This window comes from Erigeron canadensis, chromosome 9 (genome assembly GCF_010389155.1).
Source record: "Erigeron canadensis isolate Cc75 chromosome 9, C_canadensis_v1, whole genome shotgun sequence".
NCBI lineage: Eukaryota > Viridiplantae > Streptophyta > Magnoliopsida > Asterales > Asteraceae > Erigeron > Erigeron canadensis.
Genome location: NC_057769.1, coordinates 28697578 through 28821187, shown reverse-complemented (window position 1 = coordinate 28821187; position 123610 = coordinate 28697578). Strand labels below are relative to the sequence as shown.

Sequence of the window (123610 nt, the reverse complement as noted above, 5' to 3'; positions counted from 1 at the left end):
ACAGAATTACAAACATAGATTTTGTGGGACCGCTGTAATCGAGCATATTGTTGAAGCACATCCTTTCTAATTTTCAACAAAGTTACTAACGAAAAACAATATCAAATGGCGGTTAAAAAAAGGGCTGTGGCAGCATCCTTGAGCAAAAGTTTTACATGAGGGTGGAATGCATAATTCAAATATAGCAGCAGGAGTACATGGAAAATCAGGTTATGTAAACGGAATTGGGATAACAAAGCTAATAAACAAACCGACACAAACAAAGAACATAACATAAATGTCAAGCAACTTCGTAATTTGTAATTTGCTAAATGAAATTGGGAGCAACAAAAACTCAAAGTTCCATGTAAAGTTTAACAAAGCATTAAAAGTGCCATCAATTAGTTAACCTCGTCAAGCACTGGTTCCTCTGAATCTCTGCGTTCAACTGAGTCACCATCAGATGCACCGGTATCAGATGAGTCACCATCATCAGATGAGTCATTATCACTACCATCAAGCGCGTCTGATAAATATTCAGAGTATGAACATAAAGTAACATCTACACCCTTCAGGTCTGAAGGGCGTAAGATGCCTTTAACTTCCAAATAAGCGAGAACCTTGCCAATGAGTAAAAATACATCAGAACACAACAAAAGAAATAATAACTGTAAGATCCCTACATGGATTTTATAGTGTTGTGGCAATATAGGCGGGTATGGTAAGATGCTAAAATTAGTTGCAGTTAAACTAAGTCAATTTTACAGATTAGCTTACATTGACACACATGCCCTTATGATCCTGAATAATCTATCTTTAAACAAAAGAGGCACACAAGAACAAACAAAAAAATCAGATAAATCCATCCTCTATACATAGAGGCCTGGATAGATGTGGACAGATGCAGACACTGAAACAGATTCTCTATCGGGGTCAAGACATATATACAATGCTTAATTGGACACAACAACATGAACTGATTGTATAGATTCATTCGAAAAGCAAGTAATACTATCAAGAAGAAAACTATATCAGAGCAACAGAAAGGGTCTCCACTAAGCTTGCAGAAACAATCACTAACTAAACATTCTTTGCCAACTCACATAAGGGTAGCTTTGTCCTGAATCTATACAAGAGTTATCGTGAGCCGATTATCTTGACAAATTCGCAATAATTTGTTTTCAATATTGAAACTAATCTGTTTAGTAAAGAATTTAACTATTGGAATAAGCGTAAACTAATTATCTTATTCTAATATTCCTTAAAAGTAGCACTATTATTCACAAACCTTTTTTTTCCTTCAAAGAGCAATATACAATTTGACTTTAATCAACTATACACAAAACAAATTAAGTGATATAACAACTACTAATCAATCATCTTGACAAATACACATAATGCAGATATACCTCGGAACTGGAATGCCCAAGTTTAAGCTCTTTAACATGGCGAAGATTTAGTAAAAACCTCTTGAGCATCTTTTTTTCTTGAGATGCCTCCCGCAATTCATAATCTAATTCAGCTTTGACTAAAGAAGACACATCTCGGAGCAAAATCTCCCTTAACCACAACTCACCCTTGATTGTTAGTGATGAAAAACAAGGTTCGTATCCATTGATCACCAAGTTGTTAACACTCTTAGAGGTAATATCAAGCCGTGAATAACCATAGCAACACTCCAACTTCAAAGTGTCCAAACAAGGACTCCCAGATAGTATAAAAATCGGGCAACTCTTGAATAACATAAAACCAAGACGGGGAACTCAAGGCCAAAGATGTTGCCATCTTTTTGAAAGAGTACCTGTTCTTATTGCCTGTTTTGTTTCCGACAAAGGATGTCAACTTATTCGATCTTCTCCTCCTCCTTTTTGTTGGGTTTTGGTGATCCGTTTTGAAGGTTGATTTCCTTCACCTTCTTTTTCTTTTACTTGTAGATTCTCCATGGCAGTAGCAGATCTTTTATTGGTTGCTTAAATGGAAAAAAAAAAAAAAAAAACTGAAATCAGACAAGTTTGGTCGGTTCATTTTCAGTTTCCAGCCTTTATACACTACTCGTAATAGTTGCAGTTATTTTACGATAAAGTTAGTTTTTTATATAGTAACAAAAATTAGATTAAATCCGTGAGATGACGGTTTATTACACGAGTATAACGGTTGTAGTATGAGTTTAGATATAGCTTACATATCAAAGAAAAACTCTATATAAATCAAAAACCTATAAATGCTTTTAAAGTTACAACTTTCTTTTTGAAGTTCGCTTTATTGTTTCACTTATCATTACTTACGTCTTTTAGGCAGGATGATATTCGAATTTAAGAACCACGAATAGAATTTATCTTTATTCGTCAAATATCGCGACGATTAGTAAATGATAAAAAATAAACCAAAACAACAGAAACAAAACATTAAAATAATATTTAATCCAATAAACATTACAGATATAGTATACTTCTTTAAAAGTCATATTAATTATAAAGATGATAAGTTTTCTGTCTTTGATCAATATCAAAACCTTTAAACATTTCTTTTGTTCTTAACTCTTAAAAAGACAGACATAAAATTGATGGCATCTCTTTAAGAATTCATTAATTTATTCCGAATTAAATATTAACATGAATTCTTATACAATCAATAGTAAAAAAAATATGATAATACATAAAAAAAAATCTAATTTATAGAAAATGCCAATTAAATTGTAAACTTTAACATTTTACTATATATCTTTTAAACATTCGGTCGATATACATAATTATCTAATTTAATTAGAGCTTAAACTTTTTACTATTTAGGTTTTTATGTAACTTTGTTTAATGATTATAATATACATAAAATACAATATAAATACTTCATAACTTAAATTTTTGTTAACAAGTTAAATCATTATTTTTTCATAATTTATCGAGAATAATGTTTTATTTCTAAAATGATATACTATTTCCCCTTTGCGAGGCTATAACGAACTAAATAACAGTCAAAAAAAATATCTAACACTGCTTATTATGCGGGTGTTATGCTGGTATATTTAGGGGTGTTTGCTATTGCGATTACAAAACAAATTTTGCGTTTTCAAAACCGCGTTTTGAGTAAACATGCTTCTCCAAAACTGCGTTTTCATAGCAGATAATCACTTTTTTATACAAACATTTTTTTAAATTATTTTGCGTTTTACAAATGTAATAATCAAGTAATTATTTTATAATTCAATCCCAAACAACCTCTTATATTTATGGTTTAGGCAATACATCTATATTTATTTAGATTATATTAACTATTTTAACAAAATATAGAAGATTTTATGACAAAGAAAGTGATCTTTTATGTCAATGAAAAACAGATAAGAAGATTATATATTAAAAACAAAAAATATCTTTACAAAATTAAATACACGAATGTCACATTCTAAAAATGTTGAATAGACGTGATACAATTGGTTACTATATAGTAAATTAACAAGACTTCCGACAGAATTACAAACATAGAATTTAGGGGCTGCTCGAGCACATTGTTGAAGTACATCCTCTCTGACTTTACAAAAAATTTCAGTTTAACCAAGTGGGCGGGTTTGGTGAGATGCTAAAAGTAAGTTCAGTTTAACCAAGTCAATTTTTAGAATGTATTACATTGACACACATGCTTTTATTATCCTAAAATTTAGCTATTTACACATCTACCAATGATTACAGTATAATCGATCTTTAAAGTTTAAACAAAAGAGGCACACAAGAACAAACAGATAAATCCATCCTCTATACATAGCTGTCTCGACAGATGCTGACACTGATACAGATTCTCTAACATTATGCAATGCTTAATTGGACACAACAACATGAACAGATTATATAGATTCTCCATTGCAGTAGCAGAGCTTTTTATGGTTGCTTAACTGAAAAAAACTGATATCACAGTAATGAAAGGTCTTGTTTTAACTTAATAAGCTAGGAACGGTCCGAGAGCTGGTAATAAGAGCCCATATGCATTTGATTAGGTGATTGAGATTCAGGGTGCTTTTTTTCATGGACTTTGGGTTATCTTTATAGGGTGGTGGCAGTGTAATCGGGTCTAGTTGGGGGAATGGAAATACCATTTCAAAACCACCGGTTACTTTGGGCCAACCGAAGGGAAAAAAGGACATGAGTGGAGTAGTGACTTTTTGATCGTATATTTTATGTTTACTTTCATTTATATAATAACAATCATCTATTTTGACATTCTTTTAAATTTATTTTAACAATAACTTTTAACTAGTGTTTGTTTCATTTTATTTTACAGTATTAGACTGTCTGCGTGATGCGACGTCAATAATAGTAACGTCAATGTGAAGGTAGCACAACAACAATTAGTGGTGGTGACGATACGAGTAGTATTGGTTATTAATCTAAGAGGTTAGAATTATTTTAAAAATTGAGAAATGGATATCATAAGTTAGTTTTATTAGGGTTATATTGGGTATTAATAAAACTAGTGGGTGTGGAATTTAATGGGGAATTGGTGTCAATATGTTCCGTTGCATGCATTGAAACTCTGGTGTGGAGATTATAAATCATCTTTTTCATACAGCAAAATTGCGGCTGAACTTAAATCTCTTTTGAGCATTTGGACTCGGCTGGATCTTCCTTACGCATATCCTGAAGAATTACGAAACTGGTGACTCCCTATTTCTAAATGGGAACACTCGTGAGAGACTCGAGGCGATTTTTTTCACATCTTGGTGGCACATTCAAAAGGCTAGAAACAACATCCTTCGTAACAACATTCATGTGAGCGGGTTGGAAATTTTTAATGCTATTGTATCTACTTCTTTCTTATGGATTCATAGTTGGGACAGGAAGGATACCTCATCATGGGATACTTGGATTGCTTTCTGGCGTTTCATTTGTGGCTAACGTCATATAGCATGTTTTTGTTTTTTTCTTAGATATCTTTTGCTCTATGTTGTTATTTCTTTCCTCGAGACTTGTTTGGGACTGCACCAAAAACATCACAAAATGAAAACTAGTGGTTCGGCCTTCGTTGATGATTTTTTCTCGGGTCTTGACACGTGTTTTTTTAATCTTTTTGCAGTCTTAGTAGTTAAAGTCACGAGAATGATCTAGATGTATAATTTTTGTATTTTAGATTGTATTGTTTTGTACTTTCGTTCTCTAGTACCTTGCTAGTTGACTATTTAAATTTATAATAAATCTTGTCGTCCTAAAAAAGAAACTATTAGTTATATTAGTAAGAATATTTTAAAGATAGAAAGTTAAAAAAGAATTAAGTGAGTTTGCTTTATTAAGAAGTAATGATTATTTTCACTTGGTAATAAATTTACTTAATTAGGCATGATCAATGATGATACTTAAATGCTATTAGTCTAAGTTCACTATCTATGGTTTTTAACTTTTTATACGTCACACTAAATTTTTTATTATTTTTTTTAGGATTAAATCTATAATCTTTTATAAGCAAAATGGTCTCCCTTAGTTTAAAAAATTCAAACTTTTTTATACCCAAATACCTTTATCTTTTATTTTCTAATTTAAATATTTTCACTTAATATATTTATAATACTTTTAGTGAAATTATTTACAACATACACCCTCAATCCTTAAAATGACTACAAACCTCCTTTTTACATCAATGACTCTTACATTAATAACCATATTCCTACTGCCACCACCGCCACCGTCACCGTTGCGGCGTTGCCCCCACCATCACCCTCTCCATCATCGCTGTTGCGTTGTGCGTGTACCCATCTAGTAATTATATAAAAAAATCCTAATGGTGAAATTGAAATGAAAGTTCTCATTTTAATTTCATATGGATCGGGGTGTAGGAGGGAAGAGAGAGAAAGATGCATGGTTCAGGTTCCGACTTTAATAATAGTACATATTGTGTGTATATATATATAGACATCAATAGTCATTGCACACGTATATTGTCGTGGAACACACTTTTTACATGACAAAGTTCTAGATACAAAAAATACATAATAGTACGATCAATGTACTACACATATATTTATATCAAGTTTTGAAACCCAATTCTTTTTAAAACAAAATGTAACTAAACATGTAACGACAGTAGAAATAATGTATAAAAACAATAAAAGTAATAAGATGTAAAAAAAAATAGAACATAACAATAACTATATGATGATGACATTTGGAATATTCAAGGGATAAGATTGAGAAAGAGACTTAGTAGAACACACGTGTCAAAGTTTTAAAGTTATAGGTGATTTTTAGACGTATCTTTATGGCTATTATCATTTCCTTCACTTATTTATCTAAATTAAAAAAAAAACGTTATTAAAAACTTATTGGCATTCAAGAATAAGACTTAACAATCAACAAATACTTCGTAACTTCTTGCTCAATGATCTGGGGGTGTTTGGCGTTGGGTTTTCAAAATAGATTTTTATGTTTTCAAATTGCATTTTTATAGCAATAATCACTTTTTTATCAAATACCTTTTTAGATTATTTGTATTTTACAAACATAATAATCAAATAATCACTTTAAAACGTAATCTCATACACCTTTGGACAGTAGCGGCTTAAAGTTTTTGGAGGCCTCAAACGAGATTAATTTTGGGGGTCTAGTTCATTACCATATAAACTAAAGTAAAAAAAAAATAACTCATCTTTTATTATTGAACTACAAGTAATAAAAAAAATATGCAGATGTTGATGCAAAAATCAAAAAGGCGTTACTGCAATGCGAATTATATAATGATACTTAGTCCAAAATTCAAACACTAAGTCTAATATACAAGATTTGAAGGCCTTAGAAATTTGAGGGCCTAAAACGATCGCCTAGTCCCATAGTACTGTTGAGCCACCTCTGCCTTTGGAAATGTTGGAACAATGAAACATAGAGTTTACAGAATTAAATATTGTCTAAAGAAGTTTTGGTAAAGAACTAAAGATATTATGGAGTATTTTATTTTTAAAAGAGTTTAAAGCAAAATTTGTTCATAATAAAAATTAGTTAAAACATTGTTTGATACTTTTGATGAAAACAAAAGGTGTTTATCAACTAATACGGCAGGAGATGTTTTCATATTCTCTGTCTCATAATGAGTGTATTTTTTGATATTGACAAACTATTTTTAAAAATTTATTTTCTAACCAATAATTATATAGTAGAAGTTCTTTTCTGTTGATATAATTACATGGTTGATATGGAACGAAATGAGTACTTTACTAAATTGGAAAGTATGAAAAAAGAGTTTATTTTCTAAATTATTACACCATTTCATACGATATCTCATGCCCAATACGTGAAAAATAATCAAGCTGAACTACAAAACAACGAAATGGTATGAAACATAAAAGATACATGTCTAACCACATTTATCTATGACTGCTATACAATGATTATACTTATTTGTTCAACATTATATATTTTCAATATTGAAAACGCTCATGCCAATCTTACATAGTTACACCATATATTTTTTGCCTCATAAACTATCTACATGGTTTCTTTACATCAATTAGCCACATCACTACCACCACCATCTTACAACCGCTTTGTCGCCACGTTGCACGAGTAGTAAAAAAGTAAAACATTTCTATTATTTAACCAGCTACCAAAAGAAAAATAAAATGGGAAATGATTAAACCTCCTAACTAAATAGCCTAAAGATCATTCTAATCATGAGATGATGAGATGCGAAAAAATCAAACGGCAAGATTAGGAAAGAGACTACGCGTTTGTTTCACAGATCTGATTGAATCTGATGGAATTGGAATTGAATTCCATTCCATAGTACGTTTGGTTGTAAAAAGATGATGAAATTTCATTCCATTGGAATGTACAAAGGATGAAAACTCCAATCCTTTTGGTTATTGGATGGAATTTGATTCCTTCATTCTCTTGAATTTTAAGAAAACAAAAAATATTTCATCAAATTCCATTCCTGCGGAATCCAATTCTGTTGACAGATTTCATTCCTAACAAAAACATTTTGTGAACCAAACGCGCTAGTGAATAACACATGTTACCTTCTTATTATTTTAATATGATTTTTAAGTTATTGTTTAAAAGAATTTATATTTTTTTAAAAAAAAGGTTGATATTATCTAAAAAAGTGATATTCGTACCACAAGTTTTGATTAACTAACACATATATTTTAAGAACTTGTACAATATATTCAAAAAGTTATATCGTGTGATAGATTCATCAAAACTTGTGTAACAAATATCATTTGGATAAATCTTACAAGAGTACAATAGTAACGAACATAACTAAAAAAAGATGACGTCATGGTTGATGGTCTGAAGCATTAAAACTTGCCGAACGATGATCTCTCACAAATGCCCACATTTCATTGTCTTCAATCTCGGAAAGTTCAAAGTCCATTTACCTACTTACATATATCTATATCTATATCACACCCACTATTTATAAAGATCCATTTATTTGACACAAACAATTACACACATAAAACATGACATTATTGTACATGAATTCAATGTCTGTTTCGATCACATCAAACAACATTTTTCAATCTTCTTATATTCATGTCCGAAATCCATTTTGCTGTCGGTTAAGAAGTAATGTCAACGTTAAAGTCAACCCCAGAAATGTGTCTTTTTTCAAAAAGAAACTTGTTCGTGATCATATTAGTTTGTGTCATGGAATTCCAGTTTCTGCCGAATATAAGGTATCTATGTTTTCTTTTAATGATTTTATATCTATATATTATATATTATATTATTGTATTTATATGGTTTTTTTTTTGAAGAGAATATTGTTGGTTATGATTAATTAATTAATATGTTTGTGTGATTTGATCTTGATGTCTTGACTTTTGTTGAATCTTTTTTGCTTAGATAACAAATTGTACTAGAAAATGATAAGTAAGAAACCGGTAATCAATTAAAAGAAGGACGATGTTACCGTATTTCTAGAGTGACAATTTTAACTTGCTAACTTATGAATGAGTTGATCCGGGTTATGTTACGTGTGTAATTAGTCAAATGGGTAAAGTTAAATAGTAAAAAATTATAAAGCTAAGAAGGAAACGGGTCAAATGGATCGATCGGGTCAGTGGCGTGCCTACATGGGGGGCAAGAGGGGCAAATGCCCCCTCCAAAATTTAGATTTTGTCATGTATTTTTGAAATTTTTATGAAATTTTTAAATTTTCCTATAGGTTTTTAACATTTTGCCCCCTTTTAGAATTTTGTTTTTTTGGACTTTTAATTTTGCCCCCTTTTGAAATTTTTCCTGGTACCGCCTCTGGATCGGGTTAAAGTTGCCTAAATTGGCAAATTGTACTTTTAGTGCAACCTACCGAAAATTGCTTTTGTTAGATAACTAGAACTCTGGCTTCCAGAGCTTTCTTTTTAGCCGATAGTCCATAGGTTGGAGATAGGATGCCGAACTTCAAAAGATGATTGAACTTAGCAACCAAAACTCCAAGAAAGGCGGTAGCTAGGCATCGTGTCCAAAATATATTGTACTTATTGACATAAACAACTTTCTTATCACATTTAACAAAGTACTTTTTATAGAAAACCAAAAAGAAGAGCAAGATAGTTTGTTCATGTCAACCTGACCCGTTTAACACGCATACTGCAAGTTACTGGTATTAACCAGAATCCATTTTGACCTGTTATTCCAACCCATCTGTTTTGCCAAAATATATGACTGATCGTGAGATTAAGATACATGAAAAATAACGAAGGAATTAATGAGGAGAGATAAAATGCATGTGTCATTTTCAAGCATCAAATAGATTATGCATATTTTTGATTTGATAGTTTTAGGCATATGTGTAATTACTCTGTTTTATTCTGCCGGTTTGGAATTCTCTTTTTCTCATTAGTTATTCCACATTTACAAAATAATATAATGTGACATGAATAATGTCAGTTATTTTAATATTTTGAACTTCAAACCCCCCTAAAAAATGCTATGAGATGATTCTGATGCTTACATTTAGTTACATGACTGTTTCTTAGTGAAGTTGTAATAGGAGGATGACATAGTAATATTTTCTATATTGATTAAAGATTATGATCTTTCCAACATAATACTTACTTATAGACGGAAACAAAGCAAGTTCGCAAGTATGCACCTCTCCTTGAAACTCCTTTACTGTCAGAGAATAATGCATTCACTACAGAATTAGAAACGATTCCTGACATTTGGAGGTCCTCAGCAGAAAAGTTTGGCGATCGGTTTGCATTGGTGGATCCACATCATGACCCTCCCACATATATGACTTACAAGCAGGTCTTCTTTTTGGGTCTTTATTTGTTTCATCTTTTACATTTTTCATATTAACGCCACAACAGGTTTTTACCCTTATTAATTATACATATATTAAAACCTTCAGATTTGATTTTCAAACTTGCAGGTGGAGCAGGAGATATTAAACTTCTCTGAAGGTTTAAGAGTTATCGGAATCAAGCCATGTGAAAAGATGGCACTTTTTGCTGACAATTCCTGCCGGTGGCTTGTTTCTGATCAAGGTAGATTGCATTCATCCTTATTGTAAACCAATATGCCCGAGTTCTTGTATGACATGAATTCCTCACATACCTTTTGCATTCTAGTTATACTTGACCAACATTGAATGCATGATTATTTTAAATATCGATAGACTTGGTAATTACAATTTTAAATGTATTGTAATATCAATATGTTTGGCTGTAGGTATTATGGCCACAGGAGCAGTAAATGTTGTGAGGGGATCTAGGTCGTCGGTGGAAGAGCTATTACACATCTATAATCATTCTGAAAGGTTAGCACATGTATTCCCTTTTAGCGGTTTCTTCTATTTGTTTGCAGTAAATGTATATTCTTCGGTGTTCTCATGGGTAGCTGCCATGACTAAATTATTTCTTTTACACTTAAGAGAATAACATAAATTATCCTTTTACATAACAGTGTTGCGCTTGTTGTGGATAACCCTGAATTATATCACCGGATGGCAGAGGCCTTTAATTCCAAGGCATCTGTTAGATTTGTCATCTTACTTTGGGGGGAAAAATCATCCGTTGTTAGCCATTTGAAGGAGGGAATTCCTGCATATAGCTATAAGGAGATCATAGATATGGGTCGTGAACATCGTTCAATTTTGGTTGATTCACACGATGCCCGTAAGTTAATTGACAATAGCTACTTATAATTAGTTCTTATTAGACAACTTGTTAGGAGAAACCAAGGTAACAGGGTATGGTACTGCAAAATTAATATCAAATTGATAAAAGTACAAGACATACTTGTTATATACTTATATCCATTTAATTTAATGAAGATATCACACCTGATGTCTTGGGAAGACACAGAAGTAGAACCAAGTAAAGTAATGACTTAAACTGTTCATAAGCTTAGGAAATTTTTATTGTTAGAATCTACTTCTGTTGAAATCACCTTATTGTAGTTGGAGGTTAACCGTTAACATAATCTTATTGGTCTTTATTGCTAAGGGTGGATCTTGACTTAATTTGTAAATATGTAGGTGAGGAGTATCTTTATGAGCCTATAAAGTCTGATGACCTTGCTACTCTTATATACACAAGCGGGACCACCGGTAACCCAAAAGGAGTAATGCTTACACATAGTAATATTTTGCACCAGGTACAAATGTCTCTTTGCACCTTTTACTCAGTTTGCTTTGTAATAAGAGAGTCATCTTTCCACTATATATTACTATCCCCACGTTGTTTATTTCGACCCATTTACTTATAGAGGTCAACTGGCAAATGTTTAATCTCTGATGGGTAAAACGGGCAGGATGAAGAAAATTTATAAAAAAGGAAATGGTTCAAAATGGTTAGAAACTTAGAAAGCTGTTATAAGTGTATTTAAGTACATATAGCCTTCTAAATTGTTTATCTATACAAGTCCCAACTTGGTATCTGTACTATAGTCGCATCCCGATCCGACCCATTTCAACACGTAGTAAATTTCCATGCTATTCATCCTTTTCATTTTGCTACTTTTATTGCCAATACAACTCCTCTCCTTCCCTTTTTCTGTCGCTGTAGTTTTGTCTAAATATGTTTGAGGAGGTGAAATTTATGCGAGTAATAGTCTAAGTTTGGTGCGTAAATCGTTAATGCGGTTGCTACAAATATATAGTAGATATGAATAACTTTTACCTATTAACTGTATGACACACATATAGATCTACTAATGGGTAGATCTGTTGCTTCTGTTTAATGGATCATTCTTGATGCTTTTCTCAAGATATTTTGCTTCCGTAATCTGCCAGGTTAATAATTTGTGGGACGTTGTCCCTGCTGAGCCTGGGGATAGATTTCTAAGCCTGCTTCCACCTTGGCATGCATATGAACGTTCATGCGGGTATTTCATACTTTCTTTGGGAGTTGAGATAGTATACACCACTGCAACATACTTAAAGGTATTTCTTACTCCAGTTGGATATTCATAGATATCAATATCAATAGTAGAAAATATATTCCAATGCTATGTACCAGTGGTCCTAAAAATTTGTAGTCGTCAAAATTTTCATTATGTTTTCTGATATGCATTTAGCTTTGTTGCAGGATGATTTGCGAAATTATCAGCCACAATTTATGATTTCTGTCCCTCTAGTATTTCAAACTCTATACAGGTACATCTTTTCTGGTTACTCTTTAGAACTTTAGAATAGCAAGTAAGGTAATATTTGATTAACTGATCTTGGTTAATGTGTTCTATTAGAGAAATAATACTAATGTAGCTTTCAAATTAAACAAGCATCAAAGTATATTTCCAAAATAATCTGCTTACAAGAGGGAAATTTATTTCTGCAATCTTAAAGTTGCCTGTTTTAAAAAGTAAAATTTCAGTTTTTTCTTTGTAAGCAAGCAGTTGATTGATCTTAAAAATGTGCTTACCTTTCCTCAATGAATCTGATATCGGTTTTGAGTACTGTCCAGTTGAAACCTCAAAAGTTCTTTCCAAATGTCGCCATCATGCTCTGTGCCTGATTAGTGATTAGCCTTCACTGCTAGTATCTGCTTACCTCTTTCTTGTTCAAACCGTTGTAATGTATTTCCTTCTCTTCAGTGGGATCCAGAAACAGATATCCACCAGCTCTGCCATCCGTAAGATGGTTGCATTATCATTGATTAAGATCAGTATGGCTTATATGGAGTTCAAAAACATATATGAGGTTCAACTTTCATCATTCTGTTGATTTCTGACTTATTTTTAGTAATGAGAAATGATGTTCATGGTCATGTAAAAGTAATAACATATTTTACATATTTACCAAATACCATGGACTTTAATCGGTATTTTTTCAGAAAGTCTGAAAGACTAGTTAGTGATTTGCCATATGCCATATCCGAGCCTTTGTCTTGCACGTGAGGGAAGTTACTTAGGTATATGATAATATAATGTTTTAATTAGTCTTTGTATTGTCTTGCAGGGTAAATGTTTGTCAAGAACTCAGAAGCAACCTTCTTACATCGTTGCAATATTAGATTGGCTGTATGCACGCGCTATTGCTGCAATTTTGTTTCCGTTGCATGCAATCGCAAAGAAGATTGTGTACAGTAAAATTCACTCATCTATTGGGCTTTCAAAGGTTTGATATGCTATTCTTCTTATGGCCCTTCTGTTCTATCTTCTAGTTTCATTGATATTAAAGATGGTAACTTTAATCCATTTATTATGAATGGGTCATTCTCATTATGTTTCATCTCTAACAAGTGGGTATTCCCCAAAAATTTAACCTGAAAGGAATTGTGTTAAATGGGTTCAAAATCTCTCATAGTGTATTTCGAAAGTTAGATTAATATCATTTTTATAATCATATGACACACTAATTATTTATAAGGTCAAAGTTTTGGGACAAACAGTGGCTCAGGTCAACTCTACAAGATTCATTTTGACTCTTACAAAACCTATGACTGCCTAGTTTGCCGCCTTCATTACTGATACCTGCTGATAGAGATGTCAAGGGTTGTAAATCGTGATTGAAGAAGCTTACAAATAAGATTCGATCTGTAATATCTTTTACACTCTGCAGGCTGGAATATGTGGAGGTGGTAGCTTGCCTACGCACGTTGACAAGTTCTTTGAGGTTTGAAGTTTCTATAGTTTTATATATTGTCAGGCTGAAGTATACACATCGAATGTGCTGATGCTGATTCAATTCAGGCAATTGGCACAAAAATTCAAGTTGGATATGGATTAACAGAGTCATCTCCTGTTATAGCTGCTCGGCGACCATATTGCAATGTAATATATTGATCCGGATATGACGTTTTCAATTATATTAATTTTGTAAGCTGGAATTATATGACAACATCATAGATGTGACATTTCAAGGTACTTAGCTCAGTTGGGCCTCCAATTCGGCATACAGAAATAAAAGTTGTTGATGATGAAACGGGTGAAGATCTTCCTCCTGGTTCAAGGGGGATTGTCAAAGCCAGGGGACCGATGATCATGCAAGGTTATTATAAGGTATATCAAAAATTTTGGATTCGTGATACTTATAACCGATAGGCTTTACACAGTTTTCTAGCAAATATGTTTTTGTGATGGCCAGTTACCATAAGAACTTTACTGATGGCCAACATAGCACAACTTTTTTTTTTCTAAAGTAACATAGCACAACTAAGTGTCGAAATCAGGGCAGAGTGGGTCGTATCAGGTAGTTTCATGGGTCAGGTGGGACGACCCAAAAACATTTTTGTGGTAAATGATGTGTGGGGGTTTCTACTTTATGCATAAAAATTTGCATTTGGGGAGACTTTTGACCTATTTGACTTATTTAATTCAACCTGTTAGAGAAAAAAACATAATCATCACATTCATAAGTAAATGCGTTAGAATTACCACCTCTAGTCAAAGTTGTATTTTCCTTAAATAATATTTTCTAAGACAACTGTCATTTGGGTCTGCCCGGTTTACTAATGGTGGCTATTTTATCTGCCTGTTTAATTTAGAATCTAACTGCTACAAAACAAGCCGTAGATGAGGACGGCTGGTTATACACTGGGGATATTGGATGGATTTCCACTTCCCATTCAGTAGGCCGAAGTCGTAATTCTGGTGGCAATATTGTTCTTGAAGGGCGTGCCAAGGACACTATTGTCCTTTTAACAGGTAAACAGTCGCTTGATGTTTTCTTATGAACTATAGTTAGTTTCTTGTTTTATGAGCTCCTTTGTAACACATTTCTTATTCTATCGATGATTTTGGTGACAGGGGAAAACGTTGAACCAGAACAGCTGGAAGAAGCTGCCATGAGAAGTAGTTTAATTCAACAGATTGTTGTCTTTGGCCAGGTAACACTTCAATTTTGAATCCTCCATCTGCATCCATTTTCAGTCAATATTGATCCAGTTGCTTATGAATAGGTCAATATCTGGTTTTTTCGTCTTAGGTCAAATTTTAGCAATCAGTAAACTTGATGCAATTAGTCTTTGTACGCTTAGTCAACACGAATTTCAGCATGTCAACACGGTCTAGCTCGCTAAAACCTGAACTAAAATATGACCACCTATTCAACTCGTACATCTTTCCACCTTCAAAGATTGCACATTGGTTCCTAGGTGTTAACATAACAGGTACTTTTTCTTTATCATGCAAATGACAACAGGATCAACGTCGTCTGGGAGCTATCATCGTTCCAAACAAGGAAGAAGTTCTATCGGCATCAAAAAAATTGATTGAATCAGATTCTGGTGCTGCTGAACTTAGTAAGGAGAAAGTAGCTGGCTTGTTATCGGAAGAGCTTCGGAAATGGTAACCATGACTTCTTCTCAAGATATTTGGGGCTGCCTTGCTTTAATAATAAAGTTCAGAAGTCTTTGACATATTACCAAGTTTTTAGAAGTCATTTAATCGATACATCCTGCATTATTATACTCATTTTCCTTTTGTGATATTCTTATACTCATCTCCTTTCATCCCACTTTCATCCCACGCCAACACCATATAATTTGTACTCCGAAATGAAAAAGCTGATATGTTTAAACAGAAATGACCCTAGTAAATAGGGTTTTCTTTTGTTATAGTGAATGAGTCAATTCATATCATCATGCAGGACTTCAGATTGCTCCTTTCAGATCGGACCCATTCTTGTAATCGAGGAGCCTTTTACGGTAAACTACATGCATTCCTCTCATTTTCAGTAATACAATTTGGGTAACAGTTGACCCGTTTGAGATAAATCATAACTTAAATCATCCCATTCTCAATGTTTACATCCAGCTTATCCAGTGTAATGAATATAGTTTTGGTTGCTCAAGTATTCAGTTTTTCACCATGGATATCAAACGATGCACTTATCTTGGTCATTTAACCTTCTTTTTATGGCATCATAAATATATTACTTTCCGTTTTTCACCAACAACCAAAAAACAAAATGAGTCGAAATTTACACCTCTAAAATCTTCAAAGACACTATGTCCGCGAGTGACTGTACTGATCGCTTTGAAGTACTAACGATGCAACAGATTTATTTAGACTATCTTGATAACAACCATTTTGGAATTTCAGATTGACAGTGGTTTGATGACTGCAACCCTGAAGATCCGGAGGAACCAAGTTGTGGAACTATATAAAGACCAGATAGCTGATCTATACAAGTAATCTTGTATGTTAAATAAAGTTCAAAGCATCTACATTCCATGGCTAGAAGTAATCTTTATGTAAGCTTTTTGAGAATATAGTTAGAACCGTGATATGGCTTATCTGGTTGTCCTGTTATGCCTTTGTGCTATCTGTTTTTCTTTGAACTTTGTAGCATCTCGCTAATTATCATTTATATATATAAATATTATCTTGTTGCCGATACATTGCTTCAGTTCTGCTTAATTATAACACTCAGGTATACGACTCTAATAGTTTTTTCATTTTTCAAGTCGTCATTGGTTTTGGTTCATTCAAACTAATGGGAAGAAAATGGCCATGGCTGATCAAGCAACACATACTTTTTAGTAGCATTAGAACAGTTTTGGATCCAGGATATCCATACATTACAATGATAATTAGTTTTTATTTTATTTTATCTTTTTTCTTGTGCTAAATATTATAAATATGCTTGTTTAGCTTATGTAGTTCACACAATCCACTTGGCTTTATAGAATATCAGAAATGAATTTTCGAGAAGCTTAGATCGTCCTTTCTGTTTTGCATAGTGTTACCACAAATATAGATACCATGTATATTCTCTTTTAACACTTAAACTGTACTTTTTTTCGGTGGCGTGTAAATTGCATCAATGAGTCATACACAGTTGAAACGGCTCCAAATGGGGCTTTGGGTTATGAGCTGGGTTAGTTACACAACGGGGAGATGGTTCATGGTCTATATTTTCAAAATAACTGTATAGTTTGATTGTGTTGGATGTTACTACTGTATGTCATAAATTCTACTGATTTCCTATATACATGTATATACTGCAACAATATTTATTCTAGAACATCCAGATTTGTAAGAAATACTAGATAAATCTTTTCTTGTATTTGCTTCTTAGACCTCGTGTGTTTGTATGTGTGCGTCCTACAGAAAATTGTTTAAGTTATCTTATGACAATTTGGATTTGTATAATACTAGTTTTTATGTTAGGAATGTTATATAAATCAGCAGCTGCATGCTTTGTGGTATGTTAACAGGGATGGATAAGGATTGTACGTATACATGCAAGCACATAAACAACAAAACAATTTATCAAATATCCGTCAAATCTTAAGCAGATGCCAATTAAGTTTAAAAATGATGACAAGAAATACCTTTGTAACAGTGCAGACAAGATAACACAGAACAATGGATATTCAAAGTTTTTGAGATAGAGAGGATCGGATACAAAAACTAAAGGATGAAAATGAAGTCGCAAACTTAATTAGTTTCGTAGCCCCCTCGGTTGACTTCCAGAATCGATCAGGTTTGAGAACAAGTATGACGTCCATTTCCATTACACTCCTTGCCACACTGATAGCAAAAATGATGCCCGCACCTGCAACATCAAACAAAAATAATAATAATAATAAAAAAAATTTAATCAATCAGTCCGGCCGGCCATAATCTTTATCAAAACTCAAAAGTATATAAATTGTTCGTACATTTACCATGAAAATCGGGGGGCGGGCTTTTAATATGGAAGTTACAAGTCTTTTTATGCACGTTAGGGCTGTGTTTAGCATTTCCCTAACTAAAAACATATACAGTAAATTGTCTTTTAACTACTAAGTCGCTGTTAAAAAAATAAATATAAATTATCTTTAATTAACCTGCAAGAAATATGCGGACAGCCAGAGGTTCTCTCAACAATATAGTTACAGTTAGGGCACCTCTTCCACTTGTTGCTTTTTGCAAGATCCATCAACATAAGATCACTTGGATCTCGCTCGTTTTCATTCAAACTCATATACTCGTTACAATCCAACCCACAATGCCATGCCACTCTACACTGTGCACAAAACAGACGGTTACAAACAGGGCATTCCGAAGATGTCACAACTGATCCTCCATCATTCACTAATATGGCAGAACAGTCCTTAAACGGACAGTAGAACTTCTCGGTCGCCATGATCAGAGACTCGCATAGACCGTCCTCCCACTTTTCCAATACTTGTTTTGGTAGAATGTCTTTACAGACTTCAGGTCCTATTATACTTTTGCAATTAGGGTCAGGACACGTTACGGTTGTTAAGTTGTTTTCTTTTATTTTAGTAGCGACGTGGCTCCTAATGCATTCTGTACAATACATATGACTGCAAATGTTTGTGTTTTTGAATATTTCTGATGCATTTTTGCTATCCATGCAAATGCCACAGTAGTTGTTTTTGCTCTCCGTGGATTCCATAACCGACGACGATGATGAGGATGTCAAAAGAGTTAACGACGACTCGTCTTCGGTTAAAGAAGAGTGAGTCAGGGCTTCTTGAAGTTGGAGTACTTCTGCATATTGCTCATCATCTGAGATTTGAATAATGTTATTCATTTCTTGACTGATGCTCTTCTGTCTTTGATTGATGAATTAAATAAAAAATAAGAAATAAAAACAGAATGAAATCTGCATATTGGAATAAATATAATTTTTTCCTAATTAAGACTTGATGATCTATTCAACCATTACTTACTGGTTGGTAAACGTAAACCTATTAGACTTGTATTGGTCTACGAAGTTTAATGTGGAGATATAACGAAATCCTAAGTCCTTAAATTGAAAAAAGAAGACCAAGGGTCAAAAACAACCTTACGGTTGTTCCTCAAAAACTGTTGGAGAGATAAGTTACACATTTAAAATTAAAAAAAGAAAAAGAAAAAAGAATGAATTAGATGAGTATTTCAAATAAATACTCCGTATAAGTGAAAGATTTATTTAACAAAAATTTTATCCTTACATATATTTACAAGATAAATTTTTATATTGTGATATTATTTTTCAAAACAAACTATTTGACCCTATATGGGTTACATGTATTTTTTTAATTTTTTTTTTTAAACAATATAAAAAAAATATGGTTTTAGTAGAAATCAAGAACCTTTTTGTTACAAAGTATTTAGCGTTCACAAATTTCTCATGTAAAAGATAGTAATTTTTCTTTTGATTCTTTTGCGAATAAGCAAAGAGTTCACAGAGCAAAACTAGTTCTATTAGTTTTCTGTCGTATAATCGTATTTGTTGCATATTTTCTAAAGGGATAACATCTATGCAGTTTACTGCATAAACAGACCTTACAATTACAAAAAAAATTTAAAAATGATTTTTATATTAAATTGATTTTGTTGTACGTTTTCATTTAAAACATAGAGTACAATTTATATAGATTTGTATACTAAAAAGACAAGTAAGCAGCATGGTTGGATCAGTGGTAATTGGTAAACACCCTTGCCTCTGGAAACAGAGGTCATGGGTTCGATTCTCATCCCATGCAAAGGTTGGAGGGCTTTTTCTACTATTTAGTTAGAAACTGGAAGCAGCCTCTCTACTTAGGTAGAGGTAAGGTCTGCCTACATCTTAATCTCCCTCATACACCGTCAAGGTATTGGGGCTCAAAACCCGCGGAAGGCGGCACTGAGCACTTACTTACTTACTATACTAAAAAGACAAAAGTTTATATATATTAACATATTTACAAATTATAAGTAATAAATATAAATTTAATATGATATAAATATAAAATAAATTAAAATATATCTGTTTCGATTCGATTCAGTTTTTGATCAATTTTTTGGCATTTGAAAACCAAAATCCAAACCGATCCATTTGGTTTTTTAAAAAACAAAAACCAAACTAATGGGTTTCGTTCGGTTTTCGGTTTTTCCGGTTTGATTTTATCGGGTTTTTGTGGTTTTTGGTTTTTGGTTTTCGGCTTGATTTTTGCTAGGGATAATTTTCCCATTTTCTAATCATAGAGATGTATCCTTATATAGGCAAAGTATGAGAAAGCTTTCATTAAAAGCATTTGAAATTTCATTAATCATTTTTAAAAGGTAAAAAATTTTCCTAAAACTTATAAAGTAGATTTCAAGAAATTACCATTAATAAATTCCAAGTATATTTATCAAATTATTATGTCAAAATGTTAATTTCATGCCAAAAAAAAAACAGCTAAAGCAATATTAGCAGCAACAGTTGCATCATGTTGGGTCCGAGATCCTTGATACCTCCAAGACTTTAAACCAACTTTCAAATGGCATAACCAAAATCCTCAATTACTTTTAACTAATAACAATTTATTGCAATTCCGATACATGAAAAAAAAAAAAACCAAAAATAATGCATAAATGAAAATATCCCAACAATTGAACATTCACTTTTGTATATTACACATGTAATTCGTGTTAAAAAGAATCATCGTGTTTATGGCGATTGTCATATGGGTTTAAAATTTATTTGTAGTATTGCTGGTCGAATGTTGTAGTTTGTTATGCTAACGGGTTTCATCATTTTATAGACGGGAATGTTCATGCTCGACTTTAGGTAATAGCTCTCATTCTTTATAGTATGATCAGCCTTTTTAAAGCATCAAAACAGTTTTGATTTATGATTTATATACATATACATTTGTAATTAATTTTTATTTTTATTTTTTCAAAAAAATATTAGTTGTTTTAAACATCATAAATAGGCACTTTTAACATGTGTACTTGTATAACTAGTAGAACACGCAATCCGCCAATGAAGGTCAGTCCAACTGGTCAGAGACACTTTCGATTTTACCCAAAGTCTTGAGTTCGATTCTTAGGGGGGAGGGAGTGGTCACCCATCCTCCCCTAACACTAACCAATCAAATTCTTACACCTCAATTTTCCCCAATCTTCACCCATCTTTCCCAAATCACTGGTGTCAGTTTCCCTCATTTTCCCCTCATCTCCACCTCATCATTTATTTTTCACTTATTTTTAATGCTATATATTTTTAAAAACTATATATACTAAACATATATATAAATACAATTAATAATATAAAAAAAGATAGATGTAAACTGTATATAGTCCAGGGACTAAATTGTAATTAATGATAAATAGTTCAGGGACTGAATTGCAATTTCTAATAATTAAAATATTTTTTAAACAAATCCAGATCATCTTCTTCATATGTATACATACATATTATACATATATATGAGTTCAGATTTAATTATCAAAGAAAAAAGAAATTCTCAACCAACCAATCACCTTCTCCCTCTCTCTTCCTTTCTTTCTCTCTCTTCTCTTCCCCCCTTCGGGGTTCTTCCCCCAATTTCTTCTTTTCTCTCCTGCGGTGAACCGCAGGCGGCGGTGTGCCCGCGCGTCCCCGCGACCACTCCCTCCCCTCTTAGGGATTGCAAAACCTTGAGGTTTTTTCCTCTGAATACTTGTAATGGCCCATGGTCAACATCTCGTTGTATAGGATACGTGCAAGGTTTCACCATTATACGGTGAGGTTTCCCCAATGTCGTATGCCGACTGAATGTTCGAGAAAAAAAAAGGTAGAACACGCTATCCACTTTGCTTGATAGAATACGAGAAATGAATTTTTGAGAAGCTTTAGATCGTCATTTTGTTTTGCATAGAGTTAAACGTAATGGTGCTCTAAAATAGTTGAAAGTATACCAAGTCTTTAAACGCATTCATTAAACTCGCTGCATAAAATGCAAGGACTTTAGTGTCAGTGAAACACAAATCCAGGGACCAAACTACACAAACCAAAAAACATTTTAAAAAAAGAAATTTAAAAAACGACGTCGTTCCGCAGTGAAAACACGACTATCTAACAAGTCAACTGTGATTGTAACCACCATATTTCAATCTGGGTGGGTTTTATTTTTCAACCAAATCACAACCCTCACAAAAATCATTAATCAAAAATCCATTTCTACTAATGGACGGAAATCAGACATCCGGTGGCGGTGGAGGTGGAGGTCCGGCGCCGTTTTTGTTAAAAACATACGACATGGTTGATGATTCAATGACAGATGAGATAGTGTCGTGGAGCACAAACAGAAACAGTTTTGTGGTTTGGAATCCGCCTGAGTTTGCCAGATTATTATTGCCTACTTATTTCAAACATAATAACTTTTCCAGCTTTATTCGACAACTTAATACTTATGTAAGTTTTTGGTTTGTTTTTTTTTTTTTATTATTATTGCTCAGATCATGTTTTCTTTTTAATTTATTTTTCAGCAGCCGGTTATTTTTATGATTAGAATAATCCCTATATTTATTTATTTCATGCCCCTTTTATACAGTTTCTCAGGTTTTTGTGCATTAATTGCTTAATATATATATATATATATATGTGTGTGTGTGTGTGTAGATTATTCGTTCTGTAACAGATTGCTATTAGTCTTGTATTTACGTATTCGCGATCAAGTTTCACATGTTGATCATTTGTTTTGCAAGAGATTGCTATCAGTATTCTGTTCGAATGATATCTTAGCTGTCTTTTGTTAGTATTGATTGGGAGGAAATGTGTTTTCGTTGTAACACATATTCCAGAGTTAAGTTAGGAATTTCAGTGTTAATGATTATAAGCTGTGCGTGTGTGAGCACAAGCGAGAATAATTATGGTTAATTTGCCCTAAATTTGTTGAGTTCGGGCTAAATTAGTGTAAGAAAAATGAGGGAGAAAGAGAATCGGAAAGTTATTTGCCTTTCTTGTTATCAATCATGAATAACTCAACAAATGATCTTAAATGATATCAACTTAACTCAAAGTTAAAATTGTTATTTGGCAGCTTGATGGAAATCGTTGAACTCGGCTCTTTAGAGTTTGGATTTCCTATTTTGAAGATAGATTTTTATGACTTAGTTTTGTTGGATTACATATAGGTACTTGTCCACAATTGATATAATTCCGGGAATCCTTGATGTATATCTTGGTAGCTATTCTGCAGGAGCACCTAAAAATGTTTACTGGGGTCTATCCACTAATATTCATTTGTTATGCCTTATGATACACAGATTTGGGTATATGTTTGCACATATTGGATACAATCTAGTACACAGTCTAAATTGTTGCCATGTTGGTAAATTTGTGCAACTGTTTAAAGGGTTATACATAATTCTTTGTATAAGTATGCACACAGTCATGATAGCATTTGTGGTTTCACAATATACTACATAGGGCTTAAATTAATGTAGTTGGTACCTTTATACTGAGGTATGCTGTAGATTATATACTTGTTGAATTATTTAAGTAAATACGGAGTATATTGTAACTACAAAGTTGTCAATTTACCTTGTGTATTAGAAGTGAGGTGTAACTTTATAAGCTAGACTTCTTTCTGTGTCGTATATTATAAAGTTTGGCTTACAGTTCGATTACATTATTGTTAATTTGGTGTTTGTTATGTTCAAATACTAACAGGGTTTCAGAAAGATTGATCCCGAAAGATGGGAATTTGCTAATGAAGAGTTTATGAAAGATAATAAGCACCTTCTAAAGAACATTCATCGTAGAAAACCTATTCACAGCCACAGTACTAATCCTCAATCTTCAACTGTTGACCCTGAAAGAGCAGCTTTTGATGAAGAAATTGACAAACTTACACGCGAAAAGAGTTCGCTTGAAAAAAGCGTTATGAGGTTTAAACAACAGCAACCCGCTACAAAACTTCAACTGGAAGACCTTACTCAACGTGTTAACAGTATAGAACAAAAACAGGATAACCTGTTGACATTTTTGAAAAAAGCATCTCAAAATCCTGAGTTTGTCAAGCACCTTTCTCAAAAACTCGAATCCATGGATTTTTCAGCTGATAACAAGAAAAGAAGATTGCCCCAGTCTCAGGTTTCCCCAGAAGATAGTCTTGTAGACAACCATAGCCCATCTAGGCCCGATTCTGGGAATGGATTTCATCATGATTTCTCAAACAAACTTACGCTGGAGCTATCACCATCTGTTTCAGATGTCAACTTTGTTTCAAACAGCACCCAAAGCTCTAATGAAGACGGTGGAAGTCCACGTATCAGATTATCTGAAAACTACACTAGAAATACCGATATGACACCTGGCAGGCTCCCTTATACACCAGAAACTCAAGAGCTTTCTGATACCTGCACATCATTCGCTTTTAACATGGAGTCTTCTTTTATGCAAAAGACTGCCCCAAACTTAGCTGCTAATGAAGAACCTGAGGGCCATTTATCTTGCCAGTTGAATCTCACTTTAGCATCTTCTGTTTCACAAATCGACCCATCTCAAGATTCAGATACAATCCCCCAATCCATTGAGGGTATTGGCAAACCTGCGGGTGAAATTGTGACTTTATCTTCCTCTAATCATAAACCGATTAATAATGCAGGGACTGCAGCACCTACAAGTAATCAGCCTCGGGTGAATGATGTTTTCTGGGAGCAGTTTTTAACAGAAAGACCTGGTTCTTCAGATATTGAAGATGCAAGCTCAAATTTGAGGGCCGCACCTTCATATGATCAAGAAGATATAAAAACTGACCATGGATCGTATGAGAATTCAAGGAACTTCCGAAATCTGACTCTTTAAACGAGAAATTGTGTTCTTTGAGTCTTTGACACAATTGTTGAATCTCCAGGTTCTTCTCACTTTGTATAAACTTCTATCTATTAGTGTCAAGGAATTAGTTCAAGTAAAATATAATCCTTTATGTAAAATAAATAAGAAAGAAGGAGATGATAACACATGGCAATTTCCGTACAACTCTGCATCCATATGTATCACTTTTGTAAAAAAAATTTGACTCACAACGGTGCAAAATTTGAACAATGCCATGTATAGCTCTCATTCTTTCCTATTTGTTGTATCATAAGGTTTGTTTTACTATAATCAACCCCTTATTAGTCTCTATATGTACATTACTTTCAACTAAGTTTTATCTTTAGATTGCATAAGGTGCTGCAAAACGAATCCTTTCTCTTTTGTTTACTGTAAGCAGATCGGGCGTGATCATGTCCGTATCCACATTCTATTAGTTTTATTTGCAAATTTTTATGTATCATTTTCTCGTCGGAATCCAACCATTATAGGATTCTTAATGTAGTTTGATGTTTGATGTTGCAAAAGTAGATAAACTCATTCTTGTAATATTACCGGATAATTAAATTGTTTCAGTAGAAGATTTAGATCTCATCAATTTTTTGAAGGGTATGAGTTTGAACTTTAAAGAAAATCAGATGCGGTAACTTAAGTCAACCAACTTCAGTTACTCCCTCCGTCCCATTTTAGCTGTCATGTTGACTAACTTTGACCGTAAATAACTTTGTTTGTACTATATAGTAGTTGATGAAACTTATATGAACGAAAAGTACATTAAAAACCCAGTCTATTCATATATTTTATATCAAGTGTTACATGACACAAACAAAGTTATTTACGGTCAAAATTAGTCAACATGACAACTAAAATGGGACGTAGATTTTCACTGTTGTCATATTTTTAGTTTGGGTAAAAGTTTTTGACAAGATTATTAAATGGATCGCATTGGGTCGTCAACCCAAACATACTTACGGCTATATTGGTAGATAATATATGTATATATTTTTAATCTTTTTACATATGTAATGAAGCAGTAACCAAAAGTTATAAGAAATAAAGTGTAATTATTTAGATAATTAACAATCAACATTAGATGGATTGGTATACAGTGAAGTTTCAGATGGAGTAGTCTTGGGATTAAATCTTCGTGTGAGCAAAATGCTTCCAGAAATGAAAATAAGGGTTTTTACTGCATGTGTTTCCTCTGAAATTGGAATTTGATATATATGAAGAGGCATGCCGCTGAGCCAAATTTGTCCGTTAAAAAAAAAATTAATTAGATCATTTGATATGGGAAGTCACTACCGGAGAATTTAACCTTTTTTTTAATTAACTATCTAACTGGATTTTATTTATTAACGGTCCTTTCCAGCAATTTTCCTAATTACCTCAAATTATTTACCTAATACAGATTTAAACCTTACACGAGAAACTTGCTAACATTTTCTTCCAGAAAATTCCTCAGCATAAATAAATAAATTTAACCCTTAAGCTGATGACTAAACACATATATACACATATTATACACGCAATTTATTTTAATATTTGCATTCACACATCTAAACAAGCATACAAAAGATTAATATATTTGCACCAACACCAAACAAACACAACATACAGCTGATATATATACACAAACATATATTCATTATCTAAAGTCAACAAACAACGTTTATATATAAATACAGATCATATATATATCATATATATGATGGAAGAGATGATATTGAAGCAATACACCGGTGGAAGCTCTCATCTCCGACCACCACCAACGACGGCTTGCATGATCTGCATGGATGACTTCTTAGACAATGATAAGATCACAAGATTGCCATGTCGCCACTACTATCACCGTGGATGCATCCATCAGTGGCTTTTACGTAACAGCAAGTGCCCGATCTGCCGCCGTGTCATTCAAGTTTCTTCAAACGACAAAAAGGTAGAGGGTGTGGCAGAAAGACAGTTAATGGTGCGAAATGTGCGTGTGACTCCAGGAGATTATAGGAGACCGCATTGGTTGTGTCTTGATCAGCTTATGGAGCTCATCGAATCCTTGTTTTTCTCTGGGAATAATCAGTTTTGATCAAATGAATTGAGTTGTAATAGTGTGTTTGGAATTTGGATACATGTTTTTTTTTTTTGGTTAATTAATTAAGGTTGTGATAATTATTATAATTATATACTCCTAGTACTTGTTGCTTGTGTGCTTAATGAATTTTATTTGGGTAACTTATATAACAAAAATGAGTTGTCTATCATGTGAATTAACATGATTATATGTTTTAATATGTATGAAAATAATTATTGTATAAATTACCTTAATTTCGATATATATAATAAAACTATAAAAGACAACAAATACAACAACTAACAACACTACTCCTCATCAAAAGTAGGATATGGCCGGAAAAGTGAGATGTCGACGGTAAGATCTCTACTCGATGATAAGATCGATTGTGTTGAAAGGTTAAAAGAAAAATAAAAGAGAACAAATTATACTATTATAGTACAAAATAAGGAAGAATACTAGTTATAGTCGATGCTCTATCATAAAACAAGTTTCCCCCTCCCTTCTTATCAAATAAGGATCAAATAAACCTAAAATATTTAAGTTTTTCTATTTGGAATCATGTTAGGTCTAATTCCTAATACTTTTTGGCTGGATTGGATCGGATCTGTCAAAAACGAGCTGACGACTACATGGAAAGTGGTTTTTCTACTACTTGGCATTAAGAGAAGCTGAGTAGCTCCGTAATCTGTCAAGGAGGTGGCTTTCGCCTATAAGGACAGTTGGAGTTGACAGTCCTAATTCTGTTACAGTAAGAGCTGTTGCTATATATAAAAAGAAAAAACTTATATCCTTTATTCATTAATTTAAATGTTACAACTAATGTACCTATAATACGTACCCTTAATGAAATTATTTACAAAATATATATTCATCCTTTAATACTCATAGGGGTGAGCAAAAACCGAACCGAAAAAAAAACGAACCGAAGAAACCGAAATCAAAGTGATTGATTTGGTTTTGGTTTTCTAAAAACCGAACGTATTGGTTCGAGTTTCGATTTCAGACAAAAACCGATAGTCAAAACCGAACCGAAAACCATATATAACTTATTTTATTCTATATTTATATCTTTTTACATTTATTTATTTATTTATATCCAACATAACTCATTAAGAGTAACCAGTTAGAAGCAAATATAATTTGTTGAAGAATATTTATGACCATTCTGTGTAATGACACGATTCGTTATAACTAACTAAATAACATGATTCATTATAAGTAATTAAATAACATGCCTTTGATATATATCTTTGCCTAAGTGTTAAGTTTTTTTATTAAAACTGCTGCTCCATTAGAGCACCGCCGAGACAAAAAAAAAAAAAAAAAAAAAAAACCCGTAATAGCAACAGTTATGACTTCCTCACGTTTAGTTAGAAAAGTTAATAGATGTGTTATCATTTTGTATTTTTGTAAAAAAAAGAAAAACCGACCCAAATCGAACCGAAAAACCGAACCAAACAAAAATCAAATCCAACGGTTCCTGGTTTTCAAAAACCGAAACTTTCGGTTTGAGTTTCGGTTTTTGGTCAAAACCGACCCAAGCTCACCCCTACTTAATATAGCTACAAGTGTTATTTTACATCAATTAACTTTACATTAATAACCACACTCCTACCACCACCGCCACTACTGCCACCACCAGCACCACAACTCGTCGGCTCACCGCCGCATTGTCCGAACACCCCTCAACTATGAATAATACACAAAAGAAACTCTTGTTTTTCAAGGGCGGATTAAAAAAAGCTTATTTGCTACTTTAAAACTTGGATTCAGTTAAGGGCAAGGGTGTAGTGCCAATTGTTGGTACTTTGTCAAATTTTGGTATTTTTTTGACCAATCAGAGCACGCCAGGTGTCCACTACATTTCTTGACATTTTTTTTAAAATGAAGAGAGTAGTGTTAAAACGTTGTGAAAATGTCAAAAGTTGTTAGAAAAAAAAAAAACAAAAAAAAATGATGGGTCCATGTACTGATGTACTTGCATTTATGAACAAAAAGAGAAGCTGATACTTGCCATAATCAGTCATCAAATATAGCGGATGAAATATGCCAAAATACAAAGTATTGATGCTTGCTGATGGATAGGGTATAATGAAGTCATATGAGAAAGTAGTTTTCTCCGTTATAGTCCATCTTATAGCGGCCCATGAAGGCCGAAACGTTGTACTATATATATTCCTAGTATTGCCACCGCTTTTATCTTTTCTTATCATAAAGAATCTCACAAATCTAAGCGAATGACCTACGAAAGTTACCTTCTATTTCTAAGCTCAACGTATTTCACATTTTTCATCATAACAAATTTGTATATATATATATATATGTATATATATAAATTTAGATTATCATTCCAACAATATGAACATATTAAGTAGGGATGAAAATGGTAATCCGGTCCAATGAATATCCATCCTATCCGATCCACTATTAGTGGATATGGATGATGTTTAGTGGATGAATATTGGATGTGGAGCGGATATAGATGTTTAATTGAGTGGATATGGATTAAGTTTATCATCCATGAATGTCATCCATTAACTGGAAATTAATTAAATTTGTTATTTTTGTTTATATTATTACATATATGAATGTATATGTATTTAAAATATTTTATATTTTTGTTAAATGTATATATGACTTGTAATTTTTGAGATAATGTGGTTCCGAACCTTGATGTTGCAACCAAAAAGTGTGCAAACGGAGTTAAGCTAATAATACCATATTCAATATTTTAGACTACTAGATTGCAAAAAATGTGGAACACGCTATGTTATTTGGTTGTACATGTTGGAATAAACATGATTCGATTTGAGTGATAAAACATCTCAAATCATCATGTGGAACCTGTAAGAGCATAAAGCATAATTGCTATTGATTTCGGGTTCCATAACAAGGTGATTGAGTAATAATGGGATGAGTAATTCGGCTGTAACTTGATGCACGAATTTAGAGAGGAGAGACACACGAAAATTAGGGTATTATGTGTATAAAGATTAACCTTAACTTAGGGTTAATGACTCTCTATATATAAGGAAAGAATTTACACTTTAAACCCCTTTGGTGTTTAATGTGTGCATCATTAGTCCTTTTGGTTACAATCACCTAATGAGAAACCATATACTACGTCTCTAAGAGTAAATAAGCACAGTATATACTTACTAGACATAGGGATTTCAGTTATTGTCAATTAGCATATCAGGAATGATAGATGATCAGTGACGGTCACACTAATGTGGTTCCAACATATTTTATATTTTTGTTAAATGTATATATGACTTGTAATTTTTGAGATAGTGTATTTCCGAGCCTTGATGTTGCAACCAAAAAGTGTGCAAACGGAGTTAAGCTAATAATACCATATTCAAAATTTTAGACTACTAGATTGCAAAAAATATGGAACACAGCTATGTTATTTGGTTGTACAAACTTAGAAACTAATGAATTTTGATTGTATAGTATAAAAAAATTATGAATTTTAATTGTATAAAGTTGTTATATATTTTGTTATGAAAATATTTTAAAGACATCCAATGGATATCCATTTATTCATCTCATGTATTAGATATTGATATAGATAGATAAAAGTTTTTTAAATGGATATGAATGTGGATGATAAAAAAAACTAAATAGATATGGATATGACACGTTCGATCCATTTTCATCTCTAATATCAAGCATTCCGAACTTGGATTGATACAATATATGATGTTTACTTGAAATTACTTCTAATACTTTCTCGGAAACATTTTATCCTTTTTTTTTTTAACAAAAAGTGCATTTACTAAAAGTCTAAAATACATATGAACCATCGTCATGAGATTTTAATAATATGTCTTAATAGACGGTAACATGTTTAAAAGATTATACTTCGTATATAAAAAGTAATTTTCTTGTATTTGAAATAGTAAAAGTACAAGGTAAAAGTATAAGGTAACAAGTTGATTGTCGTGTCCGAATCTAAATTGAGACTTTCCAAAAAAAAAAAAAGTAAAACCTTTCGTTTTTCTTTTAGATCACTAAATGAAAAGCTTGTTTAGTCGTAACTAACTGTCACCAGTGGTGATACCAGAAAAATATCTTAAAGGGAGCAAACTTAAAAAATCCGTGAGATATAAATATAAAAGGGTCAAAATGTTAAAAACCTATAAGAAATTTTTTAAAATCGATAAAAAATTTAAAAATACATGACAAAATCTAAATTTTGGGGATATCGCCCCTCACCATTAACAAAACACTTTCAATTTTAGCATGTTACCAATGCCTCGAAATGATTATCATTAATTTGCACGTACCGTTATCTCCCACTTGTTAAAGAATAAAAAGTGCCCTCATGTGTTTTACCATTACCAATAGTCCAACACTATGCTTCAAGTCAAAGAAATGATCATGCCCAACTCAATCACTACCTTCTAGCCCAAAAACATGAATGTGCATTCTCACATCTTTTTTAGAAAAGTGGTTCGTGATTCGATCGTTATGATTGGTGTTATCGAGTTGAATTATGTTAGTTATTTGTGAAACATTATTTTATCTTCTTTTTTATAAATGGACTCGAACATAATTGTATAGGTCAATCATGTATCAAGTATCATAGACTTGGACTATGAAAATATTCGCAATAGGTAATTATAGTACTCCTTCCGTCTCACTAGAAGTGTCATGTTTGAATTTTCAAAATCTAACATTTGTAACTTTGACCACAAATAATTTTATTTATGTTAGATAAATATTTAATAAAAGTTATATAAACTGATTGTGTTCTAGACGTGTTTTTTAATGATATAACTTTTATCAACCTTTATATAACACAACAAAATATCTTTATGGTCAAAGTTTAAAAAATAAAGACTTTGAATATTCAAAATAGGACACTTTTAGTAGGACGGAAGGAGTAATATTTTGAATCTCGTAAAGCCGTTAAAAGTTTTCTAATTGGAAAAATTCACCTAGTGTTGGAACTTTTGACACATTATACTATGACATAATTAAGCGTGACAAAATGAATCTATAGATGAATAACACGACAAGACAAAGTTTGTTAAAAGAGGAAACTAGCGTACTACAAGCAATATTTATTACATGCACTGTTGTTCTTACAAACTCTCAAAATAAAGATTGAATTCAATAATGCATCATGGTATCAATTTTTTTAAAAAAAAATAATTAAAAAAAAAAACTCAAGCAAACAAACTATGATAAGATATATTTATGATTGTTTTTTGTAAGCATTTTTTTTAACGACATTCTACCTTATTCTTACTATTATTAAAATACAGCCATGTCTAAAGCAAAACTAAAATTTTTGGAAAACTCTTTAATAATCGACCAACAAAACCTGTTTTTACAAGATTGGATATGTTTTTGTATTTTCTCCTAATCACCCAAACATAACTTTTATTTTTATTAAGTTGTCAATATATATTTATTTTTATTTTTATTAAGTCGTCAATAAATTATAATCAATTCTAACTCATTGCTACAAGTACATAATCAAATTATAGTTTTTTTTTTTGGAAACATGAAGATAACTTATACTCGTATATATTTTGTTTGATAACTTATATGTTTTCGGAAACATATAAATCAAGTGTTTTCCTCTCGTAATAATTTTAAATAAGGGATATAATGTGTATATTTAATTAACTTCAATGTGGGACATTTGATAGAACATTTGAAGCTAGTTTTTGAAACGAACCATAATACGAGTACTAAATACAAAAAAAATTTAGTATCCATCAAATTATCAAATGAATCACAAAAAGAGTATTACGAAGTATATGGGTTACATGGACCCACTCACTATGGATGCTTTTTTCTCCCTGGTTGGTGAGAGACTATGACCTTCAATGCACTCATTTAACTCTCAACACTTTAAAAAAAAAAAAAACACAAAAACCAAAATACATCCCAATTGCAAAAATTTACTCAAAGCCCACAAATGAAATCTATCTTGTTACCCTTTTTCCTCATTTTCTTGAACACCCATTACCAAATTTCATCTGGGGTTTCACTTATAAGCCCAAATTTGCTTAAAGATGACAACTTTAGTCCAATGGTGAAGAGGGTTTGTGGTGGCAAGATTGATGATTATACACAAGATGAATTGATGGAGTCTGAAAGTAGTAGAAGAGTGTTGATGATGGAGAGAAAGTACATAAGTTATGAAACATTAAAGAGAGATCTTGTGCCTTGTGGTACACCTGGTGCTTCATATTACAATTGTAAAGGTAAAGGATCAGTTGCTAATCCTTATAACAGAGGATGTGAAATCATTACAAGATGTGCTAGGGATGCTATAAATACATGATCTTTAGCCATTTATTTGGTAAAGTTTTAATCTTTATTTTGTCTGACTAGGGGTAAGATTGTCTACATCTCATCGTCCAATTATATCATGAACGGATTGGATATCATTGACATTGATATTTTTATCTTTCTTTTGGTTGAGTTGAGGTATCCATGTTTCTTGGATTCTTGGTTTATGTTGGTATTAGTTTATATTGGTGGTAATTGATGTTGTTACTTAACTATAATGAAACCCAAGTTTATTTGTAATTTGTATCATGTATCTATATGTACTCTATGTTTGTTAAGATTTTCTAAAATAATGATGGGTAGGGGAAGGGGAGTAGAAATGTAGAATATATATGGGTTATATATGAGACATTACCTAATGGTATGATCCCTATATCAAGACTTTTGTTGGGCATAATGTGTGTATGATGAAACATGAATAAAAGTCTAAATTGATAGCCTAACATTGTGATTGGTTTATGTGATAAAATTAAAGGTAGATATAAAGAGAGGGATTAATATAGGTTTAATGTATATGTTCTAAGTAAATGCATTCTGTGTTTAACACGCGTTTTACAACTAGTTTAAAAGATAGATTGTAATATCAACTTGGGTTTACTGGTGATTCTGCTGTTTGAAAACACAATGGTGTTAGAAAATAAAAGTCCTAGCAAACTTTAAGCAAAGATAATGGTTAAATGTACTTTTAACTCTTGGTTTATGATCACATGTATTCGGAAAAAGGTTAGGCGTTTTAGAAAACATGTATTCGGAAAAAGGTTAGGCGTTTTAGAAGACAATGCAGTATGCACAATCTGTATCAAAGAAAAGATTGAATATTGACTGTAAACAAGAGCAGGTTGAATGTTAGTGAATGGCATATTAATGATTAAAATCATATACTTCACTTTATAGGACATTAGCATAACTTAATCTTAGCGCTGATTAAACTAGGATATGCTTCTTTCTTGGGTTGTTATTTGTAGATTTGTCATGGTTTTTTTAGGCTCATTGTACTTGCCTTATCAGCCAGTTGTTCTTATAAGATGTGTGGACTCCATAGAACAATATAATTTCCTGTAAGATGTTTCATGTTTAAACAAACTACGGAATGTAGTCGACACTTATGGTCCATAATTACTTCCAAAGTTTGTTTCAAAAGATTATCAGCTTTACTCTTGAAACACTCATGTGTCTATAGCTAATTTGACGAGTGAAAGATCATCATGGTTGAAAGACACATATAAGTTTGCATTTTTGAATTTTGAGAAAATTCGAACTTGTGAATTGTAAGTGTCATGTACTCGTGGGATATGGATTATGTATATATGTATATGTAAATTGGGCCATTGGGGTGGCTGTGTATAAGTTAGACAACTTAGTGTAATGGGTCAAACAGTCCAAGCCCTTTTCTAACTGGTGAGTGGTGACTAACTTTTGGTCTTTCATCAATCTGTTACATGACTTACATCATATAAGGTTCTTCTACAAAACATATTCTTTCTCTATGGTTTTCTTTGTTTTTCAACACATAGATCTGTGATTATGAACACTTACGAATAGTAGTGGCTCAAGGGCAAATCAAGTGAAGCAAGGGCTTATCCGAATGCCTCATATTTTTCTAGTTATGCATATGATTATGTAGAAACGAGAATTAGAGAAGTTTAAGTTTTATAAACTAGGTGACAGTTACTTCAATGGATACAAGTTTTTCAAAGCTTGAATTATGCGGAAAATTTTATATGGTTAAACATCACATAAAAGATTAAACGGAGTAACAATTCTATCAATTAGGAGTGGTTTATCATTACAAATTAATAATATTTGTAAATTTTTTTGCATTTAGTTAAATTTTAAAAAAAAAAATTTTATTTAGAATATCAATAGTTTTGTTACTCGAAAAAGCCTAGAACTTGCTTTAGGCCTTGATTGAGCCGCCACTACTTACGATATTCAGGCACACACGGAGTTCATAACAAAAACGATTATTAGAAAGCTTACTCCTTTGCATAAAACAACCAGTTACACTCAAAAGGAAAGTAGGAGAATTTGCATACAAGCTTTCAACATTTTCCAGTTTACCTTGATCGTATATGTAAAAAAAAAACCACATATGAAGCTCATAAAGCACAAAATCTAATATCCTGTATGCTCGTATACCACTGTTTTCAATCGAGGCGTAACAACAATAGCTAGCATTGTGTCCTCTCCATGTTCTTGTTCACACAATGTCCTTAAAATCCAGAGCATATTCATGACTAGGGGGTCACATTTTGGTTTGTCATCTCACTAGTATGTTTTTCATAAGTTTCTTGTCACATTCACGGTATAGATGTGTTCAATCGTATTATGAGCCATATTTAGCCCTATGTAAACCTAGCATTATGAAGGCTAGTCATTAAGCAAGATCCTCTACTAATAAGTATTAATAATTAAAATTTTTAAGTCATTAATATAATGGTAACGACAAAATATTTGCTTCTTAAAAGTATAGTATATACTCCTTTAAATGATATACAAACAATATTGCACACTCCGAATCCTATATAAATTTGTCGATAATAAACCATGTGAATATATACGAGCAATTGAAAATGTCTAATAGGTTCCATAAAATACTCACTGCATCTGATGTGAGTTATGTAAACAGGATTTCTTTGGCAAAGCAAGACGTCAAAGATAAGATAGAAAGGAATTTAACAAAGGATTTAAAGGATAAACTGGATAGTGGTTGTTTCCTGAAAGTTGTTTTGAGAGATATTAATGATCAAGCTACTTACCCGGCTAATCTTCTTCTTTCTTATGGTCAGTATAAGCTCACCACTCTTGGCAGTTTCATAAAAGTATTGGGTCTTCAAGAAGGTGATAAACTCGAGTTCAATTTTGATCGAGTCAATGATCAAGAACTGGAAATTTCCTTTAGTCAATTGCGAATTTAATTGGAATATATAGTTTACTAATATGATATGATTTCAGGTTATCTATCACAATAATGTTTAGTTCTTATCACAATAAGTAGGAGTATCTATCAGATGAATGCTTCTACTTTTATCCAAACTTTATTTTGTATTTCTAAATGTATGAAGATTTCAGATAATCATTTCTAAACCTTAATTTAAATCCAGAACATATTCAAGACTACAGAAAAGGTCACTTTTGGCTTGTCATCTCGCTAATGTTTTTATAAGCTCCATTCACATTCACATCCACGATAAAAACGTGTTCGGTTAATAGGACTACAACGTTGTCGTATGTCCATACCCATCGCAGTATTAACCGTAAATCTAATGCCATTTTTTGAGCCAGTGCATAACGAGTGCTCTAAGTTTACCTTTAAACTATGCAATATCATATCCGAACATTTTGATGTTAACAACAAAAGGAAGACGTACACAAATGGTAACAAAAACAAAGAAATAATCAATGCTGGGTAATTGCCAAACAAATTTAAAACCGATATTAGATCCTATGCTCTCATTTGATTACTGATTTGTGGACCTTTTTATCAAATATTTAGCAATGCAGAAAAAACTGTAAGCATAAAACAGAAGAGCAAACAAAACATCTAACCCGAAAAGTCTACAATGATATTACACAACCTTCAAACGAAAACCCTTATTAGAACTTACATCAATAACTATTTCTCAGAAAAAAAAAAAAATCGAACAGTTTCATCTTGCCAACACTCCCGGAAAAATAACATAACAAAACCCTTAAACACCATAGCCAAGATGTATCTTGTAGAGAAAGCAATCACAAAACCACCTCTCTTCGGACCGTTCGTTACAACAGCCAATTAAATTTCTTGTTACCATTTTTCTTCATTTTCTTGAACACCCATTACCAAATTTCATCTGGGGTTTCACTTATAACCCCAAATTTGCTTAAAGATGACAACTTTAGTCCAACGGTGAAGAGGGTTTGTGGTGGCAAGATTGATGAGTATACACAAGTTGAAATGAAATGATGGAATCTAAAAGTACATAAGTTATGAAACATTAAAGAGAGATCTTGTTGGGGAAATTTGAGATAACAAACAAAATAAACAGATATAATCAATCTTTGAAAGCACGTGATCGTTTTCAGATTGAATCAATTTGGCAGTTCACCCAAACTATTCAATCGGATACAACAAAGATTAAGAATTTTCTGTGTGGATGTGTTTGAGAGAAAAAGAACCAGAGTAAGAAAAAGAGAAGAAAAAGAATGATCAGATCATACTGTTACGGGATGTTAATTAGGCCCAATAACTGCCTTTTAGGCAGTTAATTATTATGTTTCGAATTTGGCAAATTTAGTCCCTCAAATTCCGAAAATAAAATTTTCGGAAGGAGTTTTACCATAACAATTCAATGAAAATGAAAAAATTTCCAAGCTGACCCCAGCCAGGGGCTCTGCCCCTTGGACCCTGCTCCCAGGGGCCCGGACCCCCTTACCTTAGGGGTTTCGCCCCTAAAGTCATAATAAATTCAAATAGGCGTGCACTCCGCATCTCCAATCCTATATGATGTATTATTATGACGTTACTGATCAAACAAGTTAACCCTAATTACACTAAAATATCCAACAGATATTGTGCCTTGTGGTATACCTAGTGCTTCATACTACAATTGTAAAGGTAAAGGATCAGTTGCTAATCCTTATAATAGAGGATGTGAAATCATTACAAGATGTGCTAGGGATGCTATAAATACATAATCTTGAGCCATATATGGTAAAGTTTTAATCTTTATCTTTTTTGTCTGAACCGCGAATAGAGGTAAGATTGTCTACATCTCATCATCCAGTTATATCCTGGCGGGATTGGATATCATTGACATTTATTTTTTTTAATCTTTCTTTTAGTTGAGTTGAGGTATCCATGTTTCTTGGATTCTTGGTTTATGTTGGTATTAGTTTATATTGGTGGTAATTGATGTTGTTACTTAACTATAATAAATTCCAAGTTTATTTGTTTTTAAGTTGTATGTATCATGTATCAATAATTCTATATGTACTTTAGATGGGTAGGGGAAAGGGAGTAGGAGATACTTTGGTATGAGACATTCCCTGATGGTATGATCATCCATATATCAAGATTTTTGTTGGGCATAATGTGTATATGATGAAACATGATTGATAGTCTAAATTGAAAGCCTGAAAATGTGATTGCTTTATGTGATAGAATCAAAGGTATAAAGAGAAGGATTAATATAGGTTTAAGTGTATATATTCTAAGTATATGTATCAATGTTGGTATTTAAAAGATAGATTATAATGTCAACTTCGGTTCCTAGTGATGATCTGCTGTTTAAAAAACACAATGGTGTTAGAAAATAAAAGTCCTAGCAAAATATAAGCAAACATAATGTTTAAATGTACCTTTATTTCTTTGATCATTACGGATTACATGAACTTGGAAGAAGGTTAGGGGTTTTAGAAGACAATGCACAATCTTTTATCAAAGAAAAGATTGAATCTTGACAGTAAACTTGTGACAGGATACAAGAATTTGGGAACCGGTTGAATGTTATTGAATGTCATACTAATGCTTCTAAGTCATATACTTTAGCTCATATAGGACATTAGCATATAGCTTAATCTTAGCTTTGATTAAACTAGGATATGCTTCTTTCTTGGAACAATCATTATCCTTGTAGATTTGTTATTTGTCATGACTTTTTTCGGCTCATGGTGCTTGACTGTTGAATGCAGCCAATTGTTTTTGTAAGATGTGTAGACTCCATAGAATAGAACAATATGATTTCCTGTGAGATGTTTCATGTTTGAACAAACTGTGGAATGGTAGCCTAGTTTGTTTCAAAAGTCCACTATAGGAAATTGTTTATAAGCGCTTATCATCTGGTAGAGGCTTTTATTTTTTTGAAATAAAATTCTAAGGTTCAAATCAAGCTAAAACCATTTTTAGCCCTATGTCAACCTAGCATTATGAAGGCTCTAATAAAAGTTTAGTTTTAAAAGTACAAAATATCATTATTTTCATGTTAATTAACAACAAAGAGAAGCCACAGATTGTTACAAAAACATAGGAATAATCCATGCCGAATAATTGTCCAACAAATTTAAGAAACGGATATTTGATGACATGCTCTCATTTGGTTACCGAAATCTGTAGCAATGCAGAAAAAACGAAGATCGCACGGTACTTTAACCTTTAACCAATCCTCAATAACCCTTGAAACCGAATAATGAGGTCAATTAAACATAGTTGCATAGCCATAGATTCAAGATTTCATGAGGTTAATTTGGGATCCTTTATTTAAACCTAAGAAAGTTACAAATCGAATAAAACTACTTCTCATTGTACATATTTAAGATTTTAGTATATATACGAATAAAACTAAAAACAAAGTGCATCCCACGAGTCTGTTTTCCTAGTAGTAGATAAAAACTAAATGGGTGGAAACTCTCTGTTTTCATGTATTGTTTTAATATCCATAGCGCACATAGCATAAAAGTTATGTCCGATGAATCGTCATCGTCACACATGAATCACAAGATATAGTTTCTTCAATTATTTTGACAAGTTTCAAACTTGTAACATTCAGCCCTTCTATGTAGATCCATATGATCACATGGTGATGTGCCACTAGATAATATTACTACTAATAATAATCTATAACTATACTAAAACAGGAGGCTGGAGAAGCATTTGGAGCCACCATAGACCCCTCTTGAGACTACATTCCCGCCTATCTCTCGCCCTTTTATTTTTTCCCTTTTTTATTTAATAAAAGATTGAAAAAATAAAATAAACCCTTCAATCAAGCTTTTTCCCAAACACCTTCCACAATTCAACCTAATCCTCCTTTAGAAATTTCTCCAGATCATTCTGACACAGGTTATTTTTTGCTCCCCATTCAATTTTGTATACAATTGATTACTAATTTGAATACAATGAACTCTCATCCATCAAAAAACCCCTCTAATTCCGGTCGGGATTTATTTCCAAAAGCTCAAAAATTGCTTCTACCCCGCCATCTAATTCCTCTGCAGTTCATCTCCAGGTTTGTATTCATCTATCTATATGTATACGGTTCCATGCTTTAACGGTTGTGTAGTCTTTCATTTAGGGTATTATTGTTGTTGTTGTTGTTAGATACTAATTGTATCCGAAAAACATTCAATTTAAATACGTTCATGATCTTTATCCAAGTGTATTATCAATATATCCATTGATTTGATCGTATGTTGTTGTGCTTGGGTAAGGTTTTATGTATAGCAAGTGTATGTTATTGTGTTTAGGTATGGGTATGGTCATACTTTAAGAATCTGTTCTTACAGTTTATTTTGATTGAAGGTATGACAGCTTAATCCAACGATGAAACACTCCAAGGCTACAACCTTTTAGCAAATCAGTATTGGCTATTGTGTTTGGAGATTCAATGTGCAAAGTTTTCGTGGCTGTTTTAACGCTTTTTCGTGTTGTTTTCTATTGGATTAGAGGATGTTTTACTGGAAGTTACATCAAACGAATTCTATTTATTCAATGTCAGGGGACTTGGTAGTTGATACAATACTTTCGTTGCTCTTTGTAAAAGGTCACGAAGGAGTTGAATTGTGTTGTAACTAAGCGTTGTTTGGCGCTCCTTTAAGCATCACGGTAAAAGTTCACAACCACAATGATTTCGATCTAACTGCAGTATATTTTTTGATGGCAAATGATTCACAACGTACTCAGCCTCCCAATAATAGTATGCATTTTTGACATCCCTGTATTTGGATATAAGATATAAACCTATGCTATCATTGTTAACTGAATTATTCCGATTACTTCATTTCTCAACTTTTATCCTATCAGCCGTTAGCACTCCACCTACTAGAAAATGTACGGCAAAGAGTATGGATTTAACTCAAGTAAAACTCGCTAAAAATTGTCAATTTGAATATGAGATTATATCAAGCTTTCAAAATTTGATTATTGGAACTTCAATTCGGATTATTAACTGATGGTGTTTTTTTTGTCGAAGGTTGTTCGCTTCACACTTGCTTTCAAGACATTCGAACTGCCGCATAATGGAGAGCTATTAGAACTCATATTCTGCATTCGTTTTCACTCCAAGTCATATATGGTGACAAACTATGATCCTAAAAATGTTTTGCCAAAGTGATTCTGCTGTAACATATGTTACATGGTTAGATGAGTTGCTTATATTTCAAAAAGTGAGTTGTAATATTGTTTGAATCATTTCTGTTTATAAAAACTGTTACTTGAAGACTCTTAGTCCCTTCCTGTATTACTTAATCAATGTCTCATCTGGTGATGTCAATTGTTGTCACAGGTTTACATTTATTGCTCAGATACCACTATCTACATATATTCATTCCAATTATTATACTTAAGTACTCACATGAAATATTATTTATACAGAGAATGTGGCAAAGGACTTTACAAAAGAGGGTGATATGGAGATCTTGCTTAAATCTTTTGGGGTCATGTTTACAGTGGATGCAAATTATTGTTCTTTGTTATTTTATTGAATGTTCTCTATTTATTTATTTATTGTAAAAATGTACATATTAGCATATCAATTATAACTCATTGATACGAAATCTATAATACACATCATTTCAAGCAAAGCTAATTTCCCTAAAACGAAACCTCAAAAATACTTTTTGAATTTACCCGTCCATCGGACGGGCCTGAAAACTAGTAATAATAATAATAATAAGGTCACGAGTTAAATCATTAAATCATTAAACAAGTATTAATAATTAAAGTTAAAGTCATTTATATAATGGTAATGACAAAATATATGCTTCTTTAAAAGTATAATATATACACCTTTTAATAAAATACTAACATTGCGTGCTCCGATTCCTATATAAATTTTTCGATAAACCATTGAAAATATATGAGCAATAGAAAATGTCTAATAGGTTCCATAAAATACTCACTGCATCTGATGTGAGTTACAAAAACAGGATTTTTTTGGCAAAGCAAGACGTCAAAAATAACATAGAAAGGAATTTAACAAAGGATTTAAAGGATAAACTGGATAGTGGCTGTTTCCTCGAAGTTGTTTTGAGAGATATTAATGATCAATCTACTTATTCAGCTAATTTTCAACTTTACAATGGTCAATATAAGCTCACCACTCTTGGCAAGTTAGTAACAGTCTATCATTTTCAAGAAGGCGATCAACTCGAGTTCAATTTTGATCGAGTCAATGATCAAGAACTGGAAATTTCCTTTCGTCATTCGCGAACTTGATTGGGATATATAGTTCACTATGATATGATATGATTTCAGGTTTATCTATCACAATAATGTTTAGTTCTTATACAATTATCCTCTCTTTACTATTTAAGTTGGATTATCTATCAAATGAATGCCTCTATTTTTATCCAAGTTTTCTTTTTTTTGTGTGTGGATTTAAGTTGTTAGATAATCATTTTCTAAACCTTTAAATCCAGAACATATTCAAGAATCAAGACTAAGGTCACATTTGGTGTGTCATCTCATTAGTAATTTTTTTTATAAGCTCTTCACATTCACATCCATGATCTAAATGCGTTCCGTTAATAGGACTACATCGAACCTCATATTGCCGTACGTCCGTACAGTGCGAAGTACGAACCCTTGAACCGTAAATCTGAAGCCATTTTTAGCCCTTGTGTCAACCTGCGAATGCTCTACAAATTTAAGAAACGGATATTTGGTGATATGCTCTAATTTGGTTACGGATTGGATAATTTAATCAAATACTGTATTATTATTTTTTTGAAAGGTACCGATTGGATGTTTTTTTATCAAATATTTGGCAATGCAAAAATAAGTATAAGCATAAATCAGAGGAGCAAATAAAGCATAACCCAAAAAGTCTACAATGATATTACACAACCTTCAAACAAACACCCTTATTCAAACTGACATCAATGACTTTTTCTCAGGAAAAAAATTAATCGAGCAGTTTCATCCCGCCAACACTCCCGTAAAAATAACACAACTAAACCCTAAAACGCCATAGCGAAGATGTATCTTATAGCGAGAGCAGTCACAAAAACCACCTCTCTTCAAACCTCCCGTTACAACCGGCTCTCAGTACCTGTAGTGAAGTGGCTTGTAAGGACCCTCAACTGGCACACTGATGTAGTCAGCTTGGTCCTTGGTGAGCACGGTCAACTTGGCTCCAAGCTTTCCAAGATGTAGTGCAGCAACCTTTTCATCAAGATGTTTGGGCAACACATACACTTCCTTCTTGTACTTGCCACTTGTCCTCTCTTTCCATAGCTCAAGTTGGGCAATCACTTGGTTGGTGAAAGAGCATGACATCACGAAACTGGGGTGACCAGTGGCACAACCCAAGTTCATGAGACGACCCTCAGCCAACACAATGATGCCGGTCTTGGTTTCGGGGAAGACCCACCTGTCCGTTTGGGGCTTGATGGTGATTCTCTGGACACCAGGGTAGGTTTCAAGTCCAAGCATGTCGATTTCATTGTCAAAGTGACCAATGTTGCAGACGATTGCGTTGTTCTTCATCTTTTTCATGTCCGAAACCATGATGATGTCTTTGTTACCGGTGGTGGTGACGAAGATATCAGCCTCGGAGACGACATCTTCCAAGGTTAGGACTTGGAGACCTTCCATGGTAGCCTGAAGAGCACAGATGGGGTCAATTTCTGTAACAATGACACGAGCGCCAGCTTGTTTCATGGCAGCAGCACAACCCTTTCCAACATCTCCGTATCCACATACAACAGCAACCTTTCCAGCAATCATAACATCAGTGGCTCTCATCAAACCATCAGGGAGAGAGTGGCGACATCCGTACAAGTTGTCAAACTATAACAAAATCAAATCAAACCAGTTAATAATTCATCATTGTTGAGCAAGTATAATTATCTATCAATACAAACTCACAAATTATATAAAATAAACACACATGTTACATCACATTCAACTTCTGGTCGACACTTAAGATTCAGATCCATAAAACAGAAACTAACAAGATCTAGTTACTATTCAGCAAGCTTGATAATATAATCCAAGGTTGGAGACCTGTTACTTGGTCTAGGTGATGGGAGATTCAGGAGTTTATGGAAACTCGAACTTGAATCAGGAGTAATCGGAGTCACGAGTCAAATCCACAGGTGACTCGACAGTATTATGAGGCTAGGCAATCGCTTTAGGCCCTCAATCTGAGGCCCTAATATTTTGTATACTAGACTTAATGTTTGGCCTTTTAACTAAGTACCATTATAACCCTTATTGGATTTTTGCATCAACAGTATCTTGTTATTACTAGTAGTTCAATAACATAAGCCTGAGCTATTTTATTTTTTTGCTTTTTTTGTTTACTTTAATTTATGTGTTAATATAATAGAGTATATGTTAATATAATATAACAGGCCCCTACATTGATCTCATTTAAGGTCTCCAAAACCAGCACTGGTCAAATCCAAGTTTTGATCCGAGTCATCAACATTGGCAAACGCATATATTATAGATTTCTTTCGAATTCAGTCCCAGAGATCCAGTTAAATCAATATGAAAACAAACAAACAAGATTCAGCTGCTACTCATTGACATCAAGAATCTATTAAATCAATATGAAAACAAACAAACAAGATTCAGCTAGATTTTCAAAATTTTCAAGGCCCTATATGTATATAGACAACTAAAATTTTTAATTTAGGCCTTGCAATAGTTTGAGATGCCCAGGGATCCAAGCTACTATGAAGTTTAACAACTATTTCTATAACTAAAGAAGTAATGTGTACATCGGGTTCCAAGTTAATTCGCCCAATATAATATAAACAAGATCTAGCAACTATTCGGCAAGTTAAATCATGGGTGACTTACAGAAATAGAAAATATCAACACAGCTACTCAAATCTAGCATAAAAAAACAAAACTTTATAAACAAAAATACAAACAGATGAATACCTTGCTCTTGGTGACAGAGTCGTTAACGTTAATAGCAGGGAACAACAATGTTCCATTAGCTTGCATTTGGTATAACCTCTTAACACCGGTTGTCGTCTCTTCAGACACACCAACCAACCTATCCTTCATCTTATGGTACTTCAACGGATCACTAGCTAACCCTTCTTTAATGATCGACAACACGATCTGAAACTCGGCATTATCGGTGGATGTCGGGTCGGGCAACTTCCCGGATTTCGCAAACTCTTCCTCTGCCTTCACTCCTTCATGAATCAACAAAGTTGCATCACCTCCGTCATCCACAATCAAATCGGGTCCTCCCCCTGGACCCCAGTCCAAAGCCCGTTCCGTACACCACCAGTATTCCTGTTTGTTGTAAGGTAACAAAGTTTCTTTAACTAATTACGGTTTGATCCTTAAGAATTTTTTAATTCTATTTCCACATCAATGGATATTTTCATAAAATAGACACAAACTTTGATAAACTAAATATGTCTACTTTGCTAAATGCTTATATAGCAAAAGTTTGTTTTTATTTTTCGCATTTATCCATTCATAAACTACAACTTTAATTGAAAAGGCGAACAAACTTTGACTAATGAGTAGATCGTGACCTTAGACTATCTCCAATTGGGATGCCCTTAAATGCCCTTAGATATTGTTTGGCGTTGAAGCGTGTCCAATACTAAGGATCTTTTTGAAGGATGCATTTACCTAAGGGCATGCCTTTAGGTGTCCTTAGATAAAATTATAGGATTTGAATGATTTATAAAGATGAATAAGGATATGTAAAGATATGATGTGACAGCTCAAAGGACGCCAGCATTGAAGATAGCCTAAGTTCGTTTCTATTTTACCCATCTATCACACATAATATATATATATATAGGGCAATCAAATGAGAACACCCTTAGTTAGGGAACAATTCATTTTGATGTATTAAAAATCCATAAAACAAACCTAGTGTATAACTAAATTCTCATTATTTAAGTGTATGTCAAAATCAAAAAAATCATGTTCACTTAGATTTCTAATAATGATAATTTTTGTAGATCGTGACCTAAGTTCGTTTCTATTTTACGCATCTATCCTATACATATACAGTATATATATATATAACTACCTGAAGAGTCTCGCCTTTCCAGGCAAAGACAGCAGCGGAATCACGAGCGATGGCAGCAGCAGCGTGATCCTGAGTGGAAAAAATATTACAGGAGCACCATCTAACTTCAGCGCCTAAAGCAGTTAGAGTCTCAATCAAAACACCTGTCTGAATAGTCATGTGTAATGACCCGGTGATGCGTGCGCCTTTAAAAGGCTGAGACGGACCGAATTCGGTCCGGCACGACATCAAACCGGGCATCTCAACTTCAGCTAACTCCAGCTCCAACCGGCCGAAATCAGCCAAGGACATGTCCTTTACTTTGTATTCTCGGCCGGCTGATGTTTTCTCAACGGTTAGAGAAACTGAAGAAGTCATGGCTGGGTTTTTGATTTGTAGATTTTTTTTTGGATCTACAAAAAAATTAGAGAGAGAAAGAAGAGTGGGTGAGGCAAGAGGTAAAGTGAAGGAATGAAGGGTTATAAATAGGGTTTATTGGTCACAGATCGACGGTTGTGATTACATCTTGTGATTTTTTGATATTTTTTTATTTTGTTTATTTAATTTAACTGTTGTAAGATTGGTCCTACTACGTTTGTTTAAAAAGAATTTTTAAACCTTATCTTGGAAATTATTGGTTTCACTTTTATCAAATTTAAAACATAATTTACTAAGTATAATAAACGTGAAATAATATGTAGCTACATTTATTTTTAGAGTTTTGTTAATGACATTTTCTTTAAGGCGGTTAATATTGATTAATTTGATGCATTAAATTTGTACTTTATTTTATGAAAATTCAAGAAGACGATTATTGATATATAAAGTATCACTTTTTATGCATATAATAAGCTCTAAGTTTATCATTATCATTTTGTATTATTTTATTCTTAAATACGGAACTCAGGAGAAATCCCATTAATTTACTCCCTACATAATGTTCAAAAAAAAAATTACTCCTTACAAATATAGCATGTAAAACTCGAACCCAAATAATTATTTCAAGGTAAAATAACTTATAAATAGACACTAGCTTAATTGGCTAAATTTAATATTTTACAGCTAATAGTTTATACTTTTTTTTTTACATATATATGAAATACCATATAATAATTATTACGAGTAGTATTTAAATTCGTAAAACATAAAAAGTTACAAGTATCTTCTTATTTATTATAAGTATTTCATATTACAGTAGTTTAGTTTTGATATATATATTGAGAGAGAACTGACATGTGAAGCATGATATACATTTTGTAACTTTATAATCTTCAAATGTATTAAGTGTTTTCTTTATTGATATCTCTGTGTGTATTTCCTATAGTAGATAGCGAGGTTAATAAAAAAAAAAAATTTTAAAAATATAAAGTTATAATAACTAAATCAATAAGCTTGTGTTTTGCTATATAATATGTATTAAAAAAAAACATATATGTTTTAAAAATAAATAAAAAAAAAAGTAATTGGCTAAGAATCCCCTAATCTCATTTACCATTTGGTATCCTCTAATCCCCAACTAGGCTAGTGTTCAGTTGAATCTCAACCACTTAATAATCCCCTGATTATCTCAAGTTTGTCTTTCGTAGGACTCGAACCCAGGATCCACTTAATATTATACACGTTAAGTGAAGCCCTAAGAGTTTTGTTTAGCATTTTTCATAAATAAATATATAAGATTTTAATATGTTAGACTCTAAACATATTAATCTAATATTTTAGGGGGATTTGCTAGCTAGCGTCTTCGGTCACAAGTTGATATACAATATATTAGATCTAAGTACGATATGATCGTTATTTATTTATATACTAAAAGATAATTGTTATAATTATTTATCGACCCATCATAAACATTGATTTTCTCAAATTGATTTTTGCTTTCAGTTTAGACTTATACTATTATAAATTAGATTATTACAAAAACTAAGTCGATCACTATCTATTTTAAAAATGTCGTTAACTTACCGTATATTTGATACAAAATTAAATTTAGTTCTTATACGTTTGGAATGCTTTTTGAACTTATTGTTGGAAATTTGAAGAAAAATTTGATTGTAAATATATACTTTAAAGCGTGTCATATATTAATGACGAAGTCGAATGTCTCATTGTCACGTTGATGAGTTGATCTAGTTACATATTTCAATTCCAACAACTTTATTAAATCATGGAACTTTAATTTGAAACCCACCTATACAAAGTGCACACAAACACTTTGCATTAATGGAAAAATAAAATGTACTCCACATGGTTGCCGCGTCTCCGTACCTCACCCGGCAAATAAAACTATAAAAGTGAGATACTTTCGAAATAACTCAAAAAATCAATCACCGACACATTATATTGAATTTGATATATTCTTTTGGATCTTTATTACATTATTTGTTTACTTTTTTCTTTTCCATTTTTCAGTTAAGTACAAAATCGTATGTTCTCGTCTAATTTTGCATGAACAATACCTACGGTCAAAAATAACACTAGTCAACTTCATGGTAACTAGTTTCGTCCCAGGTTCGTTCTTATCGCAAACAAAGTTTAACTTTTGACTGTTAATTGTACTCGTATAATTCACATGATGGTATTTTTGTTGATTTATTTTCGCATGTTAATAGTATATATTATCAATTCAACTTTTTTTCCATTTTTATTTTTAATTTTCATCTTTCAGTTTTCAAACAAGACCCCTGTAAGGCTATAACACATTAATTTAACAATTAACAAATAGAAAATGAAAAAAAAAAAAAACCGAAAAAAGATAAAAGTTCATATTTACCTACAAATCCGAGGTGGTCAATGTCAGGCTTGAATGAGAATGAAAATGTCATTTAATCCTAGAACGGTGGTTAAAAGAAAACAACACCTTGGTGAGAAATTGAGAATGAAAAATAAAATAAAATGAAAAGACTGATAGTAGAAATTAGAAAACTATAAATTATGATAGCCACTTAACTAAAAGTTTAAAACAACACCGAGGGTTGGTGAGAATGGAACTGCCATGTTATCCACTTATCCTTTACAATGTTTTGCTAAGTGACCAAGTCCTAAACGTCAACAAACATGGATATTGACATTATGTTGACACAAGGACATACATATTAGAGGTATTCAAAAATATCGGTACCCGAATCCGTAATCCGAACATCCGACTTGATTTTACCTGAAACTTCCAAATTCCGATATCTGAAATTTTTGATATCCAAACTTTGGATATTCAACTTTTTAAATTTCAGATTCAAATAGTATTATTTTCAAAACTTTCGGATATTTTTTATATCAGAAAATATACGAAAAGTTTATTTTAAAGTTTTCTGTTATCTTAACTACCTTATAAAGCATTTGGCCATTTTATTTTTTCTCAAAAAGAACTTGATCTACCCAAACTATTCATCTCATTTATTCTCTAATTTAAATATCTCCAACTAATATACCTATAATACTCTTAATAGAATTATTTACAACATACATCCATTAACTCTTAAAATAACTACAATATTTTTTTTTATACCAATTACTTTTATATTAATAACTACGTCACTACCGCATCGCGCGGGCATATGACTAGTTATTTATAAATACGTTTCTTTGAGATGTTAAAAGACCCGAAGGGCAGACAAAGTCGTTACCCTCAATTCGCAAAATCTTTCTCCAAATATCGTCGAAGTTAATTTTTGATTATGTAATTAATCTAAAACAGTGTAATTCCATGAATTTATGTCGTATGAAATTATGGTTATGGTTTTATGGACAATTTATATCACTGTTTGGGCATCAAGAAACAGTGTCGTCTTTGAAAATGTGAAAAAATGTCGGGGCCTGACTCGAGAATAAAAAATGGACCCCAAGTTAATAAAAATAATAATAAAATATAATTACGACGATATTAGTTTTTGACATTCAAAACAAAGTATGAGCTTTCTAAATTCCGTTATTTGAGTAGATGTACAAGGTTTTTCCCTCAACGTATTAAAAAGACCTTAACCGGATGCATCTTCTACGATTTAATTTTGGTTTTCCTAAATTTATTTAAGAAGCTTGAAAAAAATTGTAATGATTATTTTTATACGCTTAAACCGAGTAAATACTATGTTGTTGTTATTAATAATCTCAAGAATTCAAACTAAAAGAAAAATAAAACACAATAGAAACGTAAAGAATTTTATAAACAATTTAATAATATAAATTTATTTAAAGAGAATGATACTAGCTAGTTACTGAAATAGATATTCAAAAATGGTAAAGTTATACTCTTAAAGGTTTAAGTTGTAAATATGTCATAAGTAAAAGGGTTCTTGGCTCAAATATTCATGAAAATATAAAAACACTCTGTTGTCATCTTCTTTCTTTGGAAGTGTAATTTAACACAACGTCCATTAAAGTTTCAACATCACCTATAACTATTTTTCCTTTAACTTCTATGGTGGGCCCTTAAAGATGGTGGGCCCGGCTCTCTTGCACCTCCTGCACACTCTTAGAGCCGACCATGTCAAGAAATATGTAGCGGTGTTCCATGATTTTTATGTGTTTACTTTTATATGTGTAACATTGTAGATAATTTCAGGTATTTGGGTTAGATATCCAGGGAGATTTTGAGATCGACGTTGTGGTTTTAAACTTTTAATTTAAGTGATATGATATTTTGTAACGATTAAAGTTCCAACAAATTAAATGTCATATTTCAAAAAAAATATTAGATAATTATTTTAAGGGTACGAATAGTTAATTCCTTTACTAATTAAAAAAATATTGATATGTTAAATTTTGCTATTTTAGGGCGTGTTTAGTATAAGTTTTTTCACAAAATTTTTAAGAGATTTAGCTTTTAATTTGAACAAAAACTTCTAAAATATTAAAAGCTTTTTGTTGATATCATTACCTAGAGCTTTTTAAATGGAACTAAAAGCCCCAAAAAATTAACACTACATCACCTAGCATTTAAAGGGGATGTAGCTTTTCAATGTGTAAATTTTCTTTAATACCCTTTTATTACCTTGCATATATTCATATACAACTTTTTGGTGTGATATGATGAAAGAGAAGAACAAACACTTTAAAGAGAACGGGATTAAATCCACCGACCCATCATGTTATTTACTTTCTTTGTGAATAATAGTATAATATTAGTAATATTTTTTTCTAGAAGTTGACATTAAAAACGAATGATAAAAGTATTAGTAATTTTATTTTGTTTCTTAAAAGTTGATAGAAAAAAATTGGAATGTTAGGGTGAAAGAAGAGGCGGTACCAGAAAAAATCCCATAGAGGGCAAAATTAAAAAACTAATATAAAGTAAATCTAAAAATGGGCAAAAATGTTAAAAACCTATAGAAAATTTTAAAAAATCTACAAAAATTTTAAAAATACATGACAAAATTTAAATTTTGAGGGGGGCATTAGAGCCCCTTGCCCCCCTTTAGTACCGCCTCTGGGTGAAAGGTATGATTAACATAAACGCATCGGTACGAAACATTGGTATGGATCGTCATGCGACAAGTTGATAGATTGGACATGTTTTGTCATTTTTAGTCATCTTATGCTTTTAAGTTGCATCTAGAGCTATTGTGTCAAACATCTCTAAAACAAAACTCATGCTAATAGTTTCGATGAAAAGCTACAGCTATAACTAAAAGCTACAGCTACTTTTACCAAACATACTCTTAGAGAAAGAGAATGGATCAAGTGCCACACATAAGCCTCATTCTCGAATTTTGAAGCTACACCATTCTGGAATCAAATTGTCGTATATCCTTACAAATTGTATTGTATATGTGAGCTTCTGTAAAAGTAGGGGCCTCTCTATTTTAAACTAGACGTATATTGGTGCGATGCGAAGGTAATGGTCGTATCAACGGCGGGTGAAGGTGACAACGAGTTTGTAACATCTCAAAAAGACGGAATCATGGGAGTTATAAGAAATGTTCGGCGTGATATGGAAATTAAGTAGAGACAATACTAAATGCAATAAAGGATTGGATCATCCATACACAATTTAAGTCAAATACAAGTATAGGATCCTAAATATGGATAAGGAGCACATCATCATCAAAAGTTTACAAAAGATAGTACAAAAGATGGCTAACGATCCTAAGCATAACTCATCAACGGGAACAATGAATTACCGATCCATAAAAGTCCAAGTCCAATCCTAGCACATGCAATTAATCATCCAATACGTCTTTGATTAATCTGTTCACCTGAAAAGTATACTAAAACGTGTCAACATAAAGTTGATGAGTTCATAGATTTAAGCAATAAAATCAAGTGTCGGGATATTAACCATTAACGATATATGAGGGCTAGCTTACCTAACCATAACAACAAACCCTTGAGAAGGGCACATGTTAGCACAAAATCATTACATTCCACGTTCAACAACAACGACTCATACAACATACATACATATATACATATTCATAATATATATATATACACACCATAACATTCAACAACGCAGACCCAACAACTTGGGACATGGTATGATCATACCCAGGGGTGGATTCGTCAATCCACAACATTTGGCTCAACATACATATACAACAATGCGGATTTAACAATCCGCAACATTTGGCTCATCATACATATATACAAGCATAAAATACTATATTCTACATCTCGTTCCATACCATAGTGTTTAAATTCAACTGACTAACGTTTAACAACAAGTACACTTTCCACCCCAAAGTAAATAAACATAAGGGCTACAAAACTCACCTGAGGCGATCACAAGTAATAACGCTTCCAAAGATGAGAAAATATGGACCAACATTTAAGAACGATCACAACCTACTCACAAGCATCGAATCAACACAAAATACCCTAAACAACAAGGCCTAACTAGTTTATGTCATGCCACAATCCCCAAAGGTACATTAGAAGTGAGTTTGACATGTTTGGATACCAAAGGAAGTATTTAATGCAGATTGTAATCAGTAAAGTTTACGTCAAATCTCAGTTCTTGTAGGACCTTTATTCGTTGCACTTATTTTGTGAAAACATTTAGAACAAGCATACTACAATTTGTTCCTTTCAAGTAACTAAACAACATGACACTTCCACTTGTTGCTAAAACATTCAAAGTACCACTGCCGTTAATGTATTCATTAAGCATCCTCTGAAGTAGATACGATATCTCCCTATTATCGGACTCCCTTACCATTGTAAGCCCTCTAACAACTGTCATCCAAGTAATGAGTTATAGACCATGAGGAGCTACTAATACCAGATCTTTGATTGTATTTGCACTTAATAATGGAGATTCAATAATTTTTAGATACCCATGGTTTAGTAGCTTAATATACAATCAAATATGTGAGAATAACGGCTCCTCGTGGTCTATAACTCATTACTTGGATGAGGGGCATCCCACTATCATGGGGCTTAACATGGTTGGAGAGTCCAATAATAAGAATATATCGTATCCACTCTAGTGGGTTCTTAATGAAAACATTGATAGGAATGCTAATTTGAATGTTTTAGCAACAAATGGAAGCCTCGTGTTGTTTAGTTACTTGGAAGAAATAAATTGTAGCATGCTTGTCCTAAATGTCTTCACGAGACAAGTGCATCAAATAAAGAGCGCACTAGATTTGAAATTTGATAAACTTCACTAATTGCAATTAGTTTCTATCTCAGGTGGATAGACCCCCACTTGTATACAAACTCACATATCTACTAACAAATACAATTTGTGGGGATGGATGAAAAATTGATACCAGATTGTGTAGCCATAGTTGTCAAATTCTTATGAGTCACAAGCTAACTTGTATAAGTCAAGTCAAAAAACAAGGAAAAAATGACGACTCGTTAGGTGACTCGACCTAGCTCCAGACACGTAAGATGACTTGCAATTTTTGAACTAACTTAGTCCGATTCGTGACAACTTGTAAACTGGTATGAGTTGGATAAACACCACAAAATACTGAAATAATATTAGGAGAAACAATGTTAGAAGATACAGATATATGATATTTAGATGATAAAACGGTTAGAAATATTAGGGTTCTTTAACACCAAGATTTTAGTGATGAAAAAGCTATTTTTAATGATACTACATCTTTATATATGAAGGAGTGTGATGATGGTTTCTTTTAATTGTTTGTTATAATAGAAGATATGAGGAGGGCGGCTATAGAAAAAAATAAACCCTAGTGTAGCTAAAATGTTTTACTATATAGGAAGGCATTTTCTAGTTAACGCCTCATATTTTTATTTTTAAACACATTAAGTCCATCTCTTTATCTTTGTGTACATAGTTTAATAATAGTTCTTTAACTTTTTGATTTGATTTTTTTGTAACTCGAATGATATTTTATTGAATAAATGAAATACTATATGAAAATTCTAAATATCTAAAACTATGGTTATATTATATAATACAATATAAATTTTACTTATAAGCTATATAAAATATTCACGTCGATTAATATCGTAACTTTTACGAGTCGAATCACGTATCAATTCACGTAGTAAAAACAATCAAGATTTCGAGTTAAGTCAAGATTTATGAGTCTACAACTATAATATCTATACTCCTTTATAAAGATTTTGCACCCCCCTCAAAATAGAAATAGTTACTCATATGTCACATACGAAATTACTAAATTGCCCCTTAATAAAAACCCACTATGGAAAGAGTTTTATAAATTACCAACTTTGCCCTTAATGAATTAATTTACACCGTAAACCCTTATTTTAATACTTAACACTTTAAGCCCTTATCTTCTAAAAATTTCCACCTACACCACTTGACACTACCACCACCACCAATAGTACCATCACCGACACCACTAAACCGTCTTTTCCACCACCACCGCCGCATTGCGCGGGTACCATGCTCGTTAAATATAAAAAAGTTATAATTCTTACAAATCAAGTAACGTTTCAAATCATGGATCAATATTATAAATTTTCGAGTCGGGTAAAAAATTAGAGAGAATTTCATATACCCCCATTTCAAAACCTTAATTACATATCTACCCAATTAAAATTAATAATTACATATATATCCAATTTAGATTTAAATTTTAACATATTTGCCCATTCTATTATACAATGCTTTATAACTAAATTTACATCACCAATTATCTATTTGGAAACAAGTTTGGCCATCTTCTACAACTCATCGTTTGGGCATATATATCCTTTGGTCAATTGTCATGGCTTGTATTAGTTTTAGCTACCGAGTTCTAGCAAAATTCTCTATACAAATATTGTTGGATATTTTAGTGTAATTGGGGTTAACTTGTTTGATCAGTAACGTCATAATAATATATCATATAGGATTGAAGGTGCGGAGTGCACCCCTATTTGAATTTATTATGACCTTAGGGGGGAAGCCCCTAAGGTACGGCGGTCCGAGGGCAGCGCCCCTGGGAGCGAGATCCAAGGGGTAGAGCCCCTGGGAGCGAGGTCCAAGGGGTAGAGCCCCTGGCTGGGGTCGATTAAATTGTTATGATAAAAATCCTTCCGAAAATTTTATTTTCGGAATTCAAGGGACTAAATTTTCCAAATTCGAAACATGATAATTAACTGCCTAAAAGGCAGTTATTGGGCCTAATTAACATCCCGTAACATGTATGATCTGATCATTCTTCTTCCTTCTTTTTTCTTTTCTCCGGTTTTTTTTCTCTCAAACACATCCACACAGAAAATTCTTAATCTTTGATTGTATCCGATTGAATAGTTTGGGTGAACCGCCAAATTGATTCAACCTGAAAGCGATCACGTGCCTTCAAAGATTGATTATATCCGGTTATTTTGTTTGTTATCTCGAATTTCCCCGACAAATATCATGACAGTAGTTTTTTAGTTATTTGGAATCTTGGATTACTAGCTTTGTATGATACACATGACATGCTCTTATAGATTGTTTGTTTATCTTACTTTTGTATGATGCATCACTGTTGTTCTTACTTTTGTTCATTCGCTTCCGTCACCACGAGCCAAACTCTCGCTAATTTCGTTTGCTCAGATACAGTTCAAGGTCTAGCCATTTGTTGTTTGAGAGTAAAAAATAAAGAAGCGAATGAAGAAAATAGTAAGAAGAGGAGAAGAAAATGAGGTATGAATTGTAAAGTGGTTATAGGTATGTATATATATTGAGTATAGATTTAAGTTTAAGGTTAAAAAAAGAAAAAAAAGTGTAAACTTGTTTAAACGGTCAAAAAGAAGCAAAAGTCCAAGCAATCTGACGCGTTACAAATGCACCGGGCCATGGTTTTTAAGGAGGCGGAATGCCCCCGGGACTGAGTTTGGGCGTTCCGAGCGGAAAAAACGAGAGGAGACGGGCTACTCCTCACGGTTTAAGTTGTTAAAATAGGCAGAGGCGGAGCCAGGATTTCACGTTGAGGGGGGCTCAACCGTATTTATTTTCCGATCGTTATATACAATATAATGTGAAAAGACATAATCATTTAATTAAATGTTATTAAAATAAAGTTTTATTGTGATGATTTACTTTTATGGACCAGATGTAAAGGTTTTACTTGAACCGTAAAAATCATACATTTATAGATTTATGGTGACTTATTTAAAAAAAAACTTTTGTATTAGTTGGAACTAGTTTTAGAAAAACTTAGCCCCGCCAATCCCCCTACTAAGCTCCACCCCTGAAAACAGGGTCGACAAAGGATGCAAATGCCCCCTGATCTTACACCCAAAAAAGTCTCGACATATGCCAAACAGCCCCGAATGAAAAATAATTTAAAAAGTTACAACAAAACCTGAATCCCCTCCACTTTTAAAAAACACAATTTATGGAAAATACTAATAATTCAAAAAATGACCTAGAAAACTGGGAATTGGAATTCACAGAAGAAGAACTTGATTCTCTATTCCAGACTGCTTCTGCTTGTTCCTCATCCCGGAGACCTTTCGCCGATTCCGATACCGGAAATCGGCCTAAAACTCGCCGGAGATTGCCGGATTCGCTTTTCAACCAATCAAACTTGTCTTCTTTAGTTCCCTGCTCCAGAAACCGCTCTTCTCATCCTTCTTATCTTGGTAGAAGTTATTTCTTGGATTATTTTTATCATTTTCTAATTGCATTTGTAAAATGATAATTGTTTAATGATTAATTAAATTAAATATATCTGTGTTTGAATTTTGAAATGTACTTTTAATATTACGAGAGCAAATACCCGCGCGTTGCGGCAGTGAGATGGTGGGGTGATACCTAGGTCATAGAATATGATAGGTTATAGGAGGTGATATGTCATAGAGTATGATAATCAAATGCCTTAGCCGTACGGGCTCCGCCCTCGGATTTAAAAATTTGTCGAAAGTATATCGAATGACATCTCTGATGAAAGAGCATGAAATTTTAAGAACACCCATACAATTTTTATAATTTATCGATGTATGGTTTTTGAGATAAAAGATTTTGAATGAATTGGAGGAATAAATGATTTATGGAGAAGAGAGAAAAAATATTATTGATTGAGATTTGAGGAGAGAGAAAGGGTATTATAGTTATTTTAGATAAATATAGAATAGATAGGAGGGGCATTTTGGGGAAGTACTTAAAATCAATATTGAAAATTTCAAGTTCAATGTTGAAAATCTAGGGAAAATCTGCTTTATAATATAGTATAGATAGTATAGATATAGATTATATCTAGGGTTAATGTTTCTAAGTGCTTATAGCTTATTGTGTTTTTAAATATATATTCTGAGTAAAAGACTCCTCATTCCTGGATAACTTATACAATAGAAACGCTTATCGCGGTTTTTAAGCACTTTTTGAGTGTCTGGATGAGAAATTTAACTTAAACAGAAGTGTTACTCTTTTTAATCTATATGAAAATGCGCACCTTTTTTAAGCAGCATTGGAGATGTTTATTTGAACGAACTTACCGATAAGAAAGTTTAAGGCTTTATCATAATGTTGGATATGGAACTTGAATGTGTTAGCTGGGTTGGTGAAATGTTTTATATTTTGTTTGATTTTCATTTTCTTATAACTACGCGTCTATTCATGTGTTTGTGTGTGTTATAAGTTTCTTGTTTGAAACATATGGAACTTTGCAGAAGTGTATTTGAATGTTAAATTTTTGTCCTTCGATAGTCTGGTGGTTGGGGACGGAACATAAAAGGAGAGGCCGGGGTAAAGTCTCGGCTTTTCCTATATCTCTAACCTTAGTGTTATGCGATTTACGTGTTCTCATGTGGGAATGATCAGTGGGAGACCGATAAGGGGTCAGTTACCCATGTTAAAAGGTTCTTTTGATGATTGGCTATAAGGAAAATGGACCTTAATTTTGAACATGAAGGCAAACATGAAACCTACTGAATGTGGATAATTGTACGTGTAAGATGAAAACAACCTTGATTTGGTTGCAAGTGAAAAATTAATTAGACAACATGATATCATGCCATATGAAATATTGACAAGGGTATAACTACATTTTGAATAGCTAAATGGTTGCAATCATATTTGTATTTTGTGTGTCACATAAAGTGATTTTTCGGTTCAATGTTTGGTAATTGTGTATAATGTTTCACTGGTTGATTTGGTTTACTTTTTGAGACTGAGTTTGTGGTAAGAAAATCCCGTGCCTTGCTGATGGTATCCATATATTATAGAAAACGCACACACTCGCACATACACTCTTAACTACAAGTTGTTAGGAATTAAAACTTCACACACACAAAAGAACGAGAAATAACAAGAATGAAGAACACGAGAGATATTACATGTTATCTCACACTAAACTGTGTGAACTAATCCATGGGGCAAAGAGGTTTTCTGATTATTGATCTACACAAATACATGTAGAAGAGAAGAGATGTATTTATTAGGTTTTCTGTGTTTTTATATATATTTTTTTAATTTTTATATAGGCTACAGATTAGGGTTGCTGAACTTTTTTCCTAACAAAACCGGGATTAAGTAATTAAGGGGCCGGTTTTACTTAGCTCAAATAAATAAGGCCTGCTGCCCTATTAGTCGCTGAAATCAGTAGCCCTTTGAGTGGACCGATGAGAGCAACGGCCAACACAAGTCATAACTATATAAACTATAAAGTTAAAAACAGATATTTAAACATCTTGTTTGTGATTCGTGTTTCAGCTACACAAAAGATGAGATTTCCAGCAATGACTTTTAAGGGTCATATTGTATACAGTAGAACATTTTCAGAGGTGGAAAAAGCTGCAAATGAGCTGTTAAAGTTTGTGGAAACTAAGATTAAAGATGAGGGCCGTGCCGTTATTGGATTTGATATCGAATGGAGACCATTATTCAAGAAAGGTTGCTATCTGAACTCTATATCTTTCTCATATTTTGTCATGTATTCAACTCGACATTATAAGTTTATATCAAAAGATATACCTTCAGATCATTTTTTTAAATACGTTTAATTTTTAACGTATGAAAACAAAGTTCATTTTTTGTAATAAAATTTTACTGTCAAAATTAATCCCCTCAAACATTTGGTCAGCTTCTTTTACCACCTTTTCTGTTTGAAATAAATAGTATCACGTACGCCTTTGAATTTAATAACTAACGAGTACTGGAGGAGATGGGTCTTTTAATAAGCTTCTTTTGCCGGAGATCTCCCTTTTACAAAGAGCTCTGAACCATGCAGGTGCCACACAATCAAGGGTGGCAGTTCTACAGATGTGTGCAGATGCTACCCGTTGCTATGTAATGCACATTTTTCATTCTGGATTCCCTGAAAATCTGAAGTCTCTTCTTGGGGATCCTCGATCTTTAAAGGTTGGTGACAGTTGTAAACTTCAATTTTAATTATAGAATGCAATCTAGAGACATTTACTTAAAGCTTTTAAATGTGTAAATTAAAATAAAAATAGTTATAGAAGAAGCAACTCGAAAGTTGACCAAGTGTTCTTAAAGCGTAAAAGCCTCCAAATTGTAGGTTTTCAAATAGATAGTTATTGAAAATCATATTTTACAAAAGGTATTTAGAAAATGGACTAAAAGTCCCACTTGGTAGAGGCTCTTGCCTCATGGAGTGAAGTCCAGGGTTCAATCCTTGACATGGTGATTTTAGGATTATCTGGGGTATCTGCCGTTAAATAGAGAAAAGGACTAAAAGGGTTTTGGGTCAAAACCCACTCTGTCTACTCCTATAATATTTTTGACACTAAATCTATCCTGTGCTCAGTCATTTTGCCATTGATCACTTACTATTATGTGATCATTTAATTTTATCTGATGTGTATGCAATCCTTACCGAATGAACAGGTCGGAGTTGGCATTGCTGGTGATGCACGTAAGGTGTTTAATGATCATAATGTATCAGTAGATGCCTTAGCAGATTTGTCACGTTTAGCCAATTTAAAGCTTGGTGGACAACCAATGATGTGGAGTATGTCAGCATTAACTGAAAAGCTTGCATGCAAACAGGTTAGTTTCGTTACTTTTACGCCTATATATGGACCAATTCTGGTTATGGACTTATGATTTATTATTAAGGGGTTGAACCTAAAGGATATAATACATACAACGTTGATTGAACGGGTCAAACTGGTGAAGTGTATGTGAAGCGTCCAATGCAACAATAAAAACATTTTTAACTCTTGATATTAAGAAATATTGTATTATTTTTATTTTGATAATCTTTTATATTACCACATTTGGCATACTGATGATTATATAATATTTGTAAGCAATGGGGGTAAACTAGTAAGGTAGTATCTGGTGCCAAGCGTGGCCCGTTGTAACCCGTCCGTTCTGCCATCTTTACATTTCTTTTGAGATATAATTAATATAAAAGCTAACATTAATAAAAAAAAGGTTGAAATTTTTGGCAGCCCTACCTGCCACGCCCGACCACCTGAAAACTTGCTGTTGCTGGTTTAAAATGGTTTATTTGTGTACATAGATTCTTTTAGCGAGTGACTGATTTATTTTTCAACTTTGTAACTTCGTATCTGGGAGTTCATTGCAAACTTAACCAAAATTCATACCCAAATGCTTATAAGATACCGCTGCTTGCAATAATGGGCAATTATGGAACTGTGTGAACCATTGTACTGGTGCTTCTGTTTTCTTTTATATATATATATATATATATATTTCTATTTTCTAGAGAGTTCCATCATGCAAGGTATATTCGTTCTTTCACATTTTTCCAAGACCAATGCCTACTTGCAGCAAAAGAAAAAGTATAATAGTTCTGGCAGTCGTTACTTGTTTTTCAGATTGCCTTTCCCCCTTTTTTCATTTCTGGTGCTCTTCCTCTCTGCCTAATGTTTTATGTAAATGGCTGGTTGCGATACATATGGCATTAGGTGCATCAACAACCTTGATTCTTATTAGAAAAGCTATGAGATATGGCAATTTTGACCCACGGTCTTATAAAGGCAACATAAAGTTAACGGGCCAAATAGGAGAAAAGTCATCTGAAGTGTATTCAAATGCATAAAATGTACTACATTTTATTATAAAATATTATGAAGCTGAATTATTTTTCTGGTAATATATTTTAGGGATTAGCATCCAAAAATGTAACAAACTTTGGATGAATGTCTATAGTGGGAAATAACTAAAGTCATGTGTATGGTATGTAAACAACTCGAAATTATGTTTAGAGCAATGATACATTCACTAACAAATTTTTACAAACAAAATTTACAAACACATGTGTCATCAATAACCACCAATAAAGTTATATTTATTTATTTTCTCTTTCTTGATTCACTCTTCCTTTTCTATTGGTCCACATGAGTTTGTAAATACTGTTAGTAGACTTCTGTTTGTAACTATATCATTTCTCTATGTAATCATGTTTAACACATAATAAATTTTAACTTTTTTTTGCAAAACAATTGTTTATTGGTCAGGCCTTGACCCAACCCCTTTGCTGCAATAAAACTACCTGCTTTTGACGCAAACCTATTTCACCAGCTCTGTTATCTACAGTATCCATCGATACATCTTACATGTCTTGCATCCTTTTAAGCAAGAGCATTTGCATGTGTTCTTTGTCTAAGATGAAGTTATAACTGACCATACCTGTCATCTTGTAGGTTCCAAAACCCTCCAAGATTAGACTAGGAAATTGGGAGGCTAATCCGTTATCAAGTGAACAGCTGAAATATGCAGCCACTGATGCATTTGTATCTTGGCACTTGTTTGTGGTAAGTAAATGAATGTCACCTCTGATTCACAGTCAACTTAAGGGGTGTTTGGATGTGCATTATAGAAGGGGTTATGTGATGGAGAATAATTAAAAATCAGATAATCGGTTGTAAGAAAACAGACTGCAGAAAGTAGTGTTTGGATGGGGTTCTGCTGTTTAAAGTAGAAGTAGTAAGCTATTAGATTTTTAGTGTTGATAAATTTTCATTATGTAAGACCACCGATACACTATATGCTTAGAGAGCCAATAGACTAACCCATTGCAGTATACATGTTAGTTTTGTCCTAGTATTCAATTCTACAATTCTATCTGCTCGTACCACTTAATTAGAGACATGACAAGAGTTTGTCAGAAAATGTAAAATCAAAGGCATGCAATCTGCATAATGGTCTTTTTACCGTTGCGTTTCTTATCCAACAAAGGTTCTTTCTCACTGCCAAATCAACTTTGATTGATCAGGTTCTCAATAATCTACCAGATGCTGATACTCGTACAAATGAAGTGATGGAAGCCACGACACCCTCATGAGTTTTGCTGAACAAACATCAAGCTTTTTGCAAAGCACATGAGAGATTTTTGTAGCAAAAGCACCATATTGCTATTTTTATATGAATCATTTGTTAGTCTCGTAGGTTTTGTTTGTAGAGTGCCCCCCTGGGCAATCAAAAGACTTGATCTAAAGTCGAGTGTTACACTGATACCCCTCTATTTATCTAGCCTATGAGTAATTTAATTATATGGGGAACTTGACTAGTACTCCGTAAACCACAAGTATAGTTTGTAGTGTGTTTGAATTTGCGGATCCAAATTGCTGTGACATCAATGTGTGTTATGTTTCTGACTTTAGTTTGTAGTGTTTGGATTTGCATACATTCTGATTTTCATTTATGATACAACACAATTAAATAATCTGAAACTTAAGAAAACAGATTGAATTTTATTCAACCATGAACTTATCAACTTAAGGGGTGTTTGGATGTGCTAACTAGAAGTGATTATGTAATATAGAAGAATCAAAATTAGATAATAAGTTGTAAGAAAACGGACTGTCAAAAACGGTTCTGCTATGTAAAGTAGTAGCAATCGGATAAAAGATCTTTAGCTTTTGCAAGTTTTCATCATTCAAAAAGGTAGTAGTCAAACGAACCAATAACGTACTTTTTTTTCATTAGAAATAGAGATAGAAATGGATGATGTTTTCGTTGTTTGTAATACTGTAGACCTCCGTATAGAAGGTTCTTCAATTTTATTTTTTCTCCATGGACGAAAGAACTATCTTCATCTGCTAATTGAACCTCCTAATGGCTAATGCATTCTGTTACCATTTCCAATTGTTCAATCCATTATGAGTTGGCTCCTTGGTGTGGAGAGATCTTTGCCTTAAAAGAAAATAGACTGTCCTGAACCTTAATTATATGCTTGTGCAACGATGGTATTGTTACATAACTCTATAATTTCAATCGTTAATCTATGAATAAATTGAACTGAACACTCAAATGAAGATGGAAACTCATGTCCACCACGAAGGCTGGAAAAAACCCCTAGCCCCTCCGAGATTATACGTAACAAGATTCAAACTTGGTTCATTATATAGAGACATCTTGTAAAATATAATTTGTATCATTTATTACCATTGTTGCTTGTATTTTAATTAGGGTAAAATGCACAGGACAACAAGATATGTTGAGAAACGTATAGCGTATACTGTTTTATTATCTAGCATATATCGAATAAGGTTCCCTCTGACCACTCACAAAAAGAATCTTAATTCATCAGGTTCTCAACCATCTTACGGATGATATTTGCATTTCTTGTTATTCATAAATCATAACCCATATATGGACCAGTAAGCCCATTAAGCCTATTACTAATAGACTAATAATAGCTAACTAACTTTGTTAATTGGATTACATATAATCTGGTAGAATTACAAATATGTTTAAAATTCATATAAGTGAAATCTTTTATGTCGATATCAGATTATTTTTTTTTGGCAATAAAGAAGCTTAATGTTGGCAATATCAGATTTTCTGACAATTCTGGTTGATATTTGCCACCCGATTTATATTTAAAAGTCATTCTAAATATATAAAATGTTTGTATGTGTTTTTTTGTTCATGTATAGTAATATCCTCTTCATCTAACCATAACAAATGATATGTTTGGTATCAATCCAAGTTATCAATTTCCAACCCGATTTCACATATGAAAATCATTCCAAATATAACATGTTTGTTTGTGTTTGCCTGTCCATCTATAGTAATATACACAATATTCTTTTCATCTTACCATAAGTCCATAAAAAATAAAATGTCTGGTATTGTTCCAATTTATCAACATGTATTGTGTTTGAACAACCACATCCTTATTGTTTTTTTTTTTGTTTGTTTCTATTTCATTGTCTATTATCCATCTGAAAGGAAGGCATGCCTCAAGTACATTCAATAAAGGCAATAGAATTGATTTGCAAGGTACATAAATGTAAGAGAAGTAAAGAAACATGTATTTGTCATGTTTATATACAGAAGCGGTACCAGGAAAAAATTTCAAAGGGGGTAAACTTAGAAAAATTATGAAAAATAATCTAAAAGGGAGCAAAATGTTAAAAACCTATAGAAATTTTTTAAAAATTTATGAAAAATTTAAAAATACATGACAAAATTTAAATTTAAAGATAGTACCGCCACTGTTTATATATACATCAAGGGTGTTATACTGAATTACTGTTATGTGTATAGTACAAATTAGTTATACACTTAACATAACAATATCATGATCTGTTTAGATGTACACTTAGTACTAATATATCATACCGAACCGACACGAGACAACGATACCAAAAATATTGATACTAAAGTCGAGCAAAAACCAAACCGAAAAACGCACCAAATAGGTTATGTTGGTACCAATTGGTTGAGTATGGAGATATTTAAAAAAAGTAATTTTTTTTAGTATATGAACATCTGCTTAATTGATTTCGAATTTTTGATAACAGAACATAATAACTTCGATATTGAAAAGACTCATGCACTACAATCAATCTCATCATCATCGAAAACAATTATTTTTTCTTGTTAAATAACATTTGAATGCATATGTGATAGTTGAGAAGTTGGCAACCATATATATAACTCGTTAACGAAATTTGTCCTTTTTAGTAGCAGACTAGCAGCCACTATGAGACGACCCAAATCATTTTTAACGTGTTATATATATTTCTCATCTTTGCAAAAATTTATAATAATTATATCATAATAATACATTAATATACTATAAACATAATTAGAGTAAATCACTAAATTTCATGGAAACAGTTTTTACTTTGTCATACTATAATATATATATATATATATAGCCTACTTTGTATAATACTAGATTATTACCGGCGTAATACGTGAGAAACATATATAATTAATGACATGTTAAATTTTTATAATATCATAAGTTGACAAGTATTTAACCAGGTAAGAATTAAAACACAAAAAACATGAAGTTACATTAGTGGTTGTTTAGATTTCGGTTTACAGTGACCATATACATTTTTTTTTTCTATTAGAGGTTTTGCTAAGTAAGGTTTTCGTTTCTTTGGATGTCTTTCATTCATCCAGATATGTCTGCATTGTCATTGTACTTGTACTTTAACGTTTTGCTCTAATAATTTAGTTATCCACTAAAATTACTAATATTTAAATATCAATCTATATATCGCATGTTGTGTTAATCTAACTTAATATTATGTATAATATCATTGCAATTCTCATTCAATTATTTTTCTGGTATAATTGTGATTGTTTACTATAAACTCCATATTTGTTTTTTGTTTTTTTTATTAAGAAAACCAGTTTGACATCCGGTCCGGTTTTCAAAACATCGATTTTAAAACAATAAAATATTAATGATAAAATTAAATACTTATAACCAAGTTTTATTACGTTATTTGATAAAAAAAATCCTATAAAAAAACATAATTTATTAAAAACGTATTACATTGGAAAAGAAAATTTTAATGGAAAAAAATAAAAATTTGATTTTATAGATGAAAAATGATGTAAAATATAAAAATATTAGCTTCTATAATTATATCATTAAAAATATTAGTTATTAATGTCTATAAATTTAAATAAGGAAATAATAATCATTTAAATTTATTAAAATTAAATTAAATATATAAAAGTTAAAAAAGGTATATGATATCATCATTTGATCTAAGGACTTTAATTAAAAGTTGAATTAAATCTAAAGGTCGATATTTCTCCAATTATGAATTAAGGTTTCTCTTTTATATATATTTAAAGATATACACAATGCACATGATGTGCATGTGTTATAAACCACTTTATTTTATTTTTATTGGGTAAACCTTACATTTTATTTACATGGTATATACATTCAGGGGTGTGCCTACATGGGGGGCAAGAGGGGCAAATGCCCCCCTCCAAAATTTAGATTTTGTCATTTATTTTTAAAATTTTTATGAATTTTTAAATTTTTTCTATCTATAGGTTTGTAACATTTTGCCCTCTTTTAAAATTTTTTTTTTTTTTTGGACTTTTAGTTTTGCCCCTCTCGAAATTTTTCCTGGTACCGCCTCTGTATACATTAACCTTATAAACATATCACCTATATGGCTATATATTCTACCATCTACATAGGGTTTTTTTATCTGGAAAGTATCTCAACTTGTCACTTTTTACTTTATTGAGGTCAAAACAAAATTCCGTCCTATTGTGGGGAAAAAAACCAGCTAAACCAACTATGTTGGGTTTTTACTGGCTGAGACATGACATGAAACCGGTAAACACTTACTTGGTAGCCATGTGTACACTAGGAGACTCCACTTAATCATATCTTTTTTATTATATCTATATCTATCTATATCTATATATTCTTTATATTATATTATATATTGAGAAAACCTAAAAAATCATCAGATTATAACTCCAAATATAGTCCTTGTGGTATTATAATTCCAGTTCAAGCAAATCATTTTTTTCTTTCAGTTAATTCGTTTGGGTTAGCCTATTATAACTACAAAGGTGAATCGACATTATGGAGTACAATTTCCTCCAGTTGAAATATAGTTACAATCAGATACAATTCTTTCTCATCTCTTTCCTTCTTCAGATTTCGGCCACCCAAACCGTCGGACCTTCGTCCACCTTGCCGGAAAAATGATGTCAAAATGATACAAAAATAACCTCTACATCGCGGCCACCTCTACATCAAACCCCAAATACCACCCAACGCCACCTATGCTGCCACCTCTACATCGCGGCGCCGCCGCTGTGAAAATCACCACTGCGCCGCCACATCTGCCGACATCAATCTTTCTTTGTTTTTTATGATTACTGGCAAAACCCACTTGGTGATACATAGATGAATTGATATTTGTTGATTTTATGATATAGGTTTTGCTTGATATTTAATTAGTTGGGATTAGGGTTTGTTACCAGAAATAGGGTGGCGGTGATGGTTATGACGCTGATGCCGGAAAATTGTTGATGCCTACCACCACGTCACTGAGATCACGAACCCAAAACTTGCAACTTCCGAAAAGCATCGCCATGGCGGAGATCTTGAAGTCAGCTGTGGCGAGCCGGCTGTGATTTATTTTCAAAATGTGGATTTTGAAGCCCAAATCAAAAGGATATATTTAGATACGTGAATATGATACAATGATTTGATTGAAACAGATAAAGCAGTTCATGAGGTTTATTTTTGAAACATCAAATCCTTTTTTTTTTAAAATTGAGATTATGGATGTCTTTTTTATGTATATGTTTATTCTATTAGTAGAATGGTTGAATATTAGATGGTCGGAAAAGATGATGTTATCGGAAAAAATGGTACCTGATGATGACTTGAAAGGATAGGCTGTGATGGTGGTTGATGGTGTTGAATAAATTGGGAAGAAGAAAGTGACATGGCATCTTAGTTGGCAAGACATATAATTAATACATTTATTTAAGAATTACAAAATGAAATAAAAAGTAACAAAATGACCAGTAACATGAACACATGCCCTATAAAGACGGTTTAGCCGGGTTTTTTTCTCACAATAGGACGGAATTTTATTTTGACCTCAATAAAGTAAAAAGTGACAAGTTGAGGTACTTTCCAGATAAAAAGCCCATCTACATATCCAAAAGTTTACTACTTATATTGATAAAAAAAAAAAAATATATTTACATTATCTATATGTTATTAATTACTATTATTTGAGCTGTTTAATGGTTGCCATTTTATTTATACTAAAATGATTTAAGAGTTTTGCTATTTTTAATGTTTTTAAAATTACCTACTACCTATAATGATAATTACATTTACATTAAATAAAGTGGTGTTTATCTAAACTTATATTTTGGCGTTTAATATATAAAACAACTTAATTATCATTACTTATTAGAGAATTAGTTTAACATAAAGGTTTTGCTAAACACAATCCTAAGGGCTTCAAGGTATATTAAGTTAAATAGTTGTGTATTTATCGTAAAATGAAGGAATACACTTTTTGATATAAAAATATATAATTTTTATTCATGTTAATGTGTTTTTAAGATGAAAGTATTCATTTCGTGAGGAATAATATGATTGAGATCCTCTAAAGTTTAAATGAACTTTGTAAGTAAAGTTAAGGGATTTTGACCATTTGACTAAAATCAATGATCAAGATTAAAAAATCAACTTTAAATCTTAACTTTTAATTTTAATTTAAAGGTCAAAATTCCCCTAACTTTACCTATAAAGTTACTCTAACTTTAAAGGATCGATTTTTATCCGGAATAATAACATACGAGTATTTTGGATGGAGTCTCAAGAGAAATGCAACGTGTACGGCCAGATTTAACGAAGATTGTCGGGGGTGATACCAAGTGTCGAAGAGCTACTTGTGTAGCCATCCACAATCACATGCACTTGACCAAGTTGACTTCCTTTCCAAGTTGTAAAAAAACTACTGTAGAAACTTCGTTCTTTTACTTTCTTCCGCCATACCTTGTAACGTATTTTCGTTTTTTTTGTTCTTTTTATAAGTTCTATTATTAATACATGTAATCTATTAGTTTTTTTTTCTTCGTTATTTAATCTTTTAATTTTATCATCTGCAATGATTTTCTCTATTAAAAGAATTTTTAGAAGGTACTAGCTAGTATATTTTAAGATAAATTTATCATTTTAATTATAACGGTATAACACAAATTGAATTGATATCGACCAAGTTAAAAATATTACGTAATCAATCTTGATTCTATTTTTAATAATGTATTTACTCAATGGCAGGAGCCACGAGTTATAACAAATTTAGATATATTCACGATAACAACCTAGAAATGCCTGACATACAAAATGAATGTAAATGTTAAGGTTCAAATTCTGTCTCGTTTTCTTTTAATCACAATATTACGTATAAGATTTATTGTCTCTCATATTGGTTATATATATATATATATATATGTCGTTGAAGAACCGATAATGAGTGATCAACTGTCCATATTGATATTAGATAATGTTTCCATTTTGGACACATGTTAATGTGACAAGTAAGAAGATAAACTTTCATGTTTTTCATTGAATTGAGGAATCGTAAATAGTACAAAGTGGTTATGGTTCATACTTCATACGCAGATAAAATCTTTAATAGCATCATTAATTAGTCATTTTTATTTTTATGAATCGTTAATTATCATGCATAACTAGTGTGTCCACTCCACACAGGATCTAAAGATTGGTATATTATAGTAACCCGACTACCTTAACTTAGATAGCATATATCCTGATTAATTTTATAAATAAATTAAATAAAGGTAGACTGTCCATAATATATTGTTCCAAACTGTAATTTTTCATTTAATTAAATATAACAGCCAATATTTATACTAGCTAGTTATTTATTTATTTATTTTTTTTAACACTTACCCACAAACTCTTTATTTGAAAAGACATACTTCCAATTAAACTCAATACGTAAAATGTAACAAAAGAAAGCTTTGATGATTTCCCCTTTATTGATATCTATCTTGGCGATCAACTTTCATTTACTTAATGAGTTTTATAATCTCTTAAAAATAATTTACGTGAACTCAAAGCCTTTATAGTTTATGATTAGGCAGTATTTATTACTACACTGACACAATCAGCAACTAACAAATTAGTTAACAAACATTCATGAAAAGTACAAATAGTATTATTAACACATTTAAAATACTAGAGAACACAATAAAGAAACACTAATGTGCAAAATTTACATTTAAATTTAAGTCAAACCCTTTGGACCGTGAAGACTAATAAGATAAACTAGCCTTTGGATCGGAAGGGAGTGCGGAACATCCTACAAAGTACAAATACTCATCTCTAATCAACTTCTCTTCCTTTTTGTGACTGTTTTTGGTTTGTTTGGTCCAATGATAAGGAGTAAGCAAAGTGTATATCAATTAGGGAAAAAGTTGCTAATGAGCTCTTGATTTAGTGGCCGCTCAAAGGATAGATGAAAGTTTTTGTCTTTTTTTTAGTGTTCATCTCAAGCCCACACACGTTTAATTATTAACTTAGGTAAAAGTAACTACTAATATAAATTGCTCTTCAAAGATAAAACGACATTAAAAAGTGTAAAAATGTGGAGGTCTGTAAAGCTCGGTATTCCCTTGGGTTAAGAGTTTGGAGAATTGAAGGAAAAATGATATGGTGATTTTGTAACTAAAATAATGCTGTATGAAATATGATTCGTGCTATTTATGTAGAGTGTAATTAAGTTACCTAAATAACACTTCAAACGTAACACTTGTAAGACAAATAACACTTGTTATTAGTCTAAAAGGAATGCTAGATAATAAAAAGCATGTAACTTTTGGGTTAGAAACCATTGTCACTGTCATTCTGTCAATATGAGATTAGATGAGCACTTGGTAGAAGGTTAGAGGCTTTTAATTGAAAGGGAAAAGTGTAGGGTTCAATCATATATAGTTTTGGATTATTTAAGGTAATCTAAAAGTAGAACTGATTTGTCATTAAGAAAAAACATTGTCACGTATATAACGAATTGTGTTTCATTTCATATACTCGAAAACTCGAAAAGATTCTCAACCTAAGTGAGTAGCTCTAAGCCTACCTTTTACGAATTAATAATTTGAGCCAAATGGCTATCGAAATAAACTAGAATGAGACTTGGGTCTTACACCAATGGATCCCAAGCTTTAGAAGAATATTTATACGTTAATACTAGACGAATGCTCGCACGATGTGACGGTGATGGTGGTAGCGATGAAGGTGTGGCTACGGCGGCAGTGGGTAGCGATGTGCGGTGGTGACAGTGGTGGTAGCGTGGTGGTGAATGTAAATTAATTGACGTAAATGAGGTTAGTATGATTATTTAAGGGTTGGAGGATCTATGCTGTTATTTATTTCATTAAGAGTATTATAAGTAAATAGGTGAATATGATTAAATTAATGAATAAAAGAAGATGGGTAATTTGGTCATTTCAAAATCTTAATTACTTAAAGAGGAAAGAGATAATTTGCTTTATAGAGTAGTGTAGATATAGATATAAATATAGATGTGTCTGATCATGTTACTTATGATCAAACTACGATAATTACAGTTTCTAAATAATTTTGGAGTTAAAAAAAACAAACTAGACCTATTGTAGGTAACTATGGGATTATAGGGGGAATGATACCCTCAAGTTACTAATGACTTGATAGATTAAGTTAGAGTAATCTTGACCCTTGATTTTAAATCAAGGGTTAAGATTTATCCAACTGACTAGTCAAAATTGGGTAACTTCAGAGAATTCCTTCCCGATTATAGAAAAGTTGAATGTAATATATAGTTCACAACAATTTTATTGTTAAGCTTCTAATTTATATCTTTATAAATATATATAAGGGTTTTGTTAATGATAGTCTTTAGGGGTATCAATATAAATTATTTGGATACCTTAAAACTTGTATATTGTTAAGTGAAAATTTAAGAGGATGATTTTTAATATATTAAATAATAATTTTTTTTGCGTGTAATAATCTACTAATGACAACCCTTAGGGCTATCGTTATCATTTTTACTCTTATGTAAGACAAACTATCTCTTACTTTTTTTCAACTTTCAGTGTTTAAAATATTTAAACTACTCTTTCAGTAATTTAAATATCTTCATCTAATATATCTATAATACTCTTAATAAAAGTCTTTACAACATACACCCTTCAACTCTTAAAATAACTACATAACTCTCATTTATATCAATTATTTTTACATTAATAACCATACCGTCACCCGCCACCACCGCACTTACATTGCGTGAACACTTGTCCAGTTTTCTTAAATATAAATATAGAGCTATTTTGATAAAGTAAATGTATATAGTTTGAAACATACTTATATCTTATGTAAGAACTATACTTAACTATCACTTTATTGTAAAGTTTGTTTATGTATAAATAAATAAATTTAGAGCTACAGATAATAACAAGTGTGCCAATATATTTGTATAAAAGATATAATACCAAAACGGGATCGAAACCTGAGAAATTTTACTCCCCAATTTTAAAGCCCACACTTTGATGCCCCTTTTTCTTCCTATAGTCTTTTCCACTCGTTACATTACATAGTACATACATATGAGCTGTTTGATAAGTGTAAGAAAAATGAAGGAAACAAAATAGAATAACTAAAAAAATCATCCCCCTTTTTTCTTTCTCTCTCTTTCTTTAAGAAAACCTTGATGAGAGAGATTGAGTTGTATCTCTCTCTCTTTCTCTGTCTATAAATGTGAGGTTTCTGTCCTCATCTTTGCCTCTTTCGCCTGTTTAATTCTCTCATCAAATTCTCTCTCTCTAAAAACTCACACAAACACACCACTTTTCACACAAAATATATACGAGTATTCAATTTGACAAGATTATTATTATAGAGTTATAATAAAACTAAGTGTGATTTCTGTATCTATCTATCTATCTATATCTATATATATATACACATATACATATATCTATATCTATATATCTATTTCTTTCTACTTCAATCTATTAATCAATCAATCAATTCCACTTCCCTAAGGTAAAAATTAATAATTGATCATCACTTCATTTCTCTTCGATTCCAATTTTAATCAACCTATATATATATATACACATGTGTGTATGTATACACATATACATATACAAACACGCGGCGCACAGTGAAACATATAATTAGGGTTTCAATTGGAGCTGGTTAGTGAATTGAATTGAGATTTAGGTTTTTTTTTAGGTCCGATCGATTACATTTGAGAATTAGGGTTTCGATCGAGATTTGTGATTTTTGGGGATTTTTTTAAAAACTTTTTAACTAAAATGCTATATTGAACTTAAGTTATCTATATATTTATTTATGATTTTTGCTAAAAAGCTTTGATCTTTGTTTTTTGATTAACTTTTTGGGAGGTGATCACATCACAGCTGGATTTATAAGGTTTTATTTTGGAGATTTTTTTAGCAAATTTAGTTAATTTAAAAAATATATAAAAAAAATTCTGCATTTTTGTGCCTTTGAAGGTAAACTTAAGCTTGGTTTTGCAGTTTGAAACTGCGGGTTGGTTTTATTGATGGATGAGGAACATTGAGTACTGGAAATGAGTGCAAGGACATGGTTAATGGACAGGAAAATAGCTGCGGGTTCCTCTTTTCCACGTTGGGACGGTTATGGTTTTTGAGAGTAGTAGAAAAGCTTTTGTTTGCTGATATATTTGGTAGTTATTGTCTGCGGACTTTGTGCAATGTCTCGGTGCTTTCCATTTCCACCACCGGGATATGAAAAGAAACCCATAACAGACGAAATTGACTTATTGAAGAAGGTAACTTGAATGCTATGATCTTGGAATCTTGGTTATTGTTAAAAGAACTCGATGCCTTTTTGTTTGTGTTGCTTTACTTTCTAGAGATGTATCGACAGGTGATTTTGATTAGTTGGTAACGGGTGAACAGTTCTATAATGAATTTTAGGTGAAAATAAAGTGCGTAAAGATGCTAGAATCCAAGTTATTGGGGATGTAAACATGTTACATTATTAGTATGTGTGTGTTTATAATGTCGTTTTGGCCTTCATAAAATGATTAATGGTGATTGTAGATTTGTAGAACATGTGACCTATAAAATCTGGAAAAGCTGTTTTGGCTTGTTTGGTAATTAATAAATGCAGATACTGAACCTGAACCTGAACCTGTAGAAGCGGCGACATAGATGTAGGTAACTCTATAATGTAGTACATATATGTAGGTAACTCTATAATGTAGTTTCACTCGTGTTGCTTTGGTGTTCCCATATGGAAAATGTGACTTCACTTTAGTAGCTAATCCCGAAGCTTGCCTTGTGTTTTACTTGTGTATATGATATCATGAAATAATCATTGATATAAAGACGAATATGGACTTGTGAATAGAGAGTGTGACTTTACTTTACGAGATAATGACAAACCCAAGGCTTGCCTTGCCTTCAACCTGTGTACATGAGATTTTGGATTATGGTCGATATAAAACTGAATGTTTGACATATCATTTCATGGCACTTTAAAGCGGAATGTCTAGAAGATCTAATAGTCAATGCTTCGTTGTATTGAACTTATGATTTTCGATGTGATTGCCCTCAAGGGAAACTGAATTTTGACTTTAATGATGGAACTTATGTGAATAAATGATGAAGTATCTGTAAAAATGAAAAGTTGATTTCTTTTTACCCTCTATATCCATTATTACAGAAAACTTTTCTTCATGCTTATCCTCTTGCATAGAGTTTCTTTAAGAGTTCAAATTATGTTTGATTAGATTGTTTTGTTGCTTTGCCTCCCTTTATTAGACACTCACATAGAAGTATAGAATAATCTACTCAACGTTCAAACCTATTGGATTTCCAAGTAGGGTATTAACCATTAAGCTTAATAATGTAGGGAAAGTAATGATTTTGTAATGTAAAGTACTGCAAGTACAGTGGATATTGCAGTAAAAGTGAGACTCGATGTAGTGGTGCAAGTCATCTAATGTTGTTTTTTAACGTGCTAAAGAGGGATATAGTATCTAGTCTCAAAAATCACAGGATTCAAGTGTCAGTTGAGTAGCGTAGATTGTCCTGTCCCTTTCAAAATTGTTTTATATTTCAGCTTTTCCATGTTCAGTTAATGCATTCTCGTATGTGATCTTATTACTTATGCCTCTTCTATTTGAGATATATTGTTGCATGCTACGGTTCAACCAACTAGATAAGGATATTTATAGCAAAAAGCAAATTGTTGATTTTTCATTTTCCTTCGTAGCATAACGGACCATGATCTTTATTTGATGAAGTAAAAAGTTAAGCTGTGACTGTTTTTTATATTAGATCATACTCAATAGCGTATTGTTGATCAATATAATTGTCCTTTTGCACTCTAAATTTGTATAATAAACTACACCTGTGCTGTGTTCATGAGTTTCTTTTAGGAGAGGTGGGAAGGAAGTTTATAAAATTAGAAAGATGCTGTCTTTTTAAGTTTTTATTTTATTTTATTTTATTTTTTTTTTATGAAAGGAAGTAGAGTGACTTTTAAGGGTTCTAAGGCTTGTTTAATTTTTTCTCCCAAATTTTTTTAAATAAATTTTCTCCTTTCTTTTGTTGCATCTTGAAACACTCATAACTCTCCTTTCTTCTTTCCTCTTTTTTTCTTTCATACTCCTTTTTACTCGTATTTTACTTGAAATTGCAACATTAGAGGTGTAATAGATGTATTAAAATTTTTTAAGAAAATAAGAACTGTGAAATGTTGGAAATATTTTTTAAGTTGATATTAGGCTAATGTTACCCATGCAAAAATAGGTGTATAGACTATGGTTAAATTTAACGCTGTTTCTAGAAAATGATGGCATGAACTTTAGCAGAGTGCTATAGTGTTGAAATAGCTTTAAGCTATTAGAATAATACGACGAAGTTTTCTTTACCAGAACACATGCAGACAAACTTAACCCAGTTAATGGATATCATTTTTGTCTTTTGGTTGCTTCTACTTTGGGCGTTTAGGTCAGTCTGTGGAAAATTGAATTTGCTGGACGTATGTATTCTGCCATCTATCTGAAATTCAATTTGGGATCTCAACTCCACATTTGTTTGCTCAACTTCTTATATTTTTGATATGGAAACAAGTAATTTAACACACAGTCCCATGCTCATCTGAGGTGCATAATTCATTGATTTTGGTCTAGTGTCTCAACATACAAATATACAATTATGTCGTTACTTCACATATTCCAGGAAAAACGCAAAGAGAAGAAGCATAAGAAGGATAAGAAAGAAAAAGATAAAAAAGACAAAAAAGAACGAGAAAAAGATCGAAGCGAAGGAAGACATAAAGACAAAAAAGATAAACACCGGGACAAGAAGAAAGATAAGGAGAAGAGTAGAACCAATACTCCGGATAATAAAAGTTATGGACAATTTGAGGGGTATAATGGAGAAAAGGTTCATCATAACGGTGAACAAATCAAAGAAAAAAGCAATTCTACCGATGTCAAAAGATTGTCTATACCATATCCTGACCAAAATGGAGACCTGGTCAGGAACAGGTTCAAGGTTGAGGATGTTGAGAATTCCAAACTTGTGCAAGAATTGAGGAGGAGGATTCGGGATGAGGAAAGCGGAATGGGTAGCCACCAATCTGTTGTTGATGGTAGAAAAAATAGCTTTAACAGGACTGATATTGAAAAGATGGATGGGCGACAACCAGTCATGGATAGCCGGCAGCCAGTCATGGATGTGGCGGGATTTGGCAGAAATGTGGTGGTCCCGGATAGGATTAATGGTGCAACACCACCGCCTTTCGACAAGAAGATTGACCGAAGGGTAGAGCAGAGAGAGAAAATGCAAGAAAAAGGAAATGATGATAAACGAGGAGATAAGCGGAAGAACAAAGATCGTGATAAACATGGGAAGGAGAAAAGTATGGAAAAGGAGAAAAAGGAAGAGAAACTGAAGGAAAAAAGCGAACAGAAGAAAATCGAGAGGGACAAGAAGAAACATTTTAAGAACAGTGAAGCAGTTGCTAGTCCTAATAATCTTTCAACACATTTGTTGGACAATAGGTTACAAGGTGCTAGTAATGAAGGAAACTTAAGGAAAAGGAAAGACATGGAGACAAATGGTGTTCTTCATGGTGAGTTTTCTTTCCCACTTGTTTTTTTTTAACCTTTTTATTAAGACCTAGACATGGTTAAATGGGAGAGTTGGGTGGGTTGGGTAACAGACAGATACATATTCTGGTCGAAACAGGTGATTGTTGGTATGAGTTGACTTGAAAACACTTTGTTATAGCTCTGTGTCTAACATGATTACAAAAATATGTATTACTGCATTAATGATCTATTTTATGGAGTTGAGCCATTTAGTATGCTGCACCTTGGGCGGCTCTGGCATACTTTTGTAGCTAACCTTTTTGTTTTTTTAACACTTTAGCGTGTTATAAATAGCATTAACGTAATCAACCTGTTTGTAAGTGAATCGGTTAAAATTGGCACCTCTAATCAAGATCTACTATATTCTATTGTAAACCTTGCAATTTCCATGTTTTCATACCATAGAAAATGATTTTCCGTTTTATTTACAATGTATATCTACTAAGATGCTGCATGTTCCATCAAGTTTTGAACTTTATGAAAGATTCTATGCAGGTCATATATGTAACTTTGACGTTCTGTTATATTTATTTTATCAGATGTTTAAATACGGTTATTTTCTCTAGGAAAGCCGAAATGTGATGGCTGATGGGTTCTTTTAACCTTGTATGATATGTGATATTACTGGTATATAATGAACGTAAAGATTGACTTGTTAAGTTGTTATTGCGAGAAGTCTTTGTGTTCTATGATTGCATTTTATAGCCTTGTTACACTAGTTATTATAAATTTATGAGGGTCTAAGATATTCAAATCTTCTTATGCTGGTAGTTTGTGCCTGATTGTTAAATTACGTTACAGAGAATGTACTCAGGCCAAACAAGATGGCCCGACCCATCTCTAATATTCCCCCGGAAAACGGAAGGAAGCTAGATTTTCTCCAAAACCCGGGCTCAAGTGTGTTGTTAGATAAGCAAGGGGCATCTCAAGGATTATCATTGAGTAGTTTTAATGTCGGTAGTAAGGATGGACTGGGTGGTCAAAGAGTCAATGACATGATAGCTTCACAACCCGGTTCGGTCTCTGCTAAAAAGCCACCAGTTTCTGCTTTTAATCACATTACATCTAAGCCCGCCCCAATACATTCACCACCTGTAATTACAAATCATGTAGCATTCCAGTCTTCGCCTGCCCGTGCAACAAAGACACAACCCAATCACATAGTAGTCCAGTCTTCTCCTATCCGTGCAACAAAGCCACAACCTTACCACGTTGCGGCCCAGTCTTCCCCCCATTCAACAAAGTCACAATCCTACCACATTGCAGCCCAGTCTTCCCCTGTCCATTCAACAAAGTCACAATCCAACCACATTGCAGCCCAGTCTTCCCCTGCCCGTTCAACAAAGTCACAATCCAACCACATTGCAGCCCAGTCTTCCCCTGCCCGTTCAACAAAGTCACAATCCAACCACATTGCAGCCCAGTCTTCCCCTGCCCGTTCAACAAAGTCACAACCCAACCATATTGCAGTCCAGTCTTCTCCTGCCCGTTCAACAAAGTCACAACCCAACCACATCGCAGCCCAGTCTTCTCCTTCCCGTTCAACAAAGTCACAATCCAACTACATTGTGGCCCAGCTGCCCACATCCAAACCACTGCCTTCAATTCCTAATCCTATTGCCAACCATCACCTATTACCGCCCCTCTCATCACCACCACCACCAACTACAACCGCTAAACAACCCATTTTCCAATCTAAACCACCACCCTCTGTAGTTAACAATCTTGCAGTACCACCTCCAATGCCTATTCCCCAAAAGAAACCACCTCACCCTGATACTAAGTACTTGAACCAAGTACTCTCGGTCCCGAAATTAGATCCGTGGTGTGCTTTTGATGACCAAGAATGGCTCTATAACAGCAAAACCGGCCGACCCGTTTCCGAGAAACCGACAACAGAAGAGCTCCAGGTCCAGGTATGGTCCGAAGCTAAGCACATAGAATCTGTTGATGTTTGTGCTTTGCCGTATGTTATTCCCTACTAATTGATTTTTGATGAGCACAATTATGATTTGGGATCGAGCTCTTGAGATGGTTTAGCGGCTTTCTAGTCACATTTTTCCTAATGTTCACGAGGCTGCCACATGATTTTGTGGTCTCTTGATGATATTACGAGTCGGAGTTGATCGGATTTGAAGAAATTATATGCACCCGAGTGAGAGATAGCAATTTTATTTCATGAAAATGGAATATTTTCTTGAGGGGTTCAAGTAAAAATGGTCCGAGGAAGACGCATTGGTGGCTTCTGCAATGTTTATTGATATTTGCTCAATGCTGAGATGCTCTTTGCTGCTAACATGAGTGTAAAAGGAATTTGGTTTTGTGGTGTGTTACAAGTCACCACAATTTTTGATTTTGTAATATAGAACTATTTACATGAAATGTAAGATAGGTAGGGGTAATATGGGGATATGAAAGAAAATAGAGGTTGCTGAAATCCATTTTGACACTGATTGCTTATATCTATATGACCCCTTTTGATTGGACTGTCATGGTTTCCCCATTACCAGAGTCAACCGTTAGTAACAGGTTGTGATTTGTGTATGTATAAAAGTCAACCATTTAGTGAAATTGGATATATTTGTGTTAATTGAAGGAATTTATGATACTAGAATTGTTACCAATTGATGTTTTGTATATTGCTGTACATACGACGTGTATAACATTAGTTACCGGTTTGAAGATAAAATTTGATAATGTGTATATCATCCTTCATACGTATGGTGTCTCGAGGCATGTTGAAAGACGGAAATATTTGAAAAGAAAATATTACACGTACAAATACATTACATTCTAATTGTAACATATGAGATGGTATAACTAACAAAATAGAACCGAAATGTAGCGAAAAAGGTAAAACATATATTAAAAGAAAAAAAAAAGTGATCTTGTTGGTTACACATATTATTTGTAAGCCAGTGACCAGTGTCTCTCTTGAACTTGAATTATGTTGTAGCATGCGTTTTACTTGTAAAACAAATAAAAATAAAAGGAGGGCATCCTGGCCCGGAACCACATTGGATCCTTATCATCCCATCCCGTAAAGGTTATAATGTCGGTAAAATACTTTCACTTAATACTCACATGATTTAGTTACTTGTCTGAAATTGTTGACATACGACATACGTTTAGAAATATGTCCCAGTTTCATGACGTGTGCAACGTTCGATTGTTTCTTCCGTGATTTTGGAGGTATAAATAACAAAATAAGAAACTATTTTTCCTAAAGGATACGGTGAAACATTATTAAAGACCAAAACCAAAGTTGACGGCTTAATTATAAAAAAATCAACATGTTGGAATTTTGGTAAAGCTTTTGAACAGAATAAAGGAATTACATTACATCCACAAGACATTCGTTACATTTCTTTGATGCACTCAACATAACCTATCACACAAACTATTAGGCTATTATACATACATTATTCCAAGCAAAACACAAACTTACAAGTTACTAACAGCCTACTCGGCAAGTGCTATCAAACCATAGATGTATTTATTCAATACACCAGTCTTCTTTAAGCACCGTTTTAAGCTTGGCCATCTCATTTTCAGGCACAGTTATGCTTACTGTCCTTTCATCCGAGTCACCTTTTGGCGTTGGCAGAACCAACACGACACCTTGATCGCCAATGCTATCAATGAAACAGTTTACATAAACGGGCGTTTGTCCCCTCACTTCCATCTCATAAAATGTGGCATCACTCATATCCACAAAAGTCAAGTTGGCTCCGTAAATCAGAAAATCATCAAGATTCCTCATCGTTTCCTCAATCTTTTCGCGTTCATCGTCTGCTTGATCCTTAATGAGTAACCCTAGCTTCAAGGGGCTACATTTTTCTACAGACATGTCTGTTTTCACTACACCAATGGTTTGGCTTTTATTTGTGATAATTCCTTTACTTCGATTTGTCACGTCACTTTTGCATACTGTTACAACCTTGAGTCCCGATTCATCTCTTACTTTTGCTAGACTTTTCCAAATTACAGCACAGATACCCTCGAACACGGGTAGTTCTTGATCAACTTTCTCTTCATACATTTTCTCTTGCAACCGAGTCAATTCAGGCTTAGATATATAGAACGAAAATGTTTCCATTTTAGAGTTGTTTGGATTCGACCAAAGGTCTCCAACCGGGCCAACCCGTTTGACTGAAAGTGGATCTGTGTCTGGGTTCAGGTTTGTGTTTTGGAAATCATGGTCTTTGGATTGTTTTGGGGCCATAATGAGTATTTGGGCCGGTTGATGACCTGCAATGACTTGAGCCCATAGTTTTATGAAGGAGACAGCTGAAATAGTATCCCCAAGCAAATGGGACCAACTCAAACCAACCGATGTTCCTCCACATTTAAATTCGGTTAACTGTAAAAGGAAAATGGAAAACACATTGTTAAAAAATAATAACTTAAACTAAATTCTATAGTAATTATATAGGTGGGTCGGGTCATGTGAATTAAGTTTTTATAAAACACGTTTTAGTTATTGTTATTTCCTTTAAAAAAAAAGTAGAGTAATTTTTTTATAGGTCATCCGAGTTTGTATTTATGTTCTTTTTGCGTTACCTTCTATAGTAATAGTAATTATATTGGGTATGTGGCAGATTTCCGAAATTTTATTGGGTACCAGGGGTTTAAACAGTAGTGTTTAGATTTAGGAAAACATGCACCATCAATGGGATGACTTGGGACATATATGAGTGAGAAGTGATAACTGATTAGAAGATGAGTGGCTAACTGGCTATCACTCAAAAAAAGAAAGAAATCGATTCAATTTGTGAGCCTGAATAAATATAAATGGGTAAAAAAAATAAAAGTTATTCCCTCCGTCTCTTTTAAATGTCCAATTTTGACTTCTTGAGTCTTTTTATTAATTTTAATCGTAAATATTTTTCTTTGTGTTATATAATACTTAACAAAAGTTATATCTATGAAAAATTCATTTAAAACCTCATTCACATTTTTATATAATATAAATAAAAATATTTATGATTAAAAAAAGAAAAAGTTTAAAATGTCAAATTATGAGATGTAAAATGAGGCGGATGTCGTATGTTTTTATGAGAGTACGTCTCGTGCTAAACCCGTCCCTTTTCATTAAAGTGAGCTGCCTCAATCGTGAATTACTTGTCCTCTTAAATATTATCGGATAATAATTCACATGTACAAGTGTACCACTTGTTCCATTATATACATTTAAAATAAGTGCATATATGTTATTGAATAAATATCCGTATTATTCATGGTCTACAAAGTAGATACATAACTTGATTTCAAGTTTTTTTTGTTATTTGAAGTACTTTTTATGCATTTGAGTACATGTTGCATTCCCTTGCATTGATTCACATGTTTATATTGACTTAATCAATAAAGACAATATCATTAGAAAAAATTAAAATCAATACATAGAATGTTTATCTATCCATTCATTTTATACACTTAATGCTTAAAAAACAAAACAGGCCATGTTATTGTTATAAATACGGTTTATCTTCTTTAAATTTGTCGACAACTGGGATAGGCGGTTTTAGCTGATAGTTGGAGTGTGGTGTGGATTGTAGGAGAAGAGTATTGTTTCAATTAATAACTTTTCTTTTATTAAAACCATTTAGCTATCTATATAATACTTTTAATTAATATATGTCACAAATACAGTCACATTATATGTACTTAACATTGTATGTGTTGTTATAACGTATCATCAGAGTAACTTATTATCAAAAACAATAATAAAGGGAAAAAAAAAAAACACTACTAGCATATGTGTGAGGAGAAGCTTATTACTAGTACATATTAATCCAACTAGATATGTACCATCTAATTTTAGAAAATTTTCTTCTGTTTTCAAAAAAAAAAAATAGTTCAAAAAAGTAAGATTTGTTTGTAAAACTATCGATGTAAACAAGTCGAGCCGAACTCAAACTCGTCTAAACTCAAGCTCGAGATCGTTTATCTTTAGAGAGATCGAGCTCTCCTCTATTAGAGTCGTATGAGCAAAGTTTGAGCTCGGTTGGTTTAGAAAGCAAATTTATTTGTAATTCATTCTAACTTTTTTTTTTTTATCTCATTATTATTTTTACACAGATTCTATATTGCTCGAACTCGTTTAAGCTCGGCTCGATTCGATTCGAGCTTTCAGTGAGTCGAACTCGAGTGATTTACACATAAAAAAAAAGGATACATAACAATATAACATTATGGATTTGCCTCAACAAGATTAATCTATATTATTGTATCAAAGTAATTGTATTATACGGAGTATATAATATCCAAGACCTTTTACTAAGTGGAAAGACAAGGAATCTCATTATACCCAAAAGGGAATTAGCTATACACAAGGTAATCTTATTGCTGTCAGTTACACTTATATTATTATCAAACAAGTTACTTATAAACTTATTATTACTATAAAACACAATATAGAAAGTAAAGTAGATGATAAAAATTACTAAAAAGAAAGATTATGTTAGCAAGCAAACCTGTATCAAAACAAGTGGAGAGAAAGCTAAATCAGGGCCAAGAACTTGGTTAGAAACAAGAAATTTGTGTCTAGAATCATCTCTAGATTGAAGCCATTCGTCAAGGCTCAAATGACACTTAGCCTCGATGATTCGCACCCCACTGTCATTGCATTTGATGAAAGGCCGACCTGAGTCAGCCTTTCTTATCCGCCCACATGGGATGTAGGCATGGTTTAACCAATTGAACATAGTTTCTTTAATTGTAAAGATGGTAAAACCATCAAATGCCGGTTTTTTGAAGTAGTAGACAAACCGAAGGTAGTGAAGTTTCATGGCTAGGTCCATTTCGGTTAGCTCTTGAGCCACGTCGTTCCCCGATATGAACCCCGCCGAGACTGTCGAGATTTTGACGTCGTAGATGGAGTTTTGTTCATTGTGCATCTTTGTTTGTTTTCTTTTTCTTTTGAAAATGTACTTTTTAAAGTTTATAGTTCATGTGATATATAAGGGGGTATGGATTGTAATTATAGCAAAGAGCTATCAACTATTAACTGTCCAATTATTATCTAACTATACCATTTTGTCTAGAGTATGTCACGCTACTTATCATTGTTTTGACTACAGACGTACAATGTTCGTTGGCAGTTGGGACTTGGGATGATAATAATTATTAAGTAAACGGCAAATTCCTACATATATATTTATATTTTTGTGTTAAAAAGAACCTATTTAAGTTCGTTTGTTTAAAGGATTTAAGTTCGTTTGTTTAAAGGACTACATTATCAAAATCGATAAAATATGGAAATACTGGTTATTTTTCGAGGCAGAGTGTCGATACATATCAGGCCAACTCCTCGAACGGTTGGGTGCTACATATTTATGGACTGAGAAAACTTATCTATTAATTATCTAATTAATTTAAACGTTAACTTGACCCGTCTTAAAATGGAATTATTAATGTTTGCTTTATTTAATTGCGGGTCACTGAAGTGTACAATGTACCTTTTTTGACATAGTGTCTGTTTGCAGAGAATTTTTGAAAGCTTCAGAAGCTTAAAAGCTCTGAATTTTTAAAAGGAAGTTCATTTTAAAGTGATAGTCATGTTTGAATATGTATTTAAGATCAAAAGTTTTAGTCTTAAAAACTCCTAAAAGCCTGAAAGATCTTTAAAATAAAAGTTTGTGTAAGAAAGATTGAAATAGAAACCCTAACTCCTAACACTATAAACAAGTTCCAGCTTCAAGTTCCTACCGCAGCCTAAACTTAAAGCTTTTATGTGAAACATACCTATAGTCTTTTGCAGTGTTACACTACAAAATCCTAGTCGGATTAACAAAAACTGATCAATATTAAAGGCGATATTGTTAAATTGTAATTAATACAACAAGTTGTGTCAAAATATAGACATATGATCCCGCATTTTATTTCTGGAAGTGTTTTAAAATATTTTTACCTATTAACCATTTAAATCAATTACTTTTACATCAATTATTTACATCACTTAACGTCGCCTCCATCACCAACAGTTTTCCCACCACCACAGAGGCGCCACCACAACCACTGATGCATTGTGTGAGTAACATGCTGGTATATATATATTATAATATACTCCATCCGTCCCACTAGAAGTGTCCTACTTTGAATATTCAAAGTCTTTATTTTTAAACTTTGACCAGAATTATATTTTGTTGTGTTATATAAAAGTTGATAAAAGTTATACTATTAAAAAACAAGTCTAGAACACAATCAATTCATATAACTTTTATCAAATATTATCCAACACAAATAAAACTATTTGTGGTCAAAGTTACAAATGTTAGACTTTGAAAATTCAAAATATGACACTTCTAGTGGGACGGAGGGAGTATATATATATATATAGGGTAGAGATCCAGAGAGAAGGTTCTTAAGGAGATAAGGTCCGTTTTTTTTAAGCTTGTTTTTTTGATATTTTTTCATTTTTTGTTAATTAACTCTATCCATAAAATAAAAAAATTTAAAAATTAAAATTTTTTTCTCTAACCCGAGTTAGTAAGTTATACATGTAAGGATACGGTATGGGTTTCGCCCTTAAAAATATTAATAAGGGGTAGCTGGTGGGAGTGATAGGTCATAGAGGGTGATCGGTGATGGGGTAACCTACATAACGGGCTTCGCCCTTAGCTATCATGGCTCCGCCATAGTCTTTGAGGCTTCGCTTATAGCTTACGGGCTACGCCCTTTGGAAAAAAATTTTTTTTTTTTAATTTTAAAATTTTTATATGAAATTGATTAATTAAAGAGAGAATGAAAAAGGTAAAAAAAGGAAAACAAGTTCAAAAAAAGAAGCTAAAATTTTTTTTTTAAAAAAACACGAACCTTCTCTCCTTGAGGTACCTTCTTATTTGATCTCTATCTTATATATATATATATATATATCAATCCATGAAATTTTTCTAAGTGAAGTATTGTAGCTAAGACTATCTCCAATGGGGATGTTTTTGGACGCCCTTGGGTGCCCTTAGGTGTCCTTAGATATCATTTGCGGTTAAAGCTTGTCCAAAACTAAAGATTTTTTGATGCATGTCCTTAGGTGCCCTTACTTATATTTTTTTTTTTAGTGGAGTTAAAGGATATGTAAGGATGTTTGTATGGTTGGAGATAGCCTAAGGTGCCCTTAGGTGCCCTTACTTATATTTTTTTTTATAAGAATGTATAAGGATTTGTAAGGATATGATGTGGTAGCTCAAGGAAGGACGTTCTTAGCATTGGAGATAGCCTAAGGCCAAATCAAGAGGCTACAAGTATGTTGGCTTTTTTTTTATTTTTTTTACTTTTCTTACATCATTTACGGACTTTTTCACCACCTTCTGTACAAAGTACAGACATAACATTGGGCAACTTCGACACAATATATGTACCTTATATGGTACAATTATTACCGATCTATATGGCATGAAAAGACCCAAGCAAGTAAATAGCACAATAAATATCATTACTTGAGGATTGTCTTTTCATATATCAAACTATAATTTTAAAAAAAATTCATAACAAACTTTTATCTTCAATCTTAAAAGTACTTTGCTCACATCAAAATTTGAACCCAAAACTTCAAATTCTCAAATTCCCCAAGTGACCGTCTATCTATTATTGATGGTTGATAGAGTATATTCTAAGTTATCAAAATTCATTTTAACGGAAAAAAGCTCAAAAAGGATTTTTCAAAGAGCAATTTAATATTTTTTCTTGTTTTCAAGAAGGATGTTTATATTTATCTATTTATTTATTACACAAAGAATTTGAGGTATCTTAACGTGTATCTTAAGAGTGAATTATGGAGTTCATTAACACATTTAAACTGACACATTTATGCCAAGAGTGACACGTCACTTCCTTTGTTTCATTAAATTACACATACATACATATACGCATTCAAAGAAGTTTATTTCTAGCTCTTTCACTTAACCGAGAAAAACAATGATGTGAAAAGGTGGTGCCAAATGCCAATGATTGTCTCCAAGCCGACAAGACCGTCGAGGGTTTTCTAAGGAGTATGTAAAATAAATGTAATTATGTAAGCTTTAACACCCAATGCCGTTTTTCATGGGTTTTGGATCCTAATACCGTAATGATATATGGGGGAGCTTGAGATATAGAGTCTTATCTGTACTTAGATAAAAAAGACTGTTTTCATGTTTTATCTAAATGATAGAACTAACTGGGTTGGATCAGTGGTTGGAGCTCATACCTTTGAAAACAGATGTCATGGGTTCGATCCTCATACCCAGCAAGACTGGAGGTCCTTTTCTACCTATGGTAGAACCTGGAAGCAGCCTCTCTACCTTTGGTAGGGGTAAGGTTGTTTACATATCAACCTCCCCATACACCGTCGAAGACGATATTGGGACCCAAAACCCGTGAAAAACGGCATTGGGAGTTACTACTACTATCTAAATGATAGAATAACATATAAAACCTCTGGCTTTAACATAAGATGAGAATTGAACCCTTAACTTTTATCTCAAAGTGTTAACCACTTAATTTAACTATGCTATTTTTTCTAAAAGAGTATGTATTAAATTATTATCAAGGAATTGTCTAACATGTATTGAATAATCTCTATACTTTTAACAACCCCGGCAATCACTGTCAACATTGCAACATCAAAACTTAGACATTTCACCTTCCGTATTTATAGCTACATTGAATGAACATGGGCTCGACGCTAAGGAAATGTACCATCGCACATGTTATATGGGAAATGCTACCATAGATCAAATAGAATTAGTTGTATAGTATGTTTTGTATTATATGTTGTATAATGTATATGTCGAATTATGTATCTACCTAGCTTATACCTATATTATCTATATCTATATTTATATTACATTATGAAACATTTAGTTCTTCTAATTTTTTAAGTTAAATTGTTGATATATTCGTTATATTAAAGATATTCACTTAAAATACTTATAATATCTTAATGAACTACTCTCAATAACTATACTAATTCATTTTTTACATTAATTAGTTTTACATTCATAACCACACCGTTACCACTATTGCCGTCATCGTGTTGTTTGTGCATGACTAATATATTAAAAATGTGTTAGTGACGGCCAAGTCTTTTAATATAAGCTTTTTAAAAAAAGTTGTTCATAAACTTTTTACTCCAATGGAATCTTTATAAAAACAAAATAAAATTAGTTAGAACAAAATGTTAATATATAATAATAAATTAAAAACTAACGTCAACATCAAGAGAAGAAAGCGAAGCGGGGTGGAGGAATTGGTTAACTCGTCAGGCTTATGACCTGAAGATTGCAGGTTCGAGTCCTGTCCCCGCCAAATTACGTTAGTAAAAAGAAATATATTAATAAAAATAAAATAGTAATATAAAAAAATATATTGATAAAAGTGTGATATGTAATATAATACCCCTAACTCTCACTGTTGCACCACTATTAGATTATCCAGAGCAAGACATTCTCTACTAGGGGCGTCTCGTGATACGTGGCAACCCAGTCACCAAGGAGCGTTCCTTCTTATTATTCAGAGTAAGGTGTTCCTTCTTATTAAATAGAAAGCTCCTTAAAGGACCCACACTTTATTTTCACGCCTCCTTATTAAAAGAGTTTGGAGTGAGGCCCACCCCCTTTCTCTTTCCAATGTAAAAGATTCTTTTTGCCTTGAAATTGGTAGGATCCTATTTCTCACGCCTCTTCCCCTTTCACTCTCCAGAACACCTCTCGGGGCAATGTACGGGACGTCCCGAGGAGTTCCTTCGCGTGAAAAGTGTAAATGCACGCCTTGCTCTTCGTAGTTTTACAAACACCGGGTTTCGTCGCGTATTTAGTCATTGTGTACTTACTAAAATATTTAAATCACAATGAGTATTGCATGTGCACACTTCTAGTACATTTCTAGTTGCTTATTATTCTTAAAAACGAAAGTAATTTTTTTGAATCCAATTGCTATTGCTGTTCAAAAAACTTCCATTGATCATTGAATCCAATTAATGAAATTCACTGTATGAGGACACCCAGCACAACACAAAACATAAATGAGCACTATCGAAAATAATCATCCTTCTGGCTGGCTGATGTACACTTTGACAAGATGTCAAGATGGTAACAAATATATACGGAGTATTATATATATAACGCGGAATTGTTCAAAGTGTGTGGACCTTGTTCTAATTGATGGATGCATCACTAATGCAGTCTTAAATTTCCTATGTCGATCAGTCGCTGCAACTCTTCATTGACTCCTCCATAAAAACAATCTTACATCTCTGTTCTTTGCATATCTACATCATCGCTTTCCTTTTAGCTGTAGGAAACGTCACCTAATTAAAGAGTAGTTCGTTAAGTGGCACAAAAGTAGACAAATATTAATCTTTTACTGCCGACAACCTTTTATATCGTTCATGTTAACAGTGTCATTTTGATATAGAAACAAATCAATAGAATATTAAAAGAAATTGATCCAAATCTCATCTTGATTTTCTTATAATGAGTTTTCTCTTAAATTGGAAGTAGAGTTACATATCTTTGAAAAAATATAAAATCTTGTCTGATAGGGATTAAATGGCTTCTTTCAACGAAAAGACTTTGACATGTTAACCTCTTAATCTGCTTACTCTTTTCTGAAGGTGGTAATAGGTCAACATATATAGCCCTCATCTCTTTGAAATAGAAATACCTCTACATTAATCCGTAAATCCTCGGTTCATAGGTTAGTGATGACCTTGTGCTATCAACAAACTTTTTAAGTTTTAACTAATAGTATTTATCTCTTCAAATTATCCGAAAATTATCGACGCACATGTACACAACCTAACCAAAACATCTCTAGGACCATTTCCCGCCATTTCTCTTAGCGGTAAAACTTTTGTGGCGCAACATGACTCTTGACCACTAGGCCAATATTTAGCTCATCATAATAACCAAACATCTCAAACATCAAACTTAGCGGACGGCCATCAAGTCAAATCGTAGTCTTAAGAGAACTAAAATTTGCGGTTTTATTTCTATAGGCACCCTGAAATTAATAATCCGAGAGCGCTGGGTCCAAAAATGTAGCTTGAAAGCTAAAAGAGGATACAGTCGTTAGTTAAAACTTGGGAAAGGAGCACTGACTTTCTTCACTTGAATTCAAATGCCCATCTGAACTCAAACGCGGATTTCCTTTTTGTTGGAAAAATCCAACAATCCAGATTCCGGTTTGGTCCGGTATGAAATGAACTTATAATCATAGAATCGACTCGATCATCAAATTTAGTTTAAAAAAAGTCTTGTGATGATGGCGATACACATTTAAATAAAATAAAATCGTATCAATGTGTTATATAGACTACAAGGAACCAACTCAACCAAGTATGGTGTTCCATGAACTAAAATATTAATACAGTTGAGTAGCAAAGAATTGAAATATGTACTACCATGATGGTAGCAAGTGCATGCAGTCTACTCAAGTAAAAATCTCTATTTCCAGATATCTAAATTACCCTAGTTAAACGGCCTCCAAAAGTAGTACATGAAACAAAATAATATGGTTCCAAATGGACATCTTTTAACAGAAATGACTAAAATCCAAAATTTTGGAGCATTTACTATGATCGATCCACATTTCTTGACCAATTAAGCATGTCCTAGCATATTACATCAACATATCCCAGCAGAAATCCTTAAGATAACTAAACTGGACCATTACCTGCCAACTAACATATCCTATTTCACCAGGATAAAAGAGTGCTCAGTTTAGCCAATCTGCCTTGTCAACTCGGAGACATCTAGCTGCAGTTTGTCTTAACAAGCTGACCTAATCAAACAATTTTAAAAGAAGGAAGAAGAGAGGAAGCAAAAAGAAAAAAAGAAAAGAAAGAAAAAAAAAATGTTAAAAGGAAAATCTTATTATTGCAATAATTATGTTCAGTTCAAACTACTCCGAACTAGTTGGCAAGTTCAACAAAGAAAGATGTTGACGTTTAGCACTGTCCAGCTCCATACCTTTTATATACAACGGAAAGAAAAAACCCTGACAAATGGATCTGATAAACCGCCAAAAGAAACCAGCCAGCAACCTGCATGTGTTTAAATTATAATGTGGCCAAGGTAAACCTATTTTCAGCTGTAAAAATAAAGGCCAGTACATACGATCTACTAAAAATAAAACAAGAAAAAGGCATCGACTCATATGCAAACTTCTAAGATACAAGAAGAAAAAAGCTCACCAAATGGATCATACAAAGCGTGTTTTTGAATCACAAATACAATTATCATAAGATGCAAGACTTATCTAAACCAGACACACCACTGATAACTAGTAAGCAAATCACAGAAAGAGCGAGTAACTAACAGAACATACCAATAATAATCCTTAAAAGGGCATTCCAGTTAAAATATCACTGCCTAATTATGGAGGTAGTAATAGAACATACATTAAGCTGATTAAGTCGCTAAAAATATTGCACTGCAGACTCCAGTTAGGGGTGCAGAGAAGTTCTTCAAACATTTTAACCAAATAAAATTTGCAGAAAGAGCGAGTCCCACATATTCCCATTAAACCTGCAAAAGAAATAAACAACATTTATTCTACTGAGCCGAAAGATCGAGATAACATTCTGACTTCTGATTGCTAAACTGAAATCCAGCAAATCTTTCATGGCGCCTCTCCTCAATATCCAGATTTCATAATACAAATCTACATAGCATACTTGTAAAGGCGTTATCAAGTAGCACTGCTTTACAAGAATACCGACAAACCACCCGTCCCGTATCATGCGTCATCAACCTCAGCTATGTCATGATCTCTTTCAACATTTCTACCACCTTCAGACTTATGGAGGTCTCCCGCACCCTCAGGCGATGAAAAGGATGCTCCATCATCCTTAAAATCCTTCAAATTGTTTGATTTAATATCACCAGAAGATACGGGCTCTCGTAGATCATCAACATCTTTATCTTTACCGCCATCTAAATCCTCGTTCAATCGGCCATGTTCTACTGACTTTGACCTAGACCTTGACCGCTTTCTGTTTTTTGGTCTGTGTTCATCCGACCCTCCTGGAGATTTTCTACTCCCTTTGTGACGTTTCACTTCGGGTGATGCTGACCTGGATTGCCTTCTACCATGATACTTTGACTTTGACTTATCTTTCCTGCTTCTATCAGTTCTATCACTCCGGTGGTTATCTTCAGGACTCCTAGTCCTGGATCGTCTCCTATGCCTTAATTTACCTTCATCTGAAGCTTTTGCACTCAAACTGTTACGACTTCGATGCTTATCGTCTGCTGGTGGTGACCTGGATCGCCTACGATCCCTTTGTTTTGTGTCACCCGATTTATCACCAGATCGGTGCTTATTTTCTATAGATTTAGACCTAGAACGCCGCCGATCATGATGCTTTGATCTTTCCTCCTTGACATCTAATTTGTCAACTGACCGACGCTTGGCATCCAAAGATGCTGACCTAGAACGTCTTCTGTGTTTTTCTTTACTTTGATCATCACGATACTTTGATCTTTCCTCTTTGTCTTCTAATTTATCATTAGACCGATGCTTGGCATCCAAAGATGCTGACCTGGAACGTCTTCTATATTTATCTTTGCTTTGAACATCACGATGACTAGCAGGTGACCTAGAATTGGCACGAGAAGACTTTTTGGACCTATGAGTTGGACTTTCGCGACGGCGTTTTGGAGATTCTGAACCATTACGATAAGACTTTTTTGTCACTGGGCTAACACTTCGGCTCCTATTTCTCCAAGAATGGCGATCATTTGATCTGCCATAATCTCGTCTTCTATCCCTGTCACTACCACCCCTAGTGTCCCTATAAGACCGTCTGTCATACTCATAACTGTTGTAATGGCGACCTCTTATAGGTGACCTGGACCTATAATCTCTCACACGGCGAGGCGGTGGTGAATAAGAACGAGACCTCCGATTTCTTTTATATATGATTGGAGATTTCGATTTAGATCTTGACCTTGCAGGGACAGGAGATGGTGACCTACAATGCTAATAGGCATCAGCTATTAAACAAAAAAAAAAAGATAGGAGAATTATGAAGTATCAATCATGGTAAACTGACAGTCGTTACCTTAAGTATCATTCATAAGAAATATAGGGTCAAATATTTATTAAGTTTAACAGATAAATGGGTAATGTAGATCAAAGTTAGATCAAAAAGAAAATGGCAAAACGTATCAAACATCGAGTGAAATGTATTTTCAATGCATAAAACTTCCTAAATCAATTGACTCAGCAAATTATAATACTGTTATTGAAATGTAATAATAATTTCTGAAATCATTTTAAAGCACCAAGAACTCTAAAACCAATACTTTACAGAAAGAAAGTGACCTCGTACTAGCTTAACCGACCATTTTGATCTGCCAAATAACTATTCGTTTTGACCAGATACCTGCAACCCAGCTACTTGCTGATTTTGACACCTCCACTTGTTGAGGGGTTAAACCACAAAGTTGTATCAATCTCTTTCCACACTTATGATGAAAAGCAAATCCCAAGTAACTTTAAGACATGAAATCATCTAAAGATAAATTGACCACACTAAGGTAGAACCGTCCGAGTAATGCTTTCAACATTGCCCGGTTTTTATAAAAATGTGCCTAAGATACTTTCTAGATTACTTGAAGAATAAGGTACTATCCAGGTAACATGAGGCAACAAATTTGTTCAAGATGTTACTCTAAACTTTAAGTCAAAGTCACAGAATCCACTCTAGTTAAGTACATGCCAGCATCATAGATAACAGCTAATAACATATGGATTATTATTACCTGTGAGTTTTAACTGATTCATCTTCATTTCCAATTCCAATTATCCCTTCCGCTTTTAACTTCATACTTATTTCTGCAGCTCTAGCTGCTGCCAATTCTGTTGCATTTTTCATGGTTGCTGCTCGATTAGCTGCCTGTTGTGCATTCATGGTTTGCTGCATTATAAGAGCCTGCTGAAACTGCATTTGCTGCATTGCAACAGCCTGCTGCATCACCATTGGCAAAGAAGATGAACCAAGAGCAGAATTAGCAGGCTTCTGAGGTAATGACTTGGCCATTTCAACATTCAACGGCCGGCCTAAAACATCCATGTTATTTAATGCAAGTGCAGCAGTTGCTTCTTCAGCTTTTGAATATTCTATGTAAGCAAAATGCTTGGATTCGGTGATGCTACAATCTACAACGGTGCCACAAAAACTAAAAAACTGTTTCAGCTGATCCACAGTAAGCAGCGGGCTGAGGTTACTAACTTGTAAAGTCTTCTTTAAGGACTCGCTCTTTGCTGCCTTATCTGCTGATCCTGCCAAGTAAAAAGCAAAAAATAAGTTGCAATCACTGGAATATCAAACTTACTCATGGCAAAGGCAAATTATGATGGTATCCAACCACCAAAATGCCTTGGTGTCCACCATGATCTCTGCATATTAAAATATCTTTCATCGTATTACTTTTAAATGAGAAAATCATTACATTAATGTAATAATGTACATTAATCAAGAAAACCCATATAAGGTGAGGATAACAGTCTAAAGTCAAAGAATCAGGCGTAAAAAATGATTTACGTTGTGAAAATCAGTTCTCAACTTCTCGTGCTGAATGCATTACTTAGAATGAAAACTTGTACATCAAGTAACCAATAGTGAACATTATTTGCCCTTAATTCTGTTATTAGGTGTAAAAAATTATTAATCTTGTTACAATCCAGACATACATACCCGCACAGCAATATATACATATATACACACTATCCGATAATGTACATCAATGCTACCACATGCCCATAAATTCCACTACACACCCATAGATTCACTCATACCAAAAACATATACACACGTTCTGTAGCATCATTAAATACCAAAAACATATACACACGTCCTGTAGCATCATTAAAATGCCAACTTTCACCTGCCATTAGAACTGCCGGCTCTATTATATTTTTGGGTTAGGCAGGTGCTTTAGGCCCTAAATTTACAAGGCCTCAAATTTTAATCTAGATTTGGACTTTTTTAACATAGGGCTTTTTTTACTTGGTATTTTTAACATAAGAAAGTAGCCACTAGGACAACACAAATATGTGTATATGTAGTGGATTAAGAAACAACCGCTCCGAGTCTCCAACCATAAATGTTCCATCTTTCCTGTATGGTTTCTTTTATATTTTTCTTAAATACATTATCTTTCTATGTATTGATTTGATTTTGATTACTAATAATGATTTATCTCACATAATTTATTCATGTGTTTATTGTGTTTACTACATCACCGTCTCATTATTTGCTTTGGAACTTCAAACTTGTATCTTATGCCCGAATAGAAGAGAAATTTGTTAGAGATTATAAAAAGAAAGCCTCCAAAATCGATTTCGTTTAAGGCCACAAAAAGAGTTGAGCCGGCTCCGCATTAGATGTACACACAGAAAAAGAAAGCCTCTAAAATCGATTTCGTTTAAGGCCACAAATAAGTTGAGCCGGCTCCACAAAAAAAGTCAGGAAATTGGTGGGTATAGTACTTTTTCATATATCCATCATAAAGAAAATGAATGGAAAGTACTTTTTATAAGTTCCTAAATTAGTGACATCTGAGAGCCATGTTTTATTTGATGGTGCCCACTAACAGCCAACAGAGTCCTAAATGTGATGGGGGGAACCATAGTTACTTACAGTTAGAACCGACAAAAAATTGTATGTCAAGAGATCAGATCTAAAGCTTGACAAAAAGTGCTTGACAAAAAGTGCTTGACAAAAAGTGCTGGACCCTTTATGTACTTATCACTTAAAATATACAACTTTACCTAGGTAACTTTCCAAAATCGACCTTGCAACCAATAAAGACCATGCAGGAGAAAAAACTATGTTACCAAAATCATGGAAAGTTAGACAAAGCTCTAATGGTTTTAACTATATCAAGCAAAAATTCAACTCTTGGTTGTTATCTTAACAGGAGATACTTCATACTTAACAAATTAAAGCCAGGAAATTTCATACCAGAATTGTCTTTAGAGGAGCTAGCTTGTGCACTAGAAGCATGTGCTTGAAGTGCTTGAGCAGCAACAATGGCCTGTGCAGCTGCCATTGCAGCAGCTGATGGCGCCATTGGGGCTTGACTAAGAGTTCCCATGGTGCTTGTGGAAGCAAAAGCAGTCATCAGCAGGTTGTGTGGAGGATGATTGAACTTGCAATCAGTTTTAAGACATCGTCCACTTAAGTATTCTCGGCAAACTTCCCCAAGTGATGCTCCAATCCCAGGCAGGACGACCCCACCTGAGGCACTAGGAATAATACCAGGAATCATACCAAGAAGTCCTGGAAATGCCCCTGAAACAGAACCAGAGTAATTTGGCATGTTTGGCATGGTCTGGTTGACCATATTTGGGAAATTCAACTGTGGAGCAAAGCCCAAAAGCCCTGTAGTCGTGCCTGACAAAACAAATGCAAAATCAAAGTTAGCTACATCTAGAACCTTATCTTGAAAACATTTAAGACAGACCAACACATTAAGGGTATGTTTGGCAAAAGTAGTTGTAGCTGGTAGCTGTAGCTTATAGATGTAGCTTTTAGTTGGAGCTGTAAGACGTAGTTCTTAAGTAAAGTTGTTAGCTAGAGCTTTTATTTTTTAAAAGTGTTTGGTATGGTAGGTGTAGTTGCAACTTCAAGGGATATTCGTGTAACTTTTAAAGATTAAAAGCTTAATCAAAAGTTAAAGCTCCTGAAACTTCAAGTAGTGGTTCATTTTGGAGCTTTTGTTTCAAATAAAAGCTAAAGCTAGTTGCATCCAAACAAAGCTTTTAAAACTTTAGGAGCTTTTAGTTTAGAATAAAAGGCTAAAGCTCTTGAAAAGCTTGTGTCAAAGCCTAAATGTGACGATTGGCGAATTCAAGACCATATTCCCCGTTCTTTTCAGCAAAAGAAAACACACCTAGAAGTAACACATATAAAAAGTTCACATTTGGTCAACCCAAGTCTAGAATGTTGTACATTGCTAGCTTCTGAGAAAGGAAAAATAAAGCAGCAGCCCTACCCCAATCAGGTTGATTGTGTGCTATTCACTGGGTATGGTAAAGTTAAAGCGACTTTTTAGCAGGTACTATTTTAGTTTACCATGATAAAGGTAATCATAAATGAAAAAATATAATATAAACATGAGAAAACAGGCATACACCTGAAGCGTGACATTACAATACCTGCACTAAAGAAAACAGGGAACGGGCTTCCCATGATAGGCTTCCCGTCACACTCGACATCCAGCATGTAGTTTCCTCTCTTTGGAACAACATAAGTGACTGTATATGTCCCATCCCCAATATCCTTAACAATACCTTCCAGTTCAGCCCCTCCAACACCCACTCCAGGTGAAACCTTCACCTTCACTTGAGCTCCACCCTTGGGGACCTTACGACCATCCGAATCCTTCGTAACGACCACAAATGAAGACTGTGCACATGCAGTCCCCCCTGCAACACCAGTCCCAGCAGCCGTGCACTTAGAAGGGTCAACCGGCCCAATAGGCTTGTTAGTCAAATCCTCTTCTTCATCGCCATCGCTATCCGACAAAGCAGCAGGCTCTCGATTCTTCTCAACATCCTTAAACGTAGCCTCAAATGCAGCCTTAGCTGCAGCATCTTTCTCAGCTTCACTCTTTATTTTTGCCTCTTCTGCTTGTTTCATCCATATTGGCTTAACTGCCACCAAGTTACGATCAGCCATATAAACCAAACCACAGATCTTACAAGCTTTATACCCCAATCCTGTTATAATACCAACAAACTAATCAATGAATAACCAAAATCTTACAAATCCAAAGTTACTATCTACATATCTGAAACTGAAACCACTTTCACAAGTTCAAAACCCAAACTTTAACACATAGTCACATAGATATCTCTGATCCTATTTGGAAGATGTTCGAAATTGCAAATCAAAAGGGCAACAAGCATCCTAACACTTCAAAGTGCATTTTGGCTTTTTAAAAACACGATAAGGCATAAGCACTTAAAATACTAAATCTCAAACTTCCATTAATGGTATCAATGAGTCAATCAGTAAAACAGTCAATACGCTATAACTTCAACGTTTCCAGGTTATATTACTGTCCATTAATCATTGAATCTAAAATCATCTTCTCCAATTCAAAAGCATTTCCATTGTTGACCCTAAAAGTGTACTTATACTATTTTAAAGTGAAATCATGAAAGTGAAAAGTTACTTCTCTGATACTAGCACTAATCTTGATGTAACACGATTCATAAAATTAAACACTATTTTTAAAACCTTTCATACCTATGCAATTCACATCAAATACTTCACAAGTATTTGTACAATATATAATATAATATTATAAAATTCTGATTAACATTGTAATCACCCTATTCATAGTGGGAACCCAAAATCTTTCTCACAGGTTGTTGGGTTGATTGATTTCAATAAATCGTCAACTTCAAACGATTAAAAGAACTGCTGAACAAGTTTTATGTCTTGAACTTAAGAAAATAATCAAATTAAATTAACAAGATTAAAACTTACTGTTTAGAATTTGTAGTTGGAGCTTTTTTATTTGTATAAATACATTTTGCAAAGTATTAATGGTTTATAACATAAAGTGAAATAAAGAGAGCAACAAATAAAAACCCAAAAGCGAAATACAATTAATTACAGTATACTTGGGTAATGCTACTTTTCAAAAGCTGGCTCAAGTAACTCCTCATTTACTAACTTACTTTTTCCCTGTAATCACTAAAAATTTTTGCGAGCCAAACAAATTTAACGAGCACGAGCTTTGGAAACGCATTAGCGTAAGCTCCACGCGCAAAACACACGTGAATATCAAACCAAACTTATTCAGTGTAAGCATATTCCAAAAAGATTCCTTTTTTACGCTAAATTAGCGTAAAACTAGTGTATACATTGGCGATGCTCTATCCCTAGCACAATAATATTCTCAATCCTATTCGCAGAATCAATAAATCAATCGATATCGATAATGATAGTGAATAATGAGCATATAAGAAACAAATTCAACGTTTCCAAGTTAAATTACATTCAAATTAATCTACAATAAATTTCTCCAATTTAAAACCCTAACCCTAACCCTAACATAAAGGGAATAATATGAGTATACATATGACGAAATTAGATACGAATTTGAAGCTATACGTATATATAATGTGTGTATTATATGTATGACAGATATAAAGAGACGGCAGCGAAACGAAAGAGACTTACGGTGGTCGCCGGCAGATGGCGGCGGAATGGATAGGTGGTTACTCGGTAGTGCGTGTTTGAGATATTTATTTCGGGGGAAAAAAGTTTATTTAAGATATGTTTTTGTCTTTTGAAGAAAATAAATTTTCAAATTGTGTCTATATAGTCTCATGGACTTGGCTTTTTCAGTCCTCTAACTTATGAATTTTTTTTTATATATTCAAAGTTTGTTTTGTTAACATCATATCTATCTACGAGATATCCTATCTAATTGGCTGAGCATAAGTCGGTTTTGACCTAAAACCGAAATCCGAACCGATTCTTTTCATTTTTATAAAACTAAAAGCATTGGATTTGGTTTTCGTTCGGTTCAGTTTTTGGTTTTCCAATACGGTGTGGGTCGGTTTGGGTTAATTTATAATCAGACTCTCACTATCCAATTATTAAACTAATAAGTGAAAAGTCTAACCTTGAAATAAAACGAGAACTTAACCTCTAACACCACCGTGATCTAAATGTGAGCTTGTAACATTAAATGGAAGACAAGGATTTGATGCAACTAAAACTAATTTTTCGTTTCTGTAACATCCCGAACTTTTAATTAACGGTTGACTTGAGTCGTTAAGTTAACACAACGTGTCCGTTAAGTCTCTAAGAGATTTAATGTTTATGTGTGATTAATGTGCATTATGTGTAAGGTTTTAAAGCCTTAATGATTCATGTGTTAATGTGTTTAAGATGATTAATTGTGATTAAAGTGTTAGTAAGTATTCCCGTTAGGTTGTTTAAGCCTTAGATGTAAAGATGTGAAGTGAAGGGGCTTGAATGTAAGTTTAGAAAAGTGTGTACAGCAGGTTTAGGGGTAATTAGACCCTAATCCCTGTCATTATTCAGTTCCAAAAACACATTCTTCAAGCCCTAGGCCATCCCTCCTCTCCTTGATCAATTCTTGTGCGACTTCATACGTTTTCGGGTGTGTTGATCAAGCCTTTTGCATCCTTTTTGTAATCTACAGGTAATATAGGTAATATTCTCCTTAAAATCTGATCTTATGAGTCATAGATGAGTATTCAATCCAGGCCATGGGGTTTGGGTTGGGTTAATTGATTAAACGGTTACCGATTTCATGTTACTCGGGTGATTTAATGATTGATTTATGTGGTAAATGATTCAAAGATTAATTGGTATTTTCAATGAGTGATTTTGGTCTTATTTTGAGTGTATTTGATGTTCATAAGACCTGGAGATGTTTTAAAGTCGTTTGAGATGTGTTTGGTTAGGTTTTGAGGTTGTTTTTCACGACTGGTCGTCGTAACTCCCGTTACGGTTGTGTAACTCCCGTTAGCTGGGTAATTGCGATAACACCTCCATGGTAACTCCCATTACAAATTTTCATAACTCCCGTTAGGTGCGTAACTCCCATTACAAATATTCGTAACTCCCGTTAGGGACTGATTTTTGTTAACATTTTTAAACGACCATAACTTTTGAACCGTAACTCCGTTTTTGAGGAATAAGCTATCCACGGAATCGTGAGAGAGTCTACTTTCTAATGGTAATGCTTTTTAAAGTTGAGGATGATGTCAAGTTTACAGAAAGGTTAATTTAGTGAGTGATTTCCATGTTCCGTCGAGTTATGTAAGCTCTAAAGTATTAAACGAACCTCCGATGCATCAAGTCTTGTCATGGGTGATACTTATAGGTATCTAGGCTTGAGTCATGACCATAAATAGTGGGTAATTGATAGCTCATTATGTCGTTTAATGATTATAGGTAGTCGGGAATACTTGCAAAGCTCGGTAACTTACGTTATCATTTATTGTGTGCTTCTACGAGGTAAGATACACTACTTTGACACGCTGAGGGTTCAACATAAACATAGTTTTCATATAATAACATCCCAAATGGTATCTTGTTTGCTTATGGGTATTCAGGATTATATGAGAGGTGATATGGGCTATGTAGATACATATAAAAGCCTGAAATGCTACCCCAATGATACGTATTGCTATGAGATGTTATGTATGCTTAATAGATGATATGATATGAAATGATGTACGATCTAAGATGATAAATGTTATGCAATGTTGTAATGATATACGATATGCAATGATATATGACGATGTACGTGATGTAACAATGTATGCGATGTGATGATATGAAATGAAATGCTATGAAATGAAATGCTATGAAATGTGATGTATGATGATGATATGTGAAATGTGCATGATTACATGGCTTGTTCATCTAGTTCACTAGACTTATTAAGTTGCCATGACACGTGCACGTTTAAGGGCCCAAGATGTATATGTGATGATTGTTTAGGTTGTGTAAACACCTAAACTATATGTGATGTGAAATCGAGCTCATAAATTTAACGTGAAAGTGTTAAGCTTAACCCGTACTTGCCCTAGCCCGGTTAAGTGCGTTGATGTGGTTGCTTGGGTGGCTCCTTGCAACATGGTACAACGTGAAGAGTAATACGGGAGGTCTTACCAGCCTCATTGTCATTGAACATATGGATTACTCCTGGATTGGCTTGTCATTCCTTAACGACATTGATGTACTACTGAATGGTGGTTCATCTAGTCGGGTGCGACTTATGTCACACTTAACGAGATGCATATGTTATATGAGATGCGTGACTTTTGTCACAATTATAAAGATGTTCAAATGTGATATGTGATGATGCAAAAGATGACTAGACACATTTAGGATGACCCATCCTAATATGAAAGATGTTGATGCTATAATATGTATGTGAGATGATATGTGTGCCTTAACGACTTAATATGACTTTTATATAATGTTTTAAATGGACAAACGTTTTATAAACCATGTGTTATCTTACTTAGCTAATTCGTTAGCTAACACTTGTTTCTTGAAATGTGTTGTGCCCTCAGGTCCAACATAGTGAGCAGGTAGATGTGAGAAGATGTGAGGCATGGGTAGATGATCTTGAAGCTGGCTGTAGTTTACCCATAGTGGCTGTTCGCATTAGATGTTCATTTATGTTTAGATATTTACGATTTATATTTACTATAGTGTCGGTTGTTTAATGTTGGGCAACCGATGGATTTCCATTTAGACTTGTTTTGACGATATGACTAGTAACACCATTTAATGAATAAACCAAACTGAATTTATTGGTTTGGACTTTTAAAGTTTCCTTCCGCTTTCTTTTGACGCCGTTAGGCGAAAGTTTTTGGAAATCCATGTTTTTAAATGACGGGTGTTACAGTTTCGTCGTGACTTTGAATGCTAGATCGACTTTTAAAAGTCAAAGAAAATCAAGTAAAGCATGCACCGAACTAGCAACTTTGTCTCACTTAAACTAACTACTACATCAACGGGTAATGACTCTACTTCTTAATACAACTGTTGAGCCTCAATCAACCCTTCACAATTAAATCCTTTAAATGGTATCAAATTATCTAAATTTATAACTACCAAAGGCAAATAAAGAACACAGTAATTTGAAGATGAGTTTCATGCAAAAGATCGGATTGTAACGAAACTTCACGAGTCTTGTCACGTGGCTAAAAGGAAAATCGATGAACTTGTAACACCTTTCAAAACGAAATACTAACGTGTGGCTTCTTCACAAACTGAGACCGAAGTTTACGAACAACTTGCGAACTAAACTTAATAAACGAGCTTCAAATAACAAACAAACTTTTAGAAACTTCAAAACTAGTAACCTTGAATAATTAAACAAGTACAAACTTAAATTTGAAACTTTATGATCGCGAACTTAGCAGACTAAGTTGTAACAAAAGATTTCTTAGACGACAATGGTGAACTAATGTGAATAGAGTTTCTATGAGCAATCAATAGTGGTGACTTAAAACTACTTTATTACAAACTAAGACTAAGGGGGCGTTTGGTTCATAAAATGTTTTTGAATAAATTAAAATTTATTGAAGGAATTGGAATTTGAAAGAATTGGAATTTGAAAGAATTGGAATTGGAAAGTTTTTGAAATATATAATGTGTTTGGTTGACAGAATTCAATAGAATGTTGTTAAATAATTATTGGACTTATGCTCACGCAATGTGGCGGCGGTGGGGATAATGATGGAGGAGGTGGTGGTGGGGACGGTAATGGGGGCGACAATAGTGGTGAATGTAAAAATAATTAATGTTAAATGTGGTATTGTAGTTATTTTAAGTGTTGGAAGATCTATACCGTAAATTATTTCATTAAGGGTATTATAGGTATATTAGATGGAAATATTTAAATTAGTTAATAAAGGAGAATGATATTTTTGGTTTTTCAAAGTAGAAAGTTTAAGAAAAAAAAAGGATGATTTGTTTTATTAGATAGTATAGATATAGAAAAAGTAAACTATATATAAATGACAAAATTACCCTTGACCATCATCTATTATATATTATAACTTTATAAGTACTCATTCCAATAAAGCATTTCATCGTCTGTGTCTTTTACTCTCTCACCCTTTTCTCTTCTTTCTCTACATCACACCCACCACACACATGAACAAAATAAAATCATTTTCCAATTAAGTTTCAAATCATCTTATGTGTTATGAAACAAATTGCATCTTTTCAATCAAGTTAAAAAGAGAAAGGAGAAAAATATAACAGAGAATAGTACTGGGTTAGGTGGTTGACGACGGTGGTTAGCGACGGCTATTGGTGGCGTAGTCTAACAATACGTATTTAGTCGATCGATAAACAGTGGGTCGATGATGTACTAGTCCAACAGAGATGATGGTCAAAGGCCGGTTTAAATCGGCGACGATGGTAGGTGGTGGTGGTTGGTGGTGTGATGGCAGTTGAAGCATCAGAAATTAATAGCTGAAGAAGATAAGAGTTGTATATTTTTTGGGGGTTTTTTTGTCAAATTGATTGAATTCCATTGGAATTAAAAACATTTAATGCGTTTAGTAAAGGAATTGTGGATTATTTGTTTTAAGGAATTTGAAGGAAAATTTTGAATTTCAATTCCATTATTTTTTCAACCAAACAAGCTTATGAAATGAATTCAACATTCCAATTCCAAAGAATTCCTTAGAATTCCATGAACCAAACAGCCTCTAAGTGTTTTGAGAACTGAATTGGTGCCAATGACTTTGGAGTAATCAGTAAGATGGTGACTCTCACTAGGAGGCACACCTTTGAACGTCCTTTTGCGAGTGTTTTTTATAGCCTAACTCTTCAACAATTTGCAATGAATTCTCGGACATTGAATTTAGGTCTACAGTAATGAGCAGAAGTGTACTATTCGAGCATGTGCGTTTCAAAATAGCTAATAGAGATATCTTACTATTCATTTCCTTCTTTTTTGCATTAATGAATTTATAGTACGAGTGGGGTGTGATGTGCAAAATCGAGCTTTAAATTTATAAAACTAGACTATCTAAAAACTCACTACTACGCACTCATGGGCAGTGGACCCGATCGTTTGTAATATAGTTAAGAGATAAGTCTGCGTTCGTTCTCAGGGATTGGAAATGACTAGTTGCTTTATGAAATGGTTTGGAAAACGGGTGTTGCTTTGAAAATCCTCTTTGACAATTAAAGTAAAATTGATTTGCAAACTAATTGCATAAATTTGAAAAGAACTTCAAACAATATAATTAAAAGTCATCCACCTTGACTTCACTCGACTTCAAATATGATTGCATTTGATTAAGACCAAATTCTTTAGAATTTAAAGATAATCATGACAAGATTAAGATGCTCACGTGGTACCACCAACCGTGAACAAATTACCGAATCACCTAATTGCCAGTTGAATTACCCAAGCCGGTACCACCAAAGCAAAGACAACTTTTTCTAACAATTAGTTTATTTGACTATCGAATTATCAATTGAACCTATGTGACAACAACGTGGTACCACCAACCGCTATGAGTCACGTTGACAAAATTAATCTTTTCTTAAAATGACATTCATTATCATACTATGAACTAGTGATAATTACTCATAGACAAGTAACCGTTTTAAAATCACATATTCATTCAATTGGTACCACCAACGAAGAAATATATGCAACCAATATCATATTTAATTAATAAAAAGAACTAAAATCATCAAGATCACAGAACAACGATAATAGAATAAACCCTTTTGAATTAAAAATATTGCAATCACATCATTCGTCTCATTACATCAAGGTGGATGATTAAACGTTTAGCCACTCATGATCAATCCACAATAATAATTAAAATAGAAGAGAAACATGATGTACCAATCGTTTGAGAAATTGAAATTGCAAGATAGTAAAAGTAGATACGATCTAGATGGGTGCTCGTGAATCTTCAACGAATCCGCCTAAGAAAAACTTTCTTGGAGATTGAAGAACCCTTGTAGAACAGCTCCTAGAAAGATTTTTGATACCCATGGGAATTAGGGTTTTAATTTGTATTTATACTCTCCCAAAATTCTGATGCAGAAACGATCCAATCCTTCAGCCCCCGTGCACCCACTGCGGCGCAGTGAGATGTGCATCCCCTTATTGCGGCGCAGTGAGGTAGGTTTGACTTTGACTTCTAGTTGACTGCGGCGCAGCTTGTTTCCACGTCTTGAGTTCTTGCTTCCTTGATTGCGGCGCAGTCTACCTAGTGCAACCCCCACTGCAGCGCAGTGGGGCGTGTTCCAAACTTTTCCGTGGATATGGATTGCGGCGCAGTGGGCATAACACCCTCCACTACGGCGCAGTCACACAATTCTTCCTTTACGATCTTGAACTCGCCGTTTCTTCCACTTAAAACAACTCTCGATTATGATTAATCACTTCTTTACCAAATATCTTCCGGAAATGCACCAAATGCACGCGTAACCTGTTTAGAGCCTGTAAACACTAACAAACACCATAAACTCGCCAAATGCACATAAAATAGACTTAAAACACATAAATAAATGGCCAATAATGATGTAGGTAATTGGTATAAATTAGTCACATCAGGGTGCAAGAAATCTTGTCCATAGCTTATAAATCATGAGCAGTTTCTAATGTTACTATGAAACATATGTGTTGGAGAGATTTATAATTGAATGAGGTTTAGTAATAACGTCGCTTTTATGAATTATCTTTATGCTTCAATCTTCTAAAACGTAATCATGGTGGCTAATTCTCGAAAGTGATCAACATGAAACTTGCATATCTTAATTTTCTAAATTGTATCGATCGGAGTCTGAATGAATAAATTATGATCAAACAGTGCAGGAACATTTTATTGTTTTGTTTTAGTGCATTCCTCATCAATTTCTAACGCAGCCTACCAAAAATACTTATGCAAATAATAAGTAGCTAAAATATACTAATTTATATTAAAATGGGTCATATTTGTATGTTAAGTGACACATAAAGGCTCAATTAAATATGTATAATTTGAGCGTTATCAGTTCATCAATTGCAAGGAATTATAATGGTGTTTTTTCGCTTAAAGTTATGAAATTGGTTTGTGATTACTTTTGAGTTAAATCGATGTTTCAATTAATTTAAACAACATGTTATTTGAATGTTTAAATATGTTTGATTCATCCAAATAGAGCATTCAAATCACATTATCCAAACAAGTTGTTTAAAATCACTTTTTTACATGATTTTTTATTCATACAGATAGATATAGAATTCATTTGACAATTACAAGTATATCATGTGTTATGGCTCTTCCTATCCAATAGAAAAAGATCATTTGATCTTGTACTGATATCACCTGGGATCGCAAATTCCAAATTTGTTTATGAAGAACAAATCTAATTGTAGGTTTTTTCAATCCAAGTTGTTTCAAGGTATTTCAATCCAGTTTATGTCCCAAGTTAATTTGTTATAAGATAGTGTTCCATTGTAGTAAAGTTTAAAGCATGAAATATATTGAAATTATATTACATCCATAAGCTTCAACATATTTCATGCTTTAAACTTCATCATAAAATACATCTTTAACATGTTTTAAATTGATGTTAATTTTTTTATATTAAATATACCAATTTTTTAAAATAGTTTTCTTTTTGTGAATTATTAAACTTTTGTCGTATCTCGAACTTTGATTTGTAAATTGAAGACAAATCAAAATTACATTCTAACATGTTTAGGTTTTTGAAAATTAAATACAAGTGGTTATTTTGGTTACAATTTTTTAGATCATATCTTTAGTCACAACTAAGAAATCAGTGTACACATATTTTATTTTTGAAAAATAAAAACACGACCTAAATAAAAAAAACATGTGTCATTAATAAAAAAGAAGTTAATTTATTTATCTAAATAATGACCAAGATAGCCTATGGCCACAATTATCATTTCTTAATACTTTTCCTCAATTATTAACAAAGCCACGTACACAATTTTATAAATTCATGCCATAAAAGTATAAAAAAATACTCTATATCTATACAACTAAGACAATTGAATCAAAAAATTAAGACAAAACAGGTTCTGCGTACCCAAAGTGAAAGAGATGAATGACCCGACCAAATAATTTTTGAGAAGTGATCAAAGACAAACCAGAATAAACATATTAAGTTTTTGATGGTTTCATGGTCATATAGAAGAAACTGATTTACGTTGGAGGTTATCAAAAATATTGGAAGACTATTTAAGTAATTCTAAAGACCAATAGCTTACAACATTTCTCTAACGCTTGTTTTAGTAGCGTTATAAAAATGAGTTTTTTCACTTAACCCAAAAGCTTCTAGCTCCTCCAACCAAACAAAATTATTTATTAGGTAGGAGTTTTTTCATAAAAGCTTGAAAATTAAAGTTTCTAAAAGCTAATTGCCAAACGTAGTATTTTACATAAAATTGATTTCAAAGAAATTGTTTTAACTCGTTAGGATTTGAGACATTTTTGAAAAAAATCATACTACTCACAAGTCACATTATGTGATTTATGTCACATATAATTTATTTTGTTAAATACAAAATCATGAAATTTTTTTAAAATATAAAACTTTAAAAATCATTTTCGTTTTTTTATTCATTAAAAGAATCAATAAAAATTATATTTTTGACTTTTTTTTCCCCCTCCTGCCTGTTTTTTCAACACAAATAATTGAATTGTATTGAATCACCATAAAATTGCACAACGTGCAACCACAAAGACAAACACAAAACAACCTTCTCATATCCTCTAACTTTCCAAAAAAGGTTATACACAAAAAATATATATGCGTGACACTTGTACTGTACAACTGGTCGAAGCATACAAAAACAAACATACAGAAATTCCAATACAAAATCAAGTCGATCAATCATATATCACAATCTGAAATTCCCCTTTCCAGTAAATCAATATCGTGGCTACTTGCCATTCAAGCCCTTCAATTTCATGCAAAATAATAAGTTATTATAAATATAAATAAAACCCCTCAATAATTAAAGATCATCAACTTCACTACTACTACTACTCCTCCCTTTCTTGATCAGTAAATAATTAAAAAAAAGGTTCGATCTTTAACAACAATATTTCATTTTTATTGGATATTTTGGATCTGATTTTGTTTATCTTTATTGGGTTTTCTTGAAATTAATTGATGTGCTGTGTTTTAATAATTTTTTTTTGATGTGGGTATATAGGTGAAAATGTCAAGAAAGATGCTGATAGATGGAGATGTGGGAAATTCTGGTGAAGAAAATCAGTATGATTTTGATTTGTTTGTGATTGGTGCTGGCAGTGGTGGTGTTAGGGCTTCAAGATTTTCAGCTCAGTATGGTGCTAAGGTACTATTTTTTTATAATTTATTATTTCTTGAATTTTGTATATACATATATATATATATATATATATATGTATATATATATAATATTGTGCCTATGTTTATATTAGTATGTTAGTGTGATAAGCTTTTGGCATTTGGGGTATCTGTGTGAAATTTTTAAACTTGTGTGGTTACTTTAGCTATTTTGAATTTTGATTTAGGTTAAGTGTTAGAAAATGTGTAGCCCGAAATTTATAGTATGTGTTGAACTTTATAAGTTTATATTGTATCTGGTGGAATTTGTGCTGCCATGGCGATTTGTGTGAATATCACGTCAGCAAAGTTACCAACAGATAAAAACAATAGCAATATTTGAAAGGTGTATGTACACTATATAAGCTTTTTAAGCTGGATACATCTGATAGATTTTTGAGTGAAGTTGAATATATTATCAATCACTTGTTTTTTGAAATTTTCTTGGTTATATTTGTAGCTTTTTTTAAGAGTAGAATCATATTAAATTGTATGCAACACTTCTTAATAGACCCTCACACACTCACAAAAGCTGGTGTTTGCAGTAATATGTGATTTTACAACAGAGGATGACCTATAATTGGATGTCTGGTTCACCTTCAAAGAGTTTCCAGAATTATTAAGCGTTCCACTTGCCATATCATGTTGAACCCACCAGTCAATTATCGTCATACAGGAAAACTCTATTCAATTTACATCCATGAAAATACAAAAATTGCTGTTACAAGTACTTTGAGTACCAGGCTATTAAACATTCTTCAATATTGATGAAACAGGATCAATAGCAACAAAAAGTTGCAATGATTATAATAGGGCAAATAGGCCATGCTAGTTTTAAGTTTTTGAAAGAAGTTTATATTGTCTAGTCTTTAAGGGTACATTAGCATTGACTAGTAGTCAAACAATTTCATAACATGTTGTTAATGAGATGGAGGGAGTAACAAGCATTTGGTATCCATGATGGAAATTGTTTTTGTATATAAGACTTGTGTTAAAGAAATTTACTTATGGTACTAGTTTCAACAACACTGCAAGTTATATTATTAATTTCTCTTCCACAATTTTTGTTTCAAGGTTGGGATATGCGAGCTACCATTTCATCCAATTAGCTCAGAAGTAGTAGGAGGTGTTGGAGGAACGTAAGTTCTCAAATCTTTGTTTCAAGTTATACCTACCGTGATGTATTTATTATCTACATCTACTTCATAATATTTGTATATCCTTTTGGGGCGATGCATGAAGCAGGTGTTTGGTACTTAATTGAACTTTTCATGCTTATATGGATGAGAATCACATTGATTGATTTATTTTATAAAAGTATATCGTTTTATGTGCGTTGCAGGTGTGTGATTCGTGGCTGTGTTCCTAAAAAGATTCTCGTCTATGGGGCAACATTTGGGCCTGAAATTCAGGTAATTTTAGGCTTTTACTACAAATCTGCTGATATGGATAACTTCCTGTTGGTTTTATTGAATCTGGTATTAGCTCAGTAAAATTAGTTTACACAGAGAAGTTGAGACCAAATTTATGGATGAATGGGAATACAGTTCTTTTTTGTGTGTATTGTAGACCATTTTGCCCCAATTACTATGTCCAATATATATTTATATTTTCTCTAAATAAAACTATGTTCATCATAGTTTACATATATATTAAAATTTATTTGTTGGGCCCTCTTCACATGTGTTTTAGACACATATAACTGTGAACTTTAATGCTACGTGGAATATATATATTAAAATTTTAATCTATATGTAAACTATGTACATCATAGTTTACATATATATTAAAATTTAATTTTTGGGCCCTCTTCACATGTATTTTAGACACATATAACTGTGAAGTTTAATTCTATGTGGATTATATTTTTTCTTCGTTGATATTCATATTTACATCTAGGCAAATAATGTAACACTATTTTGGATAAATCTGTATCTAAATGGTATTTTCGCTGAGAGTTAGTTAAATGTTGGCTTCTACCACTTTTTTTGAAAGATGTTTTTGAAGATTTCTTTGCTCATCCCTGTTTTGACTCTTAAAGGACTCAAGGGAGTATGGATGGCAAGTGAGTGAGAAGATTGATTTTGATTGGAAGAAGCTTCTGCAAAAGAAGGTATGTTCTAAACTTATTGGTAGTTAGGGGTATACCATATCCGAACCAAACCTTTTGTAGGTGTAAGGGTCGAAGTTACAACCTCTTGATATCGTCATCATATCATTGTTATTACAGACTGAGGAAATAGTGAGGCTAAATGGGATATACAAGCGCTTGCTATCGAATGCAGGAGTTAAATTGTTTGAAGGGGAGGGAAGAATTGTGGGCCCCAATGAAGTGGAGGTGATACAATTGGATGGAACTAAACTATCCTATTCGGCAAAACAGATATTGATAGCGACTGGTAGCAGGGCACAACGTCCAGATATACCTGGACAGGTACAAAATTTGAATTATTTTTAGTTAATAATTGGTTATTTAATGACTTAATTTCCATGAAATAATGTATCCTTAAACCAATCACTGATTTCCATGCACAGTGTTAGATCTGACTTCTTTTTTATTTGTGTGGGTTATATTAGGAGTTAGCTATAACCTCGGATGAGGCTTTGAGCTTGGATGAGCTACCAAAGCGTGTAGTTGTACTTGGAGGAGGGTGCGTTGACTTCCACATTCTATAATACCTGTATCTTGTTACTCTAACAGGTTGATAATATGACTAACTTTTATCTCCGATCAGGTATATTGCTGTTGAGTTTGCTTCAATTTGGCGTGGAATGGGCTCCACTGTGAATCTATGTTTCAGAAGGGAACTTCCATTGAGGTTATAAAAGTTATTTATCACAGGATTATTAACTCCGATATGAAGTATTTGACTTAACCTTTGCTATGAGTAGGGTGTTCATTGGCCCAAATTCAGACTAGACTGGACCAAACGAAACGAAAAATACTAAATAACAGAATCGAAAAGAACCTATCTAAACCGATTCCAAACTGATTTAAAGTCACTCTAGCACAGGTTTAGGGGTTAGCTAATTCCAAGGCGTACAAGTATATAACCATATATAAGTTAGGGGCTGGTTAATCTCCAGGCCTACAAATATAGAACATCATATTAATTTTTAATAGATAAAAAGAATCGGAACATACTGTTACTATTTTAGCTGGTTTCGAGAATCTTTAGACCTGAGAGTTGGGGTTTCTAACATTAGGACATACAACTGAACCAAATGTAGCCAGTTCTTGTTCCCAGTTTGGTTTTCCGGTCTCGACCTATTTTGGTTACGCCTACATGAGCTCCACTTCATCTCGTTTTTGGCAAATTGGAATTGGCATATTCCAGTGAAGTTTTCAAAGACTGCCTTTTTGAAGTAGTAATCATTTTCAGGGGTTTTGATGATGAGATGAGAGCTCTGGTTGCAAGAAATCTTGAAGGAAGGGGCATTATTTTGCACCCACAGACAAACTTAACACAGGTTCTTTTTTTCAAGTTTATTATGGATTATACTACTTTAGCTTTCTTGAATTTTTGAGCTTATACATACACTGTATGAACATGTTTCAGCTGGTCAAAACAGAAGATGGCATAAAAGTCACTACAGATCATGGCGAAGAATTAATGGCAGATGTTGTACTTTTTGCCACAGGTAATATCGTCGCTTTTGAAAGATGTATTATTGTAATTGAACTTTATATATGGATCCATTAATAATCTACATGATATGCTGTTGAGTTGTAGCCTTTATTTATTAACTGGAATGACTTTCACCCATCTGATAATTTATACATTTATACTTTTATGTTGTCTATTTTGATTGTGCTGCTTCCAAGCGTCCTCAAAAAATTTTAGTATCAGGGGTAGGAAAATACCGGCATCTTATATTTTTAGCTTTTACTTAACAACAAGATGTTATCCCAAATTAGAAAGCATAACTTGAGATATTCATGATGATGGTTAATAATCTCTATGCGTTTATGACACTATAGAGAATTTATCAGGCATCCCTATATACCTTTTGAACTTAACAAATCTTCTTCATTTTCACTAGAGTTTAAAACTTCGCAATGTAATTCTTCTTTTTTGTTTATATGCTAGGATAGATCTTCAAAGCACTAAATTAACGAATTAAGTGTCCCCTTACATTTTTTTTTTATTGGTGGCAGGCCGGATCCCTAATACAAAGAGATTAAATTTGGAAGCTGTAGGTATTGAAGTTGACAGGACAGGAGCAGTGAAGGTTTTTTTTAATGAACCCTTCTTCTCTATCTCCTTTTTGTTTTATTGGTGGTCGAAATGCCGATAAGATAACCATATTATTCTGATGATGTTCGATAACTTTCTCCCCGGCTCACCAAAAAAGAACTGCCACAGTTTTCTTGGTATTACATTAAAAGTTTTAAAATATCCCTCATTAATTACAATTTAAAGAGTTTCTTGAACCAACATTGATGCCAATTCCTTTTTATGAAGTTCTATATGATTTTACCAAAATGGGAATGTAGCGATTATGCTGGAAGACCTCATGATAATATTTAATGAAAATGTTTTAGAGTGAAGGGAAGTGCCAACTGCCAAGTTCTATCCATATGATAGGTTACGTAGTCAAGGACATAAATTTCAGTGTTTCGGTCACAGACTGGTATACGAAATATCGTTTTTTTCGGTGGTATTTTGGTAATTCTAACATTATATATATAATAAATAAGAGTAAAAGATGAAACCTGGAAGTGCTGAAACAGAATTCACCGAAATTTCGGTCAAATTTCGGTGGTATTTCGGTCAAATTTCGGCCAAAACCACCGAAAATTTCGGAAACGATATCTAAACTGAAATTCAATACCGAAATTATGTCCCACCACCGAAAACTGGTATACCACCGAAATTTCACCGAAATTGATAACATAGGATTTTACAATAGAAGTACAATGTCTCCTTAGTGAGTAGTACATAATCAGCATATGTTGATTAGGCTAAATGCTAATGAAATATGGCGTTTCCCCTAAAACTCCAGCTTTTGCTGTTTATTAATGTTACCTGGATCTTAAGTAAGAGCTCAAGAAATGTAAGTGTGTGTACTAGTTACTACTTAACTGATTGTCTATAAACGAAAATAATGTACTACAAGTCTCTTGGATTTATGTTTGTGTGTGTTTGGAGGGGGTGTGCGTAGAGAGAACTGAGACAAAGATAATTGTGCTATGCAGGTTGATGAGTATTCGCGCACCAATGTGCCTAGCGTTTGGGCTATAGGTGATGTCACAAACCGGATGAATCTTACTCCTGTCGCGTTGATGGAAGGAACTTTGTTTGCTGTAAGTGAATTCAGCCTTCTCTGAGTTTGCTCTTGAGTTTTCCTCTGATTTTATAAAGGAAATGTTGCATATATTCCAGGACATTCTAAAACTGAACTCTATAACAGAGTAACAGAAGGAGTGCTTTGATTTTTTTTCAACATATTCTGACTCTTTATTACATACAGAAAACCGCATTTGGTAATGAACCTAGCAAGCCTGACTACAGCAATATACCTTGTGCCGTTTTCTGGTAACATATCATTTTATTCTTGCCCTTCTTTATTTGTTGGGTCATTTGTACATATCTTCAGATACAACTGATTGTTTTTATGTGCGTATAACAAAACATATATTCTGCCATTCAGCATACCACCCCTCTCAGTTGTCGGACTAAGTGAAGAACAGGCCATTGAGCAGGCCAACGGAGACATTTTGGTTTTCACATCAACATTTAATCCTATGAAGAACTCCATCTCTGGGTATGTGACTCTGCGTAACTTTGATGCCATTCTCCATTAGGGTGGGTCTCATCTTTATTTCTGCAGGAATCAAGTGAATGGGGCCCACAAGATGAAATTTGGAGCATTGCCAGTTGTACTAGAAATGGCAAACTTGGATGGGTTGGGACTTGGGAGGGTTGGTCAAAATGGATTGGGTCAGAATTGGAAGTTTCTACTAGAGTACTACCTGTTAACCTTTTCACCTAAATGCTTTGTTTATACTTTTATCAACCTTTGTAAGTATATAATGACATCTCATTGCAAAAACTCTATCACAATTATAATCAGATAAATTTCTTTAAAATCATGTACGAGGTTTTATACATGAGACTTTCGACCTGTTTGGTCAGATTCCCCGTTTGGCCTGATTTTTAAAGTTTACCCATATATAGAGCGAAAATATAATTGAGTTTTTTACTTTTAATTGGGTCCGAACTGCCAACTTCGAGGGTATAGAGCTTTAAGTTTCATGCTTTCTAATGTATTTGATTATGAGGTGTTAATACTAACTCTGAACCTGTAACTCTATATCTATAGACGTCAAGAGAAGACACTTATGAAGCTTATTGTCAGTGCTGAGACGGATAAAGTCCTTGGTGCTTCGATGTGCGGGCCAGATGCTGCAGAAATTATGCAGGTACCCTTAATCACTCTTGATGCTTCTAATATAATGGCGAAATAATTATCTATTGTTTCTACTAGTTGCTTATTTGAGTCGATCTAGGTAAAGGGTTGGAATGATCAAGCGTGTTCATTGTAAACCGAGCTGACAAAACTGAGGCTTGGAACATCTCATGAAAAGCCAGGCCTTAGGGTTTAATTTGGCTTCTATCGGTCCTCCTAAAATAAACTACAGTTAAACCTCCTTACAACAATAAAAGTGGCTTGGAAAAATGTATAGTTGTATATTAAGAGGTTACTGGTGTATTCTTTACTTATGCTTGAATCAGTTAGGCCTTTCCAGTATAAGGCTATGAGGCCGGAGCTCCTCTTAGATTGTCAAATACAGGTATAGAAATTTCAACCCATAGACTTTTGAAAGGGTATTCCCATTTGGTATAAAATGTAGCTATACAGTGAATGGGTTGGATGGGTTCAACCTTAAAAGTTACCTAATGTGTATTTTGTATGCATAGTACCTCCTAATTCAATTTTATTCAAATAACTCGATTAATTTTCATTTTATTCAGTACTACCAATTCTGATATGTTCATATTTCTTAGGGCATTGCTATTGCTCTCAAGTGTGGAGCTACCAAGGCACAATTCGATAGCACGGTGAGTTTAGATGGCTTCTTAATTTTTATATATATAACATAATATGCATATTACTTGTGTTCATAGATTTCTCGTTTTAATTAAAATGTCGATATCTCTTCTAGGTGGGAATACACCCATCATCTGCAGAGGAGTTTGTCACTATGCGGTCAGTCACAAGACGTATTGCTGCTGCCGGTAAACCAAAGACCAACCTCTAAACATGTCAATTCAGTTGGTTAGTTGTTCCTCACAATAGAAAAATGGGTATACATTATTTTGGTTAAAAGATCATGTCACCCATCAGTTGTTAGCATTGAATAACGTGGATCTATTTTGTTACCTTGGATGTGATTTTTTCGGGGTCTTCTAGTAAATGTTAATAGGGAAAGGATTGGTATAGGAAAGTAATGGAACTAGTAATGGAATGGAGTTCTCCATTACCATTCCATTTTCATGTTAGTTTTGGTCCTCAGAATGGATTCAATTGTTCTCGAGTATGTTGTTTGGCATGTCGCAACAGAATTTTGAATTGATAGAAATAAATGGAACTTATTAAAATTGCAACGAATAGGGATCTCCTTTTTAAAATGTTGTTGGATGGATAGAATTTATATAATATTTTATTCATCGAGATATTGATGAGGGCCATGGACATGGCTGATTAAAAGTGAGGCATATAAAGGATGTAAAAAGATTAGGTTTCGTGGCAGGAAAAGAGGATGGTTTTGCTTGTGCATGCACTTGGAAATGGTTACAAATCAACATTATTCTTTGACTTATGAAGTGTATCTACTTGTTATATTCTACTTGTGTAGATGCAAATTGATTAGTTTTTTTTTTATCCTATTTTAGCTGAGTAAATAATACATGAATTAAACAACAAAAGTATTGATTGAACATATAGTTGAAAGTAGAGCTTGACTCTTGAGTACAGTAACGTATCTGTTGTAAATATCATCTTTCGCCAAAAAGTAATTCCGGAGAAAATACATAGATATAATGCCAATGGGGTATTTGTTTTGTTTAGTTGGTTTGGACCGGTACTTTAAGCTTTTGATATATCTGAGATCAAGTTACATTGTACGCATTGACTTGTAATGTTACGTGGTGGTCATTTCACGGATGCCACATGGTGGACATTACTGATATTATGTTGGTGTTGCCTTGTTTTAAGGACGAAGACAGGTTTACATACTAATTTTTCTTTACTGAAGTTGTAAAGAAAAAAAGGTAGTTTAGCAAGTGACTAAACCCTCTCCAGTGTATATAGCTCTACCGCTCCCTTGTCTTATCATCACTAGTCCTACACTCCTACAGTCCTACGTCCTATGCTGCTATGCATGCCCACATTTGTGCCCTGAAAACTGGAGATGCCAACGTAATTACTCGCTTAGTGACATCACAATCACCCCCATGATGTCATCATCCTTCAACACCCAAAGTTTGTTTTCTTTCATTTCCATTCGAATGTTTATACTCCCGTATATAAGCTAGTGATTTGCTGATATTATTATCTTTGACTGATATGGTGTAAATGATACTAGCCGAAAATTTCTTTTGAATTACTGACTCTTATTTTAATTCAGCAGTTTATTTCAACTTTTCTTAAGTTTAGTGGCAACATAGAATCTTATAAAAGATCTATAAATATAACACATTTATGGGTGGATTTTGTCCTCTATCTGGACAATGAGCATTAAAATTTATAGCTTCATGTTATGATTTTGACTTATGTGTGCCGATCATTTTGGATAACAATGACAATGATGCATTACTGACAAAAATTAACATGTGCTTGAAAGCTTTATTACAAAATAAAACACAAGCTTCAATAGCACTTAAAACAATAGAGTACAATTTTTAGGTAGTAAAAAATGAAACATAACATTTGTTACGGTAATAGTTTGCCTTGATGAAATGACACAATGTAGGTTTCTAGTTACCACTTCCTCCAAAATTGACTCCGCCTTCACAGTTACATTTACCTCCAAAACCCCCCACCGCCGCCACCACCACCACCACCACCACCTCCTCCTCCTCCGCCTCCAAGGCCACCACCACTTCCAAAGCCTCCACCTGCTCCAAAACCTCCACCGGTGCCGCTGCCACCTCCAAGACCGCCGCCTCCACCACCACCAAGGCCCCCACCACTACCTATACCACCACCTGAACCACCCCCAAAACCACTGTCACCACCCAAACCTCCTCCACCGCCTCCTCCTAGACCTCCGCCACCAAGTCCACCACCACTTCCAAAACCACCACCTGCCCCTCCACCAAGTCCACCGCCTCCCCCAAGCCCTCCCCCTCCTCCAGCTCCGCCACCAAGTCCTCCTCCTCCAACTCCTCCACCAAGTCCTCCTCCTCCCCACTCCACCTCCAATGCCGCCTCCTAGACCTTTATGGTGACCTAGCCCACCTCCTCCTAGACCTTTACGGTGACCTAGACCACCGCCAATTCCGCCTCCAACGCCACCTCCTAGACCTTTATGGTGACCTAGACCCCCACCAATTCCGCCTCCAAAACCACCCCCTAAACCTTTATGGTGACCTAGCCCGCCACCACCACCAATTCCTTTATCAATACCACCTTTTAACCCTCCATGGTGGCGAAGCCCACCACCACCTATTCCACCACCTCCACCAAAACCACCTCCACCACCGATGCCACCTCCAATACCACCTCCTAGACCCCCACCACCACCTTTTCCATAATGCTTAAACCCCTTCTTATATATCCCATGACCCAACCCTCCCCCAAATCCAAGTTTAGGCTTTCCAAGTAAATTCTTTTCATCCTTCTCCCCCTTAACTCCATCACCCAAAATCACACCACTCTTACTGATAATAGAAAGTAAAACCACAACCAACACAAGGGAACCTTTTACCATACTTCCACCAATCAACTCTAATACCAACTCAATCAAGTCTCACAAAAAATAAACAAGAAGTTATGAACCATGCATGCAAATAACAAACATATATATACACACAAGAAAAAGATCAAGACCACTTTATTTTGGTTGAAGTATTTTACCAAAGCACATGGTGGGTCAAAAACAAAGCCCACAACTGTCCTCTATAATCAATGCTGCCTTATCAATGACAACCCAAAATTAAACAACATAAATTTTAGCCAACTACCCTCATTTCTTTTACAACCAGCAAGAACACAAAATTAACATCACTGGATACATTATTTTGTATCTATATATGGCACAACTAAACTTTAGTAATTGTGTAGCTAGGGTTGTTGCACTTCTGTTTTTAATTCTAAAACATGAACATTTCTTCAACCACAAAAATAGGTTCAAAAAGCTAGCTAGGGGATTTGGTTTCCATAAATAAAAACAGAGGAATTGAACTAACTGTTAGTTGGGTTTCTTTTTTCTTCTTTTGCATTAATTTTGGAGCATATCAACAATCTCTTTACAGCAAATAATTATGCAAACTTTAATTGATGGTTATTTCTTAAAGAACATGAATGTGTCACAAGAATAATTAATAATGGTCAGGAGCTAGCTAGCTAGCATTATGTAAATGGCTGTTCTAAATACTTAGTTTCTATTTAGTTAGTTAGGATATCTTGTTCTATATATATTTATCAAGTTGAAATCAAGTAACAAAATAACATAACATTTATGCAATGGTGCATATGAAATAACAATTGGCCGGCTATTCTATCAGTTGTAAGTTTTAACGAAATCAATAGCATTGGCAGACTTTTTAACGTCTTTGAAGATCATTTATAACTGTCAACTGATAATTCGTCAACTAAGAATTCCCCAAGAGTACGTTGATGACCACCAACGATATAACCTAACTAATCGTTAAAATGATGCGTTTGCGCACAGGGGCGGCCAACTATATAAGTAACTATAAGGCCTCCAAGTTTATACATTTGAGTTAGCTTTTATGGGCTTTCAAATAAAATAGAACAACCCCTCAAATATAAATCTGGTTATTCGAAAAAGGTTAAAAAGTTAAAACAGTTTTTAAACATACAAAAAGTTTTAAAACTTTTTTTAACTCTGCCAGTTATAAGCTTTTTAGTTTATTTTGTCGGTCTTAAGCCCGGATAAATTAAAGAGGAGGGTTTTAATTATAGACTTTAAGTACCCCCAAACAAATTCCAGTTTTTAGGCACCATAAACCTTGAGCTGACACTACTTGTGCGACACTATAGCTGATTTGGAACGAGGGGACTACTTTTGGATTGCATATTCATTTGTGCGACACTATAACAATCATGATATTGAAAACCATAGAAACTAACTATTCGGCAATGCAGATGTAGTGCAAGCCCATAGTTGATCCCTCTGCAGGATTAACACAAATTTGAATCGAGGACTTTTAGATCAAAGACGACATCATGTTTATAGACTTATAGTGATATTATGTTATAATAATGTTGAGTTTTTTTATTTGAAATCTTTTTACTGTTATGTTGACTTTTGAATTTAAATTTTTTTGGTTAATTTACTTGCATTTTGTTTTGACTTTTGAGTGATTGATATTGCATTAAAATTTTATAAGTTTATCAAACACTGTATTTAAAAGTTTAAATTATAAGAAACTAGCTATTATTACGGATATATTATGCACCATTTCATTTCCATTACAAAACTAGCGATTTCATCACTTTATAAAACATGAATTGATGTTAACTTTTTATACAAACAGATCAAAAAAACCGACAAGCGGTCGCCCACAAGTTCAAGTTCTGTTAGAAAACTGGTGAAACCCTTGCGTTGCACCGGTATATACTATTTTCTAACATAATTTATCGTAAATGACATGCAATAAACATAATGTTATAACGAAAGTGAATATATAATTATTATAATAATTAGATGATCTTTATATATGTAAACATCTAATAAATAAATTGTAAAATCTACACTTGAAGTCAATAAGATTACACTTGATATTGTCGTCCTAAGCCTCCCAAAAGAACATGGTTTTAGAACTCAATAAAAACACTCTTAATCAATGCTAACAATGTGAAACAACCCCATTAAAAAAAATATTTAAGAGGACATCCTCATATGTTTGATTTAAATCTGGTTAGAGACTCATAAAATGTGTACTTACATTCAACTTAGTATTTAGTAGATGTAAGTATTATATACGTAAGTGGGAAGCAATGGTATTTGGCAAACCCATTAACCGAGTCGGCGGGTAGTAACACCACCGCCCGTGTTACGCTGAAGGAGAGAAGATGTGGATTTTGGCTAATTTTACCAAAGAGACAGGGGATGGAATAAGGGTTGTCGGAGCCACTATTGACTAAAAACATGAGTGTTCTTTCTTCTTTTCTTTTTTTCCATTTTTAATATGTATGGCATTGGATGTTATATATACTATTTTTTTAATATTTTGAAGTAATCACAAAATGCTTTTCTGTTATATTAATATTTTTAGAATTTAAATATATTTATTTGAAATACTTATAATATCTACTTGAAATATTTATACGGGTGTCTCTATCTTTTCTTCTTTTAAAAGAAGTTTTTTTCTAATTGTTTACATTCTAGTCCCTATGATTTGATAATATACAAATTTTGAAACTATATTTTTTATTTATATTAAATACATTTCAGTCGCCTCTGTATTTTTATTTTATTTTATTGTTGATTGTATTTATATTTATTTAGATGTTTTAATTTATATAGTTTTTGATTTTATGTATTAAAAATAAATGGCATTAAAATATGATGTGGAAATAGTGTTTATAAGTTTGGTGAAGTTCGGTGAAAGTGATGTCAATATTTTGGTGGAGTTTGTTAAAGTTTGAGAAAAAATGAAGTGGAGAATTTTTATTGGAGAGTGATAAGTGAAAAATTGATAAAATTTTGGTTATGGAACGACCACAACCTCCCCCTTATAGATTTGATTTAATTAATCTAGCTATATAGGACGTTTATTATATAACTTGAAAATTTTTTTTAAGTATGACCCATGCATTCCATGAACTAATAAAATTTATAATTATTGACTAATTAATCATCAATAAATAAATAAAAAACTGACACATTTACTATTGTGTATACTAAAAAATATCATTAAATGAAGTATAAAAAATTATAAATTAAATAAAAATACATATAGTTATAAAAAAAAAGGATTTAATTCACATGATACAATACAAAAATTGTTGATAATAACTTAAAATCTTGAATTATAAAGCCTTACGTATCAATATACTTCAAAATACCAAAAAAACTTTAAAATTGCTTTCACGGTTGCTCAAATATAGCAATAAGAAAATGTATGAGAAAAAACAACTTTATATGTTAGTTAAAAATGATGAGTTAAAAATGATGATCAACTTTTATAAAATTTTTTTTTTTTATAGGAGTGCTAATATACTATTTAAGACCCGACTGTTTAAAAGTCTTATAATAATGTACGCCAATATAAGTTATAATATGTACATATATGTTTAGGTGAGAATCGTTATAAAATTTGAAAGTAACACAAAAGTTTCAGACTTAATTACACATTTTAATATCTTAATTTGGAGCCAAAACATAAAGCTTGGAAAATATTATTGAAATGTAGATGGAAAATATTTATTAAAATGAAAAACCATTGGTAATATTGTGCGAAATTTATTACTAAAGATGCTAATATGTGAATATTGATAAAATGAAATATATTGTTGAATGTAGATGGTAAACAAAAAGGCTTGTAAAACATCAAAAATTGTCTTATATTAGCTAATCTCTATATATACCTTACATCGAGGATTAATTGTATCACCAATTGGTTGCCAAAAGACCCTATTACAACACATCATGAAGAGATATGACGTCAAATATTACCCACAAAACTCCATTTAATTGTGACTAAATAGCTAGTTTAAAACTTGATTTGGTCTAAGAACTTCTTAGGATTGAAATTTGCTATCAGCCAACATCTTTGTTCATTTTTTATGTATTAGATATAACACATAACTTGATTCATCAAATTTATAAGTAATTGGACTTAAATGATCCCTCGAATATATCCAAGCAAGGAGTCGGTAGATTCAATACCTTCCATGACCTACGGCAATTTGTGCCATGTTTCCATCAAATGTGACAGATGGTTTTGAATTACAACTTGTTAGATTTAGGCAAACCTATTTCCTCATATTTTGTATTTAAAAAAAGAAAAAGAAATCCGCATG

At 33.1% G+C, this 123610-nt stretch overlaps 11 protein-coding genes and 1 non-coding gene across 19 annotated transcripts; 7 read left to right on the top strand and 5 right to left on the bottom strand.

The window, feature by feature from the left end:
- Positions 1-8335: 8335 nt before the first annotated feature.
- Positions 8336-16742, top strand: LOC122581507 (probable acyl-activating enzyme 16, chloroplastic). The gene is made up of 18 exons (XM_043753738.1): positions 8336-8632; positions 10020-10208; positions 10333-10447; positions 10632-10719; positions 10866-11077; positions 11440-11558; positions 12196-12345; positions 12491-12558; positions 12996-13101; positions 13360-13518; positions 13963-14016; positions 14094-14174; positions 14265-14402; positions 14888-15047; positions 15150-15229; positions 15544-15689; positions 15991-16048; positions 16446-16742. Exons 1-18 carry the CDS (start codon positions 8417-8419, stop codon positions 16536-16538), a joined length of 2232 nt encoding a protein of 743 aa, XP_043609673.1. The 5' UTR covers positions 8336-8416; the 3' UTR covers positions 16539-16742.
- A 1086-nt stretch (positions 16743-17828) lies between these two features.
- Positions 17829-18891, bottom strand: LOC122583496 (probable E3 ubiquitin-protein ligase ARI9). The gene is made up of 2 exons (XM_043755893.1): positions 18179-18891; positions 17829-17904 (listed from the first exon to the last, which is right to left on the bottom strand). Exons 1-2 carry the CDS (start codon positions 18889-18891, stop codon positions 17829-17831), a joined length of 789 nt encoding a protein of 262 aa, XP_043611828.1.
- Positions 18892-22198: 3307 nt separating this feature from the next.
- LOC122581444 (heat stress transcription factor A-5) lies at positions 22199-25357 on the top strand. Its single transcript, XM_043753676.1, has 2 exons — positions 22199-22488; positions 23749-25357. The coding sequence occupies exons 1-2, from the start codon at positions 22261-22263 to the stop codon at positions 24883-24885; spliced, it is 1365 nt and encodes a 454-aa protein (XP_043609611.1). The 5' UTR covers positions 22199-22260; the 3' UTR covers positions 24886-25357.
- Positions 25358-32833: 7476 nt separating this feature from the next.
- LOC122582816 (protein RALF-like 24) lies at positions 32834-33520 on the top strand. The gene has a single exon (XM_043755249.1). The coding sequence runs from the start codon at positions 32904-32906 to the stop codon at positions 33270-33272; it is 369 nt and encodes a 122-aa protein (XP_043611184.1). The 5' UTR covers positions 32834-32903; the 3' UTR covers positions 33273-33520.
- A 9551-nt stretch (positions 33521-43071) lies between these two features.
- Positions 43072-46703, bottom strand: LOC122583978 (adenosylhomocysteinase-like). The gene is made up of 3 exons (XM_043756346.1): positions 46276-46703; positions 45153-45518; positions 43072-44048 (listed from the first exon to the last, which is right to left on the bottom strand). The coding sequence occupies exons 1-3, from the start codon at positions 46630-46632 to the stop codon at positions 43302-43304; spliced, it is 1470 nt and encodes a 489-aa protein (XP_043612281.1). The 5' UTR covers positions 46633-46703; the 3' UTR covers positions 43072-43301.
- Positions 46704-56865: 10162 nt separating this feature from the next.
- LOC122582737 (Werner Syndrome-like exonuclease) lies at positions 56866-63171 on the top strand. Its single transcript, XM_043755159.1, has 6 exons — positions 56866-57249; positions 59318-59497; positions 59835-59965; positions 60455-60616; positions 62242-62352; positions 62814-63171. The coding sequence occupies exons 1-6, from the start codon at positions 57003-57005 to the stop codon at positions 62880-62882; spliced, it is 900 nt and encodes a 299-aa protein (XP_043611094.1). The 5' UTR covers positions 56866-57002; the 3' UTR covers positions 62883-63171.
- Positions 63172-73362: 10191 nt separating this feature from the next.
- LOC122581286 (WAS/WASL-interacting protein family member 2-like) lies at positions 73363-80154 on the top strand. Of its 3 annotated transcripts, none has more exons than XM_043753488.1 (4): positions 73363-73403; positions 73904-74178; positions 76601-77498; positions 78319-80154. In XM_043753488.1, exons 2-4 carry the CDS (start codon positions 74101-74103, stop codon positions 79500-79502), a joined length of 2160 nt encoding a protein of 719 aa, XP_043609423.1. In that variant the 5' UTR covers positions 73363-73403; positions 73904-74100; the 3' UTR covers positions 79503-80154. The 3 variants fall into 3 exon arrangements, with proteins under 3 accessions (XP_043609423.1, XP_043609424.1, XP_043609422.1); XM_043753489.1 differs by lacking the exon at positions 73363-73403 and adding an exon at positions 73443-73558; XM_043753487.1 differs by lacking the exon at positions 73363-73403 and having other exon boundaries at positions 73703-74178.
- Positions 80155-80819: 665 nt separating this feature from the next.
- LOC122581560 (protein ECERIFERUM 26-like) lies at positions 80820-84473 on the bottom strand. Its single transcript, XM_043753791.1, has 2 exons — positions 83994-84473; positions 80820-81880 (listed from the first exon to the last, which is right to left on the bottom strand). The coding sequence occupies exons 1-2, from the start codon at positions 84414-84416 to the stop codon at positions 81014-81016; spliced, it is 1290 nt and encodes a 429-aa protein (XP_043609726.1). The 5' UTR covers positions 84417-84473; the 3' UTR covers positions 80820-81013.
- Positions 84474-88729: 4256 nt separating this feature from the next.
- On the top strand, positions 88730-88803 carry TRNAI-UAU. The gene has a single exon. It is a non-coding gene; the product is annotated as a tRNA-Ile (tRNA).
- Positions 88804-89440: 637 nt separating this feature from the next.
- Positions 89441-99793, bottom strand: LOC122581230 (micronuclear linker histone polyprotein). Of its 6 annotated transcripts, none has more exons than XR_006320987.1 (8): positions 99704-99793; positions 97666-98229; positions 96470-96901; positions 94266-94785; positions 91898-93472; positions 91467-91540; positions 91171-91278; positions 89441-89803 (listed from the first exon to the last, which is right to left on the bottom strand). XR_006320987.1 is itself a non-coding variant. In XM_043753405.1 (5 exons), the coding sequence occupies exons 2-5, from the start codon at positions 98186-98188 to the stop codon at positions 92236-92238; spliced, it is 2712 nt and encodes a 903-aa protein (XP_043609340.1). In that variant the 5' UTR covers positions 98189-98229; positions 99704-99793; the 3' UTR covers positions 91670-92235. The 6 variants fall into 6 exon arrangements, 1 of the variants encoding a protein (XP_043609340.1); XR_006320989.1 differs by having other exon boundaries at positions 89441-89787; XR_006320986.1 differs by lacking the exon at positions 89441-89803 and having other exon boundaries at positions 90925-91278; positions 91825-93472.
- Positions 99794-108799: 9006 nt separating this feature from the next.
- Positions 108800-117004, top strand: LOC122581136 (glutathione reductase, chloroplastic). Its single transcript, XM_043753296.1, has 17 exons — positions 108800-109100; positions 109233-109376; positions 110462-110526; positions 110730-110799; positions 111429-111500; positions 111618-111821; positions 111965-112038; positions 112123-112206; positions 112771-112858; positions 112948-113029; positions 113547-113620; positions 114588-114695; positions 114863-114927; positions 115043-115156; positions 115715-115814; positions 116401-116454; positions 116559-117004. Exons 2-17 carry the CDS (start codon positions 109239-109241, stop codon positions 116652-116654), a joined length of 1488 nt encoding a protein of 495 aa, XP_043609231.1. The 5' UTR covers positions 108800-109100; positions 109233-109238; the 3' UTR covers positions 116655-117004.
- A 1413-nt stretch (positions 117005-118417) lies between these two features.
- LOC122583495 (glycine-rich cell wall structural protein-like) lies at positions 118418-119327 on the bottom strand. Its single transcript, XM_043755892.1, has 2 exons — positions 118856-119327; positions 118418-118800 (listed from the first exon to the last, which is right to left on the bottom strand). Exons 1-2 carry the CDS (start codon positions 119325-119327, stop codon positions 118418-118420), a joined length of 855 nt encoding a protein of 284 aa, XP_043611827.1.
- Between the last annotated feature and the right edge of the window lie 4283 nt (positions 119328-123610).

Coding starts and splice junctions, on each gene's coding strand:
- LOC122581507 (XM_043753738.1), top strand. CDS start 8,417: ATGACATTATTGTACATGAATTCAATGTCTGTTTCGATCACATCAAAC. Junction 10,209..10,332: donor CATATATGACTTACAAGCAG/GTCTTCTTTTTG, acceptor TCAAACTTGCAG/GTGGAGCAGGAGATATTAAA. Junction 14,017..14,093: donor ACGTTGACAAGTTCTTTGAG/GTTTGAAGTTTC, acceptor GATTCAATTCAG/GCAATTGGCACAAAAATTCA.
- LOC122583496 (XM_043755893.1), bottom strand. CDS start 18,891: ATGAATAACATTATTCAAATCTCAGATGATGAGCAATATGCAGAAGTA. Junction 17,905..18,178: donor TGTCCGCATATTTCTTGCAG/GTTAATTAAAGA, acceptor TTGATGTTGCAG/GTGCGGGCATCATTTTTGCT.
- LOC122581444 (XM_043753676.1), top strand. CDS start 22,261: ATGGACGGAAATCAGACATCCGGTGGCGGTGGAGGTGGAGGTCCGGCG. Junction 22,489..23,748: donor TTCGACAACTTAATACTTAT/GTAAGTTTTTGG, acceptor AAATACTAACAG/GGTTTCAGAAAGATTGATCC.
- LOC122582816 (XM_043755249.1), top strand. CDS start 32,904: ATGAAATCTATCTTGTTACCCTTTTTCCTCATTTTCTTGAACACCCAT.
- LOC122583978 (XM_043756346.1), bottom strand. CDS start 46,632: ATGACTTCTTCAGTTTCTCTAACCGTTGAGAAAACATCAGCCGGCCGA. Junction 45,519..46,275: donor GGAAAGGCGAGACTCTTCAG/GTAGTTATATAT, acceptor TACAACAAACAG/GAATACTGGTGGTGTACGGA. Junction 44,049..45,152: donor ACTCTGTCACCAAGAGCAAG/GTATTCATCTGT, acceptor ATTTTGTTATAG/TTTGACAACTTGTACGGATG.
- LOC122582737 (XM_043755159.1), top strand. CDS start 57,003: ATGGAAAATACTAATAATTCAAAAAATGACCTAGAAAACTGGGAATTG. Junction 59,966..60,454: donor GGGATCCTCGATCTTTAAAG/GTTGGTGACAGT, acceptor CCGAATGAACAG/GTCGGAGTTGGCATTGCTGG. Junction 60,617..62,241: donor AAAAGCTTGCATGCAAACAG/GTTAGTTTCGTT, acceptor GTCATCTTGTAG/GTTCCAAAACCCTCCAAGAT.
- LOC122581286 (XM_043753488.1), top strand. CDS start 74,101: ATGTCTCGGTGCTTTCCATTTCCACCACCGGGATATGAAAAGAAACCC. Junction 74,179..76,600: donor AAATTGACTTATTGAAGAAG/GTAACTTGAATG, acceptor CACATATTCCAG/GAAAAACGCAAAGAGAAGAA. Junction 77,499..78,318: donor GACAAATGGTGTTCTTCATG/GTGAGTTTTCTT, acceptor ATTACGTTACAG/AGAATGTACTCAGGCCAAAC.
- LOC122581560 (XM_043753791.1), bottom strand. CDS start 84,416: ATGCACAATGAACAAAACTCCATCTACGACGTCAAAATCTCGACAGTC. Junction 81,881..83,993: donor CTCCACTTGTTTTGATACAG/GTTTGCTTGCTA, acceptor TTCCTTTTACAG/TTAACCGAATTTAAATGTGG.
- LOC122581230 (XM_043753405.1), bottom strand. CDS start 98,188: ATGGCTGATCGTAACTTGGTGGCAGTTAAGCCAATATGGATGAAACAA. Junction 94,786..96,469: donor CTCCTCTAAAGACAATTCTG/GTATGAAATTTC, acceptor TTTACTTGGCAG/GATCAGCAGATAAGGCAGCA. Junction 93,473..94,265: donor GAATCAGTTAAAACTCACAG/GTAATAATAATC, acceptor TTAGCATTGTAG/GTCACCATCTCCTGTCCCTG.
- LOC122581136 (XM_043753296.1), top strand. CDS start 109,239: ATGTCAAGAAAGATGCTGATAGATGGAGATGTGGGAAATTCTGGTGAA. Junction 110,527..110,729: donor GTAGGAGGTGTTGGAGGAAC/GTAAGTTCTCAA, acceptor TGTGCGTTGCAG/GTGTGTGATTCGTGGCTGTG. Junction 110,800..111,428: donor CATTTGGGCCTGAAATTCAG/GTAATTTTAGGC, acceptor TGACTCTTAAAG/GACTCAAGGGAGTATGGATG.
- LOC122583495 (XM_043755892.1), bottom strand. CDS start 119,327: ATGGTAAAAGGTTCCCTTGTGTTGGTTGTGGTTTTACTTTCTATTATC. Junction 118,801..118,855: donor CCGTAAAGGTCTAGGAGGAG/GTGGGCTAGGTC, acceptor TGGAGTGGGGAG/GAGGAGGACTTGGTGGAGGA.